Source organism: Chiloscyllium plagiosum, unplaced genomic scaffold, assembly GCF_037043375.1.
Source record: "Chiloscyllium plagiosum isolate Xiang-an unplaced genomic scaffold, Cpla_swu_hap1 HiC_scaffold_37, whole genome shotgun sequence".
NCBI classification, from domain to species: domain Eukaryota; kingdom Metazoa; phylum Chordata; class Chondrichthyes; order Orectolobiformes; family Hemiscylliidae; genus Chiloscyllium; species Chiloscyllium plagiosum.
Window position 1 is genome coordinate 23,300,157 of NW_028270175.1, and position 109,472 is coordinate 23,409,628.

General features: G+C 42.0%; 4 protein-coding genes across 8 annotated transcripts; 2 read left to right on the plus strand and 2 right to left on the minus strand.

Moving 5' to 3' along the window:
- Positions 1–213: 213 nt before the first annotated feature.
- ints11 (integrator complex subunit 11) lies at positions 214–39,494 on the minus strand. 4 transcript variants are annotated; one of them, XM_043675820.2, is made up of 18 exons: positions 39,476–39,494; positions 37,811–37,921; positions 37,623–37,720; positions 35,163–35,236; positions 34,433–34,661; positions 34,027–34,125; positions 27,471–27,505; positions 24,526–24,664; positions 21,555–21,619; positions 18,996–19,185; positions 17,404–17,487; positions 17,206–17,295; positions 12,873–13,035; positions 10,794–10,901; positions 8,061–8,122; positions 7,833–7,975; positions 3,113–3,242; positions 214–615 (listed from the first exon to the last, which is right to left on the minus strand). In XM_043675820.2, the coding sequence occupies exons 2-18, from the start codon at positions 37,836–37,838 to the stop codon at positions 547–549; spliced, it is 1,806 nt and encodes a 601-aa protein (XP_043531755.1). In that variant the 5' UTR covers positions 37,839–37,921; positions 39,476–39,494; the 3' UTR covers positions 214–546. The 4 variants fall into 4 exon arrangements, with proteins under 4 accessions (XP_043531755.1, XP_043531757.1, XP_043531758.1 ...); XM_043675822.2 differs by lacking the exon at positions 39,476–39,494 and adding an exon at positions 39,038–39,435; XM_043675823.2 differs by lacking the exon at positions 39,476–39,494 and adding an exon at positions 39,320–39,338.
- A 168-nt stretch (positions 39,495–39,662) lies between these two features.
- Positions 39,663–56,223, plus strand: cptp (ceramide-1-phosphate transfer protein). Its single transcript, XM_043675825.2, has 2 exons — positions 39,663–39,783; positions 53,610–56,223. The coding sequence occupies exons 1-2, from the start codon at positions 39,665–39,667 to the stop codon at positions 54,130–54,132; spliced, it is 642 nt and encodes a 213-aa protein (XP_043531760.1). The 5' UTR covers positions 39,663–39,664; the 3' UTR covers positions 54,133–56,223.
- Positions 56,224–59,253: 3,030 nt separating this feature from the next.
- On the plus strand, positions 59,254–69,061 carry LOC122540312 (uncharacterized). 2 transcript variants are annotated; one of them, XM_087980464.1, is made up of 2 exons: positions 59,254–59,826; positions 63,639–69,061. In XM_087980464.1, the coding sequence occupies exons 1-2, from the start codon at positions 59,724–59,726 to the stop codon at positions 64,598–64,600; spliced, it is 1,065 nt and encodes a 354-aa protein (XP_087836590.1). In that variant the 5' UTR covers positions 59,254–59,723; the 3' UTR covers positions 64,601–69,061. The 2 variants fall into 2 exon arrangements, with proteins under 2 accessions (XP_087836590.1, XP_043531759.2); XM_043675824.2 differs by having other exon boundaries at positions 59,349–59,370.
- Positions 69,062–72,505: 3,444 nt separating this feature from the next.
- On the minus strand, positions 72,506–93,874 carry LOC122540310 (tumor necrosis factor receptor superfamily member 5-like). Its single transcript, XM_043675818.2, has 7 exons — positions 93,717–93,874; positions 85,983–86,111; positions 83,548–83,631; positions 82,277–82,355; positions 79,480–79,664; positions 78,138–78,248; positions 72,506–76,380 (listed from the first exon to the last, which is right to left on the minus strand). Exons 1-7 carry the CDS (start codon positions 93,850–93,852, stop codon positions 76,295–76,297), a joined length of 810 nt encoding a protein of 269 aa, XP_043531753.1. The 5' UTR covers positions 93,853–93,874; the 3' UTR covers positions 72,506–76,294.
- Between the last annotated feature and the right edge of the window lie 15,598 nt (positions 93,875–109,472).

Below are 109,472 nucleotides of genomic sequence, written 5' to 3' on the forward strand. Positions count from 1 at the left end.
ACCCACTTCAGAATTCCCAGTTTCTGCCCTGCTTTCGCACCCATAGTATGTGTGTAGCACATCCAGTTAAATTTAAGTCATAATGGCCATAATTATGGCTGTGTTTGAGGATACAGATATCCAGTCGACTGCTGTGTTTACAGAAAACAACGCTTTCATTATGGCACAGTAAAGGATGTCATAAAGCAACACAAAAATGGATGACAAAATCCAAACAGTTTTAAAAATTTATTTTACAAACATGTTCTGGTAAAATGAGTCAAAACAGTATGTAAGCCACATACATTCTCAAATTCCAATTCAATCCACATGCCTACTTAGAAAAATAAAACTGAACCAAATCACCCTGTTCTATGGGCAAAATATGACTCATTATAATCCGCAGGTCACATGCATCTGAGCCTCCAAATCTAATCTTCTATAAACAATGGCATATTTAACATAGCTTCTTGGATCCTGCAAGGCTGAACTCTTTTACAAAAGAGTTAAATATAAAAATATGAAAAAGATTATCTGTGCTAAATTCATTTCCTGTCATCCAGTGGGTCAGAGAGCAATTGACTGAGGCAGTCCTTTCTTTAACAAGGTTATCAGGTAACTGCCCAATTCTTCATCCTAGAGATTAAAAAGAGTCAGTAAACATTGTTAACTACATAAAATCACAAGCATTAGTGATCCCAGAACCTGTGGCAGGAAACCTCTTTGTACAAGAGGTGAAGAGCTGATCAAACAGGTCAATGTGATCTCCTGACTAGTTTCAAATACAGTAAATCCTCTGTATTCGCAAAATCATAAAACATGAACTTGGCTATCTGCACCAAAAAATATTTTTGAAAAATCCACAGGCAAAAGTCACATATCTGTGATTCTTAACCTATTTTTGAACAAGCTCTGCACTCGTGAATATCATCATTCGCAGGGGTTCTCGGGGACAGAACCCTTGTGGATATGGAGGAATGACTGTACTTATATTTCCAGGTATGAGTCCTCTAATTGGGGCAGGTTAATCTGCCAATCGTTACCTGTCTTTTTATTGAAAGTCTTTTGCATGTTACAGAACAGCTTGTTTTTCAAAACAAAACCCAATTCCTTTGAGTCACTGAGGTGTTTGGTGTAGGATTAAGTGGGTGTATGATTCCCTCCTATGCTGTATTATTCTACAATTTTACTGTGTTGAAAATTCTACACAAGTTATTGTTGAAACAGATCATTACATGTTAATCCACAAGTGCACTTAAGTCGTATTGGATGGAAATTCTTTTGCTGAACTACAGCTTTCTTCTGTTGGAAAGTTTACAAACCAAATAACTTTTCAACATGTACTACACTCCAATTTAATGAGATTACACTTTTTATCCAGGGAAAGACGAACTCCATATAGCTTTCAGTTTGCCGCAGTTAACTATTTTGTAACTTTGTAAAATGCTCTATCGTAAAATTGAAACACCACCAGACAACATTTCACCCACTCAGTGTTGATTGGGTACAAAGTGTGAAGTTATTTTGTTTTACTAATGGGGGTTATACACTGTAAAATTCCATAGCCTCTCATTTGCATAGTGACATTTGCAATAGGTCACACAAAGGTATATAGAATACTTGTGATTCTTAATCAGTTAATTTACATGTCAGTGAGCAGGTTAAAGACACTGTGAAGATCCACTTCCAACGATATGAAGCAAGCACTTTGACAACATTGATCAAACAACAATGAGAAACAGCCAATAGTTAAAAAACAGGATTGAGTAATGTGATTAAAAAGATTAAAATTGCTGAGCTTAGTTCCCATTTCAAATTTGTGTCATGGATTTTAAAAGATTAAATGCATGGTGTCAGAGATCATTACTGCAAATCATCCATGATTTGTTTGGAAAATTGAATAATTAATTTGTCAAATTGAAGCAAGTTTACAAATTGTGTTGAAGAGTAACAATTAATGATATTCATAATCTTGAAACCTCCAAAGAACATAATCCTGACAGAATAATTTCAAAAGATAATTTGTGTATGTAAATAACTGGCTAAATTCTCAACAAGACGAGTGTTCAATCAGCATCAATTCCCAGAGTGACCTGCGATCATGAAGGAATTCTGCTCTGCTACCCCCTTAATCCAACTCTCACGGTCTAATCAGCAGATGGAACAATCACTCACTTAAATTTAATAACACTGACATGGAATTATTATCAATTTATCAAACATCCTAAAGATAGTTGCTTCTTAATCTGAGCAACCAGAGGACACAGTATACATCATGGCAGCTGTAATTTTTTTATATCTTAATTACAAAAACACAGTATGCAACTCCACTACACTGAGTATGCAGAAGGAATTTGATATGGGAAATTTATCATATTTCTGAATGTGAAATGGAACATCAGACAAGCATAATGTGCAGGTCATGCAATGTGCCTCTTAGCTGCACTTTCAAGCTCATACCTTTCCTATTAGTTTCTCCTTGCTGTTGAAATCTAAGCTTCTAAACACCTAATCACACTGCAGATTGACACAGGTTTATCCCTGAGTCGTGGTAATGTCGGGTATGCTAGGTCTTGTGTCTTCAGATTTGACAATAAGTGAAAAAGCCAGTAATGAAATCAACGGTTGACAGTGTTGCTGACTGTTCCAAACCTTGGGATATCCTGGAAGTCCTCACATCCACACAGACACAGACTAACACACCAACTGACAAGGGAACATGCACACACTCTAAATTACAACCCCATATACACACACACCCCCTACCCACAGAAATCCACACACAGACCCACGACCACAGACATCCTCACCCACAGAGACTCTCACACGGACACCTCCTGCCACAAAGACTTACACAATTTCACAATTACAATTTTTAAATATTTCTTTACTAAAGAACAGTTTGGATATTAGTAGAGTCAGCATCCCTCTCAGTGTGGGAATGTTTAAGATGCTTGTGGCATCTTTGGACATTACCCAACCTCATCAATTGCCGACCTGTATAAAGCAGGTCATGAAGTATGGGAGACAGACACAGAGCCTCCATCTGGATACAAGACAACATGCGGAGTATTCTAAACCAAAGCCTCACCAGACATGAAAGACAGTGGCTCTCTAAAACAGGATCACTCACCTGGTAGGTCCATGAAACTAACACATCCTTAGTACTCTGATCATCAGACATTGCACTGATTTTAATGAGAATGGACTCCACCATCACAGAGCCATCAGGCAGATGTTGAATCGGATAGTCTTTCAAGATACTTCCAGACAACAAGGAAAGAATTAAAATAAACATTAAAAATTGATTGAGTTATTTTTGAACCTTCTATGTTTAATGCTTTATAGGCTGCAACTGCTTGAAGAAATATCCCTATAAAGTAATACAATGTTTATTAAGCAACCCTTAGCTGACGAGTAGGTCAGCAGCTGAGTTAACATTATTTGTGTGCAGCAAGGCTACCGTTCAACTCCAAATTTTGATCAACAGTCTTACTGAGTATGCTGATATTTTTTAAGAAGCTACTGTGTCCCTTGCCTCTGTTCCCAGAAATCAACATTCATCCATCTTATCGCCTATGCAAAACAATCAGCAATATAATACGAAAGGCTCCAATCCAAACCACTGAGACACTTACTGGAGAACAGAGATGGATTATGGTTTGGGATTTTTTTGACCATTTTGCTACAGCATAGGTTTGAATAGGAGCTACATTTAAACATAGGGATTTAAGGGAAAACATTTTGCATTAAGCCATTTTAAAAATAAAAGTTGAAATACTCTATTGACAAAGGTATTAAAGTAGTTTCCCCAAAAGATTTTAATAATAACCAATTTGTTAGCCTGTAGTGATACTCAGAAACATTATATTAAGTAACACCTAGTCAGAGTGTGCAACAGAAGCTATTTGGCATATCGTTGGTGGCCAACATGGGAAGATCAAATAGCTACAGAAATGCAAATTGGCTGTCTCCTCGAACAAGAATTGCCTGGGTCCAGTTTTGCCTACAGCCACAAGGTTAGTTCACAGGGGGTTGGGATGAAGTTATTTAAGCCAAGGAGGTGATTGCAGATCTGGAGAACTGTACCCTTTGTTATCCTGTATTATTTCAAGAGATGAGGTGTATTGGTCAAATTAACTGAGACAAATCATAACTGTTGTACACAATGTTATTTTGCTCATTGAACAATATCAAAGCTACAGATTGAAGAATCATGTCAAGTCACATGTTAAAGCAGTGCTGGCAAGCCAGCAATGCCCACATTCCACAAGTGAATAAGAACAATAACAGGACTGAATTTTACCAGTTGGAATTGGCTAAAATGTCATATAAATGCCTATAAAGCATTTGTCAAGTTCCATGGAGGGCTTCTCTCCATTAGCCCTAGTGTGTTTTTGTGGGTTGTCCTGTTACCAAAGCATCAGACCTAAAGAACTTATGCCTGAAATGTCAACGCTCCTGCTTCACAGATGCTGCCCGACCAGCTGCTTTTCCAGCGCCACCTTTTTCGACTCTGACTCCTCACTTTCCTCTATAGTACCTTGCTTGTTGTATTCTCCCATTCATCACAGACACAAGTACTCGGCACTGTCAGGACATGGGCGGCACGGTGGCAGAGTGGTTAGCACTGCTGCCTCACAGCGCCAGAGACCCGGGTTCAATTCCCACCTCAGGCAACTCTGTGTGGAATTTGCACATTCTCCCCGTGTCTGTGTGGGTTTCCTCCGAGTGCTCTGGTTTCCTCCCACAGTCCAAAAAAAATTTTCAGGTTAGGTGAATTGGCCATGCTAATTGCCCCTAGTGTTATGTGAAGGGGAATGGGTCTGGGTGGGTTGCATTTTGGCAAGGCAGTGTGGACTTATTGGGCCGAAGGGCCTGTTTCCACACTAAGTAATCTAATCCTGGTGCCTAGTGCCATCATTGATGCCCAACATGCATCTGATCAAGAGTTAGAAGTCTGGAGTTGCCCTTCACCGCACATAGTGGAAGAGCAACCACAAACCCATGCTTCCCAGGACACACTGGTGACAGAGCAGAGATTTTGTTGCTCATGCAAATGCACAATCTCATAGCTCTCACCATTTAAGATCCAAGCTACACGGTTTACTTGTCCTTAGTCTCAGCCTATCTTACAATTCTGTTAAAGTTAGTGCTACTCTTGCCCCAATGCCTAGTGGCCTGAATTGTTCAACATGTGCCCGACACAAACAGGAAAAGTCTTCAAAAGGTTCAAAACATTCACTGTTATTCAGCAACAGCAGAAGTAATCAGTAAACAAACAGAAGTTTCATATACCTGTGGGAACAGAAACAGATATGTGCCTTTCAAGGACCAATACATTTACAGTTCCTGCATCCAGTTCACATACACTGGAGGGAGATGTTAATTATGTCCTGTCTGGCTTACAGTGCCTGACACCGCAATGCTTCATCATGATGAAGGTGACTTTCCCCTGCGCAATGTCCTCACCTTCCTCCTTGGAAGACTGCTGCCACACTCTTAGTTTTTCAGCATCCATCTCGTGCCCTCTTTGCCTGCTGCTGCTGTAGCACATTGCAGCACACATGGATTATGCACTAGACTCCAAACACAGTGTACCACAGGGACCCCCTCTTCTTACCCTGCTCCCCTCCTCCAAGTCTGATCCAAAGGTGAAATCTGATTTCCAGGTGGCCTATTGTCTGCTCTGGTAGAATAATGGGCTACATTGTATCTATGAAGCCATCAACCATGGTCGTCCTTGTCTCCTAGTAAGTAACTTTGCAATGCATCCAGTCTTTGAAATGAACTCAGACCATTAGAGTTCACAAGGTTGGAGGTGTCATGGCTGGTAGCTGGCACAGATCTCCAAGATGTGCTGCTGATGATCATAGATGACTTGCACATTGCTGGAATGGAACTCTTTCCAATTGAGGAACTCAGTTGCATTATGATATAGCACTCCCAATGCAGTGTGTTTACTCTGGCCTAGGAAAAGCCAGCTATGCTGCCAATCATACTGCCTGAGCTACAGCACTGACCTCATTGCAGGGAAATGATAGGAAGCAAATTGATCTAACAACAATTGCATTGGTATCAGCCTTGACACATTTCTGGGTGAACAACTGAGGATTCAGCCAAACTTCACTCACACTTAAAATGAACCCAAGTCAGGATTATTAGAAACAGAACAGAATTTTCATAACATTAGCTGTAAACATTCACATCACTCACAAATGACTGTTTAGTGTAATTCTCTATACAGTGGACATGGAACAATCCAAAACACAGGGCCATGGGATGTCTCAACATGGAACTTTGACATTGTACCTTATTCTGATCAATGTTCCGCAACAGCCTGACTGATGACTGCTCCCCCATGACCTGACTGAGGACTATTCCCCTTCAACTTTGACACATTGCATGTGCATTAAGCAAATGGCTTTGTGTTTGCTGGCTAGGCTACTGTTACATGCTGTAGGTGAAAGATTGATACAGCATGGTGCTCCCTGGCTGACAATCATGACAAGTTCCCTGCTATGTGTTAGTACTGAAAAGCAAAGCAAGACAGAAACACTGTGAGCCTTTAAGGTCTAGCTGAGGGACCAAGGCAGGCGGATGCTGCAAGCATTGAAGTAGGCACAGTGAGTGAGTGCTAAGGGAGTGAGCATGCAGCCCTGAGATACAACCTGGTTGAATTCATGAGTTTGGTGCCTATCCCTGACTGCAAAGTGCCCTTGTAACTGTATTCCAATGTTAAGTGCTGGTGTGTTCCAAACTGAAGCACTGTAGTACAGAATCATGAAAAGTATATTGAAGATGTGTCCTGATGAGGCTGATACAAGGCAGATGCCAAGTCTGTGAATGGAGTGTGTACGCAGTTGCTGTCATGGAGTAGGGCATTGAGATATTGGTCCTGAGTGTTCAAGATGAAGATCTGGAGCAGCTGGCAGCGGGCTGGAGTCTTAGATTACTTACAGTGTGGAAACAGGCCCTTCGGCCCAATAAGTCCACACCGATCCGCTGAAGCGTAACCAACCCAGACCCATTCCCCTACACTTACCCCTTCAGCTAACACTACGGGCAATTTAACATGGCCAATTCACCTAACCTGCACATTTTTTGGATTGTGGGAGGAAACCGGAGCACCCGGAGGAAACCCACGCTGAGTCACCAGGTTATTGCTCTGACTTTAAATTGTCACCATCTAGTTTCTGTCTGACTCGTGGGAGAATGGGAAACTGGTGAGATTAAGTTGTTCATACATGCTAATGCATGCAAATAGGCCTCTTGTGCTCACTAGTGACAATCTCATATTGCCATTGGAAAATGGAACACTTTGTTCTCAACATTGTGAACTTGCTTGCTGCTGCTTTCTAGGCATGGCTCATGATGTTCAGGGTCTGGCAAGATTACTATATCCAATCCATATGACGTGATGCAACATCTTCCTAGTCACGTTTTCATATATGTAGATATTAGCTAATTGTGAGTAAACCCCAGCACGTAGGGACAGGAGATCCAAGTCTGGGAACATCCAACACTACCAAACCCAAGAAGGTATCACAGCAAACCCAAAACTGTACTAGCCATGGCGGAAAAGTACAAAAATTAACTTGTGCAACCCAGCAGTCATTTGAATAGAACAGTAATTAGTCCCAGACCTTTTTTTTTTTTTAAAAAGGTTGACACTTCCTTCTTTGATCATTTCTTGGTTTATTATTGGCTGCTGTCCATCCTTTCCAGTTACTGCTCTGAATGACATTTTTTTCTTGCTTCACATATCTGACTCTACACCCATTTTGCTATGGTGGCAATAAAAATAAATTAAGCTATTATCTCCACTGGCCTAAGTAGGGTAATGTACTCACTTTTTCAGGTGGTTGTATATTCGATTTAAGGTATCTTGTTCTGAGTGGTGGTCCTGTATTTGAACTTTACATGTGTAACGAAGGTGATGTTCACTGAGACCCAATTCTTTCACAGCCTGTTCAGGTGAAACTAGGCGAAGGCTCTAAACATAAAAGCAACAAGAGCAAGTGACTTTGTGTTTTATCCTTCTTTCAAGTGATCCCCAAATTTAAACATGCATTACTTACGTTATCCTTTATAATCAGTGTGCCATGCATTAGTTTTGGTTTCTTTGAATCAGGTACTGGACCTATAGAACACAGGGAGAAAAATCAGAGACATCATCAAACATAAGTGTCAGTGACTGGGTTTACATTCATTTCATGAAAACCCGGTTTTGTTATTTTCTTCTCAACCTCTAATAAATTGAAATTTTGATTACTTTCAAACACTCTGCAAGACACTATATAGAATGCTACCTTAATGCAATGTAAATAATTTAATTCTTGATCAGCTTTTCAGCTGCAGTGCCCAGTACAGGCTCATATTCCCATGTCCTCAGGTTGCTACTTGTCTACTCTCTGAATACAAGTGGAAAGTTGCCTCCTGTAATACTGTCTAGTATTAACCTGCCATTCTATTGAGTCTTTGGTCGCTGATCAGTATATAAGAAAATCAAAACATCAGTGACAGGTTATGAACCCATCTTCTATTTGTACATGGTTAAGTGTCGTCTTACCCATTAATATTCACGGAGAAGATGCTTCAACATTATAAAAACAATGCAGCTTAAGTTTCCAACCACAATGGCAAAACCTCCACTACACACATATGATATGTTGTGGTTAGCCAGATTGTAACAAAACATGATCTCAACTGGTGCAGATGAAGGGAAGTGTTGTGGTGAGGACTTTCATTCACTAGAAATTCGTTTGAAATAGCTAAGCTATTTCACTTCATGAAAGTTATGAAGACATCAGGCTGCATGTATCACTTACTTTACAAACTTGCACCAAAATGTTGGACTAATTTATTAAAATAAAGAGCACCTCAATGGATATTAGAATTAGATTTCAGAAACACTACATCTGGTCTGTGTTATTATATTGAGACAATGCTGGAACATAGGGCAGACAATGCAAGTTAAAGGCAACAGAGATGTGGCTTATGAGATGCATGATGAGGATTAGTTGGATAACATACACAACCAATGAGGAAGTTTTGAAGACAGCAGACGAAGAACTTTTACAAACGATTACCAAAAAAAAGTACAATTCCTGGGACACACATGGAGGACAGGGACACACATGGAGGACAGAGAAACCAGAAAATCATGATTGGTGACATTCTAAAGCATGACATCCGAAGATGAATTTGACTGAGGTCCATTGCAGATATCAATCCCATTGCCCATATTAGAATCCTAGCCTCAGATGTGAAAGGACAATGAAAGAAAATTTGCTTGCCCATTCACTAATCTTGATTTCCTGCATTCTTATAGAATCTTTGCATCATGCTTTTACTATCACATCTACTGTTATAAACTCATCATCCAGTAATTTCACACGAGATCTACGGTATTTTATTGACGATGCATCCATCACACCTAGTATGGAATGCCAATACTCACAACTGACTACTTGTTAAAGAATGTCCGTCTTTAGCCACTAACTGACTCAATAACAATTATACCTTGTGCTTTAAAGGGATAGGCCAAGATAAACATTGTGAACTATCTTGTATGATGTCCTTCTCCTTATTAAAGAGCTACCAGCATCACCACAAGAAAGCTGCCCACGGTTTAAAAAAACAACCTGCTTTTAACTCTTTTAAAGACAGAAAAATTATTAGTTTGCTTAATGTGAAATGGATTAGTACTCCCCAGCATCCTAGCTGATATTTATCCTTCAGTCAACATCACAAGAACAGATTATCTGGTCATTATCACATTGCTGTTTGCAAGATTTTGCTCTGGTATATTGGGCTGCCCATTTTCTACATTACAACAGTGACTACACTTCTTTGACTGTAAAGCACTTCAGGGTCCAGTTGTCATTTAAAACAGACACTATAAGCATCTTCTCCTTTCTGTATATTTACAGGAAACTAATAACCAAATTTTCACATCAGATTTACTGCATTTAGTTGTGTCAGTCTTCGGTCAGAGGTGTCACTCACCTGAGTTAGAAGACTGGGTACTCAAGTTGCACACCAGAGGCCTAAGTGTATAATTGAGGCAACCACTTCAATGCAGTAGTAGGGACTAGCAAAGGGGTGAACTCTTGGGTTTGACATTAAACCAAGTCCACTCGCAGTGAACATAATGAACTACCATGGCTCTACTGGAAGAACAGCAGGTGAACATGGCCAAAATGTTTCAATTTTCAATAAACCTGATCTTCTGATCATTGTCAGTTTACTACTTGTGGGATGTTGCAATGGTATTTCCTATATTAGAATAATGATTAAACTTTCTAAGTACTTTCACGGGCTGCAAAACACGCTGTGAAAGGTACAACATAAACACACACCCTTTCTACTTTAATTATTTTTCTGTGCTGCATTAAGGATTCATGCTGACAAAGAGCATAACTAACAATGATACAAACAATGATGTTTCATTTGCAGGTGAGTACAGAAATTCAGTGTTGGTAACCTATTTGATGAATGTGAACATCATTTCATACTTCAGCCTTCCCTTTGTCAATATCCAAGCACATGAATTTTTCTTACTGATAATACAAGGAAGTGAGCTAAACTGGTTGCCCGCACAACTCTTACATTGGAATTATCTGTGTGTTCCACCTCCACAAAGAGACCTAGGAACTGAACTGGGCACTTTACCTCAGTTCCATGCCAGGCAATACATGAAACAAATGAGCCATAATTCAGTTATACTTTTACTTAAACAGGGAACTTCAGGTTCTTAAAATTTAAGTAGGCTGTTTACTAAATCTTAAGGTTAAGAACAATTCAGTTACCAAGATTTGAATCCCCCTTGAGCAAACCAAGAGAAATATCCACTGGAATATTGGGATTAGTAACTATTGATGCTGTTTCTCCATTGGCTGGCATGTAGCAATTAATACCTGGACAAAAAAAAGACAAGTTTTAAAATTTCTTTTTCCATTACTTTTAAGAAAAAACATATATCGTGTTATGCAAGCAAAATCACAAGAAGATTGAAATTACACTCAAAATTTTATGTACACAATGAAATGACATCTAGATGCATAGGTTGAAAGGTCAGATCAGGCAATTAGAAACCAGGCAGGTGGAATGGGCAGGAACATTTCTAGCACATTTGAGGAGCATGTTTGGTGACAGTGACAATAGATTACATTTATGAGCTATTTGTTACCAAATGGAAACAAAGAAAAAGCGACATACATAAAGTTTCGTTGATTGGAAGTCTTGAGTTAGGAAGGGTTTCAGCTTCATTCCAGCCAGACAATGAAATGAGTAAAATTACATAGGTAGGAAAGAAAGGTTTCTTAGGCATGAGCTTTTGGAGATACTTCTTTTGTGCTGATTGAAGTTAGAGCTGTCAGTATTCAAGAACAAAAAATGCTTAAGCTTTGGACATTTTTTTCATATTATGCCTCTCTGAGCAAGAAGATGATTAATGCTGCTTTAACTCAAAAGTACTTTGTTCCCTTGAGATGGGGCAGGCAACATCCATATGGAAAAATAGTAGCAGGCATTGACCACTACTTCAGTAACTCCTTTAAACACTTCTTTGTTTTTATATCCTATAACTCACTCTACCAAGCCTGGCAACAACACCCCTACTGCATCTTTCTATGCCAGAATGTGGGCTGGTCTAGGGTTTGCACACAAACACCAAGACTGATGCTACATAAAGTAACTTTACATGAAATCGCTAAAGCTGACAGAGAGGACACCCCTATGCAAGCTGACTGAACAGGATTCAAATCCAGGTTCCAGACATGCAAAAGGCAATGTGCTTAATCTTAACATCAGGTTGGTCAAAGCCCAATAAATATCATATGTTTCAGCCAAAATTTATCCGAATATGTTTCTCCCTAAGAGATCACTGTTAAAATATAGGCAACTTCATGGTTTGGATAGAAAAGTGATTAGGAGCTACAAGGCAAACATATTAAATATTTTATGGTTCAACAAGTGGAACCCCGCAGATTTGTTCCTGTGATCTTAGCTGTACAATTTATATCAAATGATCTATATTTGTACATAGAAAAGAATATTTCCAATCTTCCAAACGATGTTAAGCTGGGAACTACAGTGAAGTTTAAGAAGAGGATAGATCAATTAAGTGAATGACAGTAGCAAACAACCTTGTGAGGTAGTACATTTTGGGCACAAGAAAGAAAGGTGGGATTGCTGTGGAAATAAAGAAGCACAGAGGAGATATAGGCAAAGAAAGGAATTAATCACAAAACATATAGAATATATAAGTAAGTGTTTGAATTAGTGTCCAATGCCTGCTCCTATTTTCCCCACAGGGTGTTGCCTGTCCCATCTTAAGGAGGACAAAGTGTTTCTGGTGTTAAACAGTAATAACCTATCATCGTGATGATGGGATTTAGCAATAGCAAAAGACTGGATTTATTTGCAAGGTTAAGGGGTAATCCAACTTAAGTATTTATAAAGCAATAACATAGAAATGAATAACAAAGTACAGAGGAGGGAAAAACATTACATGGTACATTGGAATCTAAATTTAAAAATCCAATATCTGAAAACTTGAACGAAGTCAACTAAAAGGAAATTCAGAAGCAGTTTCTTTGTGCACGAAGATGAGAGAATGTGGCATGTCCGTCCACCACAGTAGAACTAATTAAGGCATTTTTGAGGTAACTATTTATAAAAGAATGTGAGAAAAAAAAGGTATTAAGATGAAGAAGCATCCACTGTTAGCAAACTGGTAGAGTATGCTGATTTGCCAGTTTGCCCTATTCTTACTTTATTCATTCCTTAACATTTTGTACATAAAAAGATTAGATTGGAGTACTGAAATGTCTTATTAGCTTGCATTTGCCCTGCAGCAGCTAATGATACAGTGCAGTAAGACTTACTGAATTCCTGTTCAATTTTCTCTTTAAGGAATCCCATTTTCTTAGCCTCTCCATGGACCAGCAGCACATTTTGTGGTTCGACTTGACGGATAAGTTGCATGATGCCTTTGGCGTCAGCATGTGCACTGAATGACATGTATTCCACCTGCATCTTCACTTCTAGCTGGGAAGGATACATTACAATAGAATTAACGAGTGGTCTTATCAAGTTTCTTTTTAATCAAATGAAAATAAAATGATCTTGAGTAAAGAAACAAAACTTAAATTTCAAATTTAGTTTTAATGCACAAAGATGTTATTATTTTTAAGACACAATGAACCATAAATCTATTTTGTGACACTGTAACTCACACTGAAATAGCTCAGGAGAAGACTGGATCAATGTGACTAATGATGTGGAAAGAAAAGGCTTCTTCTCCTAGTTTCAACACAAAGCACTGGATATCCCACAATATATAGTTACAACCAGAAGCAGACAACTGACTCAAGTGACAATGCTGATTTACTAACAAAAGAAAGAATATCCTTCCACATATATATATATATATCTCGGGACCGAGGTAGAGATGAAAATAGGTTGAGAAACTGATCAGAAATAATGAAATGGAGATTTATGATTAAAACAACAAGAAATACTCGATACCATTAATGTGGAAGACTTTTACAAATATATTCAGAGTAAACAATTGAGTGTGTGAAACAGCTGGTGTCCTGAAGAAGCTCCTACAGTATGTCACAAATTGGCTGAGTCACTGGAAACAAAGGAGATAAAGCTACAGCAAGATAGGGGGAGGGGATCAGTGGGTGCCAGAGCAGTCTGTGATGTGGCTTGTTTTACACATTTTAGATACATGATTCAGGATCAGGACAGAAACAAGACTGTTTGAGTTTGTTAATGATATGAAATTTAGCAGAGGGGAAGGAAGAGCTACAAATAACAGGGATTAAGAAAACCAATTACAGGAAATCTGGTTAAATTAAAGCTCCAAATAACAGCTGGCAGATGTGGAAAAATGCTGTAGGAGAGGTTGAAGAAGCAATAGATTGCTTGGGTGAAATATGTACAATTTTGGTCATTGATTAAAATCAGAAAATCCTGGTTTTAAAGAAGACACAGAGGAAGGATCCTAAATTCAGAGATTAGGGATCTCAGATAAAAGAACAGAAAATGAAATTGGAATGCTTACCAGAGGGGAAAAAAAAAGTTGAAGGAGATTTTATTGCAAGATTGATCTTTAAGTAAAAAGTAGAATGTCATCAAGGTCAGTGGGGATTACATTTTAGAATAAAGAAAAATTCTGGAGAGGATAATAGAAGGATATTAACTATTGCTACATTACCATCTTACAAATAAGATATGAAACCAAACTCCTTCCTTCCTCCAGATCAGGAGGATATTAAAAATCCATAGGACTTTTGGAAGAAGTTCAGGAAATTCATCAGATGTGCAATAAATTAGCTCCTCAAGTTATACTGCCAGATGGACTGTTCAGATTCCCTCATTCCTGATGAAAGGGCATTTGCCCGAAACGTCGATTTTTCCTGCTCCTCGGATGATGCCTGACCTGTTGTGCTTTTCCAGCCACACTCTAATCTTGACTCTAATCTTCAGCGTCTGCAGTACCCACTTCCACTTGGATGGACTGTTCATTCATTTCACTCCCATTTTGTGGAAACTTGCTTACAATAGTCACTACATTACAAAGCAATTAACTTTATGTGATGCAATCTGATATAGTTGAAACTTTATTGCTGGAACAGCACAGCAGGTCAGGCAGCATCCAGGGAACAGGAGATTCGACGTTTCGGGCACAGGCCCTTCTTCAGGAATGAGCAGAGAGTGTTCAGCAGGAGAAGATAAAAGGTAGGGAGGAGGGACTTGGAGGAGGGGAGTTGGAAATGTGATAGGTGGAAAGAGGTCAAGGTGAGGGTGATAGGTCGGAGTAGGATGGAGGCGGAGAGGTCAAGAAGAAGACTGCAGGTCAGGAAGGCGGTGCCGGGCTGGAGGGATCCGGCTGAGACAAGGTGGGGGGAGGGGGGATGAAGAAACTGGTGAAGTCCAAGTTCATCCCCTGCGGTTGGAGGGTTCCCAGTCGGAAGATAAGACGCTCCTCCTCCGACCGTCGGGTTGTTGTGGTTTGGCGGTGGATGAGTCCAATGACCTGCATATCCTCGGTGGAGTGGGAGGGGGAGTTGAAATGCTGTGCCACAGGTTGGTTGGGTTGGTTCGTCCGGGTGGCCCAGAGGTGCTCTCTGAATCGCTCCGCAAGTAGGCGGCCTGTCTCCCCAATATAGAGGAGGCCACACCGGCTGCAGCGGATGCAGTAGATGATGTGGGTGGAGGTGCAGGTGAATCTGTGGCGGATATGGAAGTTTCCCTTGGGGCCTTGGAGAGAAGTGAGGGGGGAGGTGTGGGCGCAAGTGTTGCACCTCCTGCGGTTGCAAGGGAAGGTGCCGGGAGTGGTGGTTGGGTCGGTGGGGGGTGTGGATCTGACAAGGGAGTCGCGGAGGGAGTGGTCTCTACGGAAAGCTGATAGGGGAGGGGAGGGAAATATATCCTTGGTGCTGGGGTCTGTTTGGAGGTGGCGGAAGTGACGGCGGATGATGCGCTGTACATGGAGATTGGTGGGGTGGTAGGTGAGGACCAGTGGGGTTCTGTCCTGGTGGCGGTTGGAGGGGCGGGGCTCAAGGGCGGAGGAGCGGGAAGTGGAGGAGATGCGGTGGAGGGCACCGTCGACCACGTCGGGGGGGAAATTGCGGTCCTTGAAGAAGGAGGCCATCTGTGTTGTACGTATTTTGAACTGGTCCTCCTGGGAGCAGATGCGGCGGAGACGAAGGAATTGGGAGAATGGGATGGCGTTTTTACAGGGGGCAGGATGGGAGGAGGTGTAGTCCAGGTAGCTGTGGGAGTCGGTAGGTTTGTAGTAGATGTCCGTGTTGATTCGGTCGCCTGAGATAGAAACAGAAAGGTCTAGGAAGGGGAGGGAGGAGTCCGAGACTGTCCAGGTGAATTTGAGGTCGGGGTGGAAGGTGTTCGTGTAGTGGATGAACTGTTCAACCTCCTCGTGGGAGCACGAGGTAGCGCCGATACAGTCATCAATGTAGCGAAGAAAAAGATGGGGGGTGGGGCCAGTGTAGTTGCGGAAGATGGATTGTTCCACATACCCTACGAAGAGACAGGCATAGCTGGGGCCCATGCGGGTGCCCATGGCTACTCCTTTTGTTTGGAGAAAGTGGGAAGATTGGAAAGAAAAGTTGTTCAGGGTGAGGACCAGTTCGGTCAGTCGAAGGAGGGTGTCGGTGGAAGGGTACTGGGTGGTACGGCGGGAAAGGAAGAAGCGGAGTGCTTTGAGTCCTTCGTGATGGGGAATGGAGGTGTACAGGGACTGGATGTCCATGGTGAAGATGAGGCGTTGGGGACCGGGGAAGCGGAAATCCTGGAGGAGGTGGAGGGCGTGGGTGGTGTCACGAACGTAGGTGGGGAGTTCTTGGACTAATGGGGACAGGACCGTGTCGAGGTATGCCGAGATGAGTTCGGTTGGGCAGGAGCAGGCTGAGACGATGGGTCAAAGCACTCCGCTTCTTCCTTTCCCGCCGTACCACCCAGTACCCTTGCGGCCGCCTACTTGCGGAGCGATTCAGAGAGCACCTCTGGGCCACCCGGACGAACCAACCCAACCAACCTGTGGCACAGCATTTCAACTCCCCCTCCCACTCCACCGAGGATATGCAGGTCATTGGACTCATCCACCGCCAAACCACAACAACCCGACGGTCGGAGGAGGAGCGTCTTATCTTCCGACTGGGAACCCTCCAACCGCAGGGGATGAACTTGGACTTCACCAGTTTCTTCATCCCCCCTCCCCCCACCTTGTCTCAGCCGGATCCCTCCAGCCCGGCACCGCCTTCCTGACCTGCAGTCTTCTTCTTGACCTCTCCGCCTCCATCCTACTCCGACCTATCACCCTCACCTTGACCTCTTTCCACCTATCACATTTCCAACTCCCCTCCTCCAAGTCCCTCCTCCCTACCTTTTATCTTCTCCTGCTGAACACTCTCTGCTCATTCCTGAAGAAGGGCCTGTGCCCGAAACGTCGAATCTCCTGTTCCCTGGATGCTGCCTGACCTGCTGTGCTGTTCCAGCAATAAAGTTTCAACTTTGATCTCCAGCATCTGCAGACCTCACTTTCTCCAATCTGATATAGTACCATATCAATAAGAGTCTTTTTTTTGGGGGGGACAGTGGTTAAAGAGACCACAATGGTCTTTTCTGGATTGTACAAACCTAAAGGTTTAAAACCCCCATGTATTTACACTATGAAGAAATGCTTACAGTTTGCCTTCCTTCCATTTCGAGTTTCCGCTGGCCACTTAGGATTTTATGTCCCACAGTTCCTTGAACACAATACCCTGGCATGATAACCTGAGAACACAAATTAACATCTTACAGCCAGATGCTATACAGTTTTGAACTTAAAAATGAGAAAAGGTAAACATTAAAAACTTGGAGTCAGTAGACCAGCTGCCTTACCATATTTTTATCATTGCCTGCCCATTTCCTGAAAATCTGGAGTGACTGCCCAGCATGAAGCATGCCTGGTGTGGCAAAGACAACCTAGAAGAGTCAATCTTTAGTACGAAGGACATCTCCAAGTACTATTGCAAAAATCTTTCACATTTTAATTACAAAGTTAAAATTTTTATAAAGCACAACTTCCATTAAATCTAATGAAAGAATAAAATGCTGAAGACAGCTCAAGTATAACAACTGATAATCAAGGACAGGTAAACACTTTTAATACAGATAATTTGAACAATTATGAGAGCTATTCATAAATGCAAGTAATCGACGTGAAACCTGAAGTCCAAACTCGAACTCATTTCAGTTTTCATTTTTATTGTGGTATAGAGCAGGTATTGAAAATGAGACGGGTTGAGATTTTGCAATTCTAATTCAGAATTGGGTATTTTTGCCTCAAAATTCCAAGTAGGATTTTTAAAATAATTTTACATCCAGAAAAGTATTATCAGAATCTTGTTTACTGTATGATTGAGTTCCCAAGTACAACAAAATCTGCCACCAGCATTGTAAACTATTCAGCCATACAGGGAGCATGGACACTTGGGTTTGACCAATTAGTTAATCTCATCAAGGTTATAGCTGGGCCACTAGAATTGGTTCCAGCATCACCAGGATAGATAGCAAAAGCACAACTGCAACCAATGTTCCTGTGTCTAACTACTATCCAGCAAGCCCTGCTGGAAAACAATGTGATAGATTCAACAGTATTTTCTTTATGGTTGAATAGTTGGCCAACATTCACACATAAACAATCCTCAGGCACTGTCAGCACCTATGCAACTACATATTTGGTATAAATGATTCAAAAGTGGTTTGCGAAAGAAATATTTAAAAAACGTGTCTGGGTTGGTTCAGCTTTGTTGAAATAAATTATCAGAGCAAAAGTAGCTGGACTGGACTAGTGAATTATCAAGTTCATCACAGTCTACTTGATCCATTTTATCAGAACGATCTAATCACTTGATAACATTCTCTTAATCACATGCCATACCCTTTTAAATTTTCTATCTCCAAATAGAAAATTTGGACTTTCCTTTTACAATAATAATGAATTTTGCTTCTCTCAATTTTTGATAGGGTACTCAATCTTTTAACAACTCTCATGAAATGATTTCTCTGAATATCTCCTTGATTTTTTAGGTTAATTGAAGGCTTTCCAGATATAAAGTAACTGACCACTGGTAGCAAATCAGCACATTAAATTAAATGGAAAATAATATTAATCAAAATATATAATTTTGAGCAGCTATATCAACTCCTACCTCCACTTTGGTATAATGAGCTCCAATTTCTCTGGTTTCTATTTGCAACTCAAAACTTTGTAACCCTAGTAACACCTTAGTAGATATCTACTGTAACAATGCAATAATGACAATAGACAAATGTAGGCTTTCACTGTTCAAAATATGAATCTAGTCCAAGTTAAAATGCTCATAATTTCAATTCAAATAAAGTAAAATAAAACTTTTTTTGAACAATAAAGTTCTGTGCACAAACAAATTATCTGAAATGGGAAGATAAAGAAAATAACAGTTATATACCATTGGTCCAGGGTTGTCAGCATACGTCCTATCGAATGCCTTGATATGTTTGAACTCAAACATGTTCCTTTGCACAAATGTCTTCCGAATTTTTTGATTGGTCCATGTAATGAATAATTTATAATAATGGTTAGCCTTCTCAGTCAATCCAGTTGAAAAGTAAATAGGTGCTTTCAAGTTCATTCTCTCCCTGCAAGTAGACATGACAAGCAAATTCGGAAACTGTCTTTATATTATCACGAAGGACTCAGCTGGATGACTGAAAAGGACAGCATATTAAAGCAGGTAAACTCAATGCCAACAGATAGAAAGAAAGATCAGATAAAGATAAAGAAAAAAATAAAATAGTAAAGGAAAATATGTTGGAAAAAATAACTTTTTTAAACTTGCTTAAGTACAAACATTAACAAATCAGACATCACATTTACAATTTGTTAATTTTCAGTAGCAGAGATGATGACTGACTGTAATTAACAATGACTATCACACTCTTGAAAGGGTACTTAGACTAATTACTAACTCTAAATATCTGACTTGGAGATGCCAGTGTTGGACTGGGGTGTACAAAGTTAAAAATCACACAACACCAGGTTAGAGTCTAACAGGTTTAATTGGAAGTACACCAGCTTTCGGAGTGACGCTGCTTCATCAGGTGCGTCACTCCGAAAGCTAGTGTGCTTCCAATTAAACCTGTTGGACTATAACCTGGTGTTGTGTGATTTTTATCTAAATATCTGAGCTGGCTTTGTATCTATTACGCATATTCAGCACCTGCATGGCAATCATGACACTTGATTGTGAGGCAGACAAGGAGATGCTGTTTTACAAAGCCAACTGTCTTGGACAGTAACTTTTTGACATTCGTACTTTAACTGTGCATTTGTCCCTCTTAAAACTGCTGTACCTTCACACACAAGCGATGAGAAGGGGATTATCTTCATGAATATTTTCACAGCAAAACTGGCTCATGGCATTTTATTGTTAGATGTTCTGCCAATTATCGTTCAACTTGTTACATTATCCAGAGAGACGTTGCAGAAAAATATGTAAATAAAAACCTACGCCAATGATAAGGAAACACTCAGGATTGGTTTATGAGAACTGGGAGGGAACAACAGACGTGGAGTCTCTGAATTGGAATTATTTAGACGTGGTAGGGGCCAGGAAAGAGGGAAAACTGTGTCAACAATGTGGCCACATGGAAGGCTTGGGCAAGAGTTCTATCTTGACTCATTCATTGGAGGTCAAGGAAACACATGGGAGTTCTAATGTTATTCTTATTTTCCAAATTGCTACTGGACATCTTTTATAACTATACATCGACCTCATCTCTCACTTTCAGGGAATTATGCACTTGAAAATTTAGAAGGGGCAAGGATTAGAGGACAGATATAGAAAAACAATACATTTGCAAATGTTGAAGAATTGCAGAAATTTGCAGAGAAAAGGTAGGTGAGCTTTGCATAAGCTTAAATTTAACCTAATCAAGAAAGCATTCTGAAAATGACAAAGGACAGGAGGACGATTTGGATGCAGATGAGCTGAGTAAAGGCAATGTAATGGGATGATGAGTATCTTTGTTCTTTCATGAGCCTTTGTTGACCATCCCTCATTGGCTAAGCAAGTCATTCAGTTCAAGACCAATGTCAACCACATTGCTGTGGATCTGGAGTCACACATAGGTCAGGTCAGGTGAGGGTGGCAGGTTTATTTCCCAAAGGGTATTATGAACCTGATGAAATTTTATATTTATGGTAGTTTCGTGGTCACCATTAATGATATTTTATTAACGAATTTTAATTCGACCGGCTGCCATGATAGAATTCAAACCCAAATCTCCAAAACATTGAAATCACAAGTATGCCGCAGTGTCCTCCTGACAGGGCTGACCTTTGTGCTTGGGTGGACTGGAGTTAGAAATTCAACTTGAGGTTACATCAGATGCTGAGTTTGTAAACATTCAGGATCAGCCTAAAACAATGGTCAGGAAAGGGCGATGAAACTAGTGATGACGAGAGACAACTTCAAAATGGTGAACTGGAGCAAATCTGGGCTCATCTAGGATTGGATGCTGGAAGGCAGTCTGACAACACAGAGACAGTGAGTGAAGTGGCAAGGGTTAGGGTGTAACTATGAACAATATCCCCCAAGAAACATTAAAAGTTTAATCACATTTATTACAGCAGAGAGAGGCCAAAACAAGTGTAGCTGAAAGGAAAATATATAAACAATATTTTATGCCATACATGGCTAAAATATTTAATTAAAAATAGCATCTTTAAGCAATGTAAAATAAACTTTGCAATAATGGGTTATTTTTAATATCTGAATGGCTTTAATTACTTAAGTAACGCGGTGAATTGACTGATTTTCTTTTGGAGACTGGTGATCGAAGGGCTAAGGTAGGAAAGCTGAGCAGACAGAACTACCTTGCACCAGATGTCAGAATTTAGAAGTTGAGCAGAAGATGTAACTAATTTGCACCATCTTTCTACTGTCATGAAAAATAATCTCTGCCATCTTTAGGCATACTATTTATTTGAAAGCTTACAAAATTACCAGAAAGTTTCCAGAAGGATGCAAAGCTCCTGGGCTCGTCCAAGGGCAAAGACAGGAATCAGCACCTATTAAAAAGGAGGCTTGTATTTAACGCAATATTGTACATTAGCCAAAAGTTCCAATTGACCATTTTTTAAAAATAGCACAACATTCATTCCTGTTTCATTCATGGAGTTTCCCTGGCTGTCTAGTCCGTGCAGATACTTTTGGATACATGACTAGGTCAGACAAACACCGGATTCCTATTTCCCTTGTTTGTCCATGTCAAGATTTCACCAGCCTACTGCTTTTAGCACCAGCAAGCCTTGTAGAGGAGGAATGGGGGTGAACAGAGGAGACATCGGAGTTGAGGTCTGACTTGCTGACTCCTACGGGTAAACAATCATATGTAGAAGCTGGAAAGAACATACCACGAGGTCTCTCCTCAGTACAATAGCAAGCAATGACACTCGCCGTCCAGACTCATAAATTGATTTGGATAGTGGAGATTGTCAGGCAATTGTGGGATACAGGAAGAGCCTGCTGAGGAATCATTTACATCATGGCTGATCTCCACCTCAACTCCTTTCAGGATGAGCCAGCATGTAAAGGGGAGAAGGGGAGAAAATTAAAGAATATCACAAGAGACCATGACACATTCTAGAAAAGGATCAGACAACAAAAGGGAGGGTGAGAAATCAATAAATGGTCATTCATTGGAGGATGGCTTAATATAACCTGCGTTGATGGCAGATCGAAAAATAGGAGATGTAAGATAGATGCCTGAATTACCATTGCAACTTTTCTCCACACAAAAAATTTTAAAAAAAGACAAAATGCTGGAAACTGCAGAGAAATTTAGGAGCTTAATATCAACAAGTGATTCAATCTTGCAAGGTTTCTTCAGAGTTTCACTTAAATTGTAAATCAGCTGCAGTAAGCAAAACAATTCTTTAAACCTGTTCTGAAGAAGAATCACTGGACCCAAAACATTAATTCTGCTATCTGTCCACAGATGCTGCCAGACTTGCTGAGTTTTTCCACCAATTTCTTTTTGTTTCTGATTTATAGTTTTGGATTTTTTTTGTCTCTAAATCAAATAGTTTCAATAATCTACTCAATAACTTCGCAGTTTCTTCCGTCGAGGACAACACACTACTTCTTTCACTGGTTTTTCCATATTATTTTATTATTCAATGTGAAATATTTGTACTCAGTTGCAGCCAGTGATACAGTTGAGTATTTTGCCAGTTCCACTTGAATTGTTCCTGTTCCCAGGTAGATTGCAGGTTCATATGTTGTGGGGTTTGTTGACACATTCCAAAGTGGATGAATGCCTTTAATTAAGGCTGGGAGAATCTGGAGGTGCTAGAGGTTTTTTTACTCCACTGGCAGCAGAAATGGATCTGAGTCTCAGAGGATGGAAAGACTGAGCATAGCTAATGCAGCTGAAAATGCCACTTCATCCTCCATCATGGCACAGACCATCAACTTATTTGTTTATTAGATTAACTTTCTGGTCTGAATTATACCAGTCATAAAGCAAATTAGAAAATTAGGAATGCTGTCCCTAAGAGTCATGGACAATTGGCTAAACTAATCAGAATGTTGTATTATACTATGCTATGCTCTATGAACATTAAACCAATTAAATATTTCTTTTCTTTCTCAATATATTGTAAATATGTGCTAATAGTTTGAATTACTGCTAAGACTTCTATATCATATACATATATAAAAATGTCAAAACGAGGATTAAAGATTTTGAAGCCCTTCTACATATCATGTTGGCTCAATGAAGGCATTCTCTCCTATCAGTACATAGGCTAAACTGACTTTCAGTAGTGCGCTCATTTCCCACATCCCTGTCCACCTCACCTTATCCCTAATCTCTCAACCTCCTCTTCCACTTTCTCTTTTCCCTTTTCCTGCCTTGTCAAACTGTCCCGTCACATTCAGAACTGAAAATGTGTTGCTGAAAAAGGACAGCAGGTCAGGCAGCATCCAAGGAACAGGAAAATCGACGTTTCGGGCATGAGCCCTTCTTCAGGAATGCCCTGAAGAAGGGCTCATGCCCGATACATCGATTCTCCTGTTCCTTGGATGCTGCCTGACCTGCTGTGCTTTTCCAGCAACACATTTTCAGCTCTGATCTCCAGCATCTGCAGTCCTCACTTTCTCCTCCGTCACATTCAGACCCTTGAGTAACATACTTGGTCTTTCCAACCCAGGCTGCCAAGCCTCAGGGGAACTACCTGTGGTATATTAAAAATTTTACATCTGCTGTACTTCCCGTCAACAATGATTCCCACATTTACAATGGAATTTACAGCACCAGTTCAGGAGGCTGCACTCACCACATGATAAGCTTGAATAGGCAGTGCCCATTTTGAATGTGGGCACAAGCTGTTATAATAGATGCGTATATTAAAAAGGAGGACTAAAAGTATAACCTTAAACTGGGGAAGGAACCACACTCACACAGCCTCTCCCACCCTGTGTGCTAACTCTGCTTTATCAGAAGTCTTGATTACCAAATTGCAAATCCACTGAGCTGAATGATATATGGTAAACATTGAATATTTTCATTTTTTTTCTTTACTCATTAACCCCTTTTCATCTGTCCTGACATCAAGTCTACGTCTGTGGACACTGGTTTCCCCCTTGTTTTCAAAGCCCTTAATCAAAGCAGTGTCTGTTGGTTATGAAAATGCGAAAGATACCCCAGAGAAACTGAAACTACCCTCATTTAATATTGGCACACAGCTTCCATCAAGGCCACTTGATTCAATGGCACAGAAACCAGGGACAGCACTAAAGGGTAGGATCAGTTACTTCAGTACAGGCCAGGCTCACGTACTCAGTTTAGCTTTAATCAGATGAGCCAGCAGTCATACTTACATTAATGTTTTTAAAAATGCTGAAATACCAATGTGTGACATATACTGGAAAGAGGTCTACTTTTCACATATAGCAGTATTTACAATCATACCTTTCCACCCCTTTCTATTGCATCATGCACTTTCTTCAAGAAGTCTCTTTCTCGGCATCGCTTTGAGTCTCGGATAGTAGTAGCATATGTAGATTCCGAGATAAATAAATCAGGACGACACTTATCAATCCAAGCAGCTCTGAAATAATGTCAAGTTAGGAGTTGATAAATTATTTTTATTCTCTAAATCATAGGACTTTATACAGACATGTCAACACTGCACTGCTATTTTTTGCTATATAAGGTACATTCTTTAATCAGAATTATGCAATGCAGGAGGAGACTAATTGGCTAATCAGGCTATTTGGAAAAGTTATCCATTCAGTCCTTTTCCCCATTCATTCCCCATTGCTCTGTAATTCCACCTTCCTTAACAATCTTCATGTTAGCCATTATATCTCCTTCCCCTTTAGAGAATGAAGAATAAAAACAGGGAAATCTTGCTAAAACTACACTGCACCAGTCAGGCCACACTTGGCACAGTGTGAATAGTTTTGATCCCCTTATCTAAGGAAAGATATAGAGACATAATAGGCAGTCCAGAGAAGGTTTACTAGGTTGATTCAGGGTGTGGAGGGATTTTCTCATGAGGAAAGTCAAGAAGGTTGAGCCTGCACTCATTGCAGTTTAGAAGAATGAGAGGAGATCTTATTGAAACATAAGATAATTACGGGGCTTAACAGAGTAGATGTGGGAAAATTGTCCATGCTTGTGGAACAGTCCAGAACCAAAGTTTTTAATCTCAGTGTAAGGAGTCACTCATTTAAGCCAGAGATAAAGAGGATTTCCTTTACTCTCAGAGGGTAGTGAATCTGTGGAATTCTTTATTGCAGAGAGCTGTCAAGGCTAGGTTAAGTATATTCAAAGCCGAGATAGATAGATTTCGAATCAGTAAAAGAATCAAGGCTTATGGAGATTTGGTAGGAAAGTGGAGTTCAGGATTATCAGATCAGCCATGATGATCTCAGTGAATGGTGGAGCTGATTTGATGGGCCAAAAGGTCTACTTCTGCTTCTACGTCTTATGATCTTAATATTTGTCTTTCCCAATAAACTGTTTGTGATTTTAAATAATTTCTGCCTTTCTGCCCCTAAGAAACCATTTAAGTAGGACATGGTTATACATGCAAGAAGAATCCTGTAAAAGTGTGAATGACACAAGTGAGTTATCAAAGCCTTTGGGATTTGATCAAAAGCTCTAAGAAAAAATGGAACGCAGAACTAGGATGAGGAAAAATAACTCTCACTTTAGCTGTTGTACTGACACATACTGGCAAACACATGAAGTAGAAGCTTAAAAATTCATTCTGCTACTTTTCAAGTACTCTGGAAAACCTCAAAGTGATTTGGACATCCATTTATACCAAGAGAATGTATATTCTCAGTTGCAGGTCAGCCTGCCATAATCACTGACAGGTGTGCCTGATGTTTGTGGGGACAGGATATACAAGCTTAGAATGTGCCATCATTCTGTAAATAACAATCTGAATGATCAATTTGGAGTTTATGAGAATCACACAAGATGGATGCCAGCTACAGGGAGGCCATTAGGCAACAGCTGCGATTTCTTCACCATTTCCTAATCCCATTTGTAGTTTTGTGGAAGAGGATGATTAAAATCACATAACATCATGAGTTGGTTACATGCAGTTGAACTCCAGTTAATTAATCTCATATCCAAGTCAAAAGCAGTGGTGCACATTAAATGATAGTAAATGGCTTGAAGACAAAATCTGCAGGGACAGCATATGACCACAAACCTCAGACTGCGAGTGAGCTGCCAAACTCTCTTGTGCTCACTGTTCGAACAGAAGTCTTTCCCTTTTAAGTGGAAGAGGATATCATATAAAACCTCAAACTGTGGACATTCAAACCCGGGCACAAGTCATCTGAAAAGTGATTACTAGAAAGAGACTGGAGAAAGTCTAAAATTGTACAACTGATCTTAAAAGGTGACTGAGTTCTCAGTATCTGTGACCAGGAAGAAAGGCTTGCTAGGCCAGAAGCATATTTTTATATTTAATGCTGGTGGTTCTGGTTAAGGAGACAAGCAAATTCTCTTGAGGTCCTCCAGCAGGAGTAGCACCAACTCCATACAACCAACAATATGTTGAATTGTGCCTGTTATCAACGACAGCAAAGTAAAAAAGGCATAAGACCATATACTGAACGCAGGTCTATGTATCCTTACAAACAAGTGTGCTAGTGAGACACTTTGTGGATGGATGTGGAATTAAAATCATTTCTAATAAAATAAAAAGTACTATGAATGTTAAATATTTGTCCAAAATTTCTTCAAATAGCATAATTTGAGGTCTATATCAACTGGTATTAACTACATCAACTGGTATTGACAGGGAAATTTTCTAAACAAACAGAAACTGATGTAAGTGAATCCAAATAAAGACCTTAGCTTCCTAAGCATTTTCATTATTTAATGTTCACACAAGAATAATGCCAAAGTTTGAAGTAATCAAACCATCACTATGTACATTAGGAACATCATAACTTAAAAATAATACAAGCACCAAAGCTTTCCAATTTTCAATGTCAGTCATTCTCATATTTAAAATGCAAAGGTGTAAAGTACACAATGCAAACTGTATGAAAAAAACTAAATGCTTTAAAAATTGCCACAGCTGATGGTTTCCAATGCTAAGTAATGAGTGAAGATCAAGAACAAGGGGATTTAGCATCCAAAGCTATCCATGGTGAAAACAAACTCACATGGTGGTTAAGGAGATTGAAACCAGAGCACAGAGACTAAATGAAACTAAATTCAGAAGCCTAAAGAAGCCTGACAGATTTGTAGCCCTGTGCTTTATCTATTAATCAACATTGAGAAGTAGCAATTTTGTAATACTCTGAACAATTTGCTGGCAAATTGTAATTGAAGTAAATATGCTTTGTAGAACAATATGAATATATTGCAATGGACAAACTCACCCTAAATGTCGATCTGGTGTCATGTTGTAATCACCCTGCAAAGTTTTAAATCAAAATAGATGTATCAGAGCAAGGAAATAAATAAATGCCAACTTGTAAAAATACACAAAAAGACACTAATATACTGTTAGTAAGTATGCTAATTTAAATGAATTAACAACCCTGTCTGTGTTCTGACCTGCTTCGATAGACCACTACAAATAATCTCTGGGTTGGACTTCAGCTGTTTCATCAACAGCCTTCGCTCCAACATCATGTCACACACGAGGATTGTGGCAATGCTCCTTTAACAAGGTTTTGTTGTCCTTGGCTTTGTTTCAGAGAGGTGGGTTTCTCTACTTCAGAATGCCTTCATGTTTTTAAAATAAACACTTGTACAATGAAAGGGGAGCGGCCAGTTCTCCAAGCTCAGCTTTTCTCTGGTTTGTTTTGGTTTTAGTAGTCTGGCTGTTCACTGAAAGCAGTTAGTCGGTTTTGAGGCTGCGAGTCCAAGAAACAGCTTCATGAAAGAAGGTGTTCCATGCTGAATCTCTCCGCCATCTCTCTCTCTTCTTTAAGACCCCATGTTTGATTTTACCCTTTTTGCCAAGGAATGGTTATGGGAATTGTTGCAAGTATTTGAAAATGCATCATTAAATTGGAATAATCTGTTGGGTTTTCGGATAGAGTCATAGAGGTGTACAGCATTGAAACAGACCCTTCGGTCCAACCTGTCCACGCCGACCAGCTATCCCAACCCAATCTAGTCCCACCTGCCAACACCCGGCCCATATCCCTCCAAACCCTTCCTATTCATATACCCATCCAAATGCCTCTTAAATGTTGCAATTGTACCAGCCTCCACCACATCCTCTGGCAGCTCATTCCATACACATACCACCCTCTGCATGAAAAAGTTGCCCCTTAGGTCTCTTTTATATCTTTCCCCTCTCACCCTAAACCTATGCCCTCTAGTTCTGGACTCCCCAACCCCAGGGAAAGGACTTTGTCTATTTATCCTATCCATGCCCCTCATAACTTTGTAAACCTCTATAAGGTCACCCCTCAGCCTCCAACGCTCCAGGGAAAACAGCACCAGCCTGTTCAGCCTCTCTCTATAGCTCAAATCCTCCAACCCTGGCAACATCCTTGTAAATCTTTTCTGAACCCTTTCAAGTTTCATGACATCTTTCCGATAGGAAGGAAACCAGAATTGCACGCAATATTCCAACAGTGGCCTAACCAATGTCCTGTACAGCTGTAACATGACCTCCCAACTCCTGTACTCAATACTCTGACCAATAAAGGAAAGCATACCAAACACCTTCTTCACTATCCTGTCTACCTGCGACTCCACTTTCAAGGAGCTATGAATCTGTACTCCATGGTCTCTTGGTTCAGCAACACTCCCTAGGACCTTACCATTAAGTGTATAAGTCCTGCTAAGATTTGGTTTCCCAAAATGCAGCACCTCGCATTTATCTGAATTAACTTCCATTTGCCACTCCTCAGCCCATTTGCCCATCTGGTCCAGATCCTGTTGTAATCTGAGGTAACCCTCTTCGCTGTCCACTACACCTACAATCTTGGTGTCATCTGCAAACTTACTAACTGTACCTCTTATGCTCGCATCCAAATCATTTATGTAAATGACAAAAAGTAGAGGACCCAGCACCGATCCTTGTGGCACTCCACTGGTCACAGGCCTCCAGTCTGAAAAACAACCGTCCACCACCACCCTCTGTCTTATACCTTTGAGCCAGTTCTGTATCCAAATGGCTAGTTCTCCCTCTAATCCATGAGATCTAACCTTGCTAATCAGTCTTCCATGGGGAACCTTGTCAAAAACCTTACTGAAGTCCATTTGGACACATCTACTGCTCTGCCCTCAATCTTCTTTGTTACCTCTTCAAAAAACTCAATCAAGTTTCTGAGACATGATTTCTCACAAAGCCATGTTGACTATCCCTAATCAGTCCTTGCCTTTCCAAATACATGTACATCCTGTCCCTCAGGATTCCCTCCAACAACTTGCCCACCACTGAGGTCAGGCTCACCGGTCTATAGTTCCCTGCCTTGTCTTTACCGCCGTCTTAAACAGTGGCACCACGTTTGCCAACCTCCGGTCTTCCAGCACCTCACCTGTGACTATCGATGAATAAGTTAAGCTATCCTATATTCTGTTCTCTTTTGTTTGTGTTTCATTCAGTAATCTTGCAAATAAATTGTTTTGTTTAAAACGAAGTGGTTGGGCCAGGTGCATCACCCCTGGAATATCCACTATACACCAGTTTATAACAACAAGCAAAGTTAGGGTCCAGACTACTTTCTTGAAATATGTGGGGTTCTGGCCCAGTCAAAATAGAATGGGAGCTGTTTACGGGATTTGTTCTATAATTCCAAATTTGGATCAGGGTTGTTGGACTCAAAAGGCTGCGAGTGATAGGTGTTAGTGTCTTTTGTTCTGGGTGTTGATATTGGTTGGTTTAAACAGTGCTTAGGATAGCAATGACTCTTTCAGTCAGCAAGTTTCCTGGGGGTCGAAGAAGTGACTTTGAGGGTTTTGCAAAAGGTTATTAAGACCAAGCTGGAAGTAGCAGACAAGTTGGAGATGCTCTCTTTCCATAAGGAGAGATAATTACAGTAATAGCTCAACATTTAAATTTGCTGGAAATGCCATCAGAATCTTTAGAGATGGCTGAAGTTCAATTGAAAATGAAGCAGCTTGAGTTAGAGGCAAAACACAAGGAAAGGGCAAAATAAATGAAACTGTTTGAATGACAATTAAAAGCAGAGAAAAGAGAAAAAGAACAAAAGGCCCTCGCAGAACAAAAAGAGGAGGACAAAATTGCTTTAGTAGAACAAAAGGAAAAAAGAGAAGAGAAAGGAAGAAAGAGCGAGCCTGAACTTCAGAAATCGGCACTTAGACAGGAAAGTCAGCTTAAAAGGATGAAGGCTGACGGTAAGCTTAATGTGGACGAGAGTGAGGAACAAACCCGTGGTAACCAAAGCCCTGTTGAGAAACTGTTTAAATATATTTAAGCATTTCCTAAATTTGATGAGAAGGGTGTGGAAGCCTTTTTCATCTCATTTGAAAAGGTGGCTAAACAAATGCAGTGGCCAGTGACCATATGGGTTTTGTTGATCCAAACAAAAACTTGTAGGTAGTGAGGTATTCGCATCACTATCAAAAGGAGATATATGGGGCATATCAGGAGGTAAAGAAAACTATTTTAAGTGCATATGAGCTTGTGCCAGAAGCCTACGGACAATGTTTCAGGAATGGAATCCCAGGAGGGACCCTGGTCAAACCTACATTGAGTTTGAAACGATTAAATAAAGTAATTTTGATAGGTGGATAAGGGCATTAAAAATAGAGCAAACTTAGTGACGCTCTTAGAGAGACGATTATTTTGGAGGAGTTCAGAAATTCACTTCCTGAAATACTGAGACCTCATGTGAAAGAGCTGTTAGCTGTTAAATCAGGAAGATTAACAGCTAAAATGGCTGATGATTATGAGTTGGTCCATAATTCAAAGTTTGGCTTCCAAAATCAATTTCAATCATGAGAGATAGAAATTAATTCAATTTTTTTTTTAGATTAGATTCCCGACAATGTGGAAACAGGCACTTCGGGCCAACCAGTCCACATCAACACTATGGGCAATTTACCATGGCCAATTCACCTGACCTGCACATCTTTGTGACTGTGGGAGGAAACTGGAGCACCTGGAAGAAACCCACACAGACACAGGGAGAATGTGCAAACTCCACACAGACATTTGCCCGAGGCTGGAATCGAACCTGAAACCCTGGTGCTGTGAGGCAGCAGTGCTAACCACTGAGCCACCGTGCCGCCCTAATTGGGGAAAAGAGAAATCGTTAAGTGGAAAGGGAAAGGTAGATCTCGGTAAAGATCATAAGGATAAAAAGGAAACCCTTGAAGGGGAAAGAGAGTTAAAAGGCTCAGGTGTTTTCACTGCAATAAAGTAGGCCACATGACATCACAGTGTTGGTGGGTTAGGAAAAGCTAGATGTAGGAAAACAGGATAAGCCAGTGAATTTTGTTGGAGTGGTAACAGAAAGCACAATGGAGGCTCGAAAGCTGCACCAGAATGTACAAGCTGGTCAGAGGTTGATTAAAGAGGAAGTGCCAGATCTTCTTAAACCATATACCTGCGAAGATAAAGTTTACTCGTATAGACCAGGAACAGCAGGTAAAGAGGTCACAATATTAAGAGATACAGGATCCTCTCAACCTTTGATGTTGAAAGATGAGGAAATATGTACCTCTGAAGGACTACTGCCAGAAAAGATGCTAGTAACAGGAATTCACATTGAGACAAAAAGCACTCAACTACGTAATGGGGTTAGAATGTCCAGTGAAGAGTGGAGAAGTCGTGGTAGGAGTACTGGACAAACTCTCAGCGCCAATGAGATGATGCTGCTCTTTTAACAAGACTATGTTGTCCTTGGGTTTTTTTTCAGAGCGGTCGTAAAAGACACAGGCTCCAAAAAGTCTAAGTTGAAGGGTTTTATGACCAATTTGATTGTAGCCAACAGATACTCAATCAGGCAAAAAGCTTTTAAGTTTTAAAAAAAGTACTTGTACAATGAAAGGGGAATGGCCAGTTCGCCCAGCTCGGCTTTTCTCTGGTTTGGCTTGGTCTTAGCAAACAGTAGTGTTTTGAAGCTGCCGAACCCAAAGAAGCAGATCCATGCTGCGACTCTGTTTGATTTCTCTCCTAAGACCCTGTGTTTGATTTTACCTTTTGTGCCAAGGGCTGTATATGGGGATTGTTGCAAATATTTGGAACAGCATCATTAAACTGGAATGATCTGTTGGATTTTCAGATAAGTTAAGTTATTCTGTATTCTGTTCTCTTTTTGTTTGTGTTCCATTCAGTAATCTTGTAAATAAATTTTGGTTTGGTTAAAACTAAGTGGTATGACCAACTGATTCACTCCTGGAATATCCACTTTATACTTGTTTAAAAAAATAGCAAAGTTAGGGTCTGGGCTATTTTCTTGAAATATTTTGAGGGGGTCCAGCCTGGTCCAAAAGACCAGGAAAACAATTTGTCCCTGCCAGGCATACAGCTGGTTCACAGGTAGGAATGCTGCCTACTGTGGTTGAAAAGTCAGTTGAAACTCTGGCAACTGAACTATCGCAAGACACATATTCTGGGATTTTTCCAGACTGTGTGGTAATGAGGTCACAAAGTCACAATTTGAAACCGGAGAAATCAAAGAGTACAAATAAGAAAGTTGAAGTGGAATTAGCAGAAACCCTGTTGATCAAATGGTTGAGACAAACCAGGAGCAGATAAATGACAAAGCAGACATCTTTAGCTCAGATAAATTAACTGAGTTACAGCAAAAAGATGAAAATTTAAAGCAATTGTATCAAAAGGTATACACAGAAAAAGAATCTGAATGTATCCTTGAACACTACTATTTTAAAAACAATAGTCTGAATGAGGAAATGGAGATCATCACATATTCAGGCAGATGAGAAATGGGCAGAAGTTCATCAAGTCGAAATTGCCAATGGGTTACAGAAAGGAGCTATTGCGGGTGGCGCATGAACTACCAGTAGGGGGTCATTTAGGGGTAAAGAAAAACTCAAGACAAAATACAAATTTTTACTGGCCTGAACTGCACAAGGATGTATTGAGTTTTGCTAGACATGTCGTACACATCAGGTAATTGGAAAACCACAGGCAGTAATAAAACCCGAACCTTTAATACTCATTTCTGCATTTGAGGAACCTTTTACAAGAGTCTGACTTGATTGCATAGGAGTCAAGAGTGTGGTCCTGGAAAAGCACAGCAGGTCAGGCAGCATCCGAGGAGGAAGAGAATCAACATTTTGGGCATAAGCCCTTCATCAGGAGGTGGCAATGGACAGGAATATCCAGATAATGTTCCATTACTGAATACTAAGCAGTGACTCTTATTAGAAAGTCTGGATGTGTGAATGCTGGTTGAGGACACCATTGCACCAGATGGCGATGCCTCCCCCATCATGATTCAATTGTTTTGTACAACCTACAGCATAAGATCATAACAAGAAGAGTACTGCAGGCCACTTACTGCTAGTAGAACAATCAGTCAACAGCTTCAGTGAAGGTGAAAGCAAATACAAATTAACAGGACAAAAGCAGCTATTCTGTGGGATCAATCCATATACTGCACATCTCAGCACATGAACATCTCCCAGTGTATCTGGTACAATGATTCCCACCATACATTATGCAAACAATTCAATGCAATGAGACACATTATAGCACCTACATGACAACTTACAGCCAAGATAGCACAGCCTTCCCCTAAAATCAAATTTCTTTTGGAATAAATAGTCTTGAAGCAATGACTTGCTGCTTCACCTTGTGGTAATAAATGAGTAGGAGACAGTGAGGTCTGCAGATGCTGGAGATCAGAGTTGAGTGTGTGTTGCTGGAAAAGCACAGCAGGACAGGCAGCATCCGAGGAGCAGGAAAATCAACATTTTGGGCCGGAGCCCTTCATCAGTAATAAATGAGTAGCCTCGTGACTGAGATTCATTTATACTCACGGTATATACCACTGATTCAGAGCCCACCCGGATGAGAACCATGGCTGCACCAAGCACATGTCCAGCGTAATATGCTTTAATTTCGAGTTCATCGTCAACCTAGAAGAAGATCACACCAAAGTACAAATGAGTATCTTCTAATCGAAATGATTCTAGTAAGCCCAGTTGCGGCGTAGAAACATGATATGCTGACAGGCAATACAGAATGGAAGGTTGGAAAATCAGTCCATACTGGAATCAGGGCCAGCAGAGTAAAAAAACCTTCTGTACGACTAATAATAAAACAAATCGTAGCTATCACAAGCCTGGAAAACATTGCCAGATTGGTGCATTATCTATGTATCTGTTCTTCTAGTCAATATCTTTAACTCTTTAAACAAAGGACTGTCAAGAGGACATTGCTTGCCTGTACAGTTTGATGCAGATGAACAGCTACAACTTTCTTCATGCAGTCTTTTATCATCTGAGAAGTAAAGAAGTTTGTTTCTCCTTTTTTATCGACTGTAATCTTCCGGTAATCTTCTAAAAGGATTGGACAAATGGCTTTTGTTGGGTGGGTCATGTATATTGGACCATCATAGCCAATCATCTCACTCATATAAGGAAGTGCTCCACAGTGGTCGAGATGGAAATGACTGACAAGAACAAATACTGTACAGTTAATGAGGACAATAACAACATCTTTTCAGACATGTTGAAAAATTTGATATTAGTAAGATTCCTGCTTTTGAGAGATCGAGGCTGAGGCATTCATCTATCACCCAAATCACCTTTTGGAGTCATCTGGTCTTTTCATTCTATTTTATAGAATAGAAAAGACTAGATGACTCCATAATCTACTTTAGTCTAAATGGATTCCACTTTTAAGAAGAAAAGAGATTCTGAATGGAATTGAAGAACTCTGTAGTTATGTTAAAATAATCCTTAATATTTTGAAAATAATAGCAAAACCAATTTTAAAGCTTTTGAACTAAAATTCATTTGTGTCAACAAAATACTACAGAAATATTGTAAATACCCAACAAATCCAGCAGCAAACAAAATTCAAAATGAACTACAGCCAGAAGACAGGTCTCTTCTGTACCTCCTCAGTGCAAATGGAGCTACACGTTACAGACTATGGGAGTAATAGTTACCTGATGATGACACAGTCAAGAAATTCAGTCAGTCTTCCATTTTGAGTGATGTAAGAGAAATCAGGAAAGCGTCTCTGGAATAACAAGGAGCAGCAATAAATCAAAAATGACTGAACAGAGCTGTACAGATGAGGAAGGTTTTGGTTCATCTCCCAGTCTGTGCTGCTACAGGAGCTGCAGGATAACAATCAGGATGTTTACAGTGAGAAAGGAGGCCATTGCACCCATCAAGTTGATGCTGCCATTTAAATAATTTCACTGCCTTAGTCTCTCCTCACTATCCTCTATCTTACATTGCTTCAAAAGGTTTACCCAAGTTTCTGTTAGAAGATACAATGGGTGTCTTCCAGCTTGTGGGGAGAAAAACAGTCCCTTTGCCAATAACTTTCAGGATAAAGACACTTCCCATGACCTTTCCGCTCATTTTCTAAATGATAACAACAGTCAAGCAATTCTGTCAGTCTTCCATTTTGAAAATTGCAGAATGGATACTGGAGAAGCTTCTCTGTTAAGAAGCGATGAATCACAAACAACTGTACAGAGCCAAGACCAAGAAAAAGAGCTGGAGAACAAAATTTGGCCCAAATTATCTTTGATTAGGGTACCTGCTTATTATCAAAATCCAATGAATACTTCTGGACGTGCAAATGTGAAAATGTCAAGAGAAGGTTCTGACTAGCTAAGATGCTCTCTAATGGCAAACATGTTAAACTTGCATTTTCAGGCTAACAGCTTGGACAAGGTGACAATAACTGTGAACTTGTACCTTAGAAGGAGTGAGAAAGCTAAAATGGAAAGATCATTTCAAAAAGAAAATGTACTATGAATGGAAATCTCACGGGATTTCACAGGCTTTGTGAAAACAGCTAGCAATGTGAAATTTCATTTCTTTTAGAGAAAGCTTTTTAAAATTAAATTCTTAAAGAGGCAATTTTTTTTCAAGTTTTATTTTCCACAAACTGAGTGCCAAGCAAGAATGCTTTTACTGGTATCAAATAATCTTGACAGAAATTTTAAGTATAAACCACAGACAGAATTTACCTGAAAAGTAAACTGCCCTAATGCTTTTTCTGTTAAAGTCAATTAGGAACTGAGCAATATCCAAACTGCATTCTGTTCAGCTAACTGATCTCAGCCAGAGCGCAATAAGTTTAACAATTGGTACACCTATCATAGGTGTGTGTACTGTCTTAAGAGCTCTCAGCTAAGGAGTCTTTCTCAGTACAACTATTATTGAAAATCCAGGTGTGGTCTGTGTATCTTTTTCCAACCATTTACTTAAAAGAAAATCACCTGCACATGAACTTCAGCTAATGGTTAGAATGTACGAGGCTTGCCTTTAGGAGCATAAACTCAAGAAATCATTCTACAGTCTGAGGTAGTTAGCCCACCAGAGGGCATCCAACAATTGGAATCTAGCAAGAAAAGATGGTTGAGAAAGGACAGAAGAAAACTCACTGAAGGTTGTGCATATTTGTAAGAATCTGGGACAAGGAAAAGACATGATTATTGTAGTCACCAGTTTTCTTATTCAAATACTGCAATTTCTGACTTTGCTTGAGATGCAGCTATGATTCAGTTAGTTCACAACATGACAAGTACAGTTCGTTGAGCACATTACTACTACATTGAGTAGTAATGTGCTCAATTTAGTGCTAATCTTGAAACTGCACTTTTCACTTGCAGTTAGTGTTAACTACTGTGACAAATACTTAACTAACATTTCATTTGCTATACTCAGTCTAAACTGGGATATCTGATCCTAGGTAGGGAGCCAATTGTGGAAGAACACGATCTGTATGAATTTATCCTGTTTAAAAACCTAAATCTAAATTAATACCGGGGGATAAAGTCAACTCACAATGCCTCTTTATGAGTTTTTATTTAGGGGTAGGGATGTGAAATATGAGGGAGTTCTCAGGTTACTAGATGTCTGAAGTCCCAGGGAATGGAGGAATATGACAATAGGACAGGAAAGCTGAGTTCAAGGAAAAAATCAGCCACAATTTTATTGAATGATGCAAGTGGTTTGAGAGATCGTATAACTGATTCCTGTCCTATTTGGTTTATTCGTACACTATATAGACCAACCAGAACCCAACAGCAAGAATATCGAAACTATGGACCTTTCCTGGGCTACAGCAACAATCACTGCTTGTACAGTGATAACTGCAGTGGTTAATTAACCTATATCTGACTACAGTTATGGAGATGGTTCTGCCCCCACCAGTGATATGTGAAACCCAAGACTGCAGGAGGCTGGGAACACTTCAACCCCTCTACCAGAGAGTAACAACCAACAAACACTGGTCCATGTCCGTTGAGGGAAACATGGATACACAAAAATTGACAAATGAACCATGTAAACTCAGGTCATATATCACTAGCTTAGATGTCCCCTTATTTCATAGGCCTGTGGTTTCTTGTATTTTCTACCATTTAACTATTCCACATACTTACATCATCATTATATCCCATGTGCATTCCACAATCCAGCATCACGTTTTTCCCACCAATTGAGACCAGGATACAACTGCGGCCCACATCCTGGCCTGCCCCTGAAAAAGCAAGGATTGGTCATTCTGCAAACTTTCTAAGCTCTTATTAAGAATCATATCCAATAACTAGCTGAATATTTAAATTATTACCTAAAGGCGTGACTTTTATTTCCGGCATTTGCAATCAGATTTCACTGCGACTTGTGCTTCCAAGAACGCACTGATGAAATCAGCTACTCATCTTAATTCAGCAAAACAGATCTGTTAAATTTAAAGCAGACTGTATCAGCAAATAAAAACATCTCAAGCAATCTCATGGCCCAGCAGTTTGGTCTGTCCTATGTGGGAGTAAGAAATGGGAAGAAAAGTGATGGTATAATCGTGAAACAGGGATAGAGGAGTATGGAGTGTACGCTAAAGTCTAAAGGCCTGAACTTTAACTCCAAGTCACTGTGAGAATTTTACACCCATTTTTTCAACAGCTATATCCTAATACAAAATGTAATTTTCAAATAGTGAATGTAAAAATCGAAGAAATGGGAATAGGAGTAAGCTATTCATACCCTCACGCTCATCCTGCCACTCAGTAACATCATGGCTTGATCTGCCCCAATCATCAGCTCCTCTCTTGTACCAGTCCCTCAAAGCACTCAGATCCCCGATATTTCAAAACTCTATTTACCACTTCTTTAAATACTTTCAGTGGTCTAGCACAACTCTTTGGAATAGAGAATTCCAGACAGTCACCACCTTCTGGAGAAGAAATTCCTTCATTTTGTTCAATCAATCTTTAAACAGTCTTTTAACCTCAATAGCCTGGCATGCCAACTAATTCTGCACAGTTTGCACCTTAAAATATTTAAGCATTTTCAAAACGTCTATTAAATCTCTAATTAAGATTCCTTTTACAGTGAAGAAAGATCTATTTTTGAGCATATTGTCATAATACAACCTTTTATTTCTGCTGTATGATGCTTTGTGAAGCATCTTAGGATATTTTTCAGAGAGAGGTACTACATAAATATGTTTCTAATCATTCTAGCAAATCTTCACTGTACCATGGTTTGAACAAATTAACTTTATTTTTATACTCAATGTCTGAGTGCATAATGCCCTGAAACCGATCAATTTTTACAGCCTTTTGAACGTACACATACACCTACTAATGAAAGTCTTCAAGTTGTGACTGGACCAAACAATTCCAGAGACCTATACTAATAACCAGAGAATATGGACTGATAGCCAACTATGGGAGCTTGAAAAGTTTAAGTGCATGCCAAGAATAACTAAAAATCCAAAAAAGAAACTGCTGTTAGTAACATTACAAGTGACAAAGAGGCAGTCAGACCGTTTGCAAATAAAAGAAACTTTCACTACCGTGGCTTCTACTAATATTCAGACATCTTCTGCCTTTAAAACTAAATTACTCAAAAATTTGAATTCAGCAACATACATCTCATTAAAATAAGTGGGACCTTAAATAAACTTCAAAGTTATTAGTTTACAGTGAGCTTTGCTGAGCAGCAAAAATGCAGACAGTGAAAAATGGACAGGACGACAAGCCAACTGAGGCCTCCCTTGATTGGTCTGAACACAAAATCAGAATTAAAGTCTCCAGGTTCACATTTTAAACGCTGGATTTTACAAAAAAAAACCAACTCGATTTATTATCACTTTCCAGCTACACAAGGCAGACGGCGGGTTTTTAAGTAAACAAGGACCCCGCTCAATGACAGTAACTCCCGTCCTTTCCTTTTCCACCAAACACTGTCGCTACGAATTCGGGCAAATATACCACGCCAGCCCCACGCCTACCTCAGGCAGCAGCAAGGCCGAGCAGGCCCTCGTTACCAAGACACCCAACACCCTAACCCAACTGACAGGGGCAACATCCAATGGAATGCACGCTCCAGGCGGGCCGGTGCGGAGGCGGGGCTTCCGGCAGGGAGTGCCGCGCTGTGATTGGTCAAAAGCGTACCCCGCCCTTTCGCTTGAAGTTCTAAGATGGCTGATCCGGACAGGTTCAGTTTGGCTGAGGTTCTGGAGTCTTTCAAAAAGTGCCTGACTGATGAGGGAGAAATCCTGCAGGAACATTACTTAGAAGGATGGAAAGGGCTGGTAAAGTGAGTGACTTAAAAAAAAATCCTCTCGCTGTGTTGTCATCAGGGTTTATGGAGACTGCAGGTAGATGTGGAGAGGTTGGCAGATGGAATGTAATTGGGAAATCGTGATGTTGATTTTTGTTTGGTAGGAAGAATAATGAGGACTATCTTAAGTAGAGCACAATTGTAGAATTCTGACGTTGGTGTTCTGAATCACAAAAGACACACATCCCCTCTGCGTGAAAAGATTGCTCCTTAGATTCCTTTTAAATCTTACCCCTCTCACCATAAATGTGTCCCTCTAGTTTTAGGCTCCCACCCCAGGCAAAAAGTCTTGTCTATCCATGCTCCTCATGATTTTATAAACTTTCTATAATGTCTTTCCTCAGCCTCCAGTGCTTTGGAAAAAAATACCCCAGTCTATTCAGCCTCTCTCTACAGCTGTAACCCAGGCAACGTTCCTGTAAATCTTTTCTGAACCCTTTCAAATTTCACAACATCCTATAGTGGCCTAACCAATGTCCTGTGCAGCTGCAACATGACCTCCCAACTCCTATACTCCATGCATTGCCCAATAAAGGATTCCTGAAGAAGGGCTTAAGCCCGAAATGTCGATTCTCCTGTTCCCTGGATGCTGCCTGACCTGCTGCGCTTTTCCAGCAACACATTTTCAGCTCTGATCTCCAGCATCTGCAGACCTCACTTTCTCCCCAATAAAGGAAAGCTCAACTTTCCTTTAGTGCTGCATTCACTATCCTATCCACCTTTGACGCCATTTTCAAGGAACTATGAACTTTCACTCCAAGGTCTCTTTGACAATAGACAAGAGGTGCAGGAATAGGCCATTCTGCCCTTTGAGCCTGCACCACCATTCAATATGATCATGGCTGATCATCCTTAATCAGTATCCTGTTCCTGCCTTATCTCCAGAACCCTTGATTCCACTATCCTTGAGAGCTCTACCAACTCTTTCTTAAATGAATCCAGGGACTGGGCCTACACTGCCCACTGGGGCAGAGCATTCCACACAGCCACCATTCTCTGGGTGAAGAAGTTTCTCCTCATCTCTGTCCTAAATGGTTTATCCCGTATTTTTAAGCTGTGTCCTCTAGTTTGGCACTCACCCATCAGCGGAAACATGTTTCCTGCCTCCAGAGTGTCCAATCCTTTTAATAATCTTGTATGTCTCAATCAGATCACCTCTCAGTCTTCTAAACTCAAGGGTATACAAGCCCAGTCGCTCCAGTCTTTCAGCGTAAGGTAGTCCCGTCTTTCCAGGAATTGACCTCGTGAACCTATGCTGCACTCTCTCAATAACCAGAATGTCTTTCCTCAAATTTGGAGACCAGAACTGCACACAGTACTCCAGGTGGTGGTCTCACCAGGGCCCTGTACAGCTGCAGAAGAACCTCTTTGCATCTATACTCAATCCCTCTTGTTATGAAGGCCAACATGCTATTAGCTGCCTTCACTACCTGCTGTACCTGCATTTGTTCAACAACACTTTCCAGACCTGACCATTAAGCATATAAGTCCTACCCTGATTTGCCTTTGCAAAATGCAGCATCTCACATTCATCGAAATTAAGCTCTATCTGCCACTCTTCGGCCTATTTGCCCATCTAATCAAGATCCCATTGTACCCTGAGGTAACCTCTTTTGCTGTCCACTATACTACTAATTTTGGTGCCATCTGCAAGCTTGCAATGTTTTCAATGTTTGCATCCAAATTTGTTTATACAAATGATGAAAAGCATTGCACCGAGCATCAATCCCTATGGCACACTGCTGGTCAGAGGCCTCCAGTCTTTAAAACAGCCCTCCTCCATCACCCTCTGTCATCTACCTTTGAGCCAGTTCTGTATCCATATAACTAGTTATTCTATTGTGATCTAACCTTGCTGACCAGTCTACCATGAGGAATCTTGTCGAATGTCATACTGAATTCTACATAGATCATGTCCACTACTCTGCCCACGTCAATCCTCTTTGTTACTTCTCAAAAAACTCAATTCATGAATCATCATTTCCCATGCTCAAAGCCATGTTGACTAAGCCTAATCAGGCCCTGTCTTTCCAAATATATGCAAATCCTTCCCTCAGGATTCCCTCCAACACCTTGTCATCACCAATGTCTGACTTCCTAGAGGAATAGAAGTAAGGATGTTATGCTGCAGTTATATAACTCATTGATGAGATTGCATATTGTGGATGTTTGTGGGATGGGGATGGTTCAGAGGAGGCTTAGAATCAGAAAAGCGCTACAGTGCAAATAGAGGCCACTGAAGCTGGAGGTAAGCTCTGATTCCAGGCACTGTGAAGCAGCAATGCTAACTACTTTGCTACCCCAACATACAATTGCTTACTGGATTGATACCTGAAATGAGTGAATTGTCTTCTGAAGAATGGTTGGAGAGACTGGCCTTGTGAAGGGGAACTTGTTTGAAATACATAGATCCCTTTTTATCTGGCCCAGAGGAAGGCATCATAAGCCTATAGTTTCAGGTTTAAGTCCCACCTGTCCCAGAGGTGTGTCGTAACATGTCCGAACAGGTTGATTAAAGTATAAATAAGATCTTGACTGGATGGATGTGTGAAGGATGCTTCCTCTCTGAAGTGAGCCTAGAACTAGGTTGTATTAATTAAAAACCACAGTGAAGCACTGTTTTAAAACTAGGAGTTGGCTTTTCTCTGAGGGTTGTGTAACCTTGGAACTCCTTGACTTCGAAGGATGATGACAAGGTCATTGTATATTTTTAGGGTGGATATAGTTTGTTTTTGTTAGGCAAGTGAATCAAAGGTTATTGGAGTAGATGTGAATGTGGAAATCTAAACACTAACAGATCAACCATGATGTTATTGACTGCTGAAACAAAATAGAGGGGCTGAAGAGCCTACTTGTGCTCCTCATTTGTATTTTAGTATCATCAATTTCACTTAGTGTGAGGGCCCAAGCACACATCTGATTTCATAAAATTAACAAGACAAACAGATGGGGAGAATGAGTGTATTATTTCTCAGTATGATAATGTTGTATGGAAATGATCCAGTTATTGCAAATTTGACAAATACAGTTGATTAAAGCTATTCATTACATAGTTTTAAAGTTTAAGGATTGTGTATGTGAAATCATTATTTCCCAACCTACTAAGAAGCAAAATTATTGGTAATATCTAGAATTGTAGAGGGCCTCTTGCATCAGGAAAGAATAGTTTAAGATTTTGGGATGTTACCCTCCCCAAAACATTGGCCTGGATTTCGTGCTGAATGACAAAGCAAGGATATTTACTGGTGACCTCGAAGAAAGTTGTCCACAAAGATGTAGCAATCTCTGTGGCAATGTGTTTCCTCTTTGCTAACGGCAGTTGTTTCTGGCATCAAGTCAAAGTAAATCTTGGTTTGCAGCAACAATATATATAAGCAGGATACAGAAACAATTGCCTGAAGTATTCACTAATTGCAAACAAAATCACTAAAAGCGATTTTGTTGTAAAATACATGATTACAACTAGATTTAAATATGTTTATTTTAAATGTATAGAAATTTAAGTTTTACAAATATAAGTACATCTTGGTCAACAAAGTGTCACTTTTTGAAGGGTTTTTAAATAATGAGAGAGAATAAAAATTCTTGTCACTTCATTGATTTTTTTTCAGTGGCTAAAATTTTGTGAGTGGATACTCAGCAATGTACACTCTTTTGGGGGGGGGGGGGGGGGGGGAAGGAGAGGAACATGCATCACTGAGAGCAACTTTAGTGTTTCTAAATGAATTTGTGCATGTCCAGACTCCTGAAGTTGCTGTCAGTTTAGTGAAGTAAAGGCAGCACTTGCTGTTGGTTAAACTGGTATGACCATGGTAATATCGGAGCAAACTTCTAATCCACTTAAGTTTTCTTAGAATTCACTTTTTATATTTAATTCTATTCAGAAATGCCCTAATGCATCCTTTTGTAAGCAGGATCGTGAGTCCCGCATGGTATGTTGCCTGACCAGTGCCAGGGTGCAGGACATCTCTGACCAGCTTAAAAGGATACTGGAGCAGGGAGGCAAGGATCCAGTTGCTGTGGTCCACATTGGGACAAATAACATAGGCAAGCCTAGGAAAGAGGACCTGTTTGAGGATTATCAAGTACTAGGGATGAAATTAAGCAACAGGTCCTCAAGGGTTACAATCTCCAGATTACTATCTAAACTACATGCAAATTGGTTTGGGGATAAGAAAATTAGAAGTAAACATGTGGCTAAAGGAGTGGTGTGGGAAAGAGGGGTTCCATTTCATGGGGCATTGGGATTAGTTTTGGAACAGGAGGATCTGTACTGATGGGATGGTCTCCACCTGAACTGATCTGGAACCAGTGTTCTAGTGATAAGGATAAGTAGGGTGGTCACTAGACTTAAACGAGTGAATCGGAAGGGGAAGGGAAGGGGAAAATGATAGGAATTATAATGGTAAATATAAAGGAAAGCAGCAGTTTAACATGTGTGCAGGAGGGTTTAACTACATGGCAGATTATAAAAGAAGTAAAAAGGAAGGATAACTCAGGAGATTATGTACAAAAACTAGCATAAGGACAGTGTGGATGAATTAACGGCACAAGTCATTGCGAATGAATGAGATTTAGTAGCTGTTGCAGAGACATAGTTGCAGGGTGGTCACAATTGGGAGTTAAGTATCCAGGTATATCAGATTATTTGAAAGGACGGGCAGGGAGGTGGTGTAGCTCTGATATTTATGGACAACATCAAGGCGATGGTGAGAGATGATATAAGTGCTGTGGAGAATATGGTTGAATCCATTTGGGTGGAAATTACAAATTCTAGGAAGAGCAAGTTACTGATAGGTGTAGTCTATAAAAATATCGCCAAACAATATCACATTGGGGAAGGCAATAAAGAAATAACTAATGCCTGTAAAGACGGTACGGCAAATATTGGGGGGATTTTACACTACATGTCGATTCAGCACGGTGGCACAGTGGTTAGCACTGCTGCCTCGCAGCGCCAGAGACCCGGGTTCAATTCCCGACTCAGGCGACTGACTGTGTGGAGTTTGCACGTTCTCCCCGTGTCTGCGTGGGTTTCCTCCGGGTGCTCTGGTTTCCTTCCACAGTCACAAAGATGTGCAGGTTAGGTGAATTGGCCATACTAAATTGCCCGTAGTGTTAGGTAAGGGGTAAATGTAGGGGTATGGGTGGGTTTCGCTTCGGCGGGTCGGTGTGGACTTGTGGGGCCGAAGGGCCTGTTTCCACACTGTAATCTAATCTAATCTAGTCAAACCAAGTTGGTCAGGTTAGCCTTGAGTTCATTGAATGTATCCATAATAATTTTCTTTAACAGTATGTAATGGAACTGATGAGAGAGTAAGCAATCTGGGATCTGGTCCTGTGTAAAAATGAAACAGAAATAATGAATAATGTCATAGTTAGTGATCCTCTCAGAAGGAGCGATCGCAATATGGTTGAATTTAGAATACAGATGGAAAGTGTGAATATAAAATTCAATACCAGAATCCTGTGCTTAAACAAGGGAGACTACAATAGGATGAAGAGGAGTCGACCGAAGTAAACTGAAAGCAAAGACTTTATGGTGGGACAGTGGAGGACTTTCAAAGCAATTTTTCAAAGTGCTCAGCAAAAGTATATATCAGTGAAAAAGGACTGAGAAATGGGGTAATCTGCCATGGGTGCCTAAGGGATTAAGGGAAGCTATCAAATTGAAAGAGAAGGCATACAAAGTAGCCAAGATCAGCAGGAAACTAGAAAATTGGGATAGCTTTAAAGGTCAACAGAAAGCCACAAAGAGCTATAAAGAAAAGTAAGATGGATTGAGAAGAAAAACGAGCTCAGAATATAAAGCCAGATAGTAAAAGTTTCTATAAATATGTGAAACAAGAGTGGCTAGAGTAAACATTCATTCTTTAGAGGATGAGAAGGGGAATTTAGTAAGGGGAAATGAGGAAATGGACGAGGCATTTTGTCAGTCTTCACGGTGGAGGGTACGAATAACATGGCAGTAATTGACAAAGCGACAAAAGTAGGTGAGGACCTGGAAACAATCATTATCATGAAAGAGGTAGTGTGGGGCAAGCTAAGTGTAGACAAGTTTCTTGGCCCTGATGGAATGCATCCCAGGTTGCTAAAAGAGATGGCGGGAGAAATAGCAAATGTGATCCTGCTGTTTAAAAAGGGAGATAGACAAAATATGGGGAATTATACACCAGTTAGTTTAACTTCTGTAGTGGGGAAGATGCTGAAGTGTATTATCAAGGATGAAATAGCATGGCATCCAGATAGAAATTGTCCCGTTGGGCAGATGCAGCATGGGTTTATGAATGGCCGGTCAGGCTTAACTGAATTTTTTTTTAATTCTATAAAGACATTACGAAGACGGTGGACAACAGAGACTCAGTAAATTTGGTATATCTAGATTTCAAAAAGGCATTTGACAAGGTGCTGCATAATATAAAGATGCAAGGTGTTATGGGCAATGTATAAGTATGGTAGAGGATTGGTTAACCAACAGGAACAATAGTGGGAATAAATGAGTACTATTCTGGTTAGTGATTAGCGACCAATGGTGTGCATCAGGGATCAGTGTTGGGACCACAATTATTCACAATTTACATAGATGATTTGGAGTGGAGGACCACGTGTAGTCTGTTAAAGTTTGTGGATGACATTAAGGTGAGTGGTAGAGCAAAGTGTGCAGAGGACTGTGAAACTTTGCAACGGGATTTAGGTAGTTTAATTGAGTGGGCAAAGATCTGGCAGATGGAGCACAATGTTGATAAATGTGAAGTCATCCATTTTGGCAGGAATAACAGTAATAAGAATTATTACTTGAATGGTAAGACATTGCAGCATGGTGTTGTGCAGAGGGACCTGGGTGTCCTTGTGCATGAATCACAGAATATTGGTCTGCAGGTGCAACAAGTAATTAAGAAGGCAAATGGAATTTTGTCCTTCATAACTAAAGAGTTTGAGTTTAAAAGCAGAGAGATTATGTTGCAGATGTATAGGGTGCTGGTGAGCCATGATCTTATTGAATGGTGGAGCAGGCACGAAGGGCCAGATGGCCTGCTCCTAGTTGTTAATTAAAGCCTTATTTCAAAGGATTAACATAAGGGAAGTTTAGTTTTCAGTGAGTTTGGACGTTGTAATGTTTAATGAGCAGAGCTGCTAAGGTTCTTGAATACCAGTATATGTTTCACTGACATTGTACATCAACAGACATTGGTAAAGTTTTCCATTTCTCCACAATGATGGTGTAGATGTTCAAGTAGGTGCTTTTCTAGCACACAACTTACAAATCTTTAACCCAAATTTTGTGTTCTATAAATAGATCTACTTCATCACTATAGACCGGTGAGCCTGACATCGGTAGTGGGCAGGTTGTTGGAGGGAATCCTGAAGGACAGCATTTTCATGTATTTGGAGAGGCATGGACTGATTAGGGATAGTCAGCATGGGTTTGTGCGTGGGAAATCATGTCTCTCAAATTTGAGTTTTTTTCTTATTTCTTAAGAAAATTGAGGGCAGAGCTGTCAACGTGACCTATATGGACTTCAGAAAGGTGCTCGACAAGGTTCCCCATGGGAGACTGATTAGCAAGGTTAGATCTCATGGAATACAGGGAGAACTAGCCATTTGGATACAGAACTGGCTCGAAGGTAGAAGGCAGAGGGTGATGGTGGAGGGTTGTTTTTCAGACTGGAGGCCTGTAACCAGTGGAGTGCCACAAGGATCGGTGCTGGGTCCACTACTTTTTGTCATTTATGTAAATGATTGGATGCGAGCATAAAAGGTACAGTTAGTAAGTTTGCAGATGACACCAAAATTGGAAGTGTAGTGGATAGCGAAGAGGGTTACCTCTGATTACAACAGGATCCCAATCAGATGGGCCACTGGGCTGAGAAGTGGCAGATGGAGTTGAATTCAGCTAAATGCGAGGTGCTGCATTTTGGTAAAGCAAATCTTAGCAGGACTTATACACTTAATGGTAAGGTCCTAGGGAGTGTTGCTGAACAGGCGAACCTTGGAGTGCAGGTTCATAGCTCCTTGAAAGTGGAGTCGCAGGTAGATAGAATAGTGAAGAAGGTGTTTGGTATGCTTTCCTTTATTGGTCAGAGCATTGAGTACAGGAGTTGGGAGGTCATGTTGTGGCTGTACAGGACATTGGTTAGGCCAGTGTTGGAATATTGCATGCAATTCTGGTCTCCTTCATATCAGAAAGATGTTGTGAAACTTGAAAGGGTTCAGAAAAGATTTACAAGGATGTTGCCAGGGTTGGAGGATTTGAGCTATAGAGAGAGGCTGAACAGGCTGGGGCTGTTTTCCCTGGAGCGTCGGAGGCTGAGGGGTGACCTTACAGAAGTTTACAAAATTATGAGGGGCATGGAGGGGGGTAAATGGGTAAAGTCTTTTCCCTGGGTTTGGGGAATCCAGAACTAGAGGGCATAGGTTTGGGGTGAGAAGGGAAAGATATGAGACCTAAGGGGAACTTTTTCACACAGAGGGTGGAATGAGCTGCCAGAGGAAGTGGTGGAGGCTGTTACAATTGCAACATTTGAGGTGTTTGGATGGATATATGAATAGGAAGGGTTTGAAGGGATATGGGCTGGGTGCTGGCAAGTGGGACTAGATTGGGTTGGGATATCTGGTCGGCATGGACGGGTTGGACCGAAGGGTCTGTTTCCATGCTGTATGTCTCTATGACTCTAGTGGACAGCAAAGAAGGTTACCTCGGAGTACAACAGGATCATGATCAGATAGGCCAATGGGTTGAGGAGTGGCAGAAGGAGTTTAATTTAGATAAATGTGAGATGCTGCATTTTGGAAAAGCAAATCAGAGCAGGACTTGAATGCTTAATGGTAAGGTCCTCTGGAGTGTTTCTGAACAAAGAGACCTTTGAGTGGAGGTTCATAGCTATTTGAAAATGGAGTGGCAGGTACATAGGATAGTGAAGGTGGCGTTTGGTATGGTTTCCTTTTATTGGTCAGAGCATTGAGTATAGGAGTTGGGAGGTCATGTTGCAGCTGTACAGGACATTAGTTAGGCCACTTTTGGGATATTGCATGCAATTCTGGTCTCCTTCCTATTGGAAGGATGTTGTGAAACTTGAAAGGGTTCAGAAAGGATTTACAAGGATATTGCCAGGGTTGGAGGATTTGAGGTATAGGGAGAGGCTGAATAGGGTAGGGCTGTTTTCCCTGGAGCATCAGAGGCTGAGGAATGACCTTTATAGAGGTTTATAAAATGATGGGTATGGATAAGATAAATAGACAAGATCTTTTCCCTGGGGTGGTGGAGTCCAGAACTAGAGGGCATAGGCTCAGAGTGAGAGGGGAAAGATATAAAAGGGACCTAAGCGGCAATGTTTTCAGAGGGTGGTGGGTGTATGGAATGAGCTGCCAGAAGTGGTGGAGGCTGGTACAATTACAGCATTATAAGGGCATCTGGATGGGTATATGAATAAGGTTTTACATGGCAATGGGCCAAGTGCTGGCAATTGGGACTAGATTAGGTTAGGATATCTGGTTGACATGGACAATTTGGACTGACGGTCTGTTTCCGTGCTGTATGTCTGACTCTTTTTTTTAATTATTAAAGCAAAATACCGCAGTTGCTGAAAATCTGAAATAAAAAAATCATTCCAAAAACACACTCCAGATCTGGCAGCATCTGTGAAGAGATGAACAGAGTTATCATTGAGTCTGATATGGCTCTTCAGATGAAGACTCTTTAAGATTAGCACAATATGAGGTATGTTATTAGTAGTTCACAACAACCAGAACATTAGATTCGACTTGAATTCAGTTAATGGCTGGATTTGACTGAGGGATATGCATGTGTGATGTGTGCACATGTGAATTCCACCTGAAAAATGTTTCATAGGGAAATACCAAAGAGTAGCATTGGCATCAGTGTCTTTATAACCTGATGCATGCAAACTCCCGGAGATGGGAGAGATACTAAATGAATATTGTCAATTTTTACTGTGGAGAAAGAAATAGATTCTAGAGAATGCAGAGAAATAAACTTTGGTGTTTTAAATACAGTTTACATTACAGAAGAGGAAGTTCAGGAGATCTTAGAACATTTAAAGGTAGATGAAACTCCAGGACCTGATCTAATGTTTTTTAATGAATATTTTTCGACAGTATTCACTCTAGAAAACGACAATGTTGTAGAGGAGAATACGGAGATACAGGCTACTAGACTTGGTGGGATTGAGGTTCACAAGGAAGAGGTATTAGAAATTCTGAAGATTCCTGAAGAAGGGCTTATGCCTGAACGTCTATTCTCCTGCTTCTTAGATGCTGCCTGACATGCTGCGCTTTTCCAGCAACACATTTTTCAGTATTAGAAATCCTGCAGAGTGTGAAAATAAGTCCCCTGGGCCAGATGGGATTTATCCTAGGATCCTCTGGGAAGCCAGGGTGGAGATTGCCAAGCCTTTGACATTGATCTTTAAATCGTCATTGTCTGCAGGAATAGTGCCAGAAGACTGGAGGACAGCAAATCTTGTTCCCTTGTTCAAGAATGGGAGTAGAGACAACCCTGGTAATTATAGACCTGTGAGCCTTACTTCAGTTGTTGGTGAAGTGTTGGAAAAGGTTATAAGAGATAGGATGTATAATCATCTAGAAAAGAATAATTTGATTAGGGATAGTCAGCACAGTTTTGTGAAGGTAGGTTGTGCCTCACATACCTTATTGAGTTATTTGAGAAGGTTACCAAACAGGTAGATGAGAGTAAACTGGTTGATGTGGTGTATATGGATTTCAGCAAGACGTTCGATAAGGTTCCCCACAGTAGGCTATTGTTCAAAATGCGGAGGAATGGGATTGTGGGAGATATAGCAGTTTGGATCAGTAATTGGCTTGCTGAAAGAAGACAGTGGGTGGTCGTTGGGAAATGTTCATCCTGGAGTCCAGTTACTAGTGATGTACCGCAAGGGTCAGTGTTGGGTCCACTGCTGTTCGTCATTTTTATAAATGACCTGGATGAGTATGTAGAAGGGTGAGTTAGTAAATTTGCAGATGATACGAAGGTTGGCGGAGTTGTGGATAGTGACGAAGGATATTGTAGGTTACAGAGAGACATAGATAAGCTGCAGAGCTGGGCTGAGAGGTGGCAAATGGAGTTTAATGTGGACAAGTGTGAGGTGAATCGCTTTGGTCAGAGTAATTGGAATGCAAAGTACTGGGCTAATGGTAGGATTCTTGGTAGTGTAGATGAGCAGAGAGATCTGTGTCCAGGTCGACAGGATTGTTAAGAAGGCATACAGTGTTTTAGCTTTTATTAATAGAGGGATCGAGTTCCGGAACCATGAGGTTATGCTACAGCTGTACAAAACTCTGGTGCAGCTGCACTTGGAGTATTGTGTACAGTTCTGGTCACCACATTATAAGAAGGATGTGGATGCTTTGGAAAGTGTGCAGGGGAGATTTACTAGGATGTTGCCAGGTATGGAGGGGAGGTCTTATGAGGAAAGGCTGAGGGACTTGAGGCTGTTTTTGTTGGAGAGAAGGAGGTTGAGAGGTGACTTAATAGAGACACATAAGATAATCAGAGGGTTAGATAGGGTGGACAGGGAGAGCCCTTTTCCAAGTATGGTGATGGTGAGCACGAGAGGGCAGAGCTTTAAATTGTGGGTGATAGATATAGGACAGATGTCAGAGGTAGTTTCTTTACTCAGAGTAGTAAGGTTATGGAATGCTTTGCCTGCAACGGTAGTAGATTCACCAACTTTAAGTGCATTTAAGTCGTCATTGGACAAACATATGGAAGTACATAGAATAGTGTAGGTTAGATGGGCGTCAGGTTGGTATGACTGGTCAGTGCAACATCGAGGGCCTGTACTGCGCTGTAATGTTCTATGTTAATGTATCCCAGAATATTGTGACAAGAAAGGGAAGATATTGAGACCCCTTGCAGAAATGTTTGCATTATCTATAATTATGGGTAAGGTGCTTGATGACCGGAGAGGGTGACTAATGTACTTTTGTTTAAGAAAGGTTGTAAGGAGAAATTTGGAAACTATAGACTTGTGTGACTTTGGTTGTGGGTAATTTTTTAGAGGTGATTAGAAAAGATAGGATTTATGAACATTGAGAGGCAAAAATTGATATGGGATAGTCAGTATTGTTTTTGAAGAGGGTACCAAAAGATTGATAGCAGAGCAGTAGACATTGGTTATTTGGATTTTAGTAAAGCCTTTGACAAGATTCTGAATGGTAGACTAATTAGTAAAGTTGGATTCCATGGGATTCAGGGTGAGCTTGCCAATTGGATATAAGATTGGCTTAACTGCAGGAGAGGGGGATGGTGGAGGGTGTGTTTCAAATTGGAGGCCTGTCACCAGAGTTGTTCCACAGGGGTTGGTTCTGGGTTCTTTTATTCTTTTTGTCATTTTATATAAATGATTTAGATGAGAACACAGAAAGCATGGTTAAGGTGAGTTTGTGGACAAGGCCAACATTGGTGGCATAGTTGACAGTGTAGAAGATTTTCTACGATTACAAAGGGATCTTAACCAAATGGGTCAATGAACAGAAAAAATTCAGATGGAGTTCAATCTGGATAGATGCAAGGTATTCCATTTTGGTACAACAAAATAATTATATATTAATGGTAGGGTCTTGGGCAGTATTGTAGGACAGAGGGACCTCTGGGTGCAGGTACATTATTCTTTTGAAGTTTGCATCACCCATAGACAGGGTGGTTAAAAAGGTATTTGGCATATTTGCTTTCATTGTTTAGTTCTTTGGGTGTCGGAGTTGGGAAGTGACGTTGAGCTTGTACAGACACTGGTGATGCCTCTTCTGGAATATTGTCTAGTTTTAGTCACCCAGTTATAGGAAGAATATTACTAAGCTCGAGAGGGTTCAGGAGATATTTACCAGTATGTTGGTGGGTATGGAAGGTTTGAGTTATAAAGAGAGGCTGGATGGGCTGGGACTTTTTTCACTGGAGTGTCAGAAGTTGAGAAGTAATCTGATAGAAGTTTACAAAATAATGAGGGATATAGGTAGTTACTGGCAGTTGCCTTCCCCCTAGGATGGGGATTTCTAGACTGAGGCACACTTTAAGGTGAGAGGAGAAAGTTTTAAAAAGTCATGAGAGGCCTTTTTGTTTTACACAGAGGGTGGTTTGTGTGTGGAATGAACGTCCTGAGGAAGTGGTGGATGCGAGCACAATTTAGAACATTTAAAAGACATTTGGTCAAATACATGGACATGAGAGGATTAGAGAAAAATGAGCCAGGAGCAGGTTGGTGGGATTATGTTCGGCATGGACTGGTTGGACCAAAGGATCTGTTTCTGTGCTCTGACGTGATTAAAAGTTCCTTGCCAACCTTCTGAGAGTTCCTCTCCTGAAGGTATTAATTCTTTGCTTGGGTACATTTGGTGTACAGCAGTGTTCAGTATATCCCCTGCATATCTGACACTCAGCTGAGTCATGAGGATTCATGTGAGCAGACTGCTTAATATTGGTAGCAACATTGTTGAGGCCAATCCCATTCTGTTGGGTGCTTCTAGCAAAGGTGTAATAGGTAGTGATCATTCCCTCTCTAATCAGCAAAGTACAACATCTATCATTCCCAGATCAGTGGAAAATCAAGGGTTGAACTGGAGACCTTTCAGCTGCATCTTGCAAGAGAAACTCCCAAAAAAGTAGATACAATTTGATTTCTAGAAGTAGTAACCCACTTTACAATGGAGTATTTATTATTTTTGAAGAATATTGCTTCTAAATTTTTATTAGATCAGTAGTTTACTTAAAACTTTTTATCTTGATGTTTGTTATAAATGCTAAGATATTTTTGTTTATTACACTTCAGATTTATGAGCAGTCTGGGATCAGCATTTTCCTTTATTTCAAATGATGCTGTCACCAAAATCCAAATTCTGGAAGACTACAGAAGTGGTGTGAATGGCCAAAAGTATTTGACCATTCAGTCGATGGTAAAGTACGAGGTTGATAACAAGCTCGTGGATCTGACAAAGCAGGGTGACCACTGGGACTCTGGCTGCCGTACACTACTGCGGCTCCATCGTGCCCTCAGGTGGCTGCAGCTCTTTCTGGAGAAACTGCGGGTAGCTTCTGACAATAGCAAAACGTCTGTCCTTTGTACAGAGGCCTACCAGGATGTCCTGGCCAAATATCATCCCTGGATAATACGCAAAGCTGCAACTGTGGCCTTTTATATGCTGCCAAGCCGAGCAAACTTCTTTGAGGTTATGAATATGGGCCCAACAGAAAAGGTGGTGGCTATACTGGGAGAAGCACTGCCGGTCGTTGCAAAAACTTACGAAATCACAGAAGACCTGTATAGTCAACATGGCTTGCTTGATCTTCCGTAATCCTGCACTTTGCACAAAAGACCCACTTGTTCTACAACGTTGTGTATTTTAATGGTGATATTTGCAAATGCTGACTTCAGTAATCAAAGATGATAAAAATTACTTTAATATTAATTAACCTGATGAGTTGTTGGATATAGTGAGTGAGCACTCCCTTCACTGTCTATAAATTGCATCTCCCCCCCACTATTTTCTGTACCTCTCTAAATGTGTTGACTGTTATGATTGAGGGTCTGAACAGCCTAAACCTTGTCCAAGTGTCCATTCTTCATGTCTGAATGTGGCAGAGTGTCTATTTCACTGTGGTATGTATTATAGTTGGCCTGAATCTATTGTCAGTGATTTGAACACATTTGTATTTTCCAGTATGGTGTCACTGGACAGTGAGCAGGAATGCAAGTTGTGACTGACATTGTTTATTCCTGTTAATCTTATCAAAGGGCAGCAAGATGGTGAGCCTAAATATAGGGTCCTGGCCAGAGGTAGCTCGCCCAGTCCAAGGCAAGGGTTGGGCTCCACCTTGTCCAAAAACCCGTGACACAACTCTACTTGTATATGAGAAAATTGACCAAGAATGAGTCACCTCTTATGTTTCTTTTTACTTTCTATCAATCAGCAGATTTGAAAGGCTTCCTTTCCACTTTCCAGTTATGTTTAGTTTCTTATCTTTTGAGCAAATGAGATCCAACTACAATACACATGAAGATCCAAAATGTTCTCCTTGCAGGAGGTGTCTGATTTTGTGAATGTCTGTATTGTGTTTTTCAGATCCACTGTCCTCTGTCAGCTCTGTTCGGATTTGCGTTTTTGTTAATCTCATTCTAATGTGTGAATAAATTACACTGAGTAAAAGCTATTGCAAGCGCAAGCAGCAAAACCATCAGATTACTAACAGTGGAAGAGACTCATCCTGGTATTAATTATGCAAGAAATCAGATTGAACTCAGATTTTTTTAAGTCTTAGTGGAAACAGACAGTAGTTTACATTTTTGCACTTTTAAATTTTGGTATATTTTTTAACTGTATAATTTGCAAGTTAGAAAATGAAAAGGGAATATATGTTAGTGCAAGAACAGTTTGAAGGCTTTCAATGTTCTGGCCAAAGATGTACTGTCACTTGCTGTTTTCCTTATTGTCTTGGATCATGTGTTGGGTTGACAAAGCAGCATTCCATCCTGACCCCAGACATTCTCAGGCAGAAATCCATGGTTCACAATCACTACGCTTTTCCTTGTCTTTATGGTCATTCGGATCAATTTGAATGTGTCAACTAAGGACAGCAAACATTTGGATTGAACAAAGGACTGTTGTGGTATATGGTTACGGGCAGTGCACGTAATCAGCTGTGCATTGGGGGAATGAGTAATCTTTGTGTATACCCATATAGAACATGAGTTCACTATTACACTTTAACAGCACCAGGCTATGACAAGGCTAGGGAAATGGAAATATATCAATTCTACAGATGCTGGAAACTGACAGTATGGAATTTGAGCAAATGCAAGATAAGATCCACTATGATGCACCTTGTGGTCCCCAAAGCTGCTATTTGTTGTCAAGACTGATATATGAACACTTGATGCTGTGCTAATTTACCCCAGAAGAGCCACTGCCTAAAGGACACTAGAGAAAATAAATAGAAAAACATAAGTGTTATTTCACAATTATGATGGGCTTTAATTCCATGACAAGTACCAGAAGGTAATCTTGATGATTACATGCACTGAGATCAATATTGTTATTTTTATTTTCCCTAATTGTATTTGAATATTAGCTTTAATCAGCATTAATCTTTGATAAAGAAAAATCACCTTTTGATTTTTTGTTTTTGGCTACCATATGTGAATGGATTTTACCTGCGTTTGGAAGATTTTTATTTTGTTAATCCAGTTATGAATTTATCTAAATTTCACACACTAATGTGAATTTTTGGACTTGAAACTATCCATCTTCCTCTTGAATATTGTGAGAAATTTTTCATGTTGAATCTGTAATCTAAAGTGATTTGATTTTATATAAATTGAATCTTTGGAATTTGTCATTATGTTCAATGTATAAGAGGATTAAATTGTGCACAATTTTGATTTGTCATTGATGTACAAACTGTTAGGATACGTTTAAGCTTTGAGATGCGGGAACACTAATAAGCAAACTGAATTTCTCAGTAGCCTAACAGTGTTACCCTATCATTTGCTTTGGGTGGCTAGATGTCTCAACATGGGCACTTCTAGACTAAAGCACAACCAAAATGTTGCTCCTGCCCTTGCAGGCAGAACTCTGAAAAATGATTTGGCAGTTACCTTTTAGTGGGCTTTTTGTTTTTGTTCTGGTTGCTGTAGGCTCCAGTCAAAAATCTATTTAGGGGTCATAAGAACATAAGAACTAGGAGCCAGAGTCGACCATCTGGCCCTTCGAGTCTGCTCCACCATTCAATAAGATCATGGCTTATCTTTTCGTGGATTCAGATCCACTTACTTACACTCTCACTGTATCCCTTAATTCCTGTATTGTTTAAAAAAAAATCTAACTTTAAAAACGTTTACTGAAGTAGTGTCAACTACTTCACTAGGCAAGGAATTCCATAGATTTACAACCCTCTGGGTGAATATGCTCCTCCTCGATTCCTCCTAAATCTGCTCTCTCTAATCTTGAGGCATTTCGGATCTGCTTGCCCTGCTGGGCAACAGGCCCTTTTTAACAAGGTAATAATTCAAATGCCCAGTGTTGTACGGGTAAAACTGCTGTCCTTGTATTGATTAACACCAGGTGAAGGCAGGAAAATAGACACTTAGGTGATTTAATAGGAAAAATGTATGATGGTACTGGATTCTGACAGATAGCTAAAGTTATCGGAGAAGAGCGAAATGTCAACAACACCCCAGTTAAAAGTCATGATTAGTGTACAATCTCTAAAATTACTTGTAACTTTGTGAAGGCTCGACAGTTTCTACATGTAAATTTTGCACCTATCTCATGTAATTTCACATACCACCAGTAGGTGGTGCAATTTGCTTGACAAACTCCCTGGTAAAACACACAAATTTCATTCGTATTCATTCTTCGTTGGTATTTTTATATGCATGAGGAAAGTATCCAATTTGATTGTTCGTAGTACAACAGTAATTTAGAGATAATAAAGAGAGAAACATCTTGTAGAAAGAATTTTCTGCTCTGTTTCATTCAAAATCAGTTCCACACCAGGAAACAAAATTTAAACTTTGTAGACGTACTATGATTTCAGCTTCTCTAATTATTTAGTGAGCAAATGAATTATACGGATATGGAAATCCCTCGATCAGTTCACTAATCAGTTCTGCATATTGGACAGGTAAACTTTTTTGTTCTGACACTTTAAAATGGTGTATACTCTTGCGGTGAGCAGTTTGTTTTGCTGACATGAGTGCCTTACAAAAGGGAAATGCTAAAGTCATAGGAAAATCATCATTTCCAAAACTTTTTCAAAGCCACGTGTCACTTTGATATGACTGTAGATTGCAGTTCCTTCATTGCTGGTGGCTTAGTCACCCTCTCACTACAGTGAGACAACCCATCACCACACCAATAAAAGTAGCTCACCGAAGAAGGTTCACCATCTCTGCAAAAGTAGGTATCAGCAATTAATCTGATCAAGCTATGGCCATAGCCTGCAAAACCGTGTCTGTTTGGATCAGATTTAATTTTGAAAGATATTAGAATTTTCCCGTTACTTTATTTGGTAACTCAGTGCAAACCAAATCTCTTGGGTTGATTCCCAATCTACTGGGTTTGGTGATCTTATCCAAGAGGGTTGTGGAGGAACTATAATTCGTTTCTGATATAATTTTGGCAAAATCAGCCAAGGTTCCTGATCACTATCCATTTGAGTTCTGCTGGAAACAGTGCACATGTACATTTGAGGTGAAAACCAAATTATACATCTTTAAATGACCATGGCGCTATGGCTTAAAGTGTCCTCTGGAGAAGCAGTCTCTCACCATGTATCCTTCAGCACTGCCGTGGAATGTAAACCTCAATTACATGCTGAACTACTGGTTTGAAACATAGCAAGCTTCCATACAGAAGTGATATGTTATTTTAATTAATTTTGTTTGATATGTTGTGGAACACCTCCCAAGGCAGATGTGCATCCTGGCCAAGAGGTAGGGAGGCTATGATTTTGTACTGATATTTCTAAGTGATGTTTGTATTACTTGCTGTGTTTGCCAACTTGAGAATGGTTACTATTTGTCAACACTAATTAATTGACTAAAATATTTTGGGATGTTAAGCTCTTGAAAGGGACTATATTGATTTGTACATGTACACTTTCTAGCAGAGGTCATGGGATAACAATGCATAGATACTCTAGTTGACTTTGCTGAAGGATATTGAGATCAATTGTAATATTCCTACCACTAATCGATTTGAAATTAGTTATCTCCTCTTGGTTGATTATAGCTTAAGAATTGATTTGAATGGTACATTTTTTATTCAGACTATTAACCAAGCTCCTGCATTTAATTGTAGCTGTAGACAAATGTTACTACAGATGTAATAATCCTTCCCTTACTCTTAACATGACAGTCTTGTTCATCTTATGAAGCAGGACTGTACATTTCGCAAAGGTTTTACTGAGAAATTGAAATTATAAGAGTTTACAAATGATAGCAAAATTGGGAGATTGCATAGGACAGTAAATGTAAGCATTCCAAACAATGGAAACGACTAAGATTAGCAAACCTGCCACTCACTTTTTGATTCTCAAATAATGTTTCTTTCTTGGCAATTCTCTTTTATGCACTAACTTTTTCCTATGCAGTTTTGATCAAGTCAAGAAAACAAACAATTCTACCAATCCTTTTGTTGAAATGTTATTAACCTGAAACGGTAACCCTGTCTTCGTCCAAAAATATTACTCAACCCAAAGTATTTCAGCATTTTCTGCTTTCTGGGAATACTAGCTAGCTGAAAACAAATGGGAAGAAAATCTGCTCGAGTATTTATTCGCAACTTTTGGCGGTTCCGAAATTTGTACGATTGTTCACTGAAATTTGTACGATTGTTCACACAAATATAAACATTTAAAAGGTCGACACATTCGTTTAGCAATGGAGGTACATTACCCAGAATCCTCAGGGCGATGGAATATATCCTACCTGCCGCGGTCAGCTAGTGTGTGTTACGCATGTCCGGAAGCGTGGTGCTGCATTGTGGGTGGGAGCTGCAGGACATTGTTGGAGCTGCTGCAGACAATGGAAGGTAAAATCCAGCTGCAGATAAAATGGGATTGCGTTTTATAACAAATCAGTTATTAGTTTTAGAATGAGAAAATATTTTGGATTTTTAAGCAACATGCTCATTTGTTTTGGTGTTGCATTTTCTTCCCATTTGTTTTCAGCTACTAGTATTCCCAGCGCAGAAATGGGCCAATGGGCCCAGCCATTCTATGCTAATGTTTATAAACCACGCCAACATCTTCCCGTTCTACTTCATCTCTTCTCTAAGCATAATCTTCTAGTCTTTTTTTCTTCATGTATTTATCTTGCCTCCCCAGTTCTGAATAAGGGCCATACTGGACACAAAATGTTAACACACTCTTCCTCTCTCCACAGATGCTGCAGGCCTGGATTTCTCCAGCACTTTTTTTAAAAAATAAAAATCAGGTTTCCCTTTTTCCTGAATGCAATGTCAATCTGCAACCAGATTTCAGGACAGGTAATTCCCACATATCCCCAAATCCATTCTCAATTCTGCTATTAAAAGGGTATGTCAGAGCAGATTTTGTTCTGATTTTAATCAGCCATTATGCAGGAAGGGAGAGTTGCATAAAGCATGCCATGTTGGAGCATTAAACAAGACAAAAGTCAGCTAGAATTCCACAGCCTGACTCTCATGACCTGCACAAGCAAATGTGTTATGTGAAATGAAAAGTGCTGGAGAAACTCAGCACGTCTGGCAACATCTGAGGAGAGAGAAAGAGTTAACATTGAGTTCAGTATGATTCTTCAGAACTGGATGTGTCATCTGAAGATGGGATCATACTTGAATATATTACTCTCCTCACTGTTGGGCATTGTAACATACAACTGGATAATGGCCACTTAGATGGGCAGCACTGATAAAACAGCTACATTTTTGGATTGTTTTCACAAACCTTGCTGTAAATTCTTACCCCCCCAACTCAGATGGTACTGAAAATCAGTGTGTTTTAAAAGTATCCATTGTTGTCTTGAGATGTAGTTGAGCTCATGGTGATACCTTCTGGACATCAAAAAAACCCTGTTTGCTAATTATTTAGAAACAAATGGAATTTGTCCTAAGGATCTGTTGAACTGAGTTTGGGGGGGGGAAAAAGTGTTGCATAACATCAAACTCTCAATTTAAAATGTGAAGTGAGTCCATTGGACAAACAACAGATACATAAACAATTATATAAGAATAATATTTTCAAAAGGGAGCCACATCAAAATCAAATAGGAAAAAAGTTGACTAAGTCTAACTTGCTCTGATAACTTAGAATTCCTTCAACTAACTCACTAGACAAATCAAACAACTTGTATACCATTTCACTGATATTTGTAACTTGTTTTCATTAGCGATTACTTGAAGTGTTACTTATGATACATTAAACTAAAATGAGTTTGCATTTGTTAAAGTTTGATGGTTTCTTCCCCTTAATCCCACAGTTTGGGGGTTGGGTTGTGAAAATATAGAGTTCAGATGCAACATGAGTCACTTTCATTTCCTTATCCATTGTGATTGGATATTAAAGGGACCAGCATAAAACTAAACACTGAGCAGCAAATTAATGATAAATTTTAATGACCTGAACTGTGTTAATGCTTTTAAGAATGATGAATAAATAGAATGCCCTTGACATTGTGTATTCCTCCTGCTGAATCCCATATTTTTAAAAGCCTGGGGCAGGGGAGTCATTGTTAACCAAGAACTCAACTGGACTAGCTACCTAAATGCCCTGAACACAAATCTATGTTAGACAAGAAGTGTTTGCAACAAGTCATTTACCACTCAATTCCCCATAGGCTGTTGTCTGAAGGTTATGTTGTAGTAAAACAATTTGTGCCACATTTTCAGGTGTTCAGACAGGAGAGCAGTTGTCCACCTTGTTTTGAACGTGGTAGAGCAGCTTTCTTTAAACCTGTCGTGGGTCCCAATTCCAAAAGCGTATTTTAGTTTTCAAAAATATATGCAGTGGAATGTGGGTTGGAGCATCATGTGGGTGATAAACTACAATCAATAGTTTTAATGGAATGCTGGATCATCATCTTCACCTCTTTGCACGGAATATGACCAGAAATTAGTATTTCCACCCCTGTTTGTTAGTCTCTCTCTGTCTGTAAACAGTAAATTTCAAAAACTACCCAACAAATCTCAACAATACTTTGCACAAGATGGGGTATGACACAAAGACAAATTGATTAGTTTTTGGTGAAGATCTGGATTCTGGAACTCTTTAAGAGATGTGCTAACATTGGGTTGTTTTATTTGGAATGTGGTTTTGTTGTGGTGAAATTTGTTAACCACTGTCAAAATGGAAGCAGAGAAAAGCAAGTTATTGAATCTGGATTAGCCTGAAAACTTAATGAGATGTAAAGTCTTCTGAAAAGTATTACCTTTTTCAGCTTTGTAATACAACACATTAACCAGGCAGGGAGAACCTCCCAGGAACAGGTGTGTAATTACAATAATGTTGAGTTAACATGTGGCAGAGGTGTGCACTACTGAGTGCTATTTTCAGTTGATTGTCGAAGTAGGTATACTGTTACAGACACTATCCTTGTTCTGTGACAGTACAACTAACAAGCCATTGTAGGCCAGTGTTTTATGGCCATGAAAAACACTGAGTTAATTAAGACCATTAAATAGGATTAGGAGCAGGCCATTCAGCCCCTCAAGCCTGCTTTGCCACTTGAGATCATGGCTGATCCAACATTCCTCACTTCCATTTTCCTGCCCTTTTCCCATAATCCTTTATTGAGTATGTCTATCTCAGTTTTGTTACACAGATTCCCTGTGGCAAAGAGTTCCGAAGATGCTCCATATTCTGAGAAGAAATACCTCCTTTATTTCAGTTTTTAAATTGCATTGCGTCACCTCCCCCTACTCACCCAACTTTGCAACCACGTCCTCTGGTTTTAGACTCTCGCAGGAGAGGAAGCTTCCTCGGTATTTACCATGTCAAGCTCCTTAGGGATTTTATGTCTCAATGACCTTCTCATTCTTCTCAACTCCAGTGTGTAGAGCCTGCTCAAAAAGCAATTCCTCACAGTTCACAGAAGATTTATCTCCAATGAAATATATTTTCTTAAATAGGCCAAACTGTGCACAATGGTTCCCTTTTTTTTCTGCTTATGTTCAGCTACTTCTAGTGTTTCTTTCTTGTATTGGTAATAAAGCCCCCTCCCTTATACAAGTGACAGCTAATCAAGAGGCAGTTCCGTCCCCTTTCAAGGTGAGTGGTTGAGAAATGCCAGTCAAAGTGTGCAGTTAGAACAAAGTAAAATACTGTAGATGCTGGAAATCTGAGCCAAGCATGCAAACTGCTGGTAAAATTCAATATACCTGGCAGCATCCGTGGAGATGGAGAAAGTTTTGAATCTGGTAATCTAGTGCAGTGAAATTTTGGAAAGCAATACTGCTTTATCTGAACAGCGGAGCTCTGTGCTTCTGATCTCGGCTGGAGCTTCAGTGTCTGTTATTGAAGGCAGCATCTACCGCCACCAGGCACTTCCAGCCTCCAGAATTCTAGACTTGCAATACTGTGCGCATGGCATTAAAAACTTGGGGGTGCTGTGGAATTAAAATGTGACTTGCTGTTGAAAAGTATGGGAACATGGAAGAGTACGGCACGGGAACAAGCCCTTCAGCCTAACATGTCTGTGCTGACATGCTAGGCTAAACAAATCCCATTTTTATGCATATGGTCTATATCTCTCTATGGCCTGCCTATTTGTCACTAAATACCTCTTAAATGTTTTTTTTAAAGCAAACTCATTGCAGCTGCTGTACATCAGAAACAAGGGCCAGAAATTGCTGGAAATGCTCAGCAGGTCTGGTAGTTGTGTAGAGAAATCAGAGTTAACGTTTTGGGTCTAGTGACCCTTCATCAAAACCTAGAATTTGAGGAAGTGTCACTAGAACCAAAATGTTTAACTCTGATTTCTCTCCATAATTACTACCGGACCTCTGAGCTTTCATAGTAACTTCTGTTTTTACCTCTGCCACCGTTCCAGGCATCTCATTAGGAATCCCTCACCCTATTCCTGATGAAGGAAGGGCTTCTACCTGAAGCGTCGATTCTCTTGCTTCTCGGATGCGTTTTTCCAGCAGCTGGCTCTTATCCCAGCAGTAATGTGCAAGTTGTCTCCCTAGTGAACTGCGGTTGTAGGAGCTGGATGGATTTGGGTGGAGAAGTATGAATCGTGGCGTGTTGCTCAGGGAGCAGGGGGTCACAGTGTGTACCTGAGGGAGGGTGGTGGAGCTAACATGCGCCTGTTGTGTTGCAGGAGGAGGCCTGACAGAGACTGACCGGCAGCCAGAGGGGGAGGCTGCGGAAGGCGAGCTCCCTGCAGCCGGGCCAGCTAAGAAGCCCAGGCAGTACGGCCAGAAGCGCTTCATCTGCAGCGAATGCGGCAAGAGCTTCAAGCAGTACTGCGACCTGAAGAGGCACGGCCGGGTGCACACGGGCGAGAGGCCGTTCCACTGCCCGGCGTGTGGCAAGCGCTTCAGCACCTCGTACAACCTGCTGATCCACCGGCTGGTGCACAGCGGCGAGAAGCAGTACAAGTGCCGGCTGTGCGGCCGTGAGTTTGTGCAGCTGCACCACCTGGTCACCCACCAGCGCACCCACACCGGCGAGAAGCCGTATCCGTGCCCGGTGTGCGGCAAGGCCTTCCGCCAGTCCTCCACCATGGCGGTGCACCGGCGCATCCACGGCGAGGAGCGGCCTTACCGCTGCCCGGACTGCGGCAAGAGCTTCAAGACCTCGTCCAACCTGTCCAAGCACCGGCGCATCCACGGCGGGGAGCGGCGCTTCGCCTGCGAGGCGTGCGGCCGCCGCTTCCTGCACTCGCACCACTTGGCCACGCACCGGCGCACTCACTCCGGGGAGCCGGACTCCTCCTCGCCGTCCTGCTGCTGCTGCCCGACCTGCGGCCAGAGCTTCTCCAACCCGGGCCGCCTGCTGGCGCACCACCGGCGGGCCCACACTGGCGAGCCGCCCTACCGCTGCGAGACCTGCGGCCGCGGCTTCAAGCAGAACTCGACCCTGGTGCGGCACCGGCGCACCCACACCGGCGAGAGGCCGTACAGCTGCCCGATCTGCGCCAAGGCTTTCCGCCAGACCTCCACCATGCAGGTCCACTACCGCACGCACTCCGAGGACCGGCCCTACCGCTGCCTGCAGTGCGGCAAGGGCTTCAAGAGCGCGTCCAACCTGATCGGCCACCACCGTGTCCACAGAAGCTAGAGAGCTCGGCACCACTCACCCAAAGTCCAGCCATCCCATTGCGGGCAGTGTATACCATTGCAAAAATATAACTTCTCCACAGCTCCCATACCAAGCAGTTCACTTCGGACAATGCATAACGTGATAGGTAAAAACAAGGACTGCAGATGCTGGAAACCAGAGTCTAGATTAGAGTGGTGCTGGAAAAGCACAGCAGTTCAGGCAGCATCCGAGGAGCAAGAAAATCGACGTTTTCATGATGAAGGGCTTTTTCCTGAAACGTCGATTTTCCTGCTCCTCGGTTGCTGCCTGACCTGCTGTGCTTTTCCAGCACCACTGTAATCTAGACTATGCATAACGTGATGGCATTCCTAATTTTGAGCTTCAATTATATCGCACACAAAGTGACAAGAAACTATTTTCATTCCCATTAAAGCTATCAATTTTAATTTTATTGCAAAACAATCTAACCATACATTATCTCTAGATGCAATGCAGAGCAGTTCAGTTTGGACATTGCATAGGATCCAATAAAATTATGATATCCCACCTCAGCTTCACCAATCAGCTTATCAAAACATGACAAGAAATAATGTGGGTTCCCAGTAAATATATGAGGGGATGTTGAACTGAACAGACCCTTGCTATATACTTTGACAAAAAGATCTTAGACATTGGCGAAAGACCAATGTACCTTGACAGCAGCTGCTCCAAGGTTTAGTGCGTCCCTCAGCACATAGTCCTGTCCCTTGGAATGTGCCAGTCTGCAACACATGATTGAGATCTTTGCACCCCAGGGAGACCAAAAAGACAGTCTTTCACTGAGTTGATGGTCTTTCGGACGTAGTCAATGTTTGTCTCGGTGTGCATCCCGGGGAACAAAATGTGGAGCACAGAGTCCTGTGTCACTGAGCTGCTTGGGAAAAACCTCAACAAAAACCAGTGCATCTCTCTCCAGACCTTCTTTGCAAAGGCACATTCCAGACTGTTACACAGACGTGTGACTGTCTGTGCGATGGTGCACAGAGACTGGGCATGCATGAAGGATCTGACAGGCAGTGCCCTTCTCACCACCAGCCAAGCTTTGTCTTGATGCTTGTTGGAGAGTTCTGGTGATGAGGTATTCTGTCAAATGAATGTTAGTCTGCTCAGGGAACCATGTGTCAGGATCCACCCTCTCCTTTACCCGCAGGGTCTCAAGGACGCTACATGCTGACCACTGCCTGATGGACATGTGACCAAAAAGGTTTTCCTTCCAAATTTTTCAACATGAATGATGGTATGGTCCTTTTTAATTGGAGTGTTCCAAGCAATGTGACCAGACCAATCCTTTTGTAACACCAGAGCCAAGCAGAACCTCAGTGTGTAGTGACACTTGGTGTTTGCATACCAAGAGCTAAAGCTTCAAACACTGCAGATGCTGAAACCTTCATTCCCGACCACATTCTCAACCATTCACTGCAACCAATTTTTAACTTGAACACATTTTTTACGTGCGAGATACAGGAATTCCCTTTGTCAGAGCATTCTGTGAATGACCCGTGTGTGAAAGTTGCAGACTTGATCACTATCTTTCTTTTAAAATACTAGTCTTTATGCCTTTGCAGAATTTAAAATTCAGCTAAACGTTTCCTAAACTGATCCAATTATGTGGCCTCCTTAGTAACAGGTTTGAGCTGACTGGAATCTAAGGCTCAATTTTCACACGTGCATCCAGACTTTGCGATTTAATGCAGTTTGTATTGAGTATCTAGTTTTCGACAGCCCAGTCATTCATTTCCAGGATGCTAAGGTTCTTCTGCTCTACATAGAGCTGCCTAATAGAATATCCTGTGAGACAGACTCTGGGAATTCAGATAAGCCAGGCAAAGATGGGTTGGAGATTACCGAAAATGATGTGAAATACTACATTTAAAGGAGTTGTGTAGATCATTGAGTTATAATCCTTGATCACACGATGTATTTTGTGAATTTGATGAAAGATGCTTTATTGTTGATGTATAACTTTGTTATTCAATTTGCTGTTTGTGTAATAGTTTCACTTCATATTTTAAACTTTATAGATAAGCATGATCTATTGTGATGGATTATCAGTTTTGAAGACTGAAGTGAGACTTTATACTGCTATAAGATAATCCAGTCTCAAAAAGCAATGATCAAGCAGGTTTTGCTGTTTAGCTATATATTAGTAAAGGCTGAGCTGAATTTACAGACAGAGAAAGACACTCATGGTTGGGACTCAAACATGAGTAATTGAAGATGAGTAAACCAAATTAATATATGGCAAAACCCAAAGTATAAATCCTAAAAATATAATTACTATGTTTTTTAAATGGAAAATTTGCAACCTTGCCATTTTGAGGACCTTCCTAACCCTGTGGCGCTGAAATAAATTCTAGGGTTGCCCGAATTGGAATCTGTTACCTCAGCACAAACCAGGAATGAATCTTGGGATTTTCCTTGACTGAGATTTTTTTTTGCCAAGTCCAATAGGGGCCATTTCGGGGAAATGCTGTCCACTATAAATTCCCCAGGCTATTTCATGACAGCAGAAGAAACATTGGCCTGATGTAACACAGGGATTCACCTTCCTCTTTTCTCCAAGTGTGTTTCCTTGTGTTTTATGTTAAACAATTTGCCCAGGGTTTCAGAGCATGTGGTACATGAAGGTGTGCAGAAGAGGCTGGGTTGAGAGGGGCAGTGTGAAGTTGTTTAGGTACACTGTGAAAAATGTTTTGAAACGTGGATTTTAGGTCTGTGGACATTCTGGTCTCCCTGTTCCTGTATCTTGTTTAGGAACTAAAAGCAAATGATCCACCATACTCCTCTGGATGATTTTGAGTCATAGAGATGTACAACACAGAAACTGACCCTTGAGTCCAATTCGTCCATGCCAACCAGATATCCCAACCTAATCTTGTCCCACTTGCCAGCACCCGGCCCATATCCCTCCAAACCCTTCCTATTCATATACCCATCCAGATGCCTTTTAAATTTTGCAATTGTACCAGCCTCCACCACTTCCTCTAGCAGCTCATTCTATGCATGTACCATCCTCAGCGTGAAAAGATTGCCCCTTAGGCCTGTTTATATCTTTCCCCTCTCACCCTAAACCTATACCCTCTAGTTCTGGACTCCTCCACCCCAGGGAAGAGACTTTGTCTATTAATCTTATCCATGCCCCTCATACTTTTAAAAACCTCAGCCTCCGATGGTCCAGGGAAAACAGCTCCAGCCTATTCAATGTCTCCCTAGAGCTCAAATCCTCCAACCCTGGCAACATCCTTGTAAATCTTTTCTGAATCCTTTCAAGTTTCACAACATCCTTCCAATAGGAAAGAGACCAGAATTGCACATCCTTCTCCAAAAGTGTCGCTGTTTAAGTGTGTGGTAATGGAACTAAAGGAAACATTAGATACTACCAGAAATCTAACATCATTTACAAGATACCATGCAAGAACTGTAAGAAAAAACACTACATCGGACAAACTAGGACGAAACTTGCCACCAGGATACATGAACATCAACTGGCCACCAAAAGACATGACCCATTGTCACTACATAGAGATAAAGAAGGACACCACTTTGACTGGGACAGCACGCACATCCTGGGACAGGCGAAACAAAGTCACACACAAAAATTCTTCGAGGCATTGCACTCTAACCAGAACTCCATCAATAAACACATGGATTTAGATCCTATCTACCTTCCCTTGTAAAAAGAATCGGAAATGACCTTAAGAAACCAAGACCTATAAGTAGAGAGTTGGGACATACCACTAGCACTTCATCGTAGACTCTCACCAATGATGTTACCTAGTATGGTAATGAAACATCTGAAAACACTACATCGGACAAATTAGGAGAAAACAAACCTTACAGCTCAGTGAGCTAACATACATACTTATCGTCAAATCTTCTCAAAAATTGCTAAAATGAATATTCATCAGAATTTCAGGGAAAGGTCATTCTTCATTCTTCCCAATGGGTGAATCATGATCTTTAGATAAAGTGACTGGAAATTTCCTTTACTTTTTATGAAGACACACCTACTCTCCTCTAGCTGTGACTGCATTGAACTCCATTTGCTGCCTAGTGGAATTAGAATTTCCCATTAAAAGCCACAGAACTGATGATTGCCTGTCTATCACACAGCTATTTTCTGTATGTGTTTGAATATTCCTGCTGAAATTTGCATGAACTTTCCATTATTTTTGGATGTGGGTAGAAGTGTATAACTGCTAAATTACTGTATGACTTTTGTACTGAGTAACATTTGAAAAGCATCAACGCCTACTGGCATATTTTCAGTTGTACAGATATTATTTTCCCACCATTTAATAAGTGGGTAGTAGAAGATGTACAATGTTTTAGTCATCATTGTCTCTTGAAACCAATATTTTAACTATTGATATAGTACTGGTCATAATGAATATCCTGTTTTCGTGGTACAGCGTTCAACATAAAGCTATGATGCTTCTATGACACTGGTTAGGAATTTGTCTAGTTCTGGGTCTAGAGTAGGTGGATAGGGACAAAGAGGTATTTGGTAGGGTAACATGGGATGTTTCTATGTGTTTAGAGATGATATTACCCACACCTCTGGAGCAGGTGAGGCTTGAACCCATGTCTGTGGGCTCAGAGGTAGACACTATCATTGCACCACAGGAGTCCCTCATCCTACTTTTTGTTTCTTTTTAAGGGGTTTCTGAAGTACCAAGGAATGTCCTAAGTTTTAACTTAGTGCAGGTCATGCCTACTTGGACTGGACTTCCCCAACAAAGGAAACGGTGTATTTGGCTTTTTAAAAATTTTGTCCATTTTTCTAATTCACCTGTTCAGAAATATTATAACACACCTCTGGAGCAGTGGGGACTTGAACCCGGGGCCTCCTGGTCCGTGATAAGGATACTACCACCTTAGCCCATTAACGATCCTTGCGCGAACTGACTTGTCCTTCACTGCCTTCGGCAGAAAAGTCGAGGGTTCATCTGCCCTGACCCTTCTCAGTGGGAAAACCTTCAGCTTTTTGCAGTGATTTCTGAAGTTGGATTTCTCATTTGAGACCCGGACTGCTGACTATTTGGGGGTGGCAATCGAATCTTTTTCTCGTAAAATAGCCCAGAATGTTTCAAAGCCTCTGTGTTCTAGTTGAATCAATACCAGGGATTTGCACCTTTTGCTCACGGTCACGAGCACATCCTTTGCGGTTTCTGGATGACTCAAACACGAACTGAGATCACTTGTAAAATAATTTGTGACAGGAAGGTCAGTGTTCATCTTGATTACAGTCAAGGTGACACTTCAGGCTCCGTCTATATGACGTTTCAGCTGAAGAATCAACTCAAGATACCAGTTACTGAAATTGGTCATCAGATACCGAACACTGGCGGATCTCCTCAGCTGAATAAATAATTTGCCAGTGTTCAGGGAATTAAATGCCTGAGTTGGCCACTTTATCTCAGGCAGCCAGGAAAACCTGTTGATTAACAGTTTCCTAAACATGGGGTTGCCTCCATCTGAAATCCCCTTTGATGTAAAACAGTTGATCCCATTCCTTGGCCCAGCCTCGTTATTTCAGCCATCCGTCAAAGCTGTGCAAGCGGAATTTCAAATGCGTGTTATTATTAGATTGGAAACTCTGTTTCTCTCTTGAATGGTGCTGTGCCCTCCACTTTGATCTATAAGATCGAGGAAGTGCAATGATGATGATTAGGGAGAGCTGTCCACTTAACGAGCGACACCACGCTGAACACTCGGTCCAAACTGGAGCCTGTGATTACATTTCACCTAATTCTCTGTCATATCCCGTGTTAAGTTGGGACAGAAGATAATTCCTATTTGGAAAAGCATTTTCTGTCGAGGACTACAGACCCTGCTTCAACCAGATCCTCCCGAACATGGAGTTGATTAAGGTTTTATTTAACCCTCAATGAACTAACATATGTTAGGGAGGCTTTGAACCAGCGAAATGATTGATGAGACTCTATTTGTGGCCAACAGCTCTTTGAATTTAGTATCGAAATATCGGATAGAGAAGTGCGTGACTTCTCCTGAATGACAGTATATTACGTAGAGCTGAATCATTCAAACTTCCCCGAGTAAGTCAGAGTTCTATTTCCTTGATGTCACACAGCATTTGTTTCAATTCTGTTCTTTACTTCCCCTGGTTAACGACAGCCAGTTGGCTTGACCCACTCAGGCTTGATCCACTCAGGCTTGATCCATCCAGCACAGGCCGTTCGACCCACCATTGTCTGTACCAACCAGGATGCCATTCTCAACTAATCCCATCCGCCTGCGCATGCGCCTGTCTAAGAGCAACGCTCTTATGTCTTGATAATTGAAATAGTGCTCCAGGTCTCTCCCCACGTCTTAACCATTTTGACAACAGTGCACAATTCCTCTAAATAATTGAGCTTTTACTGATTTCCAACTCCTGTGAACTATTGAATTTGATCAAACGAAGCACAAATTTTGATTTTCTTCCCTGCATGCATTGGCCACCAAAAGGGGTGGCCAGTCAATGCGTATGTTACTTTATTCATTATTCAAATAACCCTTGAAATACCACAGCAATACACTCTATACAGCATAAAGATACAAAGCTGTAACTCACCAAGATTCCTCGGATAGCACCTTTCAAATCCATGATCTCTATCATCTAGGATAAAGGCTGCAGATAAATGGGAAAACCATTATCTACAAATTCCCATCCAAGCCACTTACCATGCTGACTTGGAAATATATCACTGCTCCTTCAGTGTTGCTGGGTCAAAATGCTGGAACCCCCTACCCAACAGCATTATGGACGTCAAAACACCATAACGAATGCAGTAATTCAAGAAGGTAGAGAAAATTAGGGATGGGCAGTAAGTTCTAGTCACGCCACATCCCATTAAAAAGCATATAATGACAGATCTTATAAAACAGTTTAGGAACACTAACTGCCAGCTGCTCTTTGATCGCAGCATCTCGAGCGAGATCTGTGGAGAGAGAAACAAGAGTTAATTGGAAGCATTAACTTTGTTTCTTTCTCCGCGGATCTGGCAGACCTGCTAATGTTTCCAGCACTTTCAGATTTTATTACTGATTCTCAGCATCTGCGGTACAGTACTTTGCTTGCATTTGGTCAGTGAACTGGTTTCAGTTTCTAACCTTGATCAGTCAAGGATGCCTGTGGGCCAATTATACTTCCAGCTGTATTTGATAATAACAGTTTGATTCTGGGTCTCCCTATAGCCCATGGACTGGAGGGTTCAAGGCAGCTCACTACCTACTTCTCCAGAGCCATTAGGGATGGGTAATAAATGCTGGCCAAGCCACCAGCACTGACAACCCACAAATAAATTATCAAAACGTTTAGTTTAAACAATCAAGATCCAATTACTGGGAAACAAGGATCATAGCCTACTTGGGGCAGCACAACACAATATTTACATGTTTAAGGGACTTAATGTGCCCACGAAAAGGTGGTTCAAACCATGCCTGGTTTGGATGTAGACTCTGACCCTACTGTATATCAAATTCTACTTCAAATAGTGCAATGTTCAAAGTGAACTATTTGATGTTCCTTTTTCTGGTGAAATTTCAGAAAATTATTCAGACTTGTGAATTTTCTGATCATCAGCAGCATAGCAGTTCTCAGACTGCTAGATGCATTTGTCATTAAAATGCTGAAAACCTCACATTTACTCAGTTACCTTTGTGGTTATTATATGGTCACAGCTTAGTTTCTGACATCAGTGTACTACGTTTGCAGAAACCACTGAACCTGGCATGTGACTATTTTTCATCTTGTCAAGGTGCAAGCCAATATTTCCCCCTCCCACTCAGAAGCAGGGGCATACAGTACAAATAAATACCATGAGGTGTTTAGATCAGCCTTTTGTAACATCATATGGTAATCTGATTAACAGTCAACTCTGCATTTAAAAGCTATTTATTTCTTTAAAAATATTCCTATATTACAGAAATATAATACAATTGGCAACTTGTTAATAAATTAAAGGCGTCCTACTTAACAGAGAAAGCTCACAATGCCTTAAAATATATCCAATGGGAGATCTTATAATCAGCTTAGTGTCACTGGCTATTTTACTATAGAATCATATGTATAAAGAGGCTCTTCAGCCCATTAAATCTGTTCTGTCAAAACTACATTAAATCTACTAGTTCAATTTTCCAGCACTAGGCTTGTTGCCTTGAATGTTATGACATTTCAAATTCCCATTCAAGTATTTTTTTAAAAATTATGACATTTCCTGCCTCAATTATCCTCCCAAGCAATGCATTCCAGATTCCCACAAGTGTTTTCCTTATATTCCCTCTCAGTCTCCTATCTTTCATCAAAAAAGTGTGGCCCCTTGTTATTGACCCTTCAACAATGGGAAGCAGCTGCTCTCTACTCACCCTGTCCATGTTACTCAATCTTATACACCTCTATCAGGACCCCCCCTCACCCTTCCCTGTTCAAAGAAAATAACCAAAGCTTATACAGCCCCCCTTCAGAGCTGAAATCCCAGGCAATATCCTGCTGAATCTTCTCCGCACCCTCTCCAGTGGAGTCGCATCCTTCTGATAGTGTGATGACCAGAACTGTACACAGTACTCCAGCTGTGGCCTAACCAACACTTTTTTACATCATATAAGAACCTCCCTGTTCTGATAAAGGCAAAAGTGTCATATGCCTTGCTGAGTTACAATTTCTCCTTTAGCCAGAATTCTTCTTCTGTAAAATATTTTAATTTAGATTTATTAATTGACCTATTATTAAAATCATGATATACAGTGTGTACAAAGGCAGCTCTTACAAGGGTCACTAATGTTGATGAGGATTGATTTGGATTTCTTTTTAAATTACCCTGTTCAGACGTACTATGATATATCTCTGGAGCAGGTGGGACTTGGCCCTGAGACTATGTAGCTCAGAGACAGGAACACTGCCACCGCCAAAGAGCTGTTCAGAATTGCAGACTATACCAGCTGAGTTAGCCAGGCCTTGAGGTCTTTTTTTCCCCCAAGATTAAATGAGGACTGGGGAAGCTTGAACATTTTGTTAGGGAGGATGAACAAAAAGATGCCAAATCCTGCAGCATCCATTGAATACCTGTGTTCTGATGTTCTGTGATAGCTATTTATCCTCTAGCTTTTCCTTTTTTCCCCACTTACTCCCCTACCCCCACCTTTTTCCACTCATCACGTTCTCACTTTTTTTCCTGTTTTGAAGAAGATTCATATTGGATTTGAAATGCTAATTTCACTTCTGTCTGCACAGATGTTCTAAATCTGTTGAGTTTCTCCAGCACCATGTGTTCTTATTCCACTTGTTACCACCTGTCAATGTGAGAAACCTCTATTCACTACAATCATCACTCGGACCAGCCCAGTTTTTGTGGTCCATCTTTCAATCTACTCAATCAATTATCAGCATCTTCAACACATAAGAGGCTCTTATTTATGAATAGTTATTCATTACCCTTTTATTTCCACATTCACCCTTAAATACCTGTACAATTCTCATCTTGATTATAATCTCAACATCCCCCATTGTCTCCTGTTTTAGCTAAAATTGACAGTAAAACTCAAGCAGGAAAGCCTTTTCTTTCCTCTGTGGAATGTCTCTATATTCTACTGTGTTTTTCTAATATTTGAATATTTTCTATTTATTGTTGCACCCTTTTCCCAGTTTCATCTGCCACCGTATTCTTTTGCAATTTCCTCTGCTGCAATCAATTTGTTTTGTTTCTTATCACACCTCGTTGAACCTTAAAGGAGGGCATGTTCATTAGTCTCTAATTTTTCTACCATCTTTATGTTGTTCATTACTCAGAGCCAGTCCAGTGCTGCAATCTTCCTAATAGGATTTTAACACATTGTGCTGTTCCAGAGGCAATAGCTGATGTAAAGGTTATTATGACAGTGCTGTAATGTACAGGTATAGTCACTTTTTTATGTTTAAAATCTAAGACAGCAGTTAATCAGCACCCAGTCAGCTCCCACAAACATCAATGCAGTAATAACCAGATGTTCTATTTTGTGAGATTAATTGAGGGATAAAGTTTAGCCATGAGGAAGCAGACTGGTGCTCTGATTACCCTCTCATTACATCCAAAGGGGAGAAAACTATAGAAAATACCATGCCAGAAAAGCTTTACATTAGTGATCTGAAAATAGCCAAGTCAATAACTTCTTTATTGATGCTATTCTAAAAAAATCTGAATTAAATTTATATTACATTGCCTGCAGTATGTTCAATTCAATCTTAATGATACAAACTGAGAGCTGACGTCACGAAAGTGTCAACCCAAAGCTTGATTTCATTATGAAACTCAAAAAGTTGGAAAATAGTAATTGTCTCATGCAGAAATTAGAAATAAAATCATTACTTGTAATTGGTTTTAGAGTGTCCCACTGTCTGCAGAACTAGGAATTTCAGGATTTCTTCATTCACAGTACTCAAATTGTAAACGGTCAATGAAACCCAGTGCATAGCAGAACTTTGTGAAGTAGGATGTTTAAAAGTAAATGATTGGAAACAAGAAAAAATATGCACTCAATCTAATGGGAGTGTCAAACAGCAGTTATTACCCGTAAAATATCTACTTAATCAGTGACACAAAACTAACCTGTCACTTTAAGTATGCAACTGAATTACTTCAAGATAAATATTGCAAAGCAAAATGCAGGCTAAACTCTCCAACAAATTTTGCAGTTGCTAATGTGTAAACACAAACACAAACACAAAATTTGATTAAACCTTGCAAAAAAGGTTTAAAGAATTCTGTACAACTAGTTCTGCAACTAGCCAAAAAGGTATGAATGGAGTTATTCACTCAATAGTATCACTGGAAATGAAGATACAGGGTGATCCCCACTTATCCGGTTTCTGTGGTTTCAGTTACCCACAGTTTACTGCAGCTGGAACATATTATAGGGAATGTTTCTGAACCAGAGACTAGGGGGCTGCCCTGGAATGGTACATTTCCCATTTAAATGCATGGGAACACTCCTATCAGCAGTTTTGGGGTGTGTCTGTGTGTTTAATCCGGAGCAACTGGAGGAAACCCACGCAGACACGGGGAGAACGTGCAAACTCCACACAGTCAGTCGCCTGAGGTGGGAATTGAACCCGGGTCTCTAGCGCTGTGAGGCAGTAGTGCTAACCACTGTGCCACCGTGCCGCCCACATTTCTCTAAATCAAAGTAAAATGTAGTGTGAAAATTCTCACAGAATTATGTCTGTTTACAAGTTTTTAAAATATATTTGCAAACAAAACTCCAATAGTTTGGAGCTCAGTCCACCATTTCTGTGCTGGCTTTAATTTGGACAGTATGGTTGAGTTGGACAAAAAATTCTATGAATTCCACTGCCCTGTTCTCTTCTTAAAACAATGCTTCCAGTTTCTTTGCATATCAGGACGACCAGCAGACTCAGTTGAGATTTCAAGCTTGCACAGTGTTCTCCAAAACAAGATAGCCAGTGTGAGATTTCTGAGTATTTACAAAGTATATGCCATTTTATAGAAAATACTCCTGAGGGAGGTAGAATGTCATCAGTCTCAGTTATGATTCTCCCAAGCTACAATGTATGTAGCCTTTCCCTCATTTCTTTAGTTTAAAATGACAACTCTCTCCGCATAACCAAAGAACTGGTTTGGTCTTCAGTTGAGTTAACTGTCAACTTCAAATCTGTAGAAGATGCCGGGATCAGTTTTATACTTGCACTGATGTGATATCATTGGATTCTTCTTGCACTGGACCCTTTATATCTTTTTTGATCCCCAAACAATGGTAGAAATCTGTAATTAATGGTACAATAAAATTATATGTTAATTACAAAGGCTAACTATCAGTTTCTCATAAATAAAAGAAAACTTTTTTTGTGACCTTTTCATTAATTCTAATCAGGCTGTTACTTTCTTCAATGAAAACTGGGTACATTCAGTATCCAGGTGTAAAAAGGTGGTTCTACGCATTAGGATAGAAAAGACGTGTGGGGTATAAAACGTATTCCTAATGCCTCCTCAGCTGGCACTTCTTCCCATACAACTTCCTGGAAGCAGCAGTGAAGGCATGTACCTGCAGCATTACACTGGGTCCTGCCTGTGATTCCCCAGACTCCATTTTTTAAAATCAGTTTGGCTTCCATCATTTTGCATTGCAAAGGAGGTGCTATATGGCCGGTGAGATAAGGATAGCTCAGTTGGCTGATTTGTGATGCACAGTGATGCCATTGCTTGGGCTCATTTCTGGGCTGGCTGAGGTCACCATGAAGGTCCCATTTTCTCGATCTCACCCGAGGTGTGGTGACCCTCAGTCTAACCTCAGCATCAGTCATCTTTCTTTCTGATGAGAGAGCAGTCCTCCTGACCTATTGACTATGACAACAACAAAAAAATCTGTTTTATGACTTCAGTTTGCTTAAATGCCATTAATCGTTTTAGAGATTAAACATTATTTTAATAATTGAAAATAATTTAGCATGTGTACTCTTGAAATACTTGACTCCTTTGCACAAGTTAGCTATCTCTCAGTACACTGAATGCATTATCTCCTCCACCTGTTTAACCATCTCAAGTTCCTGATGCTTTAATTTGGAGAATGTTAATAACTAGTAAAAGGTAATGGTTTAAACTCTCCACAGCTTTGCAAGTTTATAATACAGGATTGAATGGTGCTTTGGGGAGGTCTTGTGGTCCAATGAGAGTGTCTGGATCAGAGGCTTCGAGCTTCTTCTCAGGATTTTGTGAACACATTGTGTGTCAAATGCAGCCAAATAACTTTATTATTGATCTCTAAATCTTTCTAATATACCAATAGCAGACAGTAAGAGCAGGGTAGGTTCCTTGTCAGCCGAAACAATGTAGTAGCTGCAGGGCAACTGCAATCCCAGGTTAAAAAAGGGACTCACACCCGCCAATTCTACCCATGAGCAAGTGCCATTGTTCCGAGGGATTAGACACACACATTATGTGTAAATATAATGAAGCTGCAATAATGGAGAAACTTAAAATCCTAGCATGACATGAAATACATGGAAGAAAGAATGCCATCAGACAGTGCAGTTTTGAGATGAAGTTAAAATAGTAAAATAAATTCTAACTCCAAGATATAGTAATTAGTCTGGACATCACTTCAACATTAAACTGATCAAATTATCAATTATCAAGGGAAAGGTTGGCTGGTAAAACTGGATTCTATCCTGAATCAAGTGAAGAGTCTCCAGGCTGCTGTCACCAAATTTCAACTGATGTGGAACTGCTAGTGTTGGACTGAGGTGGTCAAAGTCAGAAGTCTCACAACACTAAGTTATAGTCCAACAGGTTTATTTGAAATCACAAGTGTTGCTCCCTCATCGGGTGAAGTGTCTTCACCTGACAAAGGTGCAGCACTCCGAAAGTTTGTGAATTCAAATAAACCTGTTGGACTATAACCTGGTGTTGTGTGACTTCTGACTGATTTCACCTGTTTTTTATATTAAAAGGATAAAACACGTTGTGAAGCAGATAAAAATGAATGAAAACTATGATATTTTACAATGTTTCTTTGTGCTCACCTTGCTTTTTCATCTCCAAGTACAATTTTCTCCTTTTTATTAGGACAATGAGAAAAATCAGAGCTGCCACAACGATGATCCCAATATAAAATTTATCTTCGACAGCCGTGGCTAAGAGAAAAGGTAGCATGATATTGATACAGTCTACATTCCAAAACTTCAAACATGTCAAAAAACTCTTATTTTTATACAAGCATTTTGATTACCAAGGAAGCAACAACAACTGATATTTGTGTAGAGCCTTTGACATATCAAATATACTCATGGGAGCCTTCAGGAGATACTGGATAGATGATTAAATGCTTGGTCAAAGACATTTTTAAGGCATTAAAAGGAAGCAGAGTGTAGGTCCAGGAATAAAATTTCTGAATTTAAGGCTTGGACATATGAAGGCATCACCAGGACTGATGGAACAACGGAAATAGGGATTTACAAGCGTCTAAATTGGAAGAATGCAGAGTCTTGCGGTACAACTGTCACAACCTATGACCTCAAATATTACTCTGGTGGCTTAATGAGTAAATGTGTTACATAGGGTGGCTGGGAATCCTCAAACAAAGTCCCAGATTTTACACTTGCCTGTGGTTTGCTTGCCCTTACTTACTGCTCAATGGAATTTGCTTGCAATTCTGTAGCACTGAGCTTTGCACTAGTCCTGGATATTCTGTCATATCCGTCTTTCAAATGAGCTGCAAACATAGGCCTCCCTCGTCAGCTCTAAAAGCATCGATGATATTCTTTGAAGGAGAACAAGGGAGTTCTCACGGTTTTTTGCCCAATATTTATCCCCAGCCAATTTCACTGAAAACAGATGATCCAATCTTCATCACATTGCTGTGCATTATGACTGCGGTTCAAAAGGTACCTCATTTGTTGTAAAGTGCATTGGGATGTTATAAGTTTGTGAAAGATGAGATAGAAATGCAGGTTTTTATTTTAAAGAGGCGGCAGAATTAGGATCAACCAAAGTTAATACCAATGGTGCGTGGCCAATTGTCCTCCATACGTCAGGCTCTAGCATTAAGCGGAGCTGCCAGCCCTTGGAATGATCTGTTTGCGCAGCTCGCTCCCCCTCCAGAGAAAAATAAAGATCTAGGGTTGGGAATTTCCATGGTACCCCACCAGCTGGAAATGGGGCCTGTGTCCATGCTTGACTGAGGCTCCCACTAGCCCACCAGTGAAATAACTGGAAAGTACCAGAGAATCCCTGGCCCTGCTGCTTGGTTTGCATAACCGTAACTGTAAACATAGTGACCGTTTAAAGGCTTGATTCATCATTAAAGCAATAAAGAAATCTATTTTTTTCCACACTGAAATAATGTTTGAGAGAGTCAACACCTACCTGGCTGGTTTGCTGTAGTTACTGAAGGACTTGGTCTGGTTGAGGCACTGGGCATTGTTGTCCTGAGCACAGTCGTAGGATTAAAGGAGCTTCTACCTTGCGTTGTGGTGATCTTGGACATACCACATACTACATTCTCCGTACTTGAACCATTTTTAATTAACTGTTGTCCATTTTCTTCACAACTATATGAAAAAGATCCAATGTTTCAATAGTAAAACAATCTTTTCTGTGTGAGTTGAAGCACAACTGCTCCTTTAGAGACCTAGCAGAGAAAATTTGGGCCAAGTGGCCATCTTCTCTAGAGTAAACCCCTCTGATGTCTTTACATTCTGACAGGGATTGTTGCATTACTTTATGATCATGGAATAAACAGTGGACTGCTCAGAAATAACAAGCTCAAACATGTCTGTGGGACATGGAAAGGGGAGTTCAGAAATAACAGAATATGCTCAAAACTCACTCACTGGTGAAACACTCATACAGCATGGAAACAGACCCTTTGGTCCAACTCAACCAGTTATCCTAAACTGAATTAGCCCAATTTGTCTGTGTTCAGCCCATATCCCTCTAAACTTTACCTTATTCATGTACCTGTCCCAATGTCTTCTAAATTTTGTTAAATGTACTTGCATCTACTAGTTCCTCTGGCAACTTATCCCATATACAAACCACCCTTGCCATGAAAAAAAGTTACCCCTTGGGTCCCTTTTAAATCTTTTCCCACTCACCTTTTGGACTCCCTTACCCTTGGAAAAAGACCTTGACCGTAAACCTTATTCTAGAATGTTATTTTCCATAATTTTCTCCTTTCCAAAAGTAATGACAGGATAAACAGAGGATCAATCTATTCCCTTTCGTTACTTTCTGATTTTTGGAATGGGACAAAGTTCAGTGCTATTTGAGTTGGACTGAACTAGGTGAAAATGAATTATCTGTTGTGGTTCTGTTCGCCGAGCTGGGAGTTTGTGTTGCAGACGTTACGTCCCCTGTCTAGGTGACATCCTCAGTGCTTGGGAGCCTCCTGTGAAGCGCTTCTGTGATCTTTCCTCCAGCATTTATAGTGGTTTGTCTCTGCCCGCTTCCGGTTGTCAGTTCCAGCTGTCCGCTGCAGTGGCCGGTATATTGGGTCCAGGTCGATGTGCTTATTGATTGAATCTGTGGATGAGTGCCATGCCTCTAGGAATTCCCTGGCTGTTCTCTGTTTGGCCTGTCCTATAATTGTAGTGTTGTCCCAGTCGAATTCATGTTGCTTGTCATCTGCATGTGTGGCTACTAAGGATAGCTGGTCGTGTCGTTTTGTGGCTAGTTGGTGTTCATGGATGCGGATCGTTAGCTGTCTTCCTGTTTGTCCTATGTAGTGTTTTGTGCAGTCCTTGCATGGGATTTTATACACTACATTGGTTTTGCCCATGCTGGGTATCGGGTCCTTCATTCTGGTGAGTTGTTGACTGAGAGTGGCTGTTGGTTTGTGTGCTGTTATGAGTCCTAGTGGTCGCAGTAGTCTGGCTGTCTGTTTGGAAATGCTCTTGATGTATGGTAGTGTGGCTAGTCCTTTGGGTTGCGGCATGTCCTCGTTCCATTGTCTTTCCCTTAGGCATCTGTTGATGAAATTGCGCGGGTAGCCGATTTTGGTGAATACATTGTAGGGGTGTTCTTCTTCCTCTTTTTGCAGTTCTGGTGTACAGCACACAAACCAACAGCCACTCTCAGACAACAACTCACCAGAACGAAGGACCCAATACCATCATGAACAAAACCAATGTAGTGTACAAAATCCCATGCAAGGACTGCACAAAACACTACATAGGACAAACAGGAAGACAGCTAATGATCCGCATCCATGAACACCAACTAGCCACGAAACGACACGACCAGCTATCTTTAGTAGCCACACACACAGATGACAAGCAACATGAGTTCGACTGGGACAAAACTATTATAGGACAAGCCAAACAGAGAACAGCCAGGGAATTCCTAGAGGCATGGCACTCATCCACAGATTCAATCAATAAGCACATCGACCTGGACCCAATATACCGACCACTGCAATGGACAGCTGGAACTGACAGTCGGAAGCGGGCAGAGACAAACCACTATAAATACTGGAGGAAACATCACAGAAGCGCTTCACAGGAGGCTCCCAAGCACTGAGGATGTCACCTAGACAGGGGACGAAATGTCTGCAACACAAATTCTCAGCTCGGCGAACAGAACCACAACAACGAGCACCCGAGCTACAAATCTTCTCACAAACTTTGAATGAATTATCTCTTTATCCAGAGCCAATAGAGAAAGCAAAGGACTGGATGAGGCCAAACTGAAAGTCAAACATCCTAAAGCACACTTTCAATGCATCAGTCTACCTCTCCTATCCTTCATTACTTTCTCCTCCAAATATCTCTTCAGTCCCCTCTTGCATACATTGGCAATATTAAAGTACTGTGTTCATAGCAGTCTTTACCCATTGGATGTTAAACTGCAGTGAACTGTTATAAATGATAATGTCAGACACTTCTATACTAAGCCACCAACCCCACAGATTAAGTATTTATGTAGGTGTTGTTAGTGTGTCGTAGAATCTTCATGTAATAACACAAAGGACTACTTGCAGCACTAGTTTTCATTACAGTTTATGAGGGTGAACATTTGTTCATGGAAATTAATCTTTTTTTTATTGAGTGAGGGTAAACTAGCTGGGATGACCATCAGTCCTGACACTTAAATCATATACAGACCTGCACTGCTTTAAATTGTACACTTGTCAGTTACAAAGCTGATCAAATGTTTCACATACCAGGTCCAGGGCTTGCAGGTTTTATTGCCTTCTTCATCAGAATAAGATCCTGGTGGACATAGCTCACAGGAATTGGATTCTTGTATGGATAAAAATAAGTTAAAAGTGACAATGCAGTTCATCACAATGTCTTCTGATGAAAGATCATCAATATGCAATATTAACGTGGTTTCTATCTATGCAGAGGCTGCTCAAATGGTTGAGTATTCCCAGGACTTTGCATTTTTGTTTTGGATTTCCTGCATCTGCAGTATTTTGCTTTTGTAATCTCGATGGGGATCATGTTCACCATTGTAAGTGGATTACTGTACAGCTCCCAGTTAACTGATTTCATGGTCTTCTTGAGTCACAAAGAACATAAAAATGTGCAATTAAAAACATCAGCTGTTCCTTTTGAGCGATTCTATTTGCTAAATCTTCACTTGCAGTGAATTTTAAATCTTAGTTAAAAGAAGTTTAAAGAGGTGCGTTTCACCACTTTGCAACTGCATTTTGGAAGGAGTGGAAAAGAATTACATTCCCTAACAACTATCTCCACCACTTCTTGCTGATTTTAGTGAACACTACTGCTTAAAATGACATAATTGCAATTAAAATGTACAGCAAACTGTAGTTTGTTCACTTGCAAGCATGTGATTCAATGGTGTAAATCCTGATTGTTTAATTTGAAAATTGGCATATGAGGCTTGTTGCTCTCTATGTAAAATGGTTCTCAAGGTCTTTTTGCTGGTCATTGTCACTGGAAAACATTTCCAGTTACGGGAAGAATGGGTACTGTCATCATTAACATTCAACTACCTCTGATACCTATCCAAAGAAACTTTGACACTGACCAGTAAAAAGATATCGAAAAGCTGTTGGGTTAAAGATTTAATATGGAGACCAAGAGCCTCATACGCCAATTTTATTTTGAAATCAACCAACAGGATTTATACCACTAAATCATATACTTTCAAGTGAACAAACTACAGTTTGCTGTACATTTTAATTGCAATTGTGTCATTTTTAAACAGAAATGTTTGCTAAAATCAGAGGAAAAAGTGGAAACATTATCACTCGTCCTGCAACATCAAGGTTGTTCAAATGTAGACGACAGACGTATGAGAAGTATTCATCCCCTTGAGCCTACTCCACCATCAGACTGTAGCCTCAACTCCATTTGCCTTCCTGTTACACAGTATTGCAATGCCATGGCAGGCCAAGACACTCTCCATTGTGCTACAGATCCTTGCTTCTGTCACACGATATATTGGATGTTAACCATTTCATACCTGCTGTTAATTGTTTGCCTTTGCCGCACGAGCATTCAGCATTCGAGTCTTTTTCACACTTTTTGCTATATGTGGCACCTGATTCTGCATTGAAAACAAAATACATTTTCATGAAATTATTATGGCAAATTTCATGTCAAAAATCAAGTTTGTATATCCAATGCTAAGCCAGCATTTATTGCCCATCCTGTCAACCACATTGCTATGGGTCTGGAGTCACATGTAGGTCAGACCTTCCCTAAAGGACATTAGTGAATCAGATGAGGTTTTCCTGATAATTGACGTTGGTTTCATGGTCATCATTAGATTATTAATTCCAGATTTTTAACTGAATCCAAATTTCACCATCTGTCATGGCGGGATTTGAACCAGAGTCCCCAGATCTCGGGATTAATAGTCTAGCAATAATACCACTGGTCATTGCCCACGCCCACCAGGTTCACAGACGTTATGCTGATTTATAAAAATATCAAACACATGGCAATACATTCTCTCATTTGCAACCTACAGCCTTCCGCTTAATAAAACAAAATGTCAAACTTGGAGCTCCTCCCAATCAGTCATCCCGGGAACACAAAATTAGTTTAGGGAGATCCAATCCAGATGCTGACAGGTAGGAATCGCTGCTAATGTAACAGTCTTACTTAAAAACACCATACTTATATTTGTTAAATGCAGTGTCAGCTGGGACAGTAGGAGGTTTCTTCTACAGATTCTCTTACCTTTTCTCAAACTTTTTCTACATCCTTGAGGTTGAGGGGTAACCTTATGGAGGTTTATAAAATCAGTATAGATAAGGTGAAAGGCAGGGGTCTTTTCCATGGGGGGCCGGGGGGCGGGTGATTTCAAGATGAGGGGGCACATTTAAGGTGAGAGGAGAAAGAGTTTTTAAAAAAGACACGAGGCAATTTTTTTTTTAAAAACACAGGGAATGGTTTGTGTGGAATTAACTTCCAGAGGAAGTGTGGATGTGGGGACAGTTACAACATTAAAATGACATTTGGATAAGTACATAGGAAAGGTTTGGACGGATATGGGCCAAGAACAGGCAGGTGGGACTAGTTTAATTTGGAAACGTGCTCGACATGGACTTGTTTGACTGAAGGGTCTATTTCCATGCTGTATGACTCTATGACTCTCCTTTTTCTCCCTCCATTTCTCCTGCTGCTCTTCCTCCACAGTCGAATTGACTCGCTTTCTCAGCCAGTTATTTATATAAATGATTTGGATGTGAATTTAGGAAATATGGTTAGTAAGTTTGCAGATGACAAAGTTGGTGGTGTAATGGACAGCAAAGGGGGTTACCTCAGAGTACAACAGGACTTTGACCAAATGAGCCAATGGGCCAAGGAGTGGCAGATGGAGTTTAATCTACAAAATGAATGTACTACATTTTGGTAGGGAAAGTCAGGGCAGGATTTATACATTTAATGGCAAGATCCTGGGGAATGTTGTTGAACAAAGAGACTTTGGAGTGAAGGTTCATAGTTCCTTGAAAGTGGAGTGCAGCTAGACAGGATAGTGAAGAAGGCGTTTGGTATATTTGCCTTGATTGGTCAATGCATTGAGTAAAGGAGTTGGGAGGTCATGTTGCAGCTGTACAGGACGTTGGTTAGGCCACTTTTGGAATATGCATTCAGTTCTGGTCTCCCTGCTATAGAAAAGACGTCGAGAAATTTGAAAGGGTTCTGAAAGGATTTATAAGGATGTTGCCAGGAATGGAGGGTTTGAGCAATAGGGAGAGGCTGAATAGACTGCGGCTTTTTTTCCTGGAGCATGATTCCCTGGAGAGATGATTTTATAGAAGTTTATAAAATTGTGAGGGGCATGGAAAGGAAGAACAGTCAAAGTCTTTTCCCCAGGGTAGAGGCCAAAACTAGAGGGAATACATTGAAGGTGAGAGGAGAAAGATTGGAAAGGATTTAAGGGGCAACTTTTTCATACAGAGTGGTGCCAGAACAAATTGTAGGGGCTGGTACAATGTCAACATTTAAAACACATCTAGATGAATACAGTATATAAATAGGAAGGGTTTAAGAGGGGCATGCAACAAATAGGACTAGATTAATTTAGGATACCTGGTTATCATGGACAAGTTGGACCAAAGGGTCTGTTTCTCAGCTACTATACATTAAAACCAGATTTTTAATAATAACAAATACCAACCCTTTCTATTGAGGTTAAGATCATTAAAAGTTACTTCAAGCTTTAGGAAAAGGGACAAATGTAAAAGGAAGCATAAAAGGTCCAGGCAAATGGGATCAGAGTGGAAGAATTCTACCAAAAGACAGACATAGGAATGAAGAAGATTCTCCTTCCAGGCTGGAAATTATACAATTAACAGAATTATAGAAACAAGACAGTGCACCTTCATTCCTTGATTGAATTAGGAAGGTAAGAATGTAAGGAACTCAATCATAGTCAGTAAGGCTCACCTTCAGAACAGATTTTGCATCGAGCACAAGAACTGTGAGTATTCCATCCAGCAGTATACTTTCCTGCTGGGCACACTGCACAGTTTGGATCTTCATTGAAACGTTCACACCGACTTACCAAGTACTTTCCTAATTGAAGAAGTAATGCTTTCTGTTAGACTTGCAACCAAAACAAAGGGACTAAGTTCAATTTCAGTGAGATTATTGGAAATATCAACTTAACAATAAGGCTAATGCTGTATTTATTAAAACACATTTTCAGTTGAGAATGCTGTATTACTATCACAACCATTAATGTCCCCATCACTATATCACTGTACTGTGTAACAATACAACTATCAAATTTTGGAGTACAAACAGCTACTTTTTTCAAATTCTATCTCCTATCTTATTCTGATACTGCTCATGTGCTCTCCTAATAATGGGTAATACATATCTGCAACCATGTAATTTGATGCGATGGATCACTTGTGTTCTTGAATTAGCTTTCCCAAGATATTTTCAAGGCATGCAAGAGGAATACCTCATACTCACATATTATCCCATGATTGTATTCTTAATGCAGCATTGTTTTACCATATTACTTACTCTGGGTTATTGCAAGGTGAGACTACTAGCCTGATGCATTTCCAATCAGACTTGGAACTGGCTTTTACCAGAGATGCCGACTGGGCATTTTGACAGATAGTGGAGAAAGGTAGGATATGTATTTTGCCTCCCAGACAAACGGTCCACCAAAGTGGCAAGCAAGTGGATACCAGATGAAAGGTGACAGTGTTAGCCAAAAAAATCCCAGTGAAGCACATTTAAAGAGTGAAAGAGATTATGATGTACCAAGTATTACTGCCCACATTTCCTCTGGTCCTATTCAACACAAGGTCTACCATACTGTACGTTCAACCACTCGGGTAAATTCAGCAGTTCATTTGGTGGGAAATATTTACAAGGCTACATTAGATGAGCAGTGGAGTGGGGCAAACTGAACAGCTCTTACACAGAACCACTATATGCAGAATTGCTGAATGTCCTCTTCCTGTTTTGTTTGGGTCCAATGACTTTCAACATTAAGTTGAAAGGCAGTGTGAGCTTTTTTTTTTAAATTTGCTTGCTTTCCAAAGACTATCACTGCTTAGAGTAGCGCTGTCATTTCTGAGCATAGCAACAAACTATGCTCAGAATTGGAATAGGTCAAGCTATCAATCAATGAATGTCCAGGAGGAACGGCAGTAAAACCTCCAACAAGTAAATGCATGCTCCATGGATCATTGATGATGCCTGTGTTCGAAAGCAGTTCAAAAGCTTTGAATATTTCAAAAAAGAAAGAATGGGTGGCCATTTATTAATTGACAATATTGAAACTTTCAGCTGGAATCTGAAGCTCAAGATACCTGTACACAACCCTTATACATCACAGGATAGAATATACAATGTACAACATGGGGTATTTGTGAACAATAACATTCACTAAACTTGTTCATTTTGCTTGAACCACCAAGGAAGCAGGCAGTCTACATGATGCTTCATAAAATGAGACAAAATAATGGTGAGGTTATATGTATATCACATTGCACACTATGGTTGCAGACAATGGATTCACCATACTTTGAATGAAGGAGCAGCAGCACACCAAAGGTGCAGATTAAGACTGGCAATTGAACAACCACTGTAAACAAAGAGGTGGAGGTATCAGCAATTAATTCAAAGTGTCTTTCAGCAAGTTGCTCATTAACAACATATGAGCGTTTTGTACTTTTGTAAAGGGTTGTTGATTCATGACCAATCAAAAAATTGAACAGCTTTTATCTGCAACATTGGGAATCTGAGCTAATTAGTTTTATCATGTTTCAAAAGGACATACTGTCCGTAACAAAACAGATATCTAAATTGCACCTTAATATGCCAGCCATTGGCAGTAATGGTGTGCTTGCCAAGTTGTGTGGCTCTTTCTGTAATGCATAAAATTTATTTTTTGCTTAAATCATCAGTAAGGAAGTGAACAGTGGGGCCATATCTTCATACAACCATTATCATTCACATGTTACAGTAGAAAGCAGATGGGGATCTTCCAGGCTGTTCAGTGTATAGTCACTGAGTATTTAATTGAGTTCAGGTAATTGATATTAACTAGTGATAGACTTAGGCTCCTATACGCAAGAACACTGAAAATTTAATACAACAGAAACAAAATTTTAGTTATTTGTTGGGGATGCATGTTTGGAATGTGTCTTTGTAAATTAAACTTTGTAATTATGTAATGGTAAGGTAAATAACATTCTTACTTCAAAGCAAAGATAAGAAACAAGGTATTTCCAGCGTCTACTTTCTGCTCACTGAATACCTTGAAGCAGAATACTGTATTTATTTGTTTGGAATTCAATAAATTGCTTTGCAATTTGCTACTTCTTTTTAAAATTTTAAAAAACTTTGAACTGCAGGAAGGGAGCTTCTGAATATAAACTGTAACAAACTATTAATGCTAAATACTGAAATTTGTAGAAAGGATTCTGGAGGCAGTTGCTATTTACTTTAATCTTATCGATTCCTATAGAATAGAAACAAAGATTAAGGTCATTCATGAAAATTAAATTTAAACAAATGAGAATTTACTACCATGGCTTTTAATTTCTAATCACATAATGGAAACGTGAATTTTTAGATGTTTACTTCAGCGGAATTTACTATGATACCATTTATAAACTTCCTTTGATAGTGACTCAGTTCCCTTTCATATATTTTCCATAGCACTCTTTGTGCAAAGCTTCTGGATCACCCACTTTAGTTGAAATCTTTTTTTTTGCTGTTTACTCCGGACTAGAGGCAATCGCTGCACTTTTTTTTCCTTTCTTGGTACATTCTGTTAGCCTCAGTCATGCACCAGCCTTTCTAACTGCTGCCCACATACTATTCGGTTCTTTACACAGCTATTGATTACTTTATGTACTTGAGAACCATATTTGGTTTATAATTGCATTTAACTTTGAAGTATGCTAGAAATGATTGATTTATGTCTTGTGTATGTACTCCTGGTTCATAAAACTGTTTCTACTACGTTACATTTCACTTTCGTGTGACTAAAAGCACAACTGTTTTGCAAGACATCTACTTGAGCAATTGGCACTTTGTTAACATTATTACACAGTGAAAATCAGTTCTAGTAACAGCCTTATTTTTAAAATAAAAGATCAGATAAGTGTCAAAATTAGTACTTTCACATGCAGTGGCTATTGTCTACATGTTTCTTTCATTAACAAGTGTGTTACACCATTAGTGTCCCGCAATCATTCTGTCAAATGCTTCTGATAGTACTGCTGGCTCGTGTGGCATAAAAACATTAAAGCAGCATTGAAGAAACCATTCAAACACTAAATCCCCACAAATGCTGTTATTGCTCTCAATCAGGAATCTGATCACCAGTTCCAATGACTTTAACCAGATCAGATTCAACTTTTTTCTGTTATTAAAGATTCAGCTTTAACCTCAGATATATAGTGTACAAAAATGCAGCTACTTCTTGCTCTACTTAATCGTGTTTGGCAGCAGTATTAGTGGAGTAATGTTTTTTAATGATAGAATAACAAAACTAAGGCTGCCTGAATCAATGGAAGGAAAGCACCAGCTTTAGATAGAAATTCCTCCATTTCCTTTCTTAATTACAACTTCTATGCCTAGTGAAACCAAATTTCAAGCCTCAATTTGGCAAGGCAGAATACCCACTCCCCAGCCTCTCTGATTGCTGATCTGGATCGTGATGATCAGAGCACACGTACTATGGCTTTCCTAAAGTGTTCTCCATTCTGTGAGGAGTTATTTGAACTCCATTTAGCACCTACACCAGTGAAATGAAACCTCCAGCTGAGACCCAGAGCATGATATCTAAGGAACGACAATTGTAAACTTGTGTTTTGCCATCTCCTGAATAGTCAATGCCTTACATTGAGGATGCTATCTCAAGCATCAGGTAGTCAATTTAATAAATGTTTCCGAACACATGCCATCACTTCACAGTTATGGGCAGTACTTACATTTATTATTTTCAACTTGCTGTTGAAAGATTGTTGTTTAGCTCTCATCACTCTGTACCCTCTAAAGAATAATCTGCAACTCCAGTACTATTTAGAAAGGGATTATTGAAATGACAGGTTATAGGTAACAATTCACATATTTGTCTAGTGTTTTCAACGCTGGGTTAACTTTACAAATTTGCAAATGCCCTGTGTATGAACATGTTTGTTAACAGTTTCAAAATACGGAGTAGAAATACTGGAGATTACACGAGGAACACAGTGGATTGTGTAGAAATTGAATGTTGCTACATGCACATCCGCTGGTCTTGAGTTCCATTCTACAATCGTCAAGGTCCTTCCAAAAGTCTGTGCATCATAAAGTGTATGAGACATTGATATCAAAATACCAGATCCTTAGAAGGTCACCACTGCTGCTTATCATTCAACAGCCTAGTCTTCAAGAAACATTTAAAGTAAATGGCTTCAATCCTCTACCTCAAAGGGCTGTGGAAGTTGAGTTATTAAGTTCAAGATAGAGACAGATAGATTTTTAGATGCTAATGGCTCCAAGGAACATGGAGATAGTGCAAGAAAATTATATTAAATTATATCAGCCTTGCCGAAATTGAATAGCAGAGTAAGGGGGCTGAATGGCCTATTCTTGTTCCTATGTAAGTCATCACATATTATCTTACAAATGAAAACTCAATCAAATAAATACCTCCAACTGGTTGGTTTGCAGTACATATTTTCATATCTCTGTTCACTCACTCTATTCTCACTCAAAAATACATTTCTTTCTCAACCCACTCACTCAATATATAAAAAAAGTCCCAAGTCTGCAAATATCTGTTCTGCTGGGCATTTTTTAAGAAACTGTGTGTCAGCCCTCTGGTTGTTAACAATTTGCCACAGTTTTGAAAATGAAGCAGATTGAATGGAATAAGACATCCTCTGTACATTTTCTGCTCAGAGTTCACTTTCCGGCTCCCTCTATGTCACTATGATCCTCCCTGTCCTTTCTTGTTGCTTGAAATTCCCCCTCCCACTTCAGGTTTCAAGTTTTCTGCTCCAAACCTTTGCTTCCCCATTCATTTGAAATCAGCCCACTTGTGTACTTGTTCCTTACCCACCTTCTGAAGCCCACACCCTCCATTCCACAACCACTTTGACCTTTATCTATGCGATGACTGCAGCAGCTCCAGTCCTGACTGCTTTACTGTAACGAATGGCAGAGTCAATTGAAGCTAGAGCCAGTGCAGACATCTTAGTGCCTGAAATTCATCAATGCTCCGAATTGCTGGGATCATTTGGGATAGTTTCACACACCACCCTCTAATATAACTATGCAGCTAAGCAGATGTTACAGAACATCAGCCATGCAAGAAATACTAGGGGCCTCTTGTATGGGTGGAACTGAAGTGCACAAGTGGGTGGGGATTGTTTGCACTTGTTGGGGGGGGTGGGGGCAGGGGGCAACAGCTGCCAGTTTGATGTTAAATGTGAAAGCTGTCAGTTACTCATGTTTATCAGAGTTGTATCAGGGTTGGAGTAGGAGGAGAGTTGTGCGGCTTTGAATGAATTTCAGTAACAAATCAACTCAAATGCTGGCTGCTTTTCCTGCTGTAACCCAATATCGTTCCTAATGCTCTGAGCACATTCAGTACACACATTTTCTTTCTAGTCTCTGTATGTGACAACCAATCACATAGAAAAATAAGTCAAGCTGATTGTCCTTGCTAAAACAGCCTTGGATTCCATATGGCTCTGTAAGGCTGATGCCTTTACCCCAGTGACTGCTAGAGCTGTAACCCATTAACCCCTTTAATGTTTCTATCTGTCTTTGATTCTGAGCTCCCAATGTGCTGTTCTCAGTGTCCTGAGTTTGAGTTCCATTTGAAAGTAACATCTACTTAAAAGGTTACATTTTAAACCATTTTAAAAACAGGTTAATCCACAAACAATTGAACTCAAGTTGTCGGTCTCCTGCAGACTTAAGACACAGGAACTCAACCAAATGTCGTCTTCAAGTGAAACAGAGGATGAATGAGATAAAAGCTAGATTGTAAAATAATTTTAAAACCATGCTCTCTGTCCAAGTTTACATATTTCCATTTTGTAATTATAATTTGTGTGAAGAACATCCTGACAACAGTCCTACTTTTGACTTTTTCTTGTTTGAATTTGTGAACACTTCTTCTTTTGAAGTTTAAATACAGGTAAATATCTGACATTTGTTTCAGATAATGTAATATCACAAGAATAAGAAATAGAAGTAGGAGTGCTCAGCCCCTCCAGCTTTTTACATCATTCACTAAGATCGTAGTTAATGTCATGTGGTCTAAAGTCCACTTTCCTGCCTGACCCTCCATAACTTTTATTCTACATTGTTTGGAAGTGTCCTAAATCTTGTAATGCCATTCTTATTCACTGAGAAAATATATAACTTGGATTTCCTTATCTGAAACATGGTACAATTTTCTTTATGACATTCCATTTACCAAAGTTCTGCTACATACGATACACTTTGCCCAGATCACCGTTATTTCTGAGTTGCCTCCTCCATTATTTACATGAATTGAAAATCCAACTAATTTCTGTTGAATTTTCCCATTATTCAGCACTTGACATAATCCATTTCCCTCAAACCCGTAGGACTCCCCTGGCACATACCCATTCAGTTGGTATTTTTCTAATGTATTCCTCAGATGTGTCTTGCATTCCTACAGCATTTTAGCACAACTCATGGAACTTTTATCAAGCAGCTACCAGAATTTGAGGTCCTCTACCTTGGGCAAGCATTTCCTCTGGGAAGTGGATTGGGACAGTTTACCCTTTTTAACTCATTATTGCCTACTGTTCAGGGATCCTAACGTCTGATAAATCAATCCCATTTTCTGGCTAGATCCCAAAGGCTAATTTCCCCCCTCAGACATTCCAAACCTGGGAATGTTAAGATAAAAGGCTGGGGGCGGGGGGGTGAGGATTAACGTCATCAAGTTGAGGTATAGCCACAGTTATCCATCCTTTTGGTTTAAATAAACTTTACTCACATTCTGGAAATTATGATTGGCAACATTATAACACTAGCAACATACTCCTCCACCAGACATTTGCCCTTCATACATTTTTTCCTTAAATCGCTTTTCTATCCTGTTTAAAGCGGTAACAGGAAATTTTTGGGGGGTAAAAAAGGGAAGTTGAATCTCTCCACCATTAACTGGCTGTAGTTCTTACTTCAGATGCTGTACGTCAAAGAAACACGATAAACCGAATTGAAAGCATCCGTGTGGAAATATTCGTGATAAATTGCTTCAACTGCTCTCACAATGTAAATTACCCAAACCTCATGTTAGCAGCAGGTTTGTCTCCATTCCTAGTGACACTGCTCCAGCACACGGTCCTGGAGATGGGCAGCTTCATAAATTCAGAGATTGCTGGCTCCATGAAAGACTCGCAGAAATCAATCCCTCACTCCCTATCCAACAGCCCAAAACACTGGATTTATTATTTTTTTTTTGAAGCCTGGCGGTTTTATTTAGACTAACCCGCTTTAAACTCTCGGGATGGTGGGGAAGGTCCGGGGCAGAGAGCTCCAGGGGAGGGTAGCGGGGGGTTGGGGGAGGGGAGGTGCAGGCCCGAATCAGAGCGGGGAACATGTGAAGGCTTGTCCGCTAAAAAGAATTTAAAAAGAAAGCTCATTCCACTGTTTAAAAAAAAACGTGGTTACCTGGAGGACACATGGGACAGCAGCCGCTCCCTTCGTTGGTGGTCCACTGATACTCCGTGGGGCCGCAGCAGAGAGCGGCGCCAGGGATAAGCAGGAGCACAATCGCTGAGAAGCAGCAGCGGGCTAGGGGCTGCATCGTGCCGCAGCGGCGCTAGGTAAATTCCCCTCCTCACAGCAAGATAACTGTCAGTCAGACCCGAGCAAGCCCCTTGAAGCTGCTGTTTTATACCGGGCGCGGGGAATTCCCCCTCTCTTCTCTCTTTTTTCCACTGCCATTCTCGAGCTCCAGTTTCAGGAAACCCCAGTCGCACAAACTCAGGAGGGGCTTTTCTTTTCTGTTTCAGGGATGGAGGCTACAGCATTTCCCACCGGTCAGTGTAAGGCCTCCCCCCGGCTCCAGAGATGGGGGAAAGAAAAACAAAAGGATTTTGTTCTTCCACCCGGTTACTTTTTTCCAGCTGGAATAGGCCAATAGGTTTCAGACAAAGGTTAGAAACAAAATGAAAATTGCAGATGCTGGAACCTAAGGTAGACAAAGAGACTGGGCGAACACAGCAAGCCAGGCAGCGTCAGGAGGTGGAGAAGTCAATGTTTTGAGTGTAACCCTTCCTCAGGACTAGGGTTGGGTGTGGGTGGGGGGGGGGGGGGGGGGGAGGAGTGTGGTGAGGTGGGGATAGGTGAAGACAGGTAGAGGGTACGACCTGGTTGGCCAATGGGAAGAATGAATCCTGTTGGTGGCTGGGAGCAGTGGAAAGGAGGGGGAGGGACTGGGAAGGGAGTCAGGGGATGGAAAGAGAGGTTGAAGCTGGAGGACTCAACGTTGAGTCCTTTGGGCTGTAGGCTGCCCAGGTGGAAGATGAGGTGGCGTTCCTCCAATTTGCGGTTTAGTTCGTTGTGGCAATGGAGGAGGCCAAGGATGGTCATGACGGAAAGGGAGTGGGAAGGGAAATTAAAATGGCCGGTGACTAGGAGGTCCAGTTGGCCTCTGCGGGCCTGGCTGAGATGCTACCTGGCAAACAACGTCCGGGGGGGGGGGAGACACCCTAGCCACACTTACTAACCTGGATAGGAATGGACTGTTCACCAGGCCAAAATAGATGGGGGCATTCCCCCAAATTGCACAACCGGACTACCTTAGGAACACAGCCAGACTAGTACAGAGACTGGCACTGTGGCAAACCAGGACACTTAGCTAAACGCTGCTGGTTACCACCCAAGCAGGTCCCTCCATCCCCCCTCATTCTCCACAAGCACAGCAGCCGCAGCCCCCCACCCCAAAGTGGCAGCCTCGCCAAGCTGCCTACACTATGGCTGATCTCTTCCCCTGTGCCCCTGAAACAAACTAGAGTTGCCACGAGAGGGAGGTTCTGCAGGCGGTCTCAATACGCCTTTCCAACTCCCCATCGGAAAATCCGATGATGGATGTGGAAGTTGGGGGGAGGGGGGCTCATCTCCTTTCTGGTGGATTCTGGGGCCATCCATTCACCTGCACCTCCTTCTGCAGAACTTTCCCCGAGTTCCAAGACTGTCCGTACGGTAGGGGTTTTGGCAGTGCCCATGACAGAGCCACTTTCCCAACCTGTGAATTTTAGTGTCCGACCAGCCACTGTCCCTGATGCAGCCATCATTTCCGCTACCTGCCCATTCGCCCTCCTGGGCCAACAGACCTGATGCAAACTAAATGCCTGCATTCACTGTTCACCGGAAAGCCTCACACTGGAGACCCCGGACACCCACTATTCCATGTTGCAGGCGGCAATGATCCCAGCCCAGAACCCCCTAATCAGACAAGTTCCTGCTACGCCTGGACCTGCCCCACCACCCTCTTCTTGACCCCCTTCTTTCCTGGTTATCAAAGCCCCTTTCATCCCCCACTTTTTCTTTCCTCCACTGGGTGATACTGACAAGGTGCTTTGTCAGTTTCACTGTGCAGCTTCTGGCCTGCAGGAACTGGGCTCTCCATATGCTGCACTCGCGGACCCTCATCTCACCCTCACCCCCGCACTAGCACTCACTGGTCTGGACTTTGTGGGACCACAGGGAGTGGCAGCAGAGGTACAGCTTAGCAAGCAACAGGCTGCACTATTCTGCAACGGCTGTTCCCATTCCCCTCATTGTTAAGAGCCCGTGGCACCTTAAGGATTTAGCCCACATGATGGTGCACCGAAAGGGACACCCCCTACACTTCACGCCCCTCGGTCAAGCCCCCACCCATCTAGTAGAGATTGCCCAACTTGAGCAGAAGTTCTGTGTGCGCTGCATTCCAGCAACATTCCAATCCACTTTCACCAAGCTAGCCCCAGACACTGCCCCCCTCCTACAAGAACCCCCTTATTGCCAGCAGACCTCCCAACCTCACTGTGGGCACAACACCCCAACTACACAGGCCAAGTGAAGGCCGCCCCACCACACATTGTCAAACTATCACAATGAGCCATACTGCCATCTTTCCGGCAATACGCACTGTCCCCAGCAGCGGCAGAAGGCATCAAGCTGGTGATTGACCTCCTCCTACAGTAGGGTATCCTGGTTCCAACAAGCAGTCGCTGCAATACACCCATCCTACCCATCCCAAAACCCAGGAGGCCAGGAAAGTGGCGCTTTGTCCAAGATCTCAGAGCTGTAAATGCAATTGTAATTACCTGTTCCCCAGTGGTCCCGGACACTAACGCCATCCTCACCAGTATCCCTGTCTCCGCCACCTGCTTTTCTGTAATTGACCTCTGCTCAGCCTTTTTCTCCATCAAATTGTCCCCTGGGAATCAGTACCTTTTCGCTTTTATGTACAACGGCTGCTAGTACACATGGAGCAGGACCAGGCTTCCCCGGAGAGCCCCACAGTCTATGCCACTGCAGTACACCGTACCCTCTCTACATTACACCTGCCATGCAACAGCACCCTCCTGCAGTATGCAGATGATTTGTTACTAGCCTCCATCTCCACGGAATCATGCATGCAGGACACTGTCGCATTGCTGTGCTGTCTGGCAGCGGACAGACACAGAGTCTCAATAGAAAAGATCTGCGAGGACACAGTCCAGTACTTGGGGTACGAACTCTCACATGGGCTCAGGGCACTATCCAAAGAAAGAGCTGCAGCTATCACTCAGCTCCTCCCCTTCCAGCCACAAGAACTCAGCTACAGGCTTTCCTGGGGATGGTGAATTATTGCAGGCATTGGATCCCAGACCATCGTGCCATTGACCAGCCCCTACGGGATGCAGCCTCATCAAAGAAGCCGACAAAAGTAACATAGGCACAACAGATGGAACGGGCATTCACTGAATTGAAACAGTGACTCGTGTCTGCTCCTGCCCTGGGGGTCCCAGACTACACTCAGCCCTTCTATCTCTATGGTAATGAATCCGAGGGGTTTGCATCCGGCATCCTAACACAACTCCATGGGGATCTCCGGCACCCTTTTGCATTTTACTCTGTACACTTCCCGCCTGTTGTAAGGGGAATGCTGGTGTGTTTGAGAGCTGTGGCAGCAGCCGTGGTAACAATAGACAAGGCCACCCCCATCGTGCTGGGTGTACTCTATACAGATGGCTCATCCTTCAAGCCCTCAGACCACTGTACACTGGCAGGGTATGCCATCTGCTCCCTTTTCACAGTCCTAGAGGCAGCTGCACTGCCAGATGGCACATCTGCACAGGCTGCAGAGCTGTTTGCTGTCACTAGGGCTTGTGTCATTGCTAAAGGACACACAGCAAACATTTATACTGACTCCAGATATGCCTTCGGACTCGTCCATGACTTTGGCACACTCTGGAAATAGAGAGGCTTCATCATGTCAGCAGGAAGGCCACGACAACACATTGCATTGATCTTCAACCTCCCGGAAGCAGTGCTGTTACCCTCAGGTATAGCAATTATCAAATGCACAGCCCACACCTCTGCCACTGACCCAGTCACCCTCAGGAATGCCTCAGCTGACACAGCAGCCTGGGAAGCCGCTCTGCACCCCACCATCTAGGTCCTGCAGGCCCCCAGAATAGCAAAGGCTCCAGTATTCCCTGACCTCGTGGAGGCAGTGCGAGCTGCCCAAGAAGCTGCTCCACAGCAGGAAAAGGACAGTTGGGCCCGCATCAGGGCCACACAATCTCCTTCCCTCAACCTGCTGTACACCCTGATGGCCATATCATTTGCCCAAGAGCCCACCTACACACACTGGCCCTAGCAGCCCATGGCATTGGCCACACTGGCAAGAGGGGCATGAAACACACTGTAACACCGTCCTGGTATGCACCAGGATTTACTGCCGCTGCCCAAGCCCTGCTTTCACAGTGCCTCATCTGTCTGCAGAATAATGCAGGAAAGCCTGTTGCCAAATATAACCACCCGCCAATTCCCGAAGGGCCTTTTAGCCACTTACAGATTGACTTCACACACATGCCCCAAAAACAGGGTTACAAGTTACATGTTCTCCAAATGGGTAGAGGCATTTTCCACAAGGAAGGATGACACACGTATGGCAGTTAAATGCCTCCTAAAGGATGTCATTCCCAGATTTGGAGTTCCCAGTAGCATAGAGACGGACAGGGGGACTCACTTCATGGCTAGGCTTACGACTGACATTAGCAAGGCTCGAGGGATACCATGGCGACACCACATCCCCTACCAACCCCAGTTGTCAGGCATGGTCGAGCGAATGAATGGTATCCTGAAGACCACACTGATAAAAATCACTCAAGGAACAGGACTGACCTGGCCAGATGCCTTGCCACGTGCCCTCTATACTATACGTGCACAAGCAAACCGCACGACTGGGCTCACCCCTTTTGAAGTACTTATGGGGCAGCCTATGCCCACTGTGACTAGACCTTCGAAACTCACCACAGACACAACCCTTCTTCTGACACAAGAGGCCCTCCTAGAGTATGTCCAGGCCCTTAGCAGGAGCATTAGTGCTATACACGACCAGGTCAGGGCCGCATTGCCCACACCCCTATCAGTGCTCATTCATCCATTCTGACCTGGGGACTATGTCATGATAAAATCACTAGAAAAAGATTCTCTCTCCCCTCGGTGGAAAGGCCCATACCTAATCCTAATGACGAGCTGGACTGCTGTGAAACTGGAAGGACGGCCCGAATGGACACATGCCACCCGCTACAAGAGGGTTCCACAACCAATGACCAGGGACCACACAGAGGAAGACACCACTCCAACCGCCAACAACTGATCCAACTGCTCACGGCAGCCATCGCCATCAGCACCCTCGGCCTGATCTGTCGGAATAACACACTGTGGCTTGCTAGTAAACAGGGACAAGAGGCAACACATTTCATAACCCACCGTGACTTATGGGCCAACACCTTCCTCAAAATGGCACATGGATATGCCCAGAGATTTAATCAGACCTGCTGCTGGGTGTGCACGAGGGTCCCTGTCCATTCTCACAAAGGCATTCCCTTAGCCTCAATCCCATTAAATATCTTACATTCCTGACCTTGGGAGAGCTTCTGCTGGGCCAGACTCAGACACTGAGAGCCAGCTGTCTGATACGGAGATCCCCCCCCACCCGACAATCCCCCTGACTGTGGCTACATTGCCCCCTTCTTGTCCCTCCCCTAAGCAAAACAAGAAAAAAGGAGAGGGAATTATGGGAAAAGATTTGCTAACCCACGACAGGCCCACAAAAGCAAAATTGGCCAAACTGTACCAAAACAACCAGAATTCCTGAGCAGCTCACAAGCCGAATCAGACAGCACGCAGACAAGGGAATACACTTTAAGCTCCCATGAACATGACAGAACACACAGATATCTCAAAGCCCCAAGGGCAGTTTCACAACCCAGCAATACCAAAGCCACACAAAGACCAGGTCAGACAGAGAGGCACCAGCAAGGACATGCTCCAGGAACAGGACAATGGAAGCATCTCACTACTTCAGAAGAGACATTAACACCTACCTGTGAAGAGGAATGGAACCATCGATACTGTCAGTATGTTGCATTGTGTGAAGGAACAAGACATTCATTCGATAACTATTTTCCAATTAGCATCCTTGTAACTATATTACTCCATTTCCAGATACATTGTAGTTTCCCATTTCTTAATCCGTGTCATTGTGCAGCATTACTGTAAAACTGGTCTCATCCTCAGCTCTGGGGAAGAGAAATCTGATCTACCTGTACAGACTGTCAGTTCTGTGTCAGCTGGTCTGTTTTCCCTTCCAGCGATATTGCTTGCAATAAACTGTTTGTCAATTTCACTTCGAGCTGTGTTTTGTGATCTCTAACCTATTGGGCAAATTTCTCGACAGTCATAAACGTCTATCTGGAGACTGTCGTCAGACATAGAAATGAAGAGCTGAAAATGTGTTGCTGGAAAAGCGCAGCAGGTCAGGCAGCATCCAAGGAACAGGAGAATCGACGTTTTGGGCATAAGCCCTTCTTCAGGAATGAGGAAAGTGTGTCCAGCTGGCTAACATAAAAGGCAGGGAGGAGGGACTTGGGGGGGGGGGGGGGGTTTGGAAATGCGATAGGTGGAGGGAGGTCAAGGTGAGGGTGATAGGCCGGAGTGGGGTGGGGCGGAGAGGTCAGGAAGATGATTGCAGGTTAGGAAGGCGGTGCTGAGTTCGAGGGATTTGACTGAGACAAGGGGGGAGGAGGGGAAATGAGGAAACTGGAGAAGTCTGAGTTCATCCCTTGTGGTTGGAGGGTTCCTAGGCAGAAGATGAGGCGCTCTTCCTCCAACCGCCATGTTGCCGTGGTCTGGCGATGAAGGAGTCCAAGGACCTGCATGTCCTTGGTGGAGTGGGAGGGGGAGTTAAAGTGTTGGGCTACGGGGTGGTTGGTCCGGGTGTCCCAGAGGTGTTCTCTGAAACGTTCCGCAAGTAGGCGGCCTGTCTCCCCAATATAGAGGAGGCCACATATGGTGCAGCGGATGCAATAGATGATGTGTGTGGAGGTGCAGGTGAATTTGTGGCAGATATGGAAGTGTCCCTTGGGGCCTTGGAGGGAAGTAAGGGGGGAGGTGTGGGCGCAAGTTTTGCATTTCTTGCGGTTGCAGGGGAAGGTGCCGGGAGTGGAGGTTGGGTTGGTGGGGGGTGTGGACCTGACGAGGGAGTCACGGAGGGAGTGGTCTTTTCGGATCGCTGATAGGGGAGTGGAGGGAAATATATCACTGGTGGTGGGGTCCATTTGGAGGTGGCGGAAAGGACGGCGGATGATACGTTGTACATGGGGTGGTAGGTGAGGACCAGTGGGGTTCTGTCCTGGTGGCGGTTGGAGGGGCGGGGCTCCAGGGCAGAGGAGTGGGAAGTGGAAGAGATGCGGTGGAGGGCATCGTCGACTACGTCTGGCAGGAAATTGCGGTCCTTGAAGAAGGAGGCCATCTGGGTTGTACGGTTTTGGAACTGGTCCTCCTGGGAGCAGATGCGGCGGAGACGAAGGAATTGGGAATATGGGATGGAGTTTTTACAGGGGGCAGGGTGAGAGGAGGTGTAGTCTAGGTAGCTGTGGGAGTCGGTCGGTTTATAGTAGATGTCCGTGTCGATTCGGTCACCCGAGATAGAAATGGAAAGGTCTAGAAAGGGGAGGGAGGAGTCTGAGACGATCCAGGTGAATTTGAGGTCGGGGTGGAAGGTGTTGATAAAGTGGATGAACTGTTAAACCTCCTCGTGGGAGCACGAGGCAGCGCCGATACAGTCATCGATGTAGCGGAGGAAAAGGTGGGGGGTGGTGCCAGTGTAGCTGCGGAAGATGGACTGTTCCACATATCCTACGAAGAGGCAGGCATAGCTGGGGCCCATGCGGGTGCCCATGGCTACTCCTTTGGTTTGGAGGAAGTGGGAGGATTGGAAAGAGAAGTTGTTCAGGGTGAGGACCAGTTCAGTCAGTCGAAGGAGGGTGTCAGTAGAAGGGTCACTTCCTCCAAACCGAAGGAGTAGCCAATGGGCACCCGCATGGGCCCCAGCTATGCCTGCCTCTTTGTAGGATATGTGGAACAGTCCATCTTCTGCAGCTGCACTGGCACCACCCTCCACCTTTTCCTCCGCTACATCGATGACTGTATCGGCACCGCCTCGTGCTCCCACGAGGTGGTTTAACAGTTCATCCACTTTACCAACACCTTCCACCCCGACCTCAAATTCACCTGGACCGTCTCAGACTCCTCCCTCCCCTTCCTAGACCTTTCCATTTCTATCTCGGGTGACCGAATCGACACTGACATCTACTATAAACCGACCGACTCCCACAGCTACCTAGACTACACCTCCTCTCACCCTGCCCCCTGTAAAAACGCCATCCCATATTCCCAATTCCTTCGTCTCCGCCGCATCTGCTCTCAGGAGGACCAGTTCCAAAACCGTACAACCCAGATGGCCTCCTTCTTCAAGGACCGCAATTTCCCGCCAGACGTAGTCGACGATGCCTTCCAACGCATCTCTTCCACTTCCCGCTCCACCGCCCTTGAGCCCCGCCCCTCCAACCGCCACCAGGACAGAACCACACTGGTTCTCACCTACCACCCCACCAACCTCCATGTACAACGTATCATCCGCCGTCATTTCCGCCACCTCCAATCGGACCCCACCACCAGTGATATATTTCCCTCCCCTCCCCTATCAGCGTTCCGAAAAGACAACTCCCTCTGTGACTCCCTCGTCAGGTCCACACCCCCCACCAACCCAACCTCCACTCCCGGCACCTTCCCCTGCAACCGCAAGAAATGCAAAACTTGCGCCCACACCTCCCCCCTCACTTCCCTCCAAGGCCCCAAGGGACACTTCCATATCTGCCACAAATTCACCTGCACCTCCACACACATCATCTATTGCATCCGCTGCACCATATGTGGCCTCCTCTATATTGGGGAGACAGGACGCCTACTTGCGGAATGTTTCAGAGAACACCTCTGGGACACCCGGACCAACCACCCCGTAGCCCAACACTTTAACTCCCCCTTCCACTCCACCAAGGACATGCAGGTCCTTGGACTCCTCCATCGCCAGACCATGGCAACACGACGGTTGGAGGAAGAGCGCCTCATCTTCTGCCTAGGAACCCTCCAACCACAAGGGATGAACTCAGATTTCTCCAGTTTCCTCATTTCCCCTCCCCCCACCTTGTCTCAGTCAAATCCCTTGAACTCAGCACCGCCTTCCTAACCTGCAATCATCTTCCTGACCTCTCCGCCCCCACCCCACTCCGGCCTATCACCCTCACCTTGACCTCCCTCCACCTATCGAATTTCCGAAGCCCCTCCCCCAAGTCCCTCCTCCCTACCTTTTATGTTAGCCAGCTGGACACACTTTCCTCATTCCTGAAGAAGGGCTTATGCCTGAAACGTCGATTCTCCTGTTCCTTGGATGCTGCCTGACCTGCTGTGCTTTTCCAGCAACACATTTTCAGCTCTGATCTCCAGCATCTGCAGCCCTCACTTTCTCTCATAGAAATGAAGAGGTCAGGAAATGGGAAGGAGGTATCTGTGATGGACCAAGTGAATTTGGGGGTGGGGTGGAAGTTGTGGGCGAAGTTTGGTCTTGCCGACTCTCACACCCAACAACCACACTCCCAGTCGCTCTCCCATTCTTCTGCTTCAGATAATATTCCAGTTTCCTCCTGGAAAGCTTCCATTGAAGCTGCCTTCAGCTCAGACATTCCAGATCCTCACCACTCGCTGTTTGGAAAAGTTTTTTTTTCTTCATGTCAGCATTGCATCTTTAAACCTGTGCCCTCTGGTTCCGAATCCTCCTTGAGTTGGGATTTTTTTTCATACTCAGTGTGCTCTCTCCTGCACTCTCCAATGCTGTGCTCTCTGAGCTCCTCCCCTGTCCATTCCTGCCCTTTCTATTCTTGCTCTCTCCTCTCCTGTCCGTTCGCCCTCTCCATTCCCGCTTTCTCTTGCTCTCTCCATTCCTGCCCTCTCCAAGCTCTTGTTCTTTCCTGTTCTAGTTATAGTCCTGCTGTCTCTATGCTCCTGCTCTCTAATTGTCATCCTGCTCTCCCTGTGCTCCTGCTGCTTAACTGTGCACCTCTTCTCTACAATACTTTCCCTACTGTTCCTAGACTTCTTGTTCTCTTTAGATTACTGCTCCTTATGTTCCTGCCAAGGACAGATAGTTAATACAGTGAAAAACAGGCACACCAGCTTCACTGATACTTGGAAATTATTCCTTTACTTAGCACAACATGCCTGCAGCAATTTCACAATATGAGTGTTATGTAGTTTTATGATCTAATTGGGAGGCAGTGATTATTAATTTATTTGAAAAGGGGTCTGTCATCAAAAATCACTTCAGATGCACTGATGTAATGAACAAAAATGAACATGGATTTAGATAATGCCAAACGAAGCAGGCTAATAGAATTGGATGTAGCAGCTCAGAAATGACCAAATGAGTTGGACAAGAGGATATACAGAGGGAGAAATAGTAAATAAAATTGAATGCAGCAAATTGCCCCCCTTCCTCAAAAGAAATGAAATGGAAACCAACATTCACTTGCACATGCTCACTCTCTACACACATGAGCAACACAGTGGCTCGGTGGTTAGCACTGCTGCCTCACAGCGACAGGGACCTGGGTTTGATTCCCATCTCAGGCGACTGTCTGTGTGGAGTTTGCACATTCTCCTTGTGTCTGCTCCTGTTTCCTTCCACAATCCAAAGATGTGCAGGTTAGGTGAATTGGCTATGCTAAATTGCCTGTAGTGTTCAGGGATATGTAGGTTAGGTGCATTAGGCAGGGGTAAATGTAAAGTAATAGGTTAGGGGAATGGGTCTGGGTGGGTTATTCTTCGGAGGGTCAGTGTGGACTTGTTGGGCTGAAGGGCCTGTTTTCACACTGGGATTCTACGATCTATGATCACATGCTCACTTACACACATTCACAAACACCCTCACACTCACCAGCATCCACATACTCCTTCCGATACACCCACATTATCCACACCCACTCCCTCTCATACCCACACTATTTACACCCACTCATGCACACCACCCGCACCCACTCACGACCAACACCCACAACACTCATACTCACACTCTCTCACACCCTACCACAAATGCACTCACACACACACATTGATTGAGTATTTCAAGTTTTCTATCAGTATTAGCCCTCTAACTTGCTGTGTCCTTTCAAGCCCTTACAGGGTGGCATGGTGGGTCAATGGTTAGCACTACTGCCACACAGTGCCAGGGACCTGGGTTCAATTGCAGCCTCGGGTGACTGCAAGTTCTTCCTCGTGACTGTGTGGGTTTCCTCTGGGTCTTCCAGTTTCCTCCCACAGTCCAAAGATGAGCAGGTTAGGTGGATTGACCATGGGAAATGCAGGGTTACAAGGAGAGGGTAGGGGGATGGGGTGAGATGCTGTTTGGAAGGTTGGTGTGCACTCAATAGGCTGAATGGCCTGCTTCCACACTGTAAGGATTGTATGATAAGTGGTCCCCTGATTTCCAGCAGCAATGTTTCTGGATACCCAGCCCTCCTCTTCATCAAAGAATCGAGATTGGGACCTGATCAAGGTCATTGTGGGAACCTCGGGGAAAAAATTGCAAAGCCCCAGCAGAGGTAATTGTATCATCGACAGCCACGGGTGAGGTGCTGGAAGACTGGTGGGTGGCTAATATTGTGCTATCATTTAAGAAAGGCTACAAGGAAAAGCCAGGGAACTACAGACCAATGAGCCCAATGTAGTGGGTAAGTTGTTGGAGGGTATTCTGAGAGACAGGATCTATATGCATTTGGAGGGGCAAGGGCTAATTAGGAATAGTCAGCATGGCTTTGTGTATGGGAAATCGTGTCTCACAAATCTGATTGAATTTTTTGAAGAGGTGACCAAGAGGATAGATGATGGTAGACTGTTTGGGAAAGGTAGACCACATAGGATCCAGGGTGAGCTAGCCAATTGGATGCAAAATTGGCTTGACTGTAGGAGACAGAAGGTAGTGGTGGACGGTAGTTTTTTGGACTGGAGTCCTGTGACCAGCGGTGTGCCACAAGGATTGGTGCTGGGTCCACTGGCTCGTCATTTTTATAAATGATTTGAATGAGAATATAGGAAGAATGGTTAGTAAGTTTGCAGATATCATCAAAATTGGTGAAAACAGGTTATCTCAGACTACAACAGGACCTTGATAAGCTGGGCCAATGGGCCAAGGAATGGCAATGGGTTTTAATACAGATAAATCCAAGGTGTTGCATTTTCGTAACACAAACTAGGGCAGAACTCAAATAGTTAATGGTAGGGCACTGGGCAGTGTTGTCATACACATGTGGATGCAGGTACATAGTTCTTTGAAAGTGGTGTCACAGGTAGACAGTGGTGAAGAAGACATTTGGCATGCTTGCCTTCATCAGTCGGAATGTTGAGTACAGGGGTTGGAACATCATGTTACAGCTGTACAAGACAACTGGTAAGGCTACATTTGGAGTCCTGTATACAATTCTGGTCACCCTGCTATATGAGGGATGTTATTAAACTGGAAATGATGCAAAAATGATCCACTCGGATGTTACTGAGACTGGAAAGTTTGAGTTGTAAGGAGAGGCTGGATAAGCTGGGACTTTCTTCCCCAGGAATATAAGAAGCTAAGGGGTGACCGTAGAGGTTTATAAACAAGGAGGGGCATAGATAGGGTATATAACACAAGGCCTTTTCCTCAGGGTAGGTGGCGTCCAAAACTAGAGGGCATAGGTTTAAGGTGAGAGAGAAATATTTCAAAGACACCTGACAGATAACACGGGGTGTTGTGTGAATGAGTTGCTAGAGGAAGTGGTAGAGGTGGGTACAATTACAACATGGCCTTTCATGCTCTCAAGACCAACTGAACATCATCATCAAACCAGTGAAGGAGGAGCCATCGTCATACAGAATCGAATGGACTATTGCAAAGAACTGTATTGATACAACCAGGAACACTACTGAAAACTACCTGCTGATTCAACCAGAGAACACACCCATGAACTAAACAACTTTGGATCCAGCCCTTCATAGTCCCCTATACGCTCTCAACCCACGTACTTTTTGCAAAGGAGACTCCTACTGCCTTCCGAAGATACACAAAGCCAATACACCTGGACATCCCCTTGTATCAGGCAATACGACCCAGTATAAAAACCTCTCTGGCTATGTCAAGGGCATCTTACAACCCAATGTACGGGGGCTTCCAGCTTCTGTCACTTCAGTACAGATTGCTTCCAGAAACTCAGCACCCACGGACCAGTCAAAGCAGGAACATTCCTCGTCACAATGGACGTTTCAGCACTCTACACCAGCATCCCCCACGACAATGACATCGTTGCAACAGCCTCAGCACTCAACACCAACAACCGCCAATCTCCGAGCACCATCCTTCAGCTCATCCACTTTATTCTCGACCATAATGTCTTCATCTTTGACAATCGGTTCTTCATTCAGACACTTGGAACAGCCATGGGGACCTAATTCAACCCGTGCTACACACCAGATACATTGATGACATTTTCTTCCTTTGGTCTCATAGCAAGAAGTCACTGAAACAACTGTACAGTGATATCAACAAGTTTCACCCCATCCATCAGATTCACCATGGACTACTCTTTAGTATCTGTCTCATTCTTGGACATATGTATCTCCATCAAGGATGGGCACTTCAGTATCTCACTCTACCGCAAATCCACGGATAACCTCACGATGCTACACTTCTCGAGCTTCCACCCTAAACATATTAAAACAGCCATCCCCTATGGACAAGCCATATGCATAAATAGGAACTGCTCAGATAAGAGGGAACGTGACGGACACCTGAAGGTATTGAAGGACGCCCTCATAAGAACAGGATATGATGCTCAGCTCATGGATCACCATTTCCGATGTGCCACAGCGAGAAAGTATAATGACCTCCTCAGAAGACAGATATCGGATACGACCGATAGGGTATCCTTCGACTCCGTTACCTGGAACAGAAAAACTATGCCATATTCTTCACACCCTGCGAAATATTATCGACTAAGCTGAATACCTCACTACGATCTTCCCCACACCTCTACTTCTTGCCTTCAAACAACTGCCAAACCTTAAACAGACTATTGTTCGTAGGAAACTACCCAGCCTTCAGGATAACATCGACCGCAACACCACACAATCCTGTCATGGCAACCACTGCAAAACATGTCAGATCATCCACATGGATACTACATCACATGTGGGAACACCACCCACCGCATACACAACAGGTACTCATGTGACTTAGCCAATGTTGACTATCGCGTATGCTGCAGGCCAGGATGCCCCAAGGCATTGTACATTGGTGACACCATGCAGACATTATGATAACGGCTGAATGGACACCACATAACAATCAACACACAGGGGGGATTCCATTCCAGTGGGGGAACACTGCTGCGGTCCAGGACAGTCAGCCTCTGATCCTAGGGTGAGCGTCCTCCAAGATGGACTTTGAGATTTTTTTTATTTCAAAAATATACTTTATTCATAAAATACTTTGATGGTCTGTACAGTTGGTCATGCCATCCATATGTAAACATTTAAATACAGAGATCAGAATTTATCATTTGTATATACAGGTCTGTATGTTTATCAATTATATGTCCATATATTTAGCTGAGCATCAGCAGAGCCCAAATGACTGCGTGGGCCCCCTGTTCTTCTTAGGCAGGCAGATGTTACACGGTGGTCTTTCCCCACCGCGCCTTGGCAGCAGCTGCCCCAAGCTTCAGCGCGTCCCTCAACACGTAGTCCTGGACCTTGGAATGTGCCAGTCTGCAACACTCAGTCGGGGTCAACTCCTTCAGCTGGAAGATCAACAGGTTTCGGACCATCCAGAGAGCGTCCTTCACCGAGTTGATGAAACTCCAGGCACAATTGGTGTTCGTCTTGGTGTGCGTCCCGGGGAACAGGCCGTAGAGCACGGAGTCCCGCGTCACAGCGCTGCTTGAGATGAACCTCGACAAACACCACTGCATTCCTCTCCAGACTTCCTCTGCATAGGCACATTCCAGAAGGAGGTGTGTGGCAGTCTCATCCCCCCCGCAGCTGCTTCGAGGGCAGTGTGGGGTGCGGCTGAGAGTCCGGGCGTGCATAAAGGATCTCACAGGCAGACCCCTTGTCACCACCAGCCAAGCCATGTCTTGGTGCTTGTTGGAAAGTTCTGGCGATGAGGCATTCTGCAAAATGAGTTTGACAGTCTGCTCAGGGAACCGCTCGATAGGATCCGCCCTCTCCTTTTCCCGAAGGGTCTCAAGGACACTACATGCTGACCACTTTCTGATGGATTTGTTTTTCTTCATAAACTTCTCCACGAAGGGCAGGTGATACGGAACGGTCCAACTACTCGGAGCGTTCCGTGGCAGCGAGGCCAGGCCCATCCTTCGTAACATCGGGGACAGGTAGAACCGCAGTACGTAGTGACACTTGGTGTTTGCATACTAGGGATCCACGCACAGCTTGATGCAGCCACACACAAAGATGGCCATCAGGGTGAGGATGGCATTGGGTATATTTTTTCCCCTGTTGCCCAGATCTTTGTACAGCGAGTCCCTTCGGACCCGGTCCATCTTTAACCTCCATATAAAATGGAAGATGGCCCGGGTGACTGCAGCAGCACAGGTTCTGGGAATAGGCCAGACCTGTGCCACGTATAATAGCAATGACAGTGCCTCACACCTGATGACCAGGTTTTTTCCTGCGATGGAGAGCGACCGTAGCTTCCATCTGCCCAGTTTCTGCCTCACTTTGCTGATACGCTCCTCCCAAGACTTGGCGCATGCCCCAGCCCCCCCGAACCAAATACCCAGC

Excerpts from the sequence above, each read along its gene's own strand:
- cptp (XM_043675825.2), top strand. The coding sequence starts at position 39,665 with ATGGCTGATCCGGACAGGTTCAGTTTGGCTGAGGTTCTGGAGTCTTTC. Across the intron at positions 39,784-53,609 it reads GGATGGAAAGGGCTGGTAAA|ATTTATGAGCAGTCTGGGAT; the intron begins GTGAGTGACTTA and ends ATTACACTTCAG.
- ints11 (XM_043675820.2), bottom strand. The coding sequence starts at position 37,838 with ATGCCGGAAATAAAAGTCACGCCTTTAG. Across the intron at positions 34,126-34,432 it reads ATCTGCATCAAACTGTACAG|GTTGACGATGAACTCGAAAT; the intron begins GCAAGCAATGTC and ends ATCTTCTTCTAG. Across the intron at positions 7,976-8,060 it reads CACTGATTATAAAGGATAAC|AGCCTTCGCCTAGTTTCACC; the intron begins GTAAGTAATGCA and ends TTTTATGTTTAG.
- LOC122540312 (XM_087980464.1), top strand. The coding sequence starts at position 59,724 with ATGCTGCAGGCCTGGATTTCTCCAGCACTTTTTTTAAAAAATAAAAAT. Across the intron at positions 59,827-63,638 it reads GCAACCAGATTTCAGGACAG|GAGGAGGCCTGACAGAGACT; the intron begins GTAATTCCCACA and ends GTTGTGTTGCAG.
- LOC122540310 (XM_043675818.2), bottom strand. The coding sequence starts at position 93,852 with ATGCAGCCCCTAGCCCGCTGCTGCTTCTCAGCGATTGTGCTCCTGCTT. Across the intron at positions 86,112-93,716 it reads CTGTCCCATGTGTCCTCCAG|GAAAGTACTTGGTAAGTCGG; the intron begins GTAACCACGTTT and ends TTCTTCAATTAG. Across the intron at positions 83,632-85,982 it reads ATGCAAAATCTGTTCTGAAG|AATCAGGTGCCACATATAGC; the intron begins GTGAGCCTTACT and ends TTTTCAATGCAG.